Consider the following 144179-nt stretch of genomic DNA (forward strand, 5'->3'; position numbering starts at 1 on the left):
ACACCACCAGGCCGGGCTTGAGGCTCACCGGCAGCAACCACTCGTCGGTCTGTTGTTCAATACCCCGCCACAACTCCTGTGCGGTGTGGGGCCTGTCCCCCAAACATATGAGTTTCAGAATGGCCTGCTGACGTTTACCCCGGGCTGTGCTGAAGTTGGTGGTGAAGGTGTGTGGCTGACTGGATGAGCAGGTGGAAGAAGAGGAGGAGGAAGCCGAGAAGGAGGAGGTGGCAACAGGAGGCAAAGAATGTTGCCCTGCGATCCTTGGCGGCGGCAGGACGTGCGCCAAACAGCTCTCCGCCTGGGGCCCAGCTGCCACTACATTTACCCAGTGTGCAGTTAGGGAGATATAGCGTCCCTGGCCGTGCTTACTGGTCCACGTATCTGTGGTTAGGTGGACCTTGCTACAGATGGCGTTGCGCAGTGCACACTTGATTTTATCGGATACTTGGTTGTGCAGGGAAGGCACGGCTCTCTTGGAGAAGTAGTGGCGGCTGGGAACAACATACTGTGGGACAGCAAGCGACATGAGCTGTTTGAAGCTGTCTGTGTCCACCAGCCTAAATGACAGCATTTCATAGGCCAGTAGTTTAGAAATGCTGGCATTCAGGGCCAGGGATCGAGGGTGGCTAGGTGGGAATTTACGCTTTCTATCAAATGTTTGTGAGATGGAGAGCTGAACGCTGGCGTGTGACATGGTTGAGACGCTTGGTGACGGAGGTGGTGGTGGTGGTGTTGGTGGTACATCCCCTGTTTGCTGGGCGGCAGGTGCCAACGTTCCTCCAGAGGCGGAGGAAGAGGCCGAGGCGGCAGCAGCAGAATAGGCCGAGGCGGCAGCAGCAGAAGAGGTAGCAGGGGGAGCCTGAGTGACTTCCTTGGTTTTAAGGTGTTTACTCCACTGCAGTTCATGCTTTGCATGCAGGTGCCTGGTCATGCAGGTTGTGCTCAGGTTCAGAACGTTAATGCCTCGCTTCAGGCTCTGATGGCACAGCGTGCAAACCACTCGGGTCTTGTCGTCAGCACATTGTTTGAAGAAGTGCCATGCCAGGGAACTCCTTGAAGCTGCCTTTGGGGTGCTCGGTCCCAGATGGCGGCGGTCAGTAGCAGGCGGAGTCTCTTGGCGGCGGGTGTTCTGCTTTTGCCCACTGCTCCCTCTTTTGCTACGCTGTTGGCTCGGTCTCACCACTGCCTCTTCCTCCGAACTGTGAAAGTCAGTGGCACGACCTTCATTCCATGTGGGGTCTAGGACCTCATCGTCCCCTGCATCGTCTTCCACCCAGTCTTGATCCCTGACCTCCTGTTCAGTCTGCACACTGCAGAAAGACGCAGCAGTTGGCACCTGTGTTTCGTCATCATCAGAGACATGCTGAGGTGGTATTCCCATGTCCTCATCATCAGGAAACATAAGTGGTTGTGCGTCAGTGCATTCTATGTCTTTCACCGCTGGGGAAGGGCTAGGTGGATGCCCTTGGGAAACCCTGCCAGCGGAGTCTTCAAACAGCATAAGAGACTGCTGCATAACTTGAGGCTGAGACAGTTTCCCTGGTATGCATGGGGGTGATGTGACAGACTGATGGGGTTGGTTTTCAGGCGCCATCTGTGCGCTTTCTGCAGAAGACTGGGTGGGAGATAATGTGAACGTGCTGGATCCACTGTCGGCCACCCAATTGACTAATGCCTGTACCTGCTCAGGCCTTACCATCCTTAGAACGGCATTGGGCCCCACCATATATCGCTGTAAATTCTGGCGGCTACTGGGACCTGAGGTAGTTGGTACACTAGGACGTGTGGATGTGGCAGAACGGCCACGTCCTCTCCCAGCACCAGAGGGTCCACTAACACCACCACGACCATGTCCACGTCCGCGTCCCTTACTAGATGTTTTTCTCATTGTTATGGTTCACCACAACAACAAATATATTATTTGGCCCAATGTATTGTATTCAAATTCAGCGGGATATAAATTTGAGGCCTAGTATTTAGGCGCTGGGTGACCGGTATGGATTTAGTGACAGAATTAGACTTGGAAATGCACAGAAGCGTGTGTGTGAAGTTATTCTGAATGACCCAATGTGCACCTTGAATATTATATACCCTTTTTGGGATAGATTTCAAATAGCTCTGATATAGCAGGAACCACTAAATTATGAAATTGCTAAATTGGGAATTGTACTTCAACCCAGAACAAAAAATGTGCTTTGACGGGCACTAAATAACTTTCCCAGCTACAACAGGACAACGGTAACGAGAGATTTAGAGGGATTTAAATTTGAGGCCTAGTATTTAGGCGCTGGGTGACAGGTATGGGTTTAGTGACAGAATTAGACTTGGAAATACACAGTAGCGGGTGTGTGTGAAGTTATTCTGAATGACCCTATGTGCACCTTGAATATTATATACCCTTTTAGGGATAGATTTCAAATAGCTCTGATATAGCAGAAACCACTAAATTATGAAATTGCTAAATTGGGAATTGTACTTCAACCCAGAACAAAAAATGTGCTTTGACGGACACTAAATATCTTGCCCAGCAACAACAGTACAGCGGTGGGTAACGAGAGATTTAGAGGGAATTAAATTTGAGGCCTAGTATTTAGGCGCTGGGTGACAGGTATGGGTTTAGTGACAGAATTAGACTTGGAAATACACAGTAGCGTGTGTGTGAAGTTATTCTGAATGACCCTATGTGCACCTTCAATATTATATACCCTTTTTGGGATAGATTTCAAATAGCTCTGATATAGCAGGAACCACTAAATTATGAAATTGCTAAATTGGGAATTGTACTTCAACCCAGAACAAAAAATGTGCTTTGACGGGCACTAAATAACTTTCCCAGCTACAACAGGACAACGGTAACGAGAGATTTAGAGGGATTTAAATTTGAGGCCTAGTATTTAGGCGCTGGGTGACAGGTATGGGTTTAGTGACAGAATTAGACTTGGAAATACACAGTAGCGGGTGTGTGTGAAGTTATTCTGAATGACCCTATGTGCACCTTCAATATTATATACCCTTTTTGGGATAGATTTCAAATAGCTCTGATATAGCAGGAACCACTAAATTATGAAATTGCTAAATTGGGAATTGTACTTCAACCCAGAACAAAAATGTGCTTTGACGGGCACTAAATAACTTTCCCAGCTACAACAGGACAACGGTAACGAGAGATTTAGAGGGATTAAATTTGAGGCCTAGTATTTAGGCGCTGGGTGACAGGTATGGGTTTAGTGACAGAATTAGACTTGGAAATACACAGTAGCGGGTGTGTGTGAAGTTATTCTGAATGACCCTATGTGCACCTTCAATATTATATACCCTTTTAGGGATAGATTTCAAATAGCTCTGATATAGCAGAAACCACTAAATTATGAAATTGCTAAATTGGGAATTGTACTTCAACCCAGAACAAAAAATGTGCTTTGACGGGCACTAAATAACTTTCCCAGCTACAACAGGACAACGGTAACGAGAGATTTAGAGGGATTTAAATTTGAGGCCTAGTATTTAGGCGCTGGGTGACAGGTATGGGTTTAGTGACAGAATTAGACTTGGAAATACACAGTAGCGGGTGTGTGTGAAGTTATTCTGAATGACCCTATGTGCACCTTCAATATTATATACCCTTTTAGGGATAGATTTCAAATAGCTCTGATATAGCAGAAACCACTAAATTATGAAATTGCTAAATTGGGAATTGTACTTCAACCCAGAACAAAAAATGTGCTTTGACGGACACTAAATATCTTGCCCAGCAACAACAGTACAGCGGTGGGTAACGAGAGATTTAGAGGGAATTAAATTTGAGGCCTAGTATTTAGGCGCTGGGTCACCGGTATGGATTTAGTGACAGAATTAGACTTGGAAATACACAGTAGCGGGTGTGTGTGAAGTTATTCTGAATGACCCTATGTGCACCTTCAATATTATATACCCTTTTTGGGATAGATTTCAAATAGCTCTGATATAGCAGGAACCACTAAATTATGAAATTGCTAAATTGGGAATTGTACTTCAACCCAGAACAAAAAATGTGCTTTGACGGGCACTAAATAACTTTCCCAGCTACAACAGGACAACGGTAACGAGAGATTTAGAGGGATTTAAATTTGAGGCCTAGTATTTAGGCGCTGGGTGACAGGTATGGGTTTAGTGACAGAATTAGACTTGGAAATACACAGTAGCGGGTGTGTGTGAAGTTATTCTGAATGACCCTATGTGCACCTTCAATATTATATACCCTTTTGGGATAGATTTCAAATAGCTCTGATATAGCAGGAACCACTAAATTATGAAATTGCTAAATTGGGAATTGTATTTCAACCCAGAACAAGAAATGTGCTTGAACGGACACTAAATAACTCGCTCAGCTACAGCACTAGGGACAGATTTAGCTGGATATAAATTTGAGGCCTAGTATTTAGGCGCTGGGTGACCGGTATGGATTTAGTGACAGAATTAGACTGGGATATGGCCAAAAAATGAACAGACTATTGCTGGTTAAATGCACTTGGTGTGACAGCTTCACCCTGATGTAGGCTTTAGCCAAAAAACAACCACACCATTGAGGGTTAAATGCACTTGGTGACAGGCGCAGCTTGCCCCTGATTTTGTATATGGCCAAAAAATGAACAGACTATTGCTGGTTAAATGCACTTGGTGTGACAGCTTCACCCTGATGTAGGCTTTAGCCAAAAAACAACCACACCATTGAGGGTTAAATGCACTTGGTGACAGGCGCAGCTTGCCCCTGATTTTGTATATGGCCAAAAAATGAACAGACTATTGCTGGTTAAATGCACTTGGTGTGACAGCTTCACCCTGATGTAGGCTTTAGCCAAAAAACAACCACACCATTGAGGGTTAAATGCACTTGGTGACAGGCGCAGCTTGCCCCTGATTTTGTATATGGCCAAAAAATGAACAGACTATTGCTGGTTAAATGCACTTGGTGTGACAGCTTCACCCTGATGTAGGCTTTAGCCAAAAAACAACCACACCATTGAGGGTTAAATGCACTTGGTGACAGGCGCAGCTTGCCCCTGATTTTGTATATGGCCAAAAAATGAACAGACTATTGCTGGTTAAATGCACTTGGTGTGACAGCTTCACCCTGATGTAGGCTTTAGCCAAAAAACAACCACACCATTGAGGGTTAAATGCACTTGGTCGCAGCTTGTGCTGGCGCACCACAAGACACAAAATGGCCGCCGATCACCCCAGAAAAATGAGACTGACAAACGGTCTGTGCAGCCTAAAAACAGTGAGCAATTGAGGATCAGCAGCTCAATGGTCCACAGCTGCAGATCGATCAGTTAATCAAGTCCTTTGGAGGAGTTAATCTGCCTAATCTCGCCCTACTGTCGCAGCCGCAACCTCTCCCTACGCTAATCAGAGCAGAGTGACGGGCGGCGCTATGTGACTCCAGCTTAAATAGAGGCTGGGTCACATGGTGCTCTGGCCAATCACAGCCATGCCAATAGTAGGCATGGCTGTGATGGCCTCTTGGGGCAAGTAGTATGACGCTTGTTGATTGGCTGCTTTGCAGCCTTTCAAAAAGCGCCAAGAAAGCGTCACAAAAGCGCGAAGAAAGCGACGAACACCGAACCCGAACCCGGACTTTTACGAAAATGTCCGGGTTCGGGTCCGTGTCACGGACACCCCAAAATTCGGTACGAACCCGAACTATACAGTTCGAGTTCGCTCATCCCTAAATACAATTCCTGGGTTATTTTTTATCTGCTTCAGGTTTCCGTATGGATCCTAGGAAGGTCCAGGCAATTTTAGATTGGGATCTTCCTGAGAACCTCAAAGCACTACAACGGTTCTTGGGCTTCGCGAATTTCTATAGGAAATTCATTAAAAATTATTCACTTATTGTAAAACCGCTTACTGACATGACTAGGAAGGGGTCTGATTTTTCTAAATGGTCTGACGCCGCTAAAGTTGCTTTTTCCTCTCTAAAAGAGAGGTTTACCTCAGCACCTGTACTAGTCCAACCTGATGTCTCTCAGCCTTTTATTGTTGAAGTTGATGCGTCAGAGGTGGGAGTGGGGGCGGTGCTGTCTCAGGGTCCGTCTCCTGGCAAATGGCGTCCTTGTGCTTTCTTTTCGAAAAAACTATCTGCAGCAGAAAAGAACTACGATATTGGCAATAGGGAACTATTAGCTATTAAACTTGCGTTTGAGGAGTGGCGTCACTTCTTAGAGGGGGCAGTCCACCCCGTCACTGTGATTACGGACCACAAAAATCTCCTGTACCTCGAATCAGCTAAGCGTCTCACCCCTAGACAGGCTAGGTGGTCGCTATTTTTTACCAGGTTTAACTTTGTGATTACCTATCGTCCTGGGGCAAAGAACACCAAGGCTGATGCACTATCTCGTTGTTTCCCTGGAGGGGGTAATGTGAGTGATCCGGTGCCCATTCTACAAAGAGGAGTGGTTGTCTCTGCGGTACACTCTGTTTTGGAGGGGAAGGTGTTAGAGGCCCAGGGGGACGCCCCGGTCTCTTGCCCCTCAGAGAAATTGTTTGTACCGTTGAACCTACGTTTCGAATTATTAAAGGAACATCATAATTCGGCACTTGCTGGGCACCCGGGTAGTAAAGCAACCTTGGAGCTATTGTCTCGTCGTTTTTGGTGGCCAAGGTTGCGTCAGGATGTATTGGATTTTGTGTCTTCTTGTTCTACCTGTGCGCGCGCAAAAGTTTCACATACACGTCCTGCAGGGTCTCTATTACCACTCGTCATTCCCAATAGACCGTGGACACATCTGTCAATGGATTTTATCACTGACTTACCTTTGTCTGCGGGTAAAACAGTTATTTTGGTAGTAGTGGACAGGTTTAGCAAAATGGTACACTTCATTGCGTTACCCGCACTACCTAATGCTAAGACTCTTGCTCAGGTATTCGTCAGTGAAATCGTGAAGCTTCACGGGGTCCCCTCCGATGTTGTTTCGGATCGGGGTACCCAGTTTATTTCTAAATTTTGGAAAGCTTTTTGTTCCCGTTTGGGGGTACACTTGTCCTTTTCCTCAGCTTTCCATCCTCAGTCGAATGGACAGACTGAGCATACCAACCAAAACCTTGAGACATATCTAAGATGTTTTGTGTCTGAAAACCAAGAGTTGTGGTCATCATATTTACTGTTAGCTGAGTTTGCCATAAATAATCGTCGTCAGGAATCCACTGGCAAGTCACCATTTCTTGGTGCATATGGTTTTCATCCCCAATTCTGTACTTTCAAAGAGGGGGGGGTCTTCTGGGGTTCCCGAAGAGGAACGTTTTTCGTCATCTCTTTCATCGGTATGGCAGAAGGTGCAAGCTAACTTGAAAAATATGGGAGGTAAATACAAATGCATGGCTGATAAGAGACGGTCGCCAGGTCCGGACCTAGGAGTGAATGACTATGTGTGGTTGTCTACTAGGAATATTAAATTGAAGGTTCCCTCTTAGAAACTGGGTCCTAGGTTTATTGGCCCTTACAAAATTGTAGCCATCATCAACCCCGTGGCCTGGAGTTACCTCAGACTTTTAAAATTCATAATGTTTTTCATAAGTCGTTACTCAAAAAATATGTTCCACCTCTAGAACCATCACCGCTGCCACCCCCTCCTGTTGTCGTGGATGGTAATCTAGAATTTCAGATATCCAAAATTGTTAATTCTCGTCGGGTCCGCCGCTTTCTTCAATATCTGGTGCATTGGAGAGGTTACGGTCCCGAGGAAAGAATGTGGGTTCCTGCGTCTGAGGTAAACGCCGACAGGTTAGTTCAGGTTTTTCATGCGTCTCATCCTGAGAGACCTGGTCCTGAGTGTCCGGAGGCCCCTCGTAGAGAGGGGGGTACTGTCACGAGGGTATCGAGAACCACGCCTGACTCCGTTATACCCGGGGTCAGGAAGTCGCAGCAGTTGGCTGCACGCTCTATTTAAGATAGGGCTGTTTTCCTTATGGTAGCTTTCTGGGTTTGCTTTGCAAACCCTTTTGGCTCACTCAGGGATCCGTAGCTCCTTCTCCTCAGCTGTTCCTTGTCCAGCACTCCCAAACCTCCTTATATTCCTCTCTCACACTTCTCTGGTTGCCAGAGATAGAGCTTCCTGCCTGGACATCTATCCTGACCCACTGGAGCTGTGTTGCTGCGTTCTCTGACTGTTGATTCAGAACGCTACCCTCCGGATCCCTGTTGGACCTTTGTGGACTGTTGTGGTCGTCCACCTGGGTGTTTGTCTGTATTTGTCTGTCCTCTCCCTGGTGTTTCCCTCTTAGTGCAGTGGTGCGGACTAGCGATCCCACCGGCCCGTTCACTATCTAGGGCTCATTTCAGGGAAAGCCAGGGTTTAGGCACGTGATCGCCGCACGGGTGAGGAACCCGTCTAGGGACGTCAGGGCAGTCAGGTGCCAGCCGCAAGGTGAGTTAGGGGTCACCACCTTTCCCTCTCCCTTGGGCAGGGCTTTCCCTGTTTTCCTCCCTGTGCGTGACACCGGTCATTACAGGCAGCTGGGCCCCAGGCGGAGAGCTGTTTGGCGTATGTCCTTCCGCCGCCAAGGATCGCAGGGCAACATTCTTTGCCTCCTGTTGCCACCTCCTCCTACTCAGCTTCCTCCTCCTCTTCTTCCACCTGCTCATCCAGTCAGCCACACACCTTCACCACCAACTTCAGCACAGCCCGGGGTAAACGTCAGCAGGCCATTCTGAAACTCATATGTTTGGGGGACAGGCCCCACACCGCACAGGAGTTGTGGCGTGGTATAGAACAACTGACCGACGAGTGGTTGCTGCCGGTGAGCCTCAAGCCCGGCCTGGTGGTGTGCGATAATGGGCGAAATCTCGTTGCAGCTCTGGGATTAGCCGGTTTGACGCACATCCCTTGCCTGGCGCATGTGCTGAATTTGGTGGTGCAGAAGTTCATTCACAACTACCCCGACATGTCAGAGCTGCTGCATAAAGTGCGGGCCATCTGTTCGCGCTTCCGGCGTTCACATCCTGCCGCTGCTCGCCTGTCTGCGCTACAGCGTAACTTCGGCCTTCCCGCTCACCGCCTCATATGCGACGTGCCCACCAGGTGGAACTCCACCTTGCACATGCTGGACAGACTGTGCGAGCAGCAGCAGGCCATAGTGGAGTTTCAGCTGCAGCACGCACGGGTCAGTCGCACTGCGGAACAGCACCACTTCACCACCAATGACTGGGCCTCCATGCGAGACCTGTGTGCCCTGTTGCGCTGTTTCGAGTACTCCACCAACATGGCCAGTGGCGGTGACGCCGTTATCAGCGTTACAATACCACTTCTATGTCTCCTTGAGAAAACACTTAGGGCGATGATGGAAGAGGAGGTGGCCCAGGAGGAGGGGGAGGAGGAAGAGGAAGAGGAAGAGGGGTCATTTTTCGCACTTTCAGGCCAGTCTCTTCAAAGTGACTCAGAGGGAGGTTTTTTGCAACAGCAGAGGCCAGGTACAAATGTGGCCAGCCAGGGCCCACTACTGGAGGACGAGGATGAGAAGGAGATGGAGAAGGATGAGGATGAAGCATGGTCACAGCGGGGTGGCACCCAACGCAGCTCGGGCCCATCACTGGTGCGTGGCTGGGGGGAAAGGCAGGACGATGACGATACGCCTCCCACAGAGGACAGCTTGTCCTTACCCCTGGGCAGCCTGGCACACATGAGCGACTACATGCTGCAGTGCCTGCACAACGACAGCAGAGTTGCCCACATTTTAACCTGTGCGGACTACTGGGTTGCCACCCTGCTGGATCCACGCTACAAAGACAATGTGCCCACCTTACTTCCTGCACTGGAGCGTGATAGGAAGATGCGCGAGTACAAGCGCACGTTGGTAGACGCGCTACTGAGAGCATTCCCAAATGTCACAGGGGAACAAGTGGAAGCCCAAGGCGAAGGCAGAGGAGGAGCAAGAGGTCGCCAAGGCAGCTGTGTCACGGCCAGCTCCTCTGAGGGCAGGGTTAGCATGGCAGAGAAGTGGAAAAGTTTTGTCAACACGTACTGACTGATGGTTCGGCCCCATTCAACTTCTGGGTCTCTAAATTGTCCACGTGGCCAGAGCTAGCCTTTTATGCCTTGGAGGTGCTGGCCTACCCGGAGGCCAGCGTTTTGTCTGAACGCGTATTCAGCACGGCAGGGGGCGTCATTACAGACAAACGCAGCCGCCTGTCTACAGCCAATGTGGACAAGCTGACGTTCATAAAAATGAACCAGGCATGGATCCCACAGGACCTGTCCATCCCTTGTGCAGATTAGACATTAACTACCTCCCCTTAACCATATATTATTGGACTCCAGGGCACTTCCTCATTCAATCCTATTTTTATTTTCATTTTACCATTATATTGCGAGGCTACCCAAAGTTGAATGAACCTCTCCTCTGTCTGGGTGCCGGGGCCTAAATATATGCCAATGGACTGTTCCAATGTTGGGTGACGTGAAGCCTGATTCTCTGCTATGACATGCAGACTGATTCTCTGCTGACATGAAGCCAGATTCTCTGTTACGGGACCTCTCTCCTCTGCCTGGGTGCTGGGCCTAAATATCTGACAATGGACTGTTGCAGTGGTGGCTGACGTGAAGCCTGATTCTCTGCTATGACATGCAGACTGATTCTCTGCTGACATGAAGACAGATTCTCTGTTACAGGACCTCTCTCCTCTGCCTGGGCCTAAATATATGCCAATGGACTGTTCCAATGTTGGGTGACGTGAAGCCTGATTCTCTGCTATGACATGCAGACTGATTCTCTGCTGACATGAAGACAGATTCTCTGTTACAGGACCTCTCTCCTCTGCCTGGGCCTAAATATATGCCAATGGACTGTTCCAATGTTGGGTGACATGAAGACTGATTCTCTGCTGACATGAAGCCAGATTCTCTGTTACGGGACCTCTCTCCTCTGCCTGGGTGCTGGGCCTAAATATATGCCAATGGACTGTTCCAATGTTACGTGATGTGAAGCCTGATTCTCTGCTATGACATGCAGACTGATTCTCTGCTGACATGAAGCCAGATTCTCTGTTATGGGACCTCTCTCCTCTGCCTGGGTGCTGGGCCTAAATATATGACAATGGACTGTTGCAGTGGTGGCTGACGTGAAGCCAGATTCTCTGCTATGGGACCTCTCTCCAATTGATATTGGTTAATTTTTATTTATTTTATTTTTATTTTTATTCATTTCCCTATCCACATTTGGTTGCAGCGGATTTACCCACATGTTGCTGCCTTTTGCAGCCCTCTAGCTCTTTCCTGGGCTATTTTACAGCCTTTTTAGTGCCGAAAAGTTTGGGTCCCCATTGACTTCAATGGGGTTCGGGTTCGGGGCGAAGTTCGGGTCGGGTTCAGATCCCGAACCCGAACATTTCCGGGAAGTTCGGCCGAACTTCTCGAACCCGAAAATCCAGGTGTTCGCTCAACTCTATTAGTGTCTCCATAGTCTGAGAGCCATATTTTTTTTTATTTTTTGGGCGATTGTCATATGTAGAAATTCATTTTTTGTGGGATGAGGTGATGGTTAGATTGGTACTATTTTTGGGGGCATACGCCTTTTTGATCACTTGGTGTTGCACTTTTAGTGATGTAAGGTGACAAAAATGGCTTTTTTTTTACACTGTTTTTATTTTGTATTTTTTATGGTGTCTATCGGATGGGGTGGATCATGTGATTTTTTTTTTTTACTTGAAACTTTTTTTTTTTTTATTCAAAACACTTTTATTTATTCTGTATTGTAATGCATTGCCTGTTCGTGTACTACATTGAGTAGTACACAAACAGGTTGCCTAGTTCTCCTGGGTATTGGGCAGCCTCTGCACAGCATCGGGCTGCCTTGTCACGCATCGAGTCCCCGCCACAGCACCGTGGGGACTCGATGCGCTGCTTCACCCGCCGCAAACCACTTCCATGTCGTGGTCAGCGCGGACCGCTGCATAGAAGGGATTAATCCGCCAGCATCGCTGTTTGGATCATCCCGACGTGCATGTACGGTGGAATGCATTCTGGCAATGCATCCCCCGCAATACATATACTGCGTTCTGCGTTAAGGGATTAAAGACGGCCCTGCTTGTATCTTTAAGATACGGGGAATCCTGGGTCACGTATTTCTTCAAGAAAGTCTATGTAAGTCTGCTGGTAAGGGAATTAATTCAAGAGACTATAGGTCTCCCAGGGGAAGTTGTCCAAACTTTTAGAAATCTTTGGTAGCTGGTATATGACCTGAAAACACAACAGTTATGTCCCTATATACCATATAACTGCTTCCCCCTGCCTCCCTGCAGTGAGCGCTTACCGCTTCCAATGGCTGCTTCATTAGTCCGCACGCCTGTAGTGCAGGGGGAAAGCTCACTGACAGCGCTGGCCATGCTTAAGACTCCTGCACCCACCAGGCTGTGAGGGAGCAGGGCAGGCAGAGACCCGCAGCTCCCGCAGAGCCTGTCTCTCCTATGCTAATAGGATAGTGATGGCCCTTAGCAACGCTCATTTGACATTTGAGAGAGTGCTGCTAAGGGACATTTCAGACCCAGTTTTCTACAACAAAAAAAATACGTTTTCCCTAAATAAAGTACATTACAAAAATGTTGCTGCCTTTTGCAGCCCTCTAGCCCTTTCCTGGGCTGTTTTACAGCCTTTTTAGTGCCGAAAAGTTCGGGTCCCCATTCAATGGGGTTCGGGACGAAGTTCGGATCCCGAACCCGAACATTTCCGGGAAGTTCGGCCAAACTTCTCGAACCCGAACATCCAGGTGTCCGCTCAACTCTATATGTGAACCCTTGGATTTAATAACTGGTTGAACCTCTTTTGGCAGCAATAACTTCAACCAAACGTTTCCTGTAGTTGCAGATCAGACGTGCACAACGGTCAGGAGTAATTCTTGACCATTCCTCTTTACAGAACTGTTTCAGTTCAGCAATATTCTTGGGATGTCTGGTGTGAATCGCTTTCTTGAGGTCATGCCACAGCATCTCAATCAGGTTGAGGTCAGGACTCTGACTGGGCCACTCCAGAAGGCGTATTTTCTTCTGTTTAAGCCATTCTGTTGTTGATTTACTTCTATCCTTTGGGTCGTTGTCCTGTTGCAACACCCATCTCCTGTTGAGCTTCAGCTGGTGCACAGATGGCCTTAAGTTCTCCTGCAAAATGTCTTGATAAACTTGGGAATTCATTTTTCCTTCGATGATAGCAATCCGTCCAGGCCCTGACGCAGCAAAGCAGCCCCAAACCATGATGCCCCCCACCATACTTCACAGTTGGGATGAGGTTTTGATGTTGGTGTGCTGTGCCTCTTTTTCTCCACACATAGTGTTGTGTGTTTCTTCCAAACAACTCAACTTTAGTTTCATCTGTCCACAGAATATTTTGCCAGTCCTGCTGTGGAACATCCAGGTGCTCTTATGCAAACTGTAAACGTGCAGCAATGTTTTTATTGGACAGCAGTGGCTTCCTCTGGGCTATCCTCAGTGCCGGCCTTAGGTGTTCAGGCGCCCTGTGCAAGCTTACCTTGTGACGCCCCACCCCCCCCCCTTACCCCTGGTTTTTTGGGACCCATAATGCTGCTACACTATACGGTATATGAATTTATGGGACTCCTGTGAATATACCATAAAAGTTTTATCTGCAGTGCTATGTAACACCACAGATAACACAGTGATAACTCTGAGTACAGATAATGTAGTAGATGTCACCTGCAGCCCTATGTAACACTACAGATAACACAGTGATAACTCTCTAAGTACAGTCTACAGATAATGTAGTAGATGTCACCTGCAGTCCTATGTAACACCACAAATAACACATAGCTCTCTGAATAAAGATAACACAGTGATGGCTCTCTGATTTCCGAAAATGTAGTAGTATTGTTACCTCCGGTCCTATGTAAAAACACAGATAACACTAGTGCTGATAATGTGGTAGTGTTACCTGCAGTCCTATGTACAACCACAGATAACACTAGTGCTGATAATGTGGTAGTGTTACCTGCAGTCCTATGTTAAACCACATATAACACTAGTGCTGAATAATGTGGTAGTGTTACCTGCAGTCCTATGTAAACCCACAGATAACACTAGTGCTAAATAATGTGGTAGTGTTACCTGCAGTCCTATGTAAAACCACAGATAACACTAGTGTAGATCATGTGGAAGTGTTACCTTTGTCCTTAGTGTGCCTCCCTGTGTCTATCGCACGGACTCCATGCTGGCGCTGCCTCCTCTTCCATCTTCTTCTTGCCCCACACAGAACGTTCTGAACTTCTGATGCAGCTGCGTCAAGACATAGGAACACTGTGGGCATGGTGATACACACAGGGAGAGACACACACACACAGGGATGGACACACACACAGGGACGGACACACACAGGGACGGACAGTCACACACAGACACACACACAGGGATGGACACACACACAGGGATGGACAGTCACACACACACAGGAACGGACACACACAGGGACGGACAGTCACACACAGACACACACACAGGGATGGACACACACACAGGGATGGACAGTCACACACACACAGGAACGGACACACACAGGGATGGACAGTCACACACAGACACACACACAGGGATGGACACACACACAGGGATGGACAGTCACACACACACAGGAACGGACACACACACATTCATACAATAAATATGATTACCACAAGGCTCTTGCCTGTCTGCTTTGGTAAAGCAGGGCATAGCTGGGCTATGCCAGGCTTTAGCAGAGTGGGCACAGGACAGTGGACACAGGGCATGATATGTATGCGAGCACAGCTGAGCAAGTAAAGGCCCGCATACACACAGCCTCTCCTGCCTGTCATACCACCCCCCCCACCGGGCATTTTGGGGGGCATTAGTGGTTGGATGATGCGGAGTGTGCACATAGCCACCAATCATATCCCCCCATCCTAAAGATAACTGATGTGCTGGGGGGATGTGCTGGGGCACACTCAACATCAGCAGCAAGGCGTTAAAGTCCAACCCTTAATGGCCCCCAAAATCCCTGGGGGGGGGGGGGGGGTTGATGTATTAGCAGGAAAGCACACACTGTCCCCCTGTCCTCTATGAGCCCCCCCCAATGGTACATTTCTCCCCTCTATGGGCCAGTGGCAGCAGCAGAATATCTCTCCTTCTGTCGCCCCCCCCCCCCCATTTCTCCCACTCCATCATGGGCTAGTGGCAGATGGGATTGGGATCTATCCAGTTGTTATCTTTGTACTACCAAATACCTGTAAGGCTGTAACTTCTGTTGGAACTTGGCTCAGCCTCAGGCTGTGTCGTGGGCCTTCCCTGGCAGAGACTGAGTCTGCTGTGGCTGCTGGCTGGGGCTCGCTCCTTCTTCTATCTGGGGCCCTGGGGGCGGAGCTCAGTGGTAACATCAAAAGCGAAGGAAGACGTGGCTGTGCGGAAGTTGCGGCACGCTCCAGCAGCGACTGGTCTGCTCTCTTAAAGAGACAGGCAGGCCAGGCAGCAGAGCGGAGCTCAGAGCGGCAGTGGGCCCCGCCCCCTCCTCACTCTTTCCAATAGTCCGTGCGCTTTCAGCGCTGTTAGTTAGCCGGCGGCCGCAACAAAATAGTAAGTAGACTTACCGTAGTTTGTGGCGGGCTGTCGGCCGCCCATCGCCCCTTTTGCTATGGCGCCCTGTGCGGCCGCACAGCCCGCACACCCCAAAGGCCGGCCCTGGGTATCCTCCCATGAAATCCATTCTCGTTTAGTTTTTTACATATCATAGATTCACTAACAGGGATGTTAGCATATGCCAATACTTTTGTAAGTCTTTAGCTGACACTCTAGGATTCTTCTTCACCTCATTAACCACTTAAGGACCACAGGTTTATACCCCTCTAGTGACCAGGCCCTTTTTTACAAATCGGCACTTCACAACTTTAACGGTTTATTGCTCAGTCATGCAACTTGGCACCCAAATGAATTTTACCTCCTTTTCTTCTCACAAATACAGCTTTCTTTTGGTGGTATTCAATTGCTGCTGAGATTTTTTGTTTTTCTGATATTAATCAAAATAGACCACAATTTTCTCAAAAAAGTGTATTTTTAACTTTTTCTGGTAAAATTATTCAAATATAATTACATTTCTATACAAGTTTGTGTCAGAATTTATTGTTCTACATGTCTTTGATAAAAAAATCTAAAAAAATCCAATAAGTGTATATTTATTGGTTTGTGCAAAAGTTATAGCGTTTACAAACTATGGTACAAAAATTAGAATTTCCGCATTTTGAAGCAGCTCTGACTTTCTGAGCACCTGTCATGTTTCTTGAGGTGCTAGAATGGCAGAATAGTATAAATACCCCCCAAATGACCCCATTTTAGAAAGACACCCCAAAGTATTCGCGGAGGTTAGCTTTCTGAGGAAAAAAAAGTGTCCCACATGTGGTATCGCCGTACTTAGGAGAAGTAGGGCAATGTGTTTTGGGGTGTATTTTTACATATACCCATGCTGGGTGAGAGAAATATCTCTGTAAATGACAACTTTTTCCATTTTTTTATACAAAGTTGTCAATTTACAGAGATATTTCTCTCACCCAGCATGGGTATATGTAAAAATACACCCCAAAACACATTGCCCTACTTCTCCTAAGTACGGCGATACCACATGTGGGACACTTTTTTTTACTCAGAAAGCTAACCTCCGCGAATACTTTGGGGTGTCTTTCTAAAATGGGGTCATTTGGGGGGTATTTATACTATTCTGGCATTCTAGCACCTCAAGAAACATGACAGGTGCTCAGAAAGTACGGCGATACCACACTTTTTTACAGCCAAGATGCGCAAGGGGACCCAAATTCCAATGAGTACCTTTAGGATTTCACAGGGCATTTTTACGCATTTGGATTCCGTGAGAGGTATGAGTTCATGTAAGATTAAATTTTTTGTCACAAGTTAGTGGAATATAAGACTTTGTAAGAAAAAAAATCTTCTATGAACTCGCTATGCCCCTCAAAAGTGATCTTTATAGCCCCGCAGCGATTTTACTGTGTTTTTGCAGTGATCAGAATTTCTGTCACTTTGGTGGGGCGGACTGAACACAAGTGTGCGCTCAAGATCAGGCCTGATCGGGCGAACACTGCATTTTTTGTAGAGCCAAAGGTGACCCTAATGTACTGATATAGATCTGATTGCGATCAGTCTTGATCACTTACAGATACTATATAGTACTAGTGCTGATTAGCGACAGCAATGACGCTAATCAGCGACTAATAAGTGAGTGCGGTGCAGTGGGCTGGGCGCTAACTACCTAACAAGTAGCTAACTACCTGGCGGTGATAAGGGACCCTTAGGCCCCATTCACACGTCCGCAATTCTGTTCCGCATTTTGAAAAACTGAATTGCGGACCCATTCATTTCTATGGGGACAGACTTTGTCCCGCTCGGATCCGGAATTGCTGATCTGCACTTCCTGGTCCGCACTTTCGTTCTGCAAAAATATAGAACATGTCCTATTCTTGTCCGCAATAGCGGACAAGAAAAGGCATTTTCTATATAGTTCTGGCAATGTGCGGATCCGCAAAAAGCGGAAATCACATTGCAGGTGTCCGTGTTTTGCGGATCCGCGGACGTCTGAATGGAGCCTTACAGGGGGGTGATCAATGACAGGGGGGTGATCAGGGAGTCTATATGGGGAGATCAGGGGTTAATAAGGGGTTAAGTGACAGGGGGGTGTAGTGTAGTGTGGTGTAGTGAGAGCTGCCTGTTTCCTCTGGTGGTCGATCCAAGCAAAAGGGACCACCAGAGGACCAGGTAGCAGGTATATTAGATGCTGTTAACAAAACAGCATCTAATATACCTTTCTGATATAAAAAAAATTGCATCTACAGCCTGCCAGCGAATGATCAGCGCTGGCAGGCTGTAGATCAACTTCTCAGCCGCGCGTCGCTGTTCACGCGAAGTCTCGGCTCTCACGAGATGAGGCCAACAGGCGTCGCTGAGCCTGAGACTGCCGCCGCCCGGACGCCTTTCGGCGTTACGTGTGTGGTAAGAGGTTAAGCAGCCTGCGCTGTGCTCTTGCAGTCATCTTTACAGGACGGCCACTCCTAGGCAGAGTAGCAGCAGTGCTGAACTTTCTCCATTTATAGACAATTTGTCTTACCATGAACAGCAAGGCTTTTGGAGATACTTTTATAACCCTTTACAGCTTTATGCAAGTCAACAATTCTTAATCGTAGGTCTTCTGAGAGCTCTTTTGTGTGAGGCATCATTCACATCAGGCAATGCTGTTTGTGAAAAGCAAACCCAGAACTGGTGTGTGTTTTTCATAGGGCAGGGCAGCTGTAACCAACACCTCCAATCTCATATCATTGATTAGACTCCAGTTGGCTGACACCTCACTCCAATTTGCTATTGGAGAGGTCATTAATCTAGGGGTTCACATACTTTTTCCACCTGCACTGTGAATGTTTACATGGTGTGTTCAATAAAAACATGGTAACATTTAATTCTTTGTGTGTTATTAGTTTAAGGCAGACTGTGATTGTCTATTGTTGTGACTTAGATGAAGATCAGATCAGATTTTATGACCAATTTGTGCAGAAATCCATATCATTCCAAAGGGTTCACATACTTTTTCTTGCAACTGTATACTATATGTCCACCGTAGAACTGGATTCACCTGGTGGTTTTACCTACACACAAGAGGAGGCTGATCGTATCCTATAAGGAATAGAGGGAGATGCTACTTTTCTCAATACCCCATCTTTAAAAGAATTAAAGAAAAAATATGAATTTTTATCCAGAAGGTCTTTAGCTTTACGTCTACACATGACTTCCCTTGGCGAGTATTATAAGGCTCAACGGATACCTAGAGGTATGAGGTCAAATCTTTTACCAAACTAATTTTTTGCCAATCTATTTTTTTGCAAAAGATTTGAGGCCCTCTCTAATAGATATGTTCTGGGCTTTATTTTGTTAAATATTGAGTATCTGCAACAGGAACTTTTAGTAGTATCATCTGATCTTTCTATTATTGATGAGCAACTTCTAATACAAATGTCTAATGCCAAAATCTTTAAGTTCAAAGAGAGTCTATCAATTTAAGTGCAAAAGTTTAAAATCGAGTCTGAAGAAGGGAAACAGATTAAGTGGAAAAGGGATCTTGAGGACTACAAAAAAGGTACCATCTATACTTGGTAATCTGATGCGGTGAATAACCAAGGCCATAAAGACACCAGGAGAAAGAGGAGGAATCCACAGATGGTTTCACCATCTAGAAAGAACTCTTTTTTAGAGGACAATGCGACTTTATAGAAAAAAGACGCAGTTGAACCAGGCGTGGTGGCTATAAACACCAAAGAGGGCGGAAAACTGCGCAACAACAAGGTTTAACCTACGGTGGGCAAAACCCAAGCATCCAAGAGGAAATGACTGTAATCAATCTTTCCTCTCAAGATTTCTCTGATGCACAAGTGAGTGTTCTAAATAAGGGTCTATCGTTCTGTCCTAACACACCCATTAAATGGCTCAATTTCGACTTGGATCTAACTTTTTTTTTCAGTCCATTAAATTAAAAACTTGGTTCAATGATAGGTCTAGGGTTGACCATCCCCAGTTGAGTGATTTTCTTCCTGTGGATGTTCAACCTCAAAAGTAACTTTAATCCTGTAGTCAATGAGCCTGCTATTTAAGCCTTCATTTCAGCTGTGAAATCTGATATGGGGGCTCGAAAGTCTACACATTTTATGTCTCACTTTAAGCATCCCAACCTCACATCTGATGAGTTTGAAGATGACCATACTCCCACATTCAAACCAGCCGATAAAGGTGGTGCACTGGTGGTTATGGACACCTTTAAATATATCGCAGAAATCCAAAGACAATTGAATGATGGTGAAATATACTCTTCTATTCATGCTGATCCGAAGTTTGACATTGCTAAAATGATAAAACATGTGCTAATGGAGGCTACTGCGGCTGGAGTGATAGACTCTGATCTCGCTGATTATCTCACTGATTATCTCACTGTTTTGTATCTGGTTACTTTGGTTATTTACATGTTGCCAAAAATCCACAAGTCATTAACTGACCATCCGGGGTGACCTATCGTTTTTGAGTAGGATGTGGTCTATGTATCCCACCACGTCACAAATGTTTTGAGGTGGTGGAGATACAGAGATGACATCTTCCTCCTTTGGACAGGAATCGAGACAGAATTCTTTGACTTTCATGGCTTTTTTAACAGTGTGAACAATATATTACAGTTCACATGAGTACAGTCGTGGCCAAAAGTTTTGAGAATGACACAAATATTAGTTTTCACAAAGTTTGCTGCTAATCTGCTTTTAGATCTTTGTTTCAGTTGTTTCTGTGATGTAGTGAAATATAATTACACGCACTTCATACGTTTCAAAGGCTTTTATCGACAATTACATGACATTTATGCAAAGAGTCTGTGCTGCCTTTGCAATGTATATTACATGCTTGGCACTCAGTAGTGTCTGTTTCTTTAAGACCCTCCATTTTCTTGAAGCCTAGAGGCGGGTCTTCTCTGTACTCTCTAGGGCTTGCTGGGACATATCCTGTTCAGTCCAGCTCTGGCTACTATAGTGACCAGATCCACAGGACATCTTAAAGCTATTACAGATTAGTGATGGGAAGTTCGGATCTTTCACATGAATCGGTTCATTTGAATCAGCTCATTCAAATGAACCGATTCATGAATCGGATCTTCGGTTCACTTCATGAGCCGGCAGAGGCAAGTGAACTGAAGATCAATGCGCATGCGCAGCTCATCGAATCTTCGGTTCACTTGCTGAGTCGGTTCTCAAGTGAACCGAAGGTCAGGAGGGACTCGCTCCTGGCAAACACAGCTCTGCTGCAGTGAAGCAGACTGTGATAATTGTCTGAGAGTTTTAGTTAAAAGAATCGTGTCACCAAGTCCCTACCAGACTTCCTGCTCTGCTACATGCTAGATTAATTTCCCCCCGGACGGACAGACGGACTTACAGGGAGCCGCAGAGCAGGGAGCCTGGCAGGGACTCGGTGACTCACGGCTCTTTTAACTTAAAAGAATCAAATGAGTCTCTGACTCATTCGATTCTTTTAACTAATAGACTCAGCCGATTCTCTGAGTCCCTGCGACTCCCCCTGTGCTGGTAGGCAGTGCTGCGGCCTCTGATTGGTTGGAGGGCGGGGAGGGGCGGGGCTAGCGTCCACTGTGTCGGCTCCTATTACACTGCCTGCTGCTGATCTGAATGAGCCGTTTCATTCGGATCAGCTCAGTCAGAGGAACCGACTCTTCCGGATCAGTGAACTGAATCGGTTCAAAAGAACGATTCGTTCATGATCCGGACATCACTATTACAGATTGCAAACCTGACGAACACCAAAGCCTGTGAGTAAAGGGGTTTTGCTAGTTCAGCTTGTGTAGAGGGATGTTAGACATTGCAGATAGATAACGTGTGTTTCAGTGTAGTAAGCAAGCACATGTTAGTTAGGCCCTATCTTTTGTATTAGCTATGTATAATGTATGTTGCTTGAATTAGCCATGCTTATATTTTTCTTTTTATGTTTGTTCCACAGTTTTACCACACATATCATCCCATATCATATCATATGAACATTATTGTACACATTCCTGTTCATTATATCTCAGTAAAGATTGCATCAGTTCAGCAAACCAGCGCATCTTTCATTGGGATTCGGTTTATACTTGATGTTAAGCTGTGTACCTAAAGCAACACGCAGCCGAGACATTACAGAGTCAGTATTTGCAGTGTTGGCCCTTCTTTTTCAGGACCTCTGCAATTCGACTGGGCATGCTCTCAATCAACTTCTGGGCCAATTCCTGACTGATAGCAACCCATTCTTTCATAATCACTTCTTGGAGTTTGTCAGAATTAGTGGGTTTTTGTTTGTCCACCTGCCTCTTGAGGATTGACCACAAGTTCTCAATGGGATTAAGATCTGAGGAGTTTCCAGGCCATGGACCCAAAATGTCAATGTTTTGGTCCCCGAGCCACTTAGTTATCACTTTTGCCTTATGGCACGGTGCTCCAGTCTGCTGGAAAATGCATTGTTCTTCACCAAACTGTTGTTGGATTGTTGGAAAAAGTTGCTGTTGGAGGGTGTTTTGGTCCCATTCTTTATTCATGGCTGTGTTTTTAGGGAAAATTGTGAGTGAGCCCACTCCCTTGGATGAGAAGCAACCCCACACATGAATGGTATCAGGATTCTTTACTGTTGGCATGACACAGGACTGATGGTAGCGCTCACTTTTTCTTCTCCGAACAAGCCTTTTTCCAGATGCCCCAAACAATCAGAAAGAGGCTTCATCGGAGAATATGACTTTGCCCCAGTCCTCAGCAGTCCATTCACCATACTTTCTGCAGAAGATCAATCTGTCCCTGATGTTTTTTTTTGAGAGAAGTGGCTTATTTGCTGGCCTTCTTGACACCAGGCCATCTTCCAAAAGTCTTCGCCTCACTGCGTGCAGATGCGCTCACACCTGCCTGCTACCATTCCTGAGCAAGCTCTGCACTGGTGGCACTCCGATCCCGCAGCTGATTCCTCTTTAGGAGACGATCCTGGCGCTTGCTGGACTTTCTTGGATGCCCTGAAGCCTTCCTAACAAGAATTGAACCTCTTTCCTTGAAGTTCTTGATGATCCTATAAATTGTTGATTGAAGTGAAATCTTCCTTGCCTGGGAAGCCATTTTTATGCAACGCAATGATGGCTGCACGCGTTTCTTTGCAGGTCACCGTGGTTAACAATGGAAGAACAATGATTTCAAGCATCACCCTTCTTTTAACATGTCAAGTCTGCCATTTTAACCCAATCAACCTGACATAATGATCTCCAGCCTTGTGCTCGTCAACATTCTCACCTGAGTTAACAAGACAATTACTGAAATGATCTCAGCAGGTCCTTTAATGACAGCAATGAAATGCAGTGGAAAGTTTTTTTGGGATTAAGTTAATTTTCATGGCAAAGAAGGACTATGCAATTCATCTGATCACTCTTCATAACATTCTGTAGTATATGCAAATTGCTATTATAAAAACTTAAGCAGCAACTTTTCCAATTTCCAATATTTACCTAATTCTCAAAACTTTTTGAGAAGCCACGACTGTACACTCTATCATTGAGATTCAATTTTTGGACACTACTGTTGTTCTTTCCAATAGTAAATTATGTACTCAGCTATATACAAAATCCACTGATAGGAATACTAGTTATAACAGTTGCCATCCTAGAAAAATGGTCAAACACCTTCCATATTCACAATTCTTGAGAGCTAGACGTATTGTATTGGATAAATCTGTTTTGAACAATACATTGGATGTGTTGTTTGATAAGTTCGTACAACGTGGATACCCTCGCAATTTAGTGAAGCTACATAAGGACACAGTGTGTATTTTGGACAGAGATAGCACCTTATCTAGTAAGAAAAATGATACAAAAATGTCTAGGATTCCCTTTATCTCCACATATACAGAATTGAGCACTGATATTAGTAAAATCATCAGACGCCATTGGAGCATATCAGGTGGTTGCCTTAAGAGTATCCCTGAATTTAAATCTCCTCCACTTTTTTCTTACCGCAGATCTAGGAGATTACGTGACCAATTGGTCAGGGCAGATGTTGGACCTGTAAAACAGACTAGACAAATGACATTGACATTTGCTGGACTTGGTTGTTTTGCTTGTCTCAGCTGTGTCAATTGCCGATACATACATAAAGACGGGGTCTTCATTCATCCTGTCACTGGTGTTTCACACCAGATCTGTTTTCACCTTACCTGTGACTCCACTTTTGTTATCTACGTACTTTTATGTCCTTGTAAACTGATGTATGTAGGTGAGACTTCTACAGATATGAAGACAAGTCTTAACAATCACAGTTACACAATACGCAAAAGACGTCTTGAGGCAAGCAACGCTGCCCTGGCCCTGTCATTTGAGAGATGAAGGGCGTAAAAAGAGCCCCCCCTGCTCCTAGAGGCTAATTAGCATATTATAAAAGTTTAGGCAGGCTTTAGGCTCTAATATAGTTATGTACAGCTGACATTAGCCCATCGCTAATGTCAGCCAGCTTAATACACATTTTTCATGTGACAGAAACCCTTTAATGTTGACTACAAAATAAGGAATATATTGTGAGTGAGTGGTTTGCCCTTTTGCCTTTTTGGGAATCTTCGCCTCTACTCCTGTGTAGTGGGTGGTTTATTTAGGACGAATATTTATAATATTCATGGTGATCTTATCTTTTTTTCTTTCTCTTTTTTATGGATGATTTGTTGAAGATCAATGAGAGGAGTAGGAGTATGAATTATGAACACACTTGCCAAATATTTTTTGCTACTACAGTGCAAAATATTTGTAATATGATCTGTGTTGTGCTATTAATATATGTTATTATTTCCTTATTACCTGTTTTTTTATAATACACCGAGGAGACCCCCTCATGGGTGATCTTTTGGCGTGGTGGATTCATGAGGTGGACCTAAGAGAGCTGCCCCGTGAAAATTGAATATCTGTGTGTTTCGTTCCTCAGTTTAGGAGGGGGGTGCCCAGATGGTGTACACTAACGTGTCCCTTTGGATGCCTTTTCCCTATAGACCCTTATTTGGACTCTATGAGTCTGTGTATTTGTATAGATGCCAGTTTATCTTACCAGCGATCAAAATGGCGTAGTGCGCTATTGTTAATGACATTGCTCTTGCGTCATTATACTCTTACTGTTTGCCTATTCCAATATAGCCACCGTAACTTCGGAGCGCTTGGGCGCATGCTCCGATAGCCTCATTAAGTAGCAGCGCCACGACAACTGAAGGCGGAACCAGGGCATACGCAGCGGTGATTTCTACACGCCAAGCTTTGCGCAGTATGTGCACTGAGTCGCTGTAAATATAGTTTGTGTATCTCTAATCCTCCCTCATCTTAATCTAACATATCATCTTGATTATTGCACATGTCACTTTATTTGCACATATGTTATGAATTGGTCTTAATCCTCAATTATATGAAATATTGTCCGATCTTATTCTATTTAACACTTTGGCTTTTTCACTTTTTTATTAGGATTGGTAATCACATTTGTTTTAATCATGTCCACTGTTTTTATCTCAATGTACAATTTTTAGTTTATTGTGTATGAATTTTCCTTTTATTTACTGAATAATAATTAATAATCATGTACGTGATTGACTATGATATATAAACTGAGCACTTTGTCCTTGAACTTTGCTTGAGAAAGTCTCTATTGTTGAGCTGAAACGTCGCTGTACCACATGGGTGAATAAAAGTTATTTTAATATTTTTTTTTGGAGTGCTGCCCTTTTTTCTATTTATATTTTGGGTAATTGCTTATTCCCCTTAAGCTTGGCACCCAATGTTATAGCTTTTTTGTCAGTGCTGCCATTTTTTGATTATATATATATAAAAATGGAAAATGAAAACACAGCACACTAGCGTTAGGGTGCAGAATCAGGCCAATACGAACCGGCACAAGGGTCCAATTCAATGGAGAAAATTCAAAAAGCCAGCAGCACTCCAATATAATAAAAAAATAAACGTGGTTTATTCACCCAGTGTCAAATAGCAGCGACGTTTCAACCGCCTGTTGCAGTCTTTCTCAAGCTATGCAGACATGTGTTACATCAGTGATATATAAAGGTGTGTCAATTCATTGCATTAAATCCTCCAATAAAAAATAAATAAATCACAGTTCATAAAAAAATATATTAGATAAATACATATCCATCAGCAGCAATGTGAAATTGTTAATAGTACAAATAAAGTGACAGTGCCAAGTGCAAAAATACATTATACATAGCAAAAGTGCATAGTCGAATATAATTGATGATTACAAATTCACGTGTTACCAATGTGTGGTGTTAATTAAAAACGTACAAAACCAGTAAACCAACAGTGTCGACGGAGCACCACGGTCCTGAGTGTGTCCACATTCAGTTAATGCGCATGTGCGAGATCAATAGATTTCACGATATCTCAAGCGCAAAGGAACTCTATGGGAACCTCATCAAAGATGGCCGATTCTGGAGGTAAATACATGTGCACATGTCTGAGCAATAGTTGCCACCCAAATCAGGGACATGTGATCACAGTCACATGATCCCGATCGCAACATGTAAACATGAACAATGATACATTAAGGATCACAACGACTAGCAGTGAGCCGGGACCGTGTCAACAGTCAACGATTCACTGATAGTAGGTGATGGAGACGCTGCCACGGCTCCTCAGGCCAAGCGTACCCCAACCTACATCACGCTGTATAGACCCAAAAGTAAACAAAATAATATAATATAAATAAACCGCTGGATTAGAGGTGTATCACGGTCAAAACCGGCCGGGTCAGCAGTCAGGTCATCACTGTTATAGGGAGGCGAAGACGTTGCCACAGACCTCGATCAAATCTATGCGTGTAACAGCTGGATAAAAAGGCACGGTAAAACCACCGGGGCCAGGAGGAAACTGCTATCTCAATGTCTACAGAAAATATCACAAATAATCATCTATGGAGGTAGACAAAAAATTGCAAACTACAACATGTCACATGTATAATACTATATATAAATAAATGTGTCCATCCTTTAATTATTGACAAAAAGAAGAGCAGAATGTGGATAGCTGATATAGGGTCGCAATGCTCCAATTGTCATAAAGAGTGTCCACTGGAATTGTAACTCGTAGCTGAATCGAAAAAATATATAGAATGAAAGAAATTATTACACTTTTTATAACATACTTGCAAATTGTAGACATAGTTATTTACACACATGTCCAAAAGGACTACACCAGGGAAGGAAAACAACACGAGACACGGAAAGAGGCACCATCAGTTTACCCTAAAGTCAACATTGAGGCCGTTTGGTTTAAGTGTCTTCAAAGTGAATATCCAAAATAATTCTCGTTTCTTAAGAAGAGTGTCACAACCAGACAGCTGAGAAGCTCTGACAGAAGCCTTTCAGAACCTCCTCCTTGAGTTTTCTTTGTTTTTGGTTTTCAGTTCCTCATCTCGTTAGTCTCTCTCAGCTGTCATGTAGTTGGACTGATTGCATCCCTTTAAATTCCTCCCCATAATGCATTAGTGTGCGGTTTATACAGCTTCTTGGAGTGTGTGTGCATGCTGATCCTATTTCCCCGTCTTCTACAAGTTAAGTGTTGTACATTCATTTGTGATTTTCTGTATGCTGACTTCCTCCGTGTCTAGTGTAGGGAGCCGGTGGTCGTGTCCCTTCACTATTGTAGGGTGTTCAGGTGTTATATAGTCGAGGTACGAGGATATGCGATCATCCACCATTGGGATTATCGCATAGGCTGAGCAGTAAGGGAGAGAGCCAGGTCTGATGCAGGGGTCTCCCTTTTTGTTCCTTAGTTTTGGATCCAGTGAGTCATATATTCATTTTGCATTGTCTTGTTTCCTGTACACCTTCCGTGACATTATAAACCGCCAAAACCGTCTCAAGCATGGATCCGGTTTCACTTTTGACTGAACGCTTCCAGGGTCTTTCATTGGAGGTAGCTGATCTCCGTAAGACTCTTTCTCAGTTTCTAGTGACCGGTTCAGCTTGCGTTCATGGAGTTTGTTCTGAGCCTAAGATCTCGCTCCCGGATACGTTCTCCGGGGGTAGTGAGAATTTTGTGCGTTTCAGAGAGGCTTGCAAAATCCATTTTTGCCTTCTTCCCCATTCCTCTGGTGATGAGGAACGGAGGGTGGGGATCATTATATCGCTGCTCAGGGGTAACACTCAGTCGTGGGCTTTTTCGCTGCTTGTGGGGGCACGGCCCCTCTGTTCAGTGGATGAATTCTTTTTAGCCCTGGGTCAGATATATGATGATCCGGATCGTGTTGCTTTGGCTGAGTCTAGACTACATCTGTTATGCTAGAGTAAACAATCCGCAGAGATATACTGCTCAGAATTTTGGAGATGGGCAGCTGATACTGGTTGGAATGATGCTGCACTCCAAAGTCAATTTTGCTATGGTCTTTCAGAGGGATTGAAAGATGCATTTGCCTTTCATGAGAGGCCTATCTCCTTGGACTCTGCTATGTCTCAGGCCGTTCGTATTGACAGGCGTTTTAGAGAGAGAGAGGAGAGATCTCTCCTTCCTGTCATACTCAGTCCCAGGACAGTGCAGCGGTCTCATTCTATGCGCAGGGGTCTCAGTCACTGTCAGCCCCTTCTGAGCAGGAGCCCAAGCAGCTGGGGTTGATTGCCTCTGACAATAGAAGATTCAGCCCGCATGGGAAGGTTTGTTTTTGTTGGGAGGTAATAATCATTTGGCAAATGTTTGTCCCTCTAGGAGATTCAGGCAGTTTTCTGGGAGTAATAAAGAAACAAAAAGGAAAAAATCTTTTAAAAATGTTCCATCTGTTACTATTGGCAGGGTTGAGGCAGAAAATGAAGGTTTTCCGTTTGCTTGTAGTTCCTGTTTTGTCCTGCCTGTCAGGGTGGCGCTAGAGAGCAAGAACATTTTTTGTGAGATTTTTGTAGATAGTGGAGCAGCTGTCAATCTCATTGATAATCATTTTGCGATAACTCATGGTTTCCAGGTGTGCACTTTGGGAAAGGATATTCCTGTTTTTGCTATTGATTCCGCTCCACTTTCTCAGAAATCATTAAAGGGCATAGTTTACAATATTCGTTTAATTGTGAGTGATGCTCATGTTGAGGATGTGTCATGTTTCGTCCTTAGCGGATTACCTACTCCTCTTGTGTTGGGGCTAACCTGGCTCACTAAACATAACCCCACCATTGATTGGCAAGCGAGGCAAATAAATGGTTGGAGTGACTTTTGCAGAGAAAACTGCCTCACGACATCTGTTTCTGAGGTTTCTACTAAGACTGTACCACCTTTTCTCTCTGAATTTTCGGATGTCTTCTCTGAGAGTGGAGTTCAGGATTTGCCCCCGCACAGGGAGTACGAATGCCCTATTAATCTCATCCCAGGCACCAAGCTGCCTAAATCTCGTTTATACAACCTCTCCCAACCTGAAAGGGTCACTATGCGTGCTTATATCTATGAGAGTCTTAGAAAAGGACACATACGACCTTTGAAGTCACCTGTTACCACTGTTTTTTTCTTTGTTAAGAAAAAAGATGGTTTTTTAAGACCTTGTCTGGATTTCAGGGAGCTGAACAGTATCACTATTTGTGACCCTTATCCGCTTCCTCTGATCCCGGACCTGTTTAACCAGATTGTTGGGGCTAAAGTCTTTTCCAAGTTAGATCTAAGAGGGGCATACAACCTGGTCAGGGTCAGAGAAGGAAATGAATGGAAGACGGCCTTCAATACCCCTGAGGGCCATTTTGAGAATTTGGTTATGCCTTTTGGTTTGATGAATGCCCCAGCCGTTTTTCAGCATTTCGTGAACAGCATTTTTTTATCATTTAATGGGAAAATTTGTATTAGTGTATTTAAATGACATTTTGATTTTTTCTGCTGATTTCAAAACTCATAACACTTACGTCAGGTCTTGCTCATCCTGCGGGAGAATGAATTATACGCGAAACTGGAAAAATGTGTGTTTGCGGTTCCAGAAATTCAATTTCTGGGGTTTCTTCTCTCCGCTTCTGGTTTTCGCATGGACTCCGAGAAGGTCCGCGTTGTGCTTGAGTGGGAACTTCCTGAGAATCAGAAGGCGCTGATGCATTTTTTGGGCTTTGCCAATTATTACAGGAAGTTTATTTTGAATTATTCCTCTATTGTTAAACCACTCACTGATATGACCAGAAAGGGGGTAGATTTTTCTTCCTGGTCAGTAGAGGCGCGTAAGGCCTTTTCTAATATCAAGGAGAGTTTTGCTTCCGCTCCCATCTTGGTAGTACCTGATATTTCTCTACCCTTCATAGTTGAGGTTGATGCTTCTGAGGTGGGTGTGGGTGCGGTCTTGTCTCAGGGTTCCTCTCCTGCCAAATGGCGACCGTGTGCCTTTTTCTCGAAGAAACTCTCCTCCGCAGAGAGAAATTACGATGTGGAAGATAGGGAATTGTTGGCCATCAAGTTGGCTTTTGAGGAATGGCGCCATTGGCTAGAGGGAGCCAGACACCCTATTACCGTGTTTACTGACCATAAGAATCTGGCCTACTTGGAGTCAGCCAAGCGTCTGAACCCGAGACAGGCCAGATGGTCTTTGTTCTTTTCAAGGTTTAATTTTGTTGTCACGTTCCGCCCTGGGGTTAGAATGTGAAGGCAGATGCCCTGTCACGTTGTTTTCCGGGAGGTGGGAATTTTGAAGACCCGGGTCCCATTTTGGCTGAAGGTGTGGTGGTCTCTGCTTCTTTTTCCTGAATTGGAGGACAGAGGTGCAGGCAGCCCAGTCAGAGGCTCCTGATCTTTGTCCTCCTGGGAGGTTGTTTGTGCCTCTCGCTTTAAGACACAAGATTTTTAAGGAACACCACGATACGGTCCTTGCTGGGCACCCGGGGGCAAGAGCCACAGTGGATCTCATCACTCGGAGATTCTGGTGGCCTGCAATTCGTAAGTCGGTTGAGGGTTTTGTGGCAGCCTGCGAGACTTGCGCTCATGCCAAAGTCCCTCATTCACGGCCATCAGGTCCTCTCCTTCCCTTACCCATTCCTTCCCATCCTTGGACACATATGTCCATGGACTTCATAACGGACCTGCCTCGTTCCTCGGGGAAGACTGTGATTCTGGTGGTGGTGGACCGTTTTAGCAAAATGGTGCATTTCATCCCTTTTCCTGGTTTGCCCAATGCTAAGACGCTGGCGCAGGCATTTATTGATCACATTGTCAAATTGCATGGTATTCCTTCAGACATAGTCTCTGATAGGGGCACGCAGTTTGTTTCCAGATTCTGGAAGGCTTTCTGTTCTCGCTTGGGGGTTCGGTTGTCATTCTCTTCTGCTTTCCACCCGCAGTCGAATGGCCAGACAGAGCGCGTCAATCAGAATCTGGAGACATATCTGCGCTGTTTTGTGGCGGAGAATCAGGAGGATTGGTGTTCTTTTTTGTCCCTTGCTGAGTTTGCTTTAAATAACCGTCGTCAGGAGTCCTCTGATAAGTCACCATTTTTTGGTGCATATGGGTTTCATCCACAGTTTGGGACTTTCTCGGGAGAGGGGTCTTCTGGTTTACCTGATGAGGACAGATTCTCCTCGTCTTTGTCATCTATTTGGCAAAAGATTCATGATAATCTAAAGAGCATGAGTGAGAGATATAAGCGTGTGGCAGATACGAGACGTGTGCCTGGTCCGGACCTGAATGCTGGTGATCTGGTGTGGTTGTCTCCCAAGAATATTAAATTGAAGGTTCCCTCCTGGAAGTTGGGTCCTAAGTTTATTGGGCCTTACAAAATCCTGTCTGTCATCAATCCTGTTGCCTACCGTCTTGATCTTCCTCAGACTTGGAAGATCCATAATGTTTTTCATAAGTCCTTATTGAAACCTTATGTTCAACCCATTGTACCCTCACCTTTGCCTCCGCCTCTGATTATGGTTGATGGGAATCTTGAATTTCAGGTCTCTAGGATTGTGGATTCTCGTCTTGTCCGCGGTTCTCTCCAGTACCTCATTCATTGGTAGGGTTATGGTCCTGAGGAGAGGATGTGGGTCCCAGTGACGGACATTAAGGCCACTCGTCTCATCAGGGCTTTCCATAGGTTCCATCCTGAGAAGGTGGGCTCTGAGTGTCCGGAGTCCACTCGTAGAGGGAGGGGTACTGTCACAACCAGACAGCTGAGAAGCTCTGACAGAAGCCTTTCAGAACCTCCTTCTTGAGTTTTCTTTGTTTTTGGTTTTCAGTTCCTCATCTCATTAGCCTCTCTCAGCTGTCATGTAGTTGGACTGATTGCATCCCTTTAAATTCCTCCCCATAATGCATTAGTGTGCGGTTTATACAGCTTCCTGGAGTGTGTGTGCATGCTGATCCTATTTCCCCGTCTTCTACAAGTTAAGTGTTGTACATTCATTTGTGATTTTCTGTTTGCTGGATCCCAGGTGACCCTGACTCCCTACGTGTCTAGTGTAGGGAGCCGGTGGTCGTGTCCCTTCACTATTGTAGGGTGTTCAGGTGTTATATAGTCGAGGTACGAGGATATGCGATCATCCACCATTGGGATTATCGCATAGGCTGAGCAGTAAGGGAGAGAGCCAGGTCTGATGCAGGGGTCTCCCTTTTTGTTCCTTAGTTTTGGATCCAGTGAGTCATATATTCATTTTGCATTGTCTTGTTTCCTGTACACCTTCCATGACAAAGAGCCTTCCTGTCACCACCACGTCTGCCCATCTGTACCTGCTCTAAAAAATGGAACCTAAGATATTTTTCAGATAGACCTGACTCCTTAAAATGTTTGGAAACTGTCAAATCCATTTTCTCCTTCCCAATAGAGTATCTGTGTTGATTTAATTGTGTTTTAACATCCTACGTGGTCTCCCTGACATACCATGAATCACATGGGCATGTCAGTAGGTAGACCACATGGGACGAATCACACGTCAAATATTGAGCAATCTTAATTGTCTTATTTGTCGCTGGATTAAGGAAAGAGTCCCCCTGGAGCATGAGGCAACAATTCACACAGTGGTAACATGGATAGCAGCCAGTCCGTGTAGAGCCACAAAATGCCCTCACACTGGTTCTATTGCTGCCCACATCAGATCTAACCTATGACCAAGTTTTGCCCCCTGCGGTAAGAGAAAAGTGGGGGTGTCCGAAACTCCTCAATCTGAGGGAAACTATTGCCAATAATCTTCCAATGTTTTCTGATGACAGATGCGATCTGCGGACTGTCAGCAGAATACTGTGAGATAAAAGGAATATGTGGGGCTACTTTGGCCTCATTGCAGGGAGTCTGTGTCCGGCCTAAATCAGCCCGCAGCTTGCTCTCTGCAATGAGTTTCTTGGGATACCATCAGACTGCAAATTTCTTGCTCATTTCAATGAAGCTTAGATCCCTGGTAGATTTGTCCCTCACAATCCTCTTAACCTGAAGGAATTGACTATAGGGCAAAGACTGAATCATGGAACGAGGATGATGGCTCACAAAACGTGACAAAGTATTCTTATCAGTTTTTTTTCACATATAAATCAGTGGGTTAGACCCTGCCAATGGACCTGCACTTCTGTGTTCAGAAATTGTAGTTTCTGAGTCGAATGAACGACAGTAAATTTCACAGTAGGGTCGATTTCATTGAGGTATGCGTGGACCGCGAGGAGGCCCAACGTGTCGCCCCCTCCACACTAAGAAGATGCCATGAATATAGCGCCACCACCCCAGAACATGTCTGAAGTGGTGGCTGCCATAGACAAATAACTCCTCAATGTGGGACATGTAGATGTTGGCACGAAAATGTTCGGGTTCGGGTCCGTGTCACGGACACCCCAAAATTCGGTACGAACCCGAACTATACAGTTCGGGTTCACTCATCCCTAATCGTGAGATCTATTGATCTCGCACATGCGCATTAACTGAATGTAGACGCTCTCGGGACTGTGGTGCTCCGTCGACACTGTTGGTTTACTGGTTTTGTAATTTTTTTATTAACACCACACATTGGTAACACGTGAATTTTTAATTATCAATTTTATTCAACTATGCACTTTTGCTATGTATAATGTATTTTTGCACTTGGAACTGTCACTTTATTGTACTATATACAATTTCACATTGCTGCTGTGGATATGTATCTCATATATTTTTTTGTGAACTGTAGTTATTTTTATTTTAATTGGAGAATTTAATGCAATGAATTGACACACCTTAATATATCACTGATGTAACACATGTCTGCATAGCTTGAGAAAGACCGGATCAGGCGGTTGAAACGTCTCTGGAATTTGAAACTGGGTAAATAAACCATGTTTATTTTGAATTATATTGTGCTGCTTGCTTTTAGAATTTTCTCTCTCTCTCTCTCTCTCTCTCTGTATATACACTCACCTAAAGAATTATTAGGAACACCTGTTCTATTTCTCATTAATGCGATTATCTATTCAACCAATCACATGGCAGTTGCTTCAATGCATGTAGGGTTGTGGTCCTGGTCAAGACAATCTCCTGAACTCAAAACTGAATGTCAGAATGGGAAAGAAAGGTGATTGAAGCAATTTTGAGCGTGGCATGGTTGTTGGTGCCAGACGGGCCGGTCTGAGTATTTCACAATCTGCTCAGTTACTGGGATTTTCACTCACAACCATTTCTAGGGTTTACAAAGAATGGTGTGAAAAGGAAAAACCATCCAGTATGCGGCAGTCCTATGGGCGAAAATGCCTTGTGGATGCTAGAGGTCAGAGGAGAATGGGCCGACTGATTCAAGCTGATAGAAGAGCAACGTTGACTGAAATAACCACTCGTTACAACCGAGGTATGCAGCAAAGCATTTGTGAAGTCACAACACGCACAACCTTGAGGCGGATGGGCTACAACAGCAGAAGACTCCACCGAGTACCACTCATCTCCACTACAAATAGGAAAAAGAGGCTACAATTTGCACAAGCTCACCAAAATTGGACTGTTGAAGACTGGAAAAATGGTTTCTTGAACATGACAATGAGTTTACTGTACTAAAATGGCCCCCATAGTCACCAGATCTCAACCCAATAGAGCATCTTTGGGATGTGGTGGAACAGGAGCTTTGTGCCCTGTATGTGCATCCCTCAAATCTCCATCAACTGCAAGATGCTATCCTATCAATATGGACCAACATTTCTAAAGAATGCTATCAGCACCTTGTTGAATCAATGCCACGTAGAATTAAGACAGTTCTGAAGGCAAAAGGGGGTCCAACACCGTATTAGTATGGTGTTCCTAATAATTCTTTAGGTGAGTGTGTATATATATATATATATATATATATACACACTGAACAAAAATATAAACTCAACACTTTTGGTTTTGCTCCCATTTTGCATGAGCTGAACTCAAAGATCTGAAACATTTTCTACATACACAAAAGACCAATTCAGAAAACTAGAAAACCAGTGAGTGTCTGGTGTGGCCACTATTTGCCTCGTGCAGTGCAACACATCTCCGTTGCCTAGAGTTGATCAGGTTGTTGATTGTGGCCTGTAGAAAGTTGGTCCACTCCTCTTCAATGGCTGTGCGAAGTTGCTGAATATTGGCAGGAACTGGGACACGCTGTTGTATATGCCAATCTAAAGCATCCCAAACATGCTCAATGGGTGACATGTCCAGTGAGTATGCTCGCCATGCAAGAACTGGGATGTTTTCAGCTTCCAGGAATTGTGTACAGATCCTTGCAATATGGGGCTGTGCATTATCATGCTGCAACATGAGGTGATGGTCGTGGATGAACAGCACAACAATGGGCCTCAGGATCTCGTCACGGTGTCTCTGTGCATTCAAAATGCCATCAATAAAATTCACCTGTTTGTTGACCATAACATACGCCTGCTCAGTACCATAACCCCACCGCCACCAGTGGGTCACTCGATCCACAACATTGACGCCAGCAAAACGCTCACCCACACGACGCCTCACACGCTGTCTGCCATCTGCCCTGAACAGTAAAAACCGGGACTTATCCGTGAACAGAACGCCTCTCCAACGTGCCTGACGCCATCGAATGTGAGCATTTGCCCACTCAAGTCGGTTACTACGACGAACTGCACTCAGGTCCCGACCCCGATGAGGATGACGAGTATGCAGATGAGCTTCCCTGAGATGGTTTCTGACAGTTTGTGCGAAAATTCTTTGGTTATGCAAACTGATTGTTCCTGCAGCTGTCCGGGTGGCTGGTCTCAGGCGATCATGGAGGTGAACATGCTGGATGTGGAGGTCCTGGGCTGATGTGGTTACATGTGGTCTGCGGTTGTGAGGCCGGTTGGATGTACTGCCCAATTCTCTAAAACGCCTTTGGAGACTGCTTATGGTAGAGAAATAAACATTTATTGCATGGGCAACAGCTCTGGTAGACATTCCTGCAATCAGCATGCCAATTGCACACTCCCTCAAACGTTGCAACATCTGTGGCATTGTGCTGTGTGATCGAACTGCACATTTCAGAGTGGCCTTTTTTGTGGGCAGTCTAAGGCACGCCTGTGCAATATTCATGCTGGCTAATCAGCACCGTTATATGCCACACCTGTGAGGTGGGATGGATTATCTCGGCAAAGGAGAAGTGCTCACCAAGACAGATTTGTGAACATTATTTGAGGGGGAGAGGACACTGCTCACGAGAGCATACAATCTACAAGAGGGTTAAAAAGAACCTGAGATATAAATGGATATATTCTAGTTTTCCATGCTTCCATGACCATGGCAATCTCTCAGTCATATCTATGTACAGCACCACTACCCATTCTTCATTTATGGCCCCCAGCACCAGGCATGTCACACAGATATCTTCCTAGTCATTTCACTTATTTTGGTAAAGGCGGTTGCTCTGCATCACACCAATCCTCCGGCTGCAGAGTGATCACACTGTGACATTGCTTCTCACAGGACAGTGTCTCGCTCAGACCGGAGAGGAGGCTGGCACACTGGGAGGATTAATAAATATCTTCTCTTTTTTTTCTTGGAACGGTGACATTTCCTCTTTAACAGCTTCGTAGCACATTCTTCATGTGTGTATAATCCTTATCTGCTGTGTCTAGTTAAGGGGGAGAGCGAGCCTGTGTCAGTTTAATTACATAGCAATTTATACTGTAAGTGCACGACCAGTAAGTGCACGACCACTGCCAGGGATTTATTATTTATATAGCATTAACTTTTTTATTACTGGGGAGTTTTCATTTCATCAACATAATTAAGATCCTCCCATGTTCCACCCAAAAACCTTCACATTACGTCCTGTCTTCAAGAGCAGAACCATGAGCTCCCTGTTTGGAATACTCTGCCTCCTCTCGGCTCTTGCAGCAACGAGTAAGTTTTTGGAGACATTGTGAGACCTGAATTAGTTGTCTTTATCTATTTAGTTGCTTTGTTTTGTTATGGATTTATTCATATTATTGTCAATGATAACAGCCATGTGTAGGACAGATCTTACCTTTCTCCTGCTCATGGTGTGAGCTGGGCTATGTTGAACATCATTCTCAGACGCCACTGATCTCATTAACAATGCAAAATAAAGAAATGTAATGGCAAATATTGTAATAAGTGACCAGTGTCCTGACTGTTTGACATCTTTTTTAGGTTACTCTAACTGTTCTGGGGGTTTTTCTGTAATCTTGCAATGCCCAGCCAACAACATCACTTGCCCATCAGGAGAGGAATGCCCAGGTGGTACTGGTGAGTAATATGTCCCTCAAGGCTCTGTTCTGGTGCAGTAAACCCCTGAGGGCAGACAAAGCGGAGAAGGGGAGAGGCAGTAGCTCTGACTAGATGATGACTGATGCTTAAAAAACACTCAACATAGAGAAAACCGACTTCATTCTCTTTCCCTCATATCATTCAAGCCCGTCACCATACTTGTTAATCGCAGTTATTGACTCCACACTTTCTTCCCTGTCTTTCTACCTTCACCCCTAAGCCCATATCACTCTTACAGCCTCCACAAACATTTCTCATATTTGATCCTTCCTCAATCCCAAATCATCTAAAGTGCTAGTGCATGTCCTCATTATCTCCCAACTAGGCTACTGCAACATCATCTTCGGTGGCCTCCCATCTCACACTAGTCTATCCCTTCAATCTATGTCACCAGAATTATCTCCATAGAGCCAATCACATGTTATCGGAGGTCTCCTACAGCAGGTCAGAAATATACCATTGTGCAAATTATGACAAAAACACTTTTATATGTTTGCAAATAAACTGTGAAAAGAGCTCAAGAGGAAGCAACATAGTGAACCAGTCACAGAGTAGAGCGGTTGGCAACAGCAATGGCAGTAACAGCACAAGATGGTGGCAGTAGGAGAAGATGGCCACAGGTGTGTGGCATTAGTTAGGTGACAGCATTAACAGGGCCGGCTCCAGGTTCGAGTGGGCCCTTGGGCGATAAATCTCAGTGGGCCCCCTTTTGGCATTTTTATACATTTAACCCTGTGGCTCGCACACTGTATAAAGACCCCCAGTGGCCTATATACAGTATAAATCTGGCAACTAAAATGTAATGTTGATAAGTGCAAGATAATGTAAGCAATATGAAGGGGCACACTCAGAAGGGAAACACAGATAGTACAAAAGATAGTGGACTTTATTAGTCTAAAAACATACCCCTAAAATTAATTATACATAAGGCACACGTAATCAATGATGCTCAATATATGATTATAATGGGGATAGGATCCAATGGCTGTAGGCGTACCGGTGAAACATACAGCCACAATGTTTAATAATGTGACAGCGTACCAGCAATGGCCCAATAGTCCTATTGTAGTTAGACATAGAAATATCCCAATAGTCCTATTGTAGTTAGGCGTAGAACATGCTAGTTAGCCGGAACCAAGCTAAGCAGTATTGATATTGCAATAAAATTCCAGTGTCTTCTAGCGTGCTTCAAGCATAAGCAATGTCAAATATCATTGAAGCTCAATAGTTTCGTTACTTACAGTTTTTTCTTGTATCTTGTAGTGCTCACCTAAGAGCCCGGTCTTACCCCTCTTCACTGCCTCTCCGCAGCGTTGTTCCCAGGCGGCCGTACACTCGCAGCGTCCCACGTGGTGTACCCGGCCGTACGTGGCTTCCCACGTGACCTGGTTGTCCAGGGGACCGGATAGACGCTTTGCTGACGTCACTATTTGAGCGACTGCTCCTCCAGCTCTTGGATACAAGCAGATCTTTTTGCCTTATTTCTTATTTTCTTTAGTTCCAGGCTTCCTTTATCCTTAGTATGATTCCACGCTCACTCTGTAATGCCAGACGCGTTTCAGGGTCTTACGCCCCTTCCTCAATGGCCAACTGAGTGAGCGGATCCTCACTCCTTATAAATGGGATGTCATTACCCACAATCCCACGTTATTTAGTGCATTTCCTAATATCAGGAGTGGATTTCAATTATCATGCATGCCTCCTTTCATAACACTAAAACAATAAATACCCTTACACAATTACACATGTTAAAAATCCACATGCTAAACAAGTTAAAAAAACAAGTAAAAACTATCATGGAGAAGACTGCAAGGTCCTGCAATCATCTGAAGGACAATTGCATCAAAAACGCATCAAAAACGCACAAGTGTGAATTGCACTTTCTGTGCGTTTTTGGGCCTTTTTGTACATATTTCATCCCGACGAGTCAGAGACATACCCCCCTATCTTTTATTGTTGTATTATTCAACTAGGGGGGCTGTGATATTCTTTAAATGGCTGAAATAGGTATACAGGTCCTTCTCAAAAAATTAGCATATTGTGATAAAGTTCATTATTTTCTGTAATGTACTGATAAACATTAGACTTTCATATATTTTAGATTCATTACACACCAACTGAAGTAGTTCAAGCTTTTTATTGTTTTAATATTGATGATTTTGGCATACAGCTCATGAAAACCCAAAATTCCTATCTCAAAAAATTAGCATATCATGAAAAGGTTCTCTAAACGAGCTATTAACCTAATTATCTGAATCAACTAATTAACTCTAAACACCTGCAAAGGATTCCTGAGGCTCTTAAAAACTCCCAGCCTGGTTCATTACTCAAAACCGCAATCATGGGTAAGACTGCCGACCTGACTGCTGTCCAGAAGGCCATCATTGACACCCTCAAGCAAGAGGGTAAGACACAGAAAGAAATTTCTGAACGAATAGGCTGTTCCCAGAGTGCTGTATCAAGGCACCTCAGTGAGAAGTCTGTGGGAAGGAAAAAGTGTGGCAGAAAACGCTGCACAACGAGAAGAGGTGACCGGACCCTGAGGAAGATTGTGGAGAAGGACCGATTCCAGACCTTGGGGGACCTGCGGAAGCAGTGGACTGAGTCTGGAGTAGAAACATCCAGAGCCGGCGTGTACAGGGGTGTGCAGGAAATGGGCTACAGGTGCCGCATTCCCCAGGTCAAGCCACTTTTGAACCAGAAACAGCGGCAGAAGCGCCTGACCTGGGCTACAGAGAAGCAGCACTGGACTGTTGCATGTCATTCGGAAATCAAGGTGCCAGAGTCTGGAGGAAGACTGGGGAGAGGGAAATGCCAAAATGCCTGAAGTCCAGTGTCAAGTACCCACGGTCAGTGATGGTCTGGGGTGCCATGTCAGCTGTTGGTGTTGGTCCACTGTGTTTTATCAAGGGCAGGGTCAATGCAGTTAGCTATCAGGAGATTTTGGAGCACTTCATGCTTCCATCTGATGAAAAGCTTTATGGAGATGAAGATTTCATTTTTCAGCACAACCTGGCACCTGCTCACAGTGCCAAAACCACTGGTAAATGGTTTACTGACCATGGTATTACTGTGCTCAATTGGCCTGCCAACTCTCCTGACCTGAACCCCATAGAGAATCTGTGGGATATTGGGAAGAGAAAGTTGAGAGACGCAAGACCCAACACTCTGGATGAGCTTAAGGCCGCTATCGAAGCATCCTGGGCCTCCATAACACCTCAGCAGTGCCACAGGCTGATTGCCTCCATGCCACGCCGCATTGAAGCAGTGATTTCTGCAAAAGGATTCCCGACCAAGTATTGAGTGCATAACTGAACATAATTATTTGAAGGTTGACTTTTTTTGTATTAAAAACACTTTTCTTTTATTGGTCGGATGAAATATGCTAATTTTTTGAGATAGGAAATTTGGGTTTTCATGAGCTGTATGCCAAAATCATCAATATTAAAACAATAAAAGGCTTGAACTACTTCAGTTGGTGTGTAATGAATCTAAAATATATGAAAGTCTAATGTTTATCAGTACATTGCAGAAAATAATGAACTTTATCACAATATGCTAATTTTTTGAGAAGGACCTGTAATATTATAGCTGATGATGTAGTGGCTAAGGGGAGCCGTCCGTCAGGGAGGGGAGATCACAGTGTCGATAGTCGGCCAAACTGCGATGTCCCATCCCTGCTGGACAACCCCCTCACAGGAACCCGAAAACCTCCATCTGGGCGTTTAAGCCTCTGGGAGTAATTGTATCGTATTCAAAAATTCTACGCGATTCCTGTCTTGACATGTGTGCAATATGGTTTCCTCCTCTCCACACTTTTTTGACCCTTTCAATAGCTGTAAATTTCAAGCTGGTTGGGTCACAATTGTGTTTAATTTTAAAGTGTTTGGATAACGAGTGCGTCTCTAAACCTTTCCTAATATTTGCCACATGTTCCGCCACTCTCTTTTTAAGTGTTCTTTTTGTTCTGCCTATATATTGTTTCCTACAGCCACACTGTAGCAGATATATGACATCCGTAGAGTCACAGGTTAGGCATTCCTGTATCTCTACACTGAAGGAATTTACTGTAGACTCTACTTTGGTAGTTTTTTTTGGGAAAACTAGTAAATCTACAGTTGGCGCATCTGCCACACTTGAAAAACCCATTCACTGCCAACTAATTATCTTTTTTGTGGCTATCTTGCCTCACTATGACCGTCGGGGCTATTTTACCAGCTAAATTATTAGCCCGTGTGTACGTAATCTTGGGTGTGTCACTCAAAAGAGGGCCTATCACTTTATCATTCAATAGGAGTCCCCAATGTTTTCGAATACTCCTTTCCATCAACCTATACTGGGAATTAAAAGGAAGGATAATCCTCAATGTTTTGTCCCATGGTTGCGGATGGCTAACCAAGAAGAAATCTCTTCTTTCCATTTCTTTTACCTTTTCTAATGATTTATCAATTACCTGGGTTGGGTAATCCCTTTCCAAAAATGATATAAAAAGACTGGGCACACCTCCAGGTAGTTGGGCCACTGAAGAAGGGGACACTCCGGCCCCGAAACGCGTCTGGTCAGACCCCCCATCGCTTAAAGAAGTAGTGCACTACTTCAAGGACAAAGACTGCTGCTTATCATCCACTAAAGGTTCGCGTAGAGGGCACTATTATATTGGATCTGAAGCCAAACCGGCGGACCCACGCGTGCAAACCTACGCCAGCGAACTAAACTGGTGGATAGAGAGCTAAAGTCCATTTGAATCCCGCAGGACGGCCGGGGCCGCACCAAGCTGATAAGACCGTTCCGAATTTGAGGTCGGTGTAATCAAATTTGCTACCCAGTAACTGCTATCGAGACTTTGCTGAGTTATACATGCAGCGGGACGCCGCTGTATGTTCAGCTTTCCTTCACACCGAACAAGTCTCACTGTGTGCGCTATTCAGGCAGTACAAAGCTGCCTGCTAAAGATACAGAGTGCAACTACTTTGTACAACAGTGACAAAAGTGTTCATCTTAGCTGCTATCCTGCTGTCGGCTGTTCCGTAAATGTGCTGTTACCTTTGAAAGACACTGACATTCAATTAAGATCTCGTTGTCGGCTGCTCCGCAAACGTGCTGTTACTCTTGAAGGACATTGTTGGTTCCAAAGTAACTGTTCCACAGTTAGTGATTGCTAAGTTTCTGCTACATTAGATACTGCTCAAGTTGTTGCGCTTTTTTACATAAACATGATTGCTGGTAATTTCCACATTTAGCGCTTTATGATTGTATGTTTTATTATATGATTGTTACTTTTATTTGAAAATCATTAAAGTTAGTGTCCCAACTACCTGGAGGTGTGCCCAGTCTTTTTATATAATTCTTTTTATACTATTTTGAGTAGTGGGGTGATACTACTCGACTGTGGGCACCCCGTGTGGTGGTCACTCAAACTTGTGCGTCTAACTACCTTTTGATTCGATTGCCTTTCCAAAAATTGTTGTTTCAAGCCAGTGGCTTCCTCCTCAAATTTGCTATCATCCGTACAGTTTTGCCTCAATCTACGAAACTGACTAGTTGGTACATTTAGCAGCCATCGTGGAAGATGGCAACTTGCAAATCTGATGAAGCTGTTTTTAGCCACTGGCTTGAAAAATGTACTACAATGTAGTTGGTTTTCCTTCACCCTTATCTCTAGATCCAAAAACTCGACCTTTTCTTTGCTGGTATTGGGGCTAAAATAAGATTCTTCTCGTTGGTATTGATACTATTTATAAACAAATCTAGGGATTCAGTTGTATCCTGCCAAATAAACAAAATGTCATCTATGCAGCGTTGACATAGGACCAGATCCGCCCCCAGCCTGGGTAGAAGGACCTCCCTTTCCCATTGAGCCAGAAACAAATTGGCATAGCTGGGGGCGAATCTGGTACCCATGGCGGTGCCGGTGCGCTGCACATAGAACCCCCGCTCAAATGCAAAATAATTGTGAGCCAATATATATTCCACTCGACCTAACAGGAATTCTAACTGTTAGGTCGAGTACTTAGTTCCAAGTGCAAGATAATGCACCTGGGGCGTAAAAACCCAAGAGCAGGGGGGTGATCACCCCATATAGACTCCCTGATCACCCCCCTGTAAGGCTCCATTCAGACGTCCGTATGTGTTTTGCGGATCCGTGGATCCATGGATCCGCGGATCCGCGGATGAGCTAAACACATACGGACGTCTGAATGGAGCCTTACAGGGGAGTGATCAATGACAGGGGGGTGATCACCCCATATAGACTCCATGATCACCCCCCTGTCATTGATCACCCCCCTGTAAGGCTCCATTCAGACGTCCGTATGTGTTTTGCAGATCCGCAAAACACATACGGACGTCTGAATGGAGCCTTACAGGGGGGTGATCAATGACAGGGGGGGTGATCACCCCATATAGACTCCTTGATCCGCAAAACACGGACACCGCGGATCTGCAAAACACGGACACCGGCAATGTGCTTTCTGCATTTTGCGGATCCGCAAATTGCCAGAACTATAAAGAAAATGCCTTTTCTTGTCCGCAATAGGCTCTACAAAAAACTCAGTTTTCGCCCGATCAGGCCTGATCTTGTGCGCACACTTGCGTAAAGTCCGCCCCACCACAGTGACAGAATTAATTTTTTCTGATCACTGCAAAAACACTGTAAAATCGCTGTGGCGCTATAAAAAGATAACTTTTGAGGGGCATGGCGAGTTCATAGAAGAATTTTTTTTTTGGCACAAGTTAGCGGAAATTTTTTATTTTTTTTTGTTTTTTTCTTACAAAGTCTCATATTCCACTAACTTGTGACAAAAAATAAAATCTCACATGAACTCACCATACCCCTCACGGAATCCAAATGCGTAGAATTTTTTAGACATTTATATTCCAGACTTCTTCTCACGCTTTAGGGCCCCTAAAATGCCAGTGTAGTATAAATACCCCACATGTGACCCCATTTTGGAAAGAAGACACCCCAAGGTATTCTGTGAGGGGTATGGTGAGTTCATGTAAAATTTTATTTTTTGTCACAAGTTAGTGGAATATGAGACTTTGTAAGGAAAAACAAAAACAAAAAAAGAATAAAAAAATTTCCGCTAACTTGTGCCAAAAAAAAATATATTCTAGGAACTCGCCATGCCCCTCACGGAATACCTTGGGGTGTCTTCTTTGCAAAATTGGGTCACTTGTGGGGTATTTATACTGCCCTGGCATTTTAAAGGGCCCTAAAGCGTGAGAATCCAAATGCCTAAAAATGCCTTCCCTAAAAGATACTCTTTGAAATTTTGGCCCCTTTGCGCACCTAGGCTTCAAAAAAGTGTCACACATGTGGTATCACCGTACTCAGGAGAAGTAGGACAATGTGTTTTGGGGTGTATTTTTACATATACCCAAACTTTGTGTGAGAAATATCTCTGTCAAATGACAACTTTGTATAAAAAAATGGGAAAAGTTGTCTTTTAGAGAGATATTTCTCTCACACAGTATGGGTATATGTAAAAAGACACCCCAAAACACATTGCCCTACTTCTTCTGAGTACGGCGATACCACGTGTGACACTTTTTTGCAGCCAAGATGCGCAAAGGGGCCCAATTTCCAATTAGTACCTTTAGGATTTCACAGGGCATTTTTACAAATTTGGATTTCAAACTACTTCTCATGCTTTAGGGCCCCTAAAATGCCAGGGCACTATAAATACCCCACATGTGACCCCATTTTGGAAAGAAGACACCCCAAGGTATTCCGTGAGGGGTATGGTTAGTTCATTTAAAATGTAATTTTTTGTCACAAGTTAGTGGAATATGAGACTTTGTAAAAAAAAAATATATATCATTTTCCGCTAACTTGTGACAAAAAATAAAAACTTCCATGAACTCACTATGCCCGTCAGCGAATACCTTAGGGTGTCTACTTTTCCGAAATGGGGTCATTTGTGGGGTGTTTCTACTGTCTGGGTATTGTAGAACCTCAGGAAACATGACAGGTGCTCTGAAAGTCAGAGCTGCTTCAAAATGCGGAAATTCACATTTTTGCACCATAGTTTGTAAATGCTATAAATTTTACCCAAACCAATAAATATACACTTATTGCATTTTTTTTTATCAAAGACATGTAGAACAATAAATTTTTGGACCCCGTACCAAAACCCGAACATTTTCGTAAAAGTTCGGGTTCGGGTTCGGTGTTCGGCACTTTCTTGGCGCTTTTGAAAGGCTGCACGGCAGCCAGTCAACAAGCGTCATACTACTTGCCCCAAAAGGCCATCACAGCCACGCCTACTAATGGCATGGCTGTGATTGGCCAGAGCAGCATGTGACCCAGGCTCTATTTAAGCTGGAGTCACATAGCGCTGCACGTCACTCTGCTGTTACAAGTGTAGGGAGAGGATGCTGCTGGACTTGTGATTTCAGGGAGAGCATAAGAGAGAATCTAACTCAGCGATCTACAAAGAAATAGTTGTGTGGGTGCAGGGCACTATCGTTTTACCCTGCCCTGAGCTCATTGACCAAAAATACTAACTTTTAGAATTCTGTTAGTTAGGTGGGTGGCGGGGGCGGCGGCCATTGTATGCATGCTCAGCACAGTGTGCACCCCCCCCACCCTTCCTCTATTGCATTAATAACATTGGTGGCACAGTGTCCGCCCCCCCGCCCTCCCTCTATTGCATTAATAACATTGGTGGCAGTGTGCGGCCTCCCCCCCCCCCCCCGATCATTGGTGGCAGCGGAGTTCCGATCGGAGTCCCAGTTTAACCGCTGGGGCTCCGATCGGTAACCATGGCAACCCCAGGACGCTACTGCAGTCCTGGTTGCCATGGTTACTTAGCAATAGTAGAAGCATCATACTTACCTGCTGGCTGCTGCGATCTCTGTGTCCGGCCGGGAGCTCCTCCTACTGGTAAGTGACAGGTCTGTGCGGCGCATTGCTGTCACTTACCAGTAGGAGGAGCTCCCGGCCGGACACAGAGATCGCAGCAGCCAGCAGGTAAGTATGATGCTTCTACTATTGCTAAGTAACCATGGCAACCAGGACTGCAGTAGCGTCCTGGGGTTGCCATGGTTACCGATCGGAGCCCCAGCGGTTAAACTGGGACTCTGATCGGAACTCCACTGCCAACAATGATCGGGGGGGGGGGGGGGAGAAGGGAGGCCGCACACTGCCACCAGGCTTGAAAAATGTACTACAATGTAGTTGGTTTTCCTTCACCCTTATCTCTAGATCCAAAAACTCGACCTTTTCTTTGCTGGTATTGGGGCTAAAATAAGATTCTTCTCGTTGGTATTGATACTATTTATAAACAAATCTAGGGATTCAGTTGTATCCTGCCAAATAAACAAAATGTCATCTATGCAGCGTTGACATAGGACCAGATCCGCCCCCAGCCTGGGTAGAAGGACCTCCCTTTCCCATTGAGCCAGAAACAAATTGGCATAGCTGGGGGCGAATCTGGTACCCATGGCGGTGCCGGTGCGCTGCACATAGAACCCCCGCTCAAATGCAAAATAATTGTGAGCCAATATATATTCCACTCAACCTAACAGGAATTCTAACTGTTAGGTCGAGTACTTAGTTCCAAGTGCAAGATAATGCACCTGGGGCGTAAAAACCCAAGAGCAGGGGGGTGATCACCCCATATAGACCCCCTGATCACCCCCCTGTAAGGCTCCATTCAGACGTCCGTATGTGTTTTGCGGATCCGTGGATCCATGGATCCGCGGATCCGCGGATGAGCTAAACACATACGGACGTCTGAATGGAGCCTTACAGGGGAGTGATCAATGACAGGGGGGTGATCACCCCATATAGACTCCATGATCATCCCCCTGTCATTGATCACCCCCCTGTAAGGCTCCATTCAGACGTCCGTATGTGTTTTGCGGATCTGCAAAACACATACGGACGTCTGAATGGAGCCTTACAGGGGGGTGATCAATGACAGGGGGGGTGATCACCCCATATAGACTCCTTGATCCGCAAAACACGGACACCGCGGATCTGCAAAACACGGACACCGGCAATGTGCTTTCTGCATTTTGCGGATCCGCAAATTGCCAGAACTATAAAGAAAATGCCTTTTCTTGTCCGCAATAGGCTCTACAAAAAACTCAATTTTCGCCCGATCAGGCCTGATCTTGTGCGCACACTTGCGTAAAGTCCGCCCCACCACAGTGACAGAATTAATTTTTTCTGATCACTGCAAAAACACTGTAAAATCGCTGTGGCGCTATAAAAAGATAACTTTTGAGGGGCATGGCGAGTTCATAGAAGAATTATTTTTTTGGCACAAGTTAGCGGAAATTTTTTATTTTTTTTTGTTTTTTTCTTACAAAGTCTCATATTCCACTAACTTGTGACAAAAAATAAAATCTCACATGAACTCACCATACCCCTCACGGAATCCAAATGCGTAGAATTTTTTAGACATTTATATTCCAGACTTCTTCTCACGCTTTAGGGCCCCTAAAATGCCAGTGTAGTATAAATACCCCACATGTGACCCCATTTTGGAAAGAAGACACCCCAAGGTATTCTGTGAGGGGTATGGTGAGTTCATGTAAAATTTTATTTTTTGTCACAAGTTAGTGGAATATGAGACTTTGTAAGGAAAAACAAAAACAAAAAAAGAATAAACAAATTTCCGCTAACTTGTGCCAAAAAAAAATATATTCTAGGAACTCGCCATGCCCCTCACGGAATACCTTGGGGTGTCTTCTTTGCAAAATTGGGTCACTTGTGGGGTATTTATACTGCCCTGGCATTTTAAAGGGCCCTAAAGCGTGAGAATCCAAATGCCTAAAAATGCCTTCCCTAAAAGATACTCTTTGAAATTTTGGCCCCTTTGCGCACCTAGGCTTCAAAAAAGTGTCACACATGTGGTATCACCGTACTCAGGAGAAGTAGGACAATGTGTTTTGGGGTGTATTTTTACATATACCCAAACTTTGTGTGAGAAATATCTCTGTCAAATGACAACTTTGTATAAAAAAATGGGAAAAGTTGTCTTTTAGAGAGATATTTCTCTCACACAGTATGGGTATATGTAAAAAGACACCCCAAAACACATTGCCCTACTTCTTCTGAGTACGGCGATACCACGTGTGACACTTTTTTGCAGCCAAGATGCGCAAAGGGGCCCAATTTCCAATTAGTACCTTTAGGATTTCACAGGGCATTTTTACAAATTTGGATTTCAAACTACTTCTCATGCTTTAGGGCCCCTAAAATACCAGGGCACTATAAATACCCCACATGTGACCCCATTTTGGAAAGAAGACACCCCAAGGTATTCTGTGAGGGGTATGGTTAGTTCATTTAAAATGTAATTTTTTGTCACAAGTTAGTGGAATATGAGACTTTGTAAAAAAAAAATATATATCATTTTCCGCTAACTTGTGACAAAAAATAAAAACTTCCATGAACTCACTATGCCCGTCAGCGAATACCTTAGGGTGTCTACTTTTCCGAAATGGGGTCATTTGTGGGGTGTTTCTACTGTCTGGGTATTGTAGAACCTCAGGAAACATGACAGGTGCTCTGAAAGTCAGAGCTGCTTCAAAATGCGGAAATTCACATTTTTGCACCATAGTTTGTAAATGCTATAAATTTTACCCAAACCAATAAATATACACTTATTGCATTTTTTTTTATCAAAGACATGTAGAACAATAAATTTTTGGACCCCGTACCAAAACCCGAACATTTTCGTAAAAGTTCGGGTTCGGGTTCGGTGTTCGGCACTTTCTTGGCGCTTTTGAAAGGCTGCACGGCAGCCAGTCAACAAGCGTCATACTACTTGCCCCAAAAGGCCATCACAGCCATGCCTACTAATGGCATGGCTGTGATTGGCCAGAGCAGCATGTGACCCAGGCTCTATTTAAGCTGGAGTCACATAGCGCTGCACGTCACTCTGCTGTTACAAGTGTAGGGAGAGGATGCTGCTGGACTTGTGATTTCAGGGAGAGCATAAGAGAGAATCTAACTCAGCGATCTACAAAGAAATAGTTGTGTGGGTGCAGGGCACTATCGTTTTACCCTGCCCTGAGCTCATTGACCAAAAATACTAACTTTTAGAATTCTGTTAGTTAGGTGGGTGGCGGGGGCGGCGGCCATTGTATGCATGCTCAGCACAGTGTGCGCCCCCCCGCCCTCCCTCTATTGCATTAATAACATTGGTGGCAGTGTGCGGCCTCCCCCCCCCCCCGATCATTGGTGGCAGCGGAGTTCCGATCGGAGTCCCAGTTTAACCGCTGGGGCTCCGATCGGTAACCATGGCAACCCCAGGACGCTACTGCAGTCCTGGTTGCCATGGTTACTTAGCAATAGTAGAAGCATCATACTTACCTGCTGGTTGCTGCAATCTCTGTGTCCGGCCGGGAGCTCCTCCTACTGGTAAGTGACAGGTCTGTGCGGCGCATTGCTGTCACTTACCAGTAGGAGGAGCTCCCGGCCGGACACAGAGATCGCAGCAGCCAGCAGGTAAGTATGATGCTTCTACTATTGCTAAGTAACCATGGCAACCAGGACTGCAGTAGCGTCCTGGGGTTGCCATGGTTACCGATCGGAGCCCCAGCGGTTAAACTGGGACTCTGATCGGAACTCCACTGCCACCAATGATCGGGGGGGGGGGGGGGGGGGGGAAGGGAGGCCGCACACTGCCACCAGGCTTGAAAAATGTACTACAATGTAGTTGGTTTTCCTTCACCCTTATCTCTAGATCCAAAAACTCGACCTTTTCTTTGCTGGTATTGGGGCTAAAATAAGATTCTTCTCGTTGGTATTGATACTATTTATAAACAAATCTAGGGATTCAGTTGTATCCTGCCAAATAAACAAAATGTCATCTATGCAGCGTTGACATAGGACCAGATCCGCCCCCAGCCTGGGTAGAAGGACCTCCCTTTCCCATTGAGCCAGAAACAAATTGGCATAGCTGGGGGCGAATCTGGTACCCATGGCGGTGCCGGTGCGCTGCACATAGAACCCCCGCTCAAATGCAAAATAATTGTGAGCCAATATATATTCCACTCAACCTAACAGGAATTCTAACTGTTAGGTCGAGTACTTAGTTCCAAGTGCAAGATAATGCACCTGGGGCGTAAAAACCCAAGAGCAGGGGGGTGATCACCCCATATAGACTCCCTGATCACCCCCCTGTAAGGCTCCATTCAGACGTCCGTATGTGTTTTGCGGATCCGTGGATCCATGGATCCGCGGATCCGCGGATGAGCTAAACACATACGGACGTCTGAATGGAGCCTTACAGAGGAGTGATCAATGACAGGGGGGTGATCACCCCATATAGACTCCATGATCATCCCCCTGTCATTGATCACCCCCCTGTAAGGCTCCATTCAGACGTCCGTATGTGTTTTGCGGATCTGCAAAACACATACGGACGTCTGAATGGAGCCTTACAGGGGGGTGATCAATGACAGGGGGGGTGATCACCCCATATAGACTCCTTGATCCGCAAAACACGGACACCGCGGATCTGCAAAACACGGACACCGGCAATGTGCTTTCTGCATTTTGCGGATCCGCAAATTGCCAGAACTATAAAGAAAATGCCTTTTCTTGTCCGCAATAGGCTCTACAAAAAACTCAATTTTCGCCCGATCAGGCCTGATCTTGTGCGCACACTTGCGTAAAGTCCGCCCCACCACAGTGACAGAATTAATTTTTTCTGATCACTGCAAAAACACTGTAAAATCGCTGTGGCGCTATAAAAAGATAACTTTTGAGGGGCATGGCGAGTTCATAGAAGAATTTTTTTTTTGGCACAAGTTAGCGGAAATTTTTTATTTTTTTTTGTTTTTTTCTTACAAAGTCTCATATTCCACTAACTTGTGACAAAAAATAAAATCTCACTTGAACTCACTATACCCCTCACGGAATCCAAATGCGTAGAATTTTTTAGACATTTATATTCCAGACTTCTTCTCACGCTTTAGGGCCCCTAAAATGCCAGTGTAGTATAAATACCCCACATGTGACCCCATTTTGGAAAGAAGACACCCCAAGGTATTCTGTGAGGGGTATGGTGAGTTCATGTAAAATTTTATTTTTTGTCACAAGTTAGTGGAATATGAGACTTTGTAAGGAAAAACAAAAACAAAAAAAGAATAAAAAAATTTCCGCTAACTTGTGCCAAAAAAAAATATATTCTAGGAACTCGCCATGCCCCTCACGGAATACCTTGGGGTGTCTTCTTTGCAAAATTGGGTCACTTGTGGGGTATTTATACTGCCCTGGCATTTTAAAGGGCCCTAAAGCGTGAGAATCCAAATGCCTAAAAATGCCTTCCCTAAAAGATACTCTTTGAAATTTTGGCCCCTTTGCGCACCTAGGCTTCAAAAAAGTGTCACACATGTGGTATCACCGTACTCAGGAGAAGTAGGACAATGTGTTTTGGGGTGTATTTTTACATATACCCAAACTTTGTGTGAGAAATATCTCTGTCAAATGACAACTTTGTATAAAAAAATGGGAAAAGTTGTCTTTTAGAGAGATATTTCTCTCACACAGTATGGGTATATGTAAAAAGACACCCCAAAACACATTGCCCTACTTCTTCTGAGTACGGCGATACCACGTGTGACACTTTTTTGCAGCCAAGATGCGCAAAGGGGCCCAATTTCCAATTAGTACCTTTAGGATTTCACAGGGCATTTTTACAAATTTGGATTTCAAACTACTTCTCATGCTTTAGGGCCCCTAAAATGCCAGGGCACTATAAATACCCCACATGTGACCCCATTTTGGAAAGAAGACACCCCAAGGTATTCTGTGAGGGGTATGGTTAGTTCATTTAAAATGTAATTTTTTGTCACAAGTTAGTGGAATATGAGACTTTGTAAAAAAAAAATATATATCATTTTCCGCTAACTTGTGACAAAAAATAAAAACTTCCATGAACTCACTATGCCCGTCAGCGAATACCTTAGGGTGTCTACTTTTCCGAAATGGGGTCATTTGTGGGGTGTTTCTACTGTCTGGGTATTGTAGAACCTCAGGAAACATGACAGGTGCTCTGAAAGTCAGAGCTGCTTCAAAATGCGGAAATTCACATTTTTGCACCATAGTTTGTAAATGCTATAAATTTTACCCAAACCAATAAATATACACTTATTGCATTTTTTTTTATCAAAGACATGTAGAACAATAAATTTTTGGACCCCGTACCAAAACCCGAACATTTTCGTAAAAGTTCGGGTTCGGGTTCGGTGTTCGGCACTTTCTTGGCGCTTTTGAAAGGCTGCACGGCAGCCAGTCAACAAGCGTCATACTACTTGCCCCAAAAGGCCATCACAGCCATGCCTACTAATGGCATGGCTGTGATTGGCCAGAGCAGCATGTGACCCAGGCTCTATTTAAGCTGGAGTCACATAGCGCTGCACGTCACTCTGCTGTTACAAGTGTAGGGAGAGGATGCTGCTGGACTTGTGATTTCAGGGAGAGCATAAGAGAGAATCTAACTCAGCGATCTACAAAGAAATAGTTGTGTGGGTGCAGGGCACTATCGTTTTACCCTGCCCTGAGCTTATTGACCAAAAATACTAACTTTTAGAATTCTGTTAGTTAGGTGGGTGGCGGGGGCGGCGGCCATTGTATGCATGCTCAGCACAGTGTGCGCCCCCCCGCCCTCCCTCTATTGCATTAATAACATTGGTGGCAGTGTGCGGCCTCCCCCCCCCCCGATCATTGGTGGCAGCGGAGTTCCGATCGGAGTCCCAGTTTAACCGCTGGGGCTCCGATCGGTAACCATGGCAACCCCAGGACGCTACTGCAGTCCTGGTTGCCATGGTTACTTAGCAATAGTAGAAGCATCATACTTACCTGCTGGCTGCTGCGATCTCTGTGTCCGGCCGGGAGCTCCTCCTACTGGTAAGTGACAGGTCTGTGCGGCGCATTGCTGTCACTTACCAGTAGGAGGAGCTCCCGGCCGGACACAGAGATCGCAGCAGCCAGCAGGTAAGTATGATGCTTCTACTATTGCTAAGTAACCATGGCAACCAGGACTGCAGTAGCGTCCTGGGGTTGCCATGGTTACCGATCGGAGCCCCAGCGGTTAAACTGGGACTCTGATCGGAACTCCACTGCCACCAATGATCGGGGGGGGGGGGGGGGAGAAGGGAGGCCGCACACTGCCACCAGGCTTGAAAAATGTAATACAATGTAGTTGGTTTTCCTTCACCCTTATCTCTAGATCCAAAAACTCGACCTTTTCTTTGCTGGTATTGGGGCTAAAATAAGATTCTTCTCGTTGGTATTGATACTATTTATAAACAAATCTAGGGATTCAGTTGTATCCTGCCAAATAAACAAAATGTCATCTATGCAGCGTTGACATAGGACCAGATCCGCCCCCAGCCTGGGTAGAAGGACCTCCCTTTCCCATTGAGCCAGAAACAAATTGGCATAGCTGGGGGCGAATCTGGTACCCATGGCGGTGCCGGTGCGCTGCACATAGAACCCCCGCTCAAATGCAAAATAATTGTGAGCCAATATATATTCCACTCAACCTAACAGGAATTCTAACTGTTAGGTCGAGTACTTAGTTCCAAGTGCAAGATAATGCACCTGGGGCGTAAAAACCCAAGAGCAGGGGGGTGATCACCCCATATAGACTCCCTGATCACCCCCCTGTAAGGCTCCATTCAGACGTCCGTATGTGTTTTGCGGATCCGTGGATCCATGGATCCGCGGATCCGCGGATGAGCTAAACACATACGGACGTCTGAATGGAGCCTTACAGGGGAGTGATCAATGACAGGGGGGTGATCACTCCATATAGACTCCATGATCATCCCCCTGTCATTGATCACCCCCCTGTAAGGCTCCATTCAGACGTCCGTATGTGTTTTGCGGATCTGCAAAACACATACGGACGTCTGAATGGAGCCTTACAGGGGGGTGATCAATGACAGGGGGGGTGATCACCCCATATAGACTCCTTGATCCGCAAAACACGGACACCGCGGATCTGCAAAACACGGACACCGGCAATGTGCTTTCTGCATTTTGCGGATCCGCAAATTGCCAGAACTATAAAGAAAATGCCTTTTCTTGTCCGCAATAGGCTCTACAAAAAACTAAATTTTCGCCCGATCAGGCCTGATCTTGTGCGCACACTTGCGTAAAGTCCGCCCCACCACAGTGACAGAATTAATTTTTTCTGATCACTGCAAAAACACTGTAAAATCGCTGTGGCGCTATAAAAAGATAACTTTTGAGGGGCATGGCGAGTTCATAGAAGAATTTTTTTTTTGGCACAAGTTAGCGGAAATTTTTTATTTTTTTTTGTTTTTTTCTTACAAAGTCTCATATTCCACTAACTTGTGACAAAAAATAAAATCTCACATGAACTCACCATACCCCTCACGGAATCCAAATGCGTAGAATTTTTTAGACATTTATATTCCAGACTTCTTCTCACGCTTTAGGGCCCCTAAAATGCCAGTGTAGTATAAATACCCCACATGTGACCCCATTTTGGAAAGAAGACACCCCAAGGTATTCTGTGAGGGGTATGGTGAGTTCATGTAAAATTTTATTTTTTGTCACAAGTTAGTGGAATATGAGACTTTGTAAGGAAAAACAAAAACAAAAAAAGAATAAAAAAATTTCCTCTAACTTGTGCCAAAAAAAAATATATTCTAGGAACTCGCCATGCCCCTCACGGAATACCTTGGGGTGTCTTCTTTGCAAAATTGGGTCACTTGTGGGGTATTTATACTGCCCTGGCATTTTAAAGGGCCCTAAAGCGTGAGAATCCAAATGCCTAAAAATGCCTTCCCTAAAAGATACTCTTTGAAATTTTGGCCCCTTTGCGCACCTAGGCTTCAAAAAAGTGTCACACATGTGGTATCACCGTACTCAGGAGAAGTAGGACAATGTGTTTTGGGGTGTATTTTTACATATACCCAAACTTTGTGTGAGAAATATCTCTGTCAAATGACAACTTTGTATAAAAAAATGGGAAAAGTTGTCTTTTAGAGAGATATTTCTCTCACACAGTATGGGTATATGTAAAAAGACACCCCAAAACACATTGCCCTGCTTCTTCTGAGTACGGCGATACCACGTGTGACACTTTTTTGCAGCCAAGATGCGCAAAGGGGCCCAATTTCCAATTAGTACCTTTAGGATTTCACAGGGCATTTTTACAAATTTGGATTTCAAACTACTTCTCATGCTTTAGGGCCCCTAAAATGCCAGGGCACTATAAATACCCCACATGTGACCCCATTTTGGAAAGAAGACACCCCAAGGTATTCTGTGAGGGGTATGGTTAGTTCATTTAAAATGTAATTTTTTGTCACAAGTTAGTGGAATATGAGACTTTGTAAAAAAAAAATATATTTCATTTTCCGCTAACTTGTGACAAAAAATAAAAACTTCCATGAACTCACTATGCCCGTCAGCGAATACCTTAGGGTGTCTACTTTTCCGAAATGGGGTCATTTGTGGGGTGTTTCTACTGTCTGGGTATTGTAGAACCTCAGGAAACATGACAGGTGCTCTGAAAGTCAGAGCTGCTTCAAAATGCGGAAATTCACATTTTTGCACCATAGTTTGTAAATGCTATAAATTTTACCCAAACCAATAAATATACACTTATTGCATTTTTTTTTATCAAAGACATGTAGAACAATAAATTTTTGGACCCTGTACCAAAACCCGAACATTTTCGTAAAAGTTCGGGTTCGGGTTCGGTGTTCGGCACTTTCTTGGCGCTTTTGAAAGGCTGCACGGCAGCCAGTCAACAAGCGTCATACTACTTGCCCCAAAAGGCCATCACAGCCATGCCTACTAATGGCATGGCTGTGATTGGCCAGAGCAGCATGTGACCCAGGCTCTATTTAAGCTGGAGTCACATAGCGCTGCACGTCACTCTGCTGTTACAAGTGTAGGGAGAGGATGCTGCTGGACTTGTGATTTCAGGGAGAGCATAAGAGAGAATCTAACTCAGCGATCTACAAAGAAATAGTTGTGTGGGTGCAGGGCACTATCGTTTTACCCTGCCCTGAGCTCATTGACCAAAAATACTAACTTTTAGAATTCTGTTAGTTAGGTGGGTGGCGGGGGCGGCGGCCATTGTATGCATGCTCAGCACAGTGTGCACACCCTCCCACCCTTCCTCTATTGCATTAATAACATTGGTGGCACAGTGTGCGCCCCCCCGCCCTCCCTCTATTGCATTAATAACATTGGTGGCAGTGTGCGGCCTCCCTCCCCCCCCCCCCGATCATTGGTGGCAGCGGAGTTCCGATCGGAGTCCCAGTTTAACCGCTGGGGCTCCGATCGGTAACCATGGCAACCCCAGGACGCTACTGCAGTCCTGGTTGCCATGGTTACTTAGCAATAGTAGAAGCATCATATTTACCTGCTGGCTGCTGCGATCTCTGTGTCCGGCCGGGAGCTCCTCCTACTGGTAAGTGACAGGTCTGCGCGGCGCATTGCTGTCACTTACCAGTAGGAGGAGCTCCCGGCCGGACACAGAGATCGCAGCAGCCAGCAGGTAAGTATGATGCTTCTACTATTGCTAAGTAACCATGGCAACCAGGACTGCAATAGCGTCCTGGGGTTGCCATGGTTACCGATCGGAGCCCCAGCGGTTAAACTGGGACTCTGATCGGAACTCCACTGCCACCAATGATCGGGGGGGGGGGGGGAGAAGGGAGGCCGCACACTGCCACCAGGCTTGAAAAATGTACTACAATGTAGTTGGTTTTCCTTCACCCTTATCTCTAGATCCAAAAACTCGACCTTTTCTTTGCTGGTATTGGGGCTAAAATAAGATTCTTCTTGTTGGTATTGATACTATTTATAAACAAATCTAGGGATTCAGTTGTATCCTGCCAAATAAACAAAATGTCATCTATGCAGCGTTGACATAGGACCAGATCCGCCCCCAGCCTGGGTAGAAGGACCTCCCTTTCCCATTGAGCCAGAAACAAATTGGCATAGCTGGGGGCGAATCTGGTACCCATGGCGGTGCCGGTGCGCTGCACATAGAACCCCCGCTCAAATGCAAAATAATTGTGAGCCAATATATATTCCACTCGACCTAACAGGAATTCTAACTGTTAGGTCGAGTACTTAGTTCCAAGTGCAAGATAATGCACCTGGGGCGTAAAAACCCAAGAGCAGGGGGGTGATCACCCCATATAGACTCCCTGATCACCCCCCTGTAAGGCTCCATTCAGACGTCCGTATGTGTTTTGCGGATCCGTGGATCCATGGATCCGCGGATCCGCGGATGAGCTAAACACATACGGACGTCTGAATGGAGCCTTACAGGGGAGTGATCAATGACAGGGGGGTGATCACCCCATATAGACTCCATGATCACCCCCCTGTCATTGATCACCCCCCTGTAAGGCTCCATTCAGACGTCCGTATGTGTTTTGCGGATCCGCAAAACACATACGGACGTCTGAATGGAGCCTTACAGGGGGGTGATCAATGACAGGGGGGGTGATCACCCCATATAGACTCCTTGATCCGCAAAACACGGACACCGCGGATCTGCAAAACACGGACACCGGCAATGTGCTTTCTGCATTTTGCGGATCCGCAAATTGCCAGAACTATAAAGAAAATGCCTTTTCTTGTCCGTAATAGGCTCTACAAAAAACTAAATTTTCGCCCGATCAGGCCTGATCTTGTGCGCACACTTGCGTAAAGTCCGCCCCACCACAGTGACAGAATTAATTTTTTCTGATCACTGCAAAAACACTGTAAAATCGCTGTGGCGCTATAAAAAGATAACTTTTGAGGGGCATGGCGAGTTCATAGAAGAATTTTTTTTTGGCACAAGTTAGCGGAAATTTTTTATTTTTTTTTGTTTTTTTCTTACAAAGTCTCATATTCCACTAACTTGTGACAAAAAATAAAATCTCACATGAACTCACCATACCCCTCACGGAATCCAAATGCGTAGAATTTTTTAGACATTTATATTCCAGACTTCTTCTCACGCTTTAGGGCCCCTAAAATGCCAGTGTAGTATAAATACCCCACATGTGACCCCATTTTGGAAAGAAGACACCCCAAGGTATTCTGTGAGGGGTATGGTGAGTTCATGTAAAATTTTATTTTTTGTCACAAGTTAGTGGAATATGAGACTTTGTAAGGAAAAACAAAAACAAAAAAAGAATAAAAAAATTTCCGCTAACTTGTGCCAAAAAAAAATATATTCTAGGAACTCGCCATGCCCCTCACGGAATACCTTGGGGTGTCTTCTTTGCAAAATTGGGTCATTTGTGGGGTATTTATACTGCCCTGGCATTTTAAAGGGCCCTAAAGCGTGAGAATCCAAATGCCTAAAAATGCCTTCCCTAAAAGATACTCTTTGAAATTTTGGCCCCTTTGCGCACCTAGGCTTCAAAAAAGTGTCACACATGTGGTATCACCGTACTCAGGAGAAGTAGGACAATGTGTTTTGGGGTGTATTTTTACATATACCCAAACTTTGTGTGAGAAATATCTGTCAAATGACAACTTTGTATAAAAAAATGGGAAAAGTTGTCTTTTAGAGAGATATTTCTCTCACACAGTATGGGTATATGTAAAAAGACACCCCAAAACACATTGCCCTACTTCTTCTGAGTACGGCGATACCACGTGTGACACTTTTTTGCAGCCAAGATGCGCAAAGGGGCCCAATTTCCAATTAGTACCTTTAGGATTTCACAGGGCATTTTTACAAATTTGGATTTCAAACTACTTCTCATGCTTTAGGGCCCCTAAAATGCCAGGGCACTATAAATACCCCACATGTGACCCCATTTTGGAAAGAAGACACCCCAAGGTATTCCGTGAGGGGTATGGTTAGTTCATTTAAAATGTAATTTTTTGTCACAAGTTAGTGGAATATGAGACTTTGTAAAAAAAATATATATATCATTTTCCGCTAACTTGTGACAAAAAATAAAAACTTCCATGAACTCACTATGCCCGTCAGCGAATACCTTAGGGTGTCTACTTTTCCGAAATGGGGTCATTTGTGGGGTGTTTCTACTGTCTGGGTATTGTAGAACCTCAGGAAACATGATAGGTGCTCTGAAAGTCAGAGCTGCTTCAAAATGCGGAAATTCACATTTTTGCACCATAGTTTGTAAATGCTATAAATTTTACCCAAACCAATAAATATACACTTATTGCATTTTTTTTTATCAAAGACATGTAGAACAATAAATTTTTTGGACCCCGTACCAAAACCCGAACATTTTCGTAAAAGTTCGGGTTCGGGTTCGGTGTTCGGCACTTTCTTGGCGCTTTTGAAAGGCTGCACGGCAGCCAGTCAACAAGCGTCATACTACTTGCCCCAAAAGGCCATCACAGCCACGCCTACTAATGGCATGGCTGTGATTGGCCAGAGCAGCATGTGACCCAGGCTCTATTTAAGCTGGAGTCACATAGCGCTGCACGTCACTCTGCTGTTACAAGTGTAGGGAGAGGATGCTGCTGGACTTGTGATTTCAGGGAGAGCATAAGAGAGAATCTAACTCAGCGATCTACAAAGAAATAGTTGTGTGGGTGCAGGGCACTATCGTTTTACCCTGCCCTGAGCTCATTGACCAAAAATACTAACTTTTAGAATTCTGTTAGTTAGGTGGGTGGCGGGGGCGGCGGCCATTGTATGCATGCTCAGCACAGTGTGCACCCCCCCCACCCTTCCTCTATTGCATTAATAACATTGGTGGCACAGTGTCCGCCCCCCCGCCCTCCCTCTATTGCATTAATAACATTGGTGGAAGTCTGCGGCCTCCCTTCCCCCCCCCCCCCGATCATTGGTGGCAGCGGAGTTGCCATGGTTACTTAGCAATAGTAGAAGCATCATACTTACCTGCTGGCTGCTGCGATCTCTGTGTCCGGCCGGGAGCTCCTCCTACTGGTAAGTGACAGGTCTGTGCGGCGCATTGCTGTCACTTACCAGTAGGAGGAGCTCCCGGCCGGACACAGAGATCGCAGCAGCCAGCAGGTAAGTATGATGCTTCTACTATTGCTAAGTAACCATGGCAACCAGGACTGCAGTAGCGTCCTGGGGTTGCCATGGTTACCGATCAGAGCCCCAGCGGTTAAACTGGGACTCTGATCGGAACTCCACTGCCACCAATGATCGGGGGGGGGGGGAGAAGGGAGGCCGCACACTGCCACCAATGTTATTAATGCAATAGAGGGAGGGCGGGGGGGGGGGCGCACACTGTGCCACCAATGTTATTAATGCACTAGAGGGAGGGCGGGGGGGCGCACACTGTGCCACCAATGTTATTAATGCAATAGAGGGAGGGTGGGGGGGGTGCACACTGTGCTGAGCATGCATACAATGGCCACCGCACTGGCCACCAATGAAATTTAAACTGGGGAGGGAGGGGGGTCTGCCCCCTGCTGTCTGGCAGCCCCGGATCTCTTACTGGGGGCTATGATACGCACAATTAACCCCTTCAGGTGCGGCACTTGAGGGGTTAATTGTGTTGATCACGGCCCCCTGTAAGAGATCGGGTGCTGCCAGGCAGCAGGGGGCAGTCATGTACACAGTTTGTAGTATATTCTAACTAGAAGCGTCCCCATCACCATGGGAACGCCTCTGTGTTAGAATATACTGTAGCATATGAGTTTTTACGATGTAACTCATATCCGACAGTATATTCTAACATAGAGGCGTTCCCGATCCGATGGTATAAAAGAGACTCCAGACTTTACATTGAAAGTCAATGGGGACGGATCCGTTTGCAATTGCACCATATTGTGTCAACGTCAAACGGATCCGTCCCCATTGACTTGCATTGTAATTCAGGACGGATCCGTTTGGCTCCGCACGGCCAGGCGGACACCAAAACAACTTTTTTTTCATGTCCGTGGATACTCCAAAAATCAAGGAAGACCCACGGACGAAAAAACGGTCACGGATCACGGACCTACGGACCCCGTTTTTGCGGACCGTAAAAAAAAACGGTCGTGTGAATGAGGCCTTAGTCAGTGTGCAATTTAAGGTAGAAATACACCCATCATTTTCTGGGGTTTGAAAAACACACTTATTTGACAAAAAACACTATTTTCAGGCCTTGCAGCATCAGCACGTGTGAAATTACAGGCTTATATACCGCTGTCAAATTCAGTTGTTAAACAAACACTCGTTTGGGCTCCAAAAATTTAGTTTGCAGCCTTTGATGCAGATGTCATTGTGAGATACACCCTTAATACATTTGGGTTACATTCAGAGATTTTAAATACCGCCATTTGGTGCACCAATATTGAATTCAGACCTACACTGGTTCAGGCCCTGTGAGATACACCCTTTACATACAGGGGTTTGAATTAGGCATTTGAAATACATCCTTTTTGTGGAAAGATATATTTACTTCAGACCAACACTGGTCCAGGCCGTGTGAGATACTACCTCTACATACAAGGGTTTTAATTAGGCATTTGAAATACAGCTTTTTTGAGCAAAGATATATTTACTTCAGGCCTAAACTGATTCAGGGCATTTGTAATCCCACAGTTCACAGTGGGGGGTTATATTGGTGGTACACGTTCAATAGAAATATTAATTCTCAGCCTGAAGGAACGCTAAATGTAGAAATAATAAACACGTTATTTGAACTCAATCAAGGGGTATAGATAAAATCAAGCATACAGGAAATCAGAGGTGCGGAGAGGGATCAAGTCATAGACCATCCAGCACTTTGAAAGCCTGACTGATAACCTGTGTATAAGGCCAACATCCAGTGTTGGGGCACACTGATTGGCGTATAGCCGGTGTCCACAGGGTAATGTAAACACAACACTCAATGCAGGGACTGGCACTATTGATCTAATCCACTTATCGATTGCAATTGCTCAAGTGTTCTAGCAATGCAGTGGACCGTCAATGCAGTTAGAGCAGCTCTAATGGGTCCTGGTACACCCTAACACTGCTACCCTGATGAATGAATGATGTGTATGCTTCAATGCGCTCAAATAAGCAGCCAGTATGACAGGGTTATCACTTGCTGAAGCTGCCCTATTTAGTGAGCGATGGATGACACAGCAAATTGCTCTACGTGTTTCAACATGACAGGTATGTATCATGTATCATCAGGAGCGAGCTTACTTCATTACAGTGTCAAGTGAAATAAAGCTACCGCACTGTAGCGTGCGTACATCGGCGCTGTGATGGCCGTGTGCGGCCAACCGCACGCTGGATATAACTAATCTAAGACCCGCCCCCCGAGAGTGTGTGTCGGCACTGGTCTCCAATCAGGGACGGAGGCGCGTCCTCTGACAAGCTCCCTGACGTGACCGTCGCACAGTACAGCGTCATGCGCTCACGGGGAGGAGCATTACTATGCTCGATTATATGGGGGTATATTCGAATGCGGTCTAAATAGTCGAGTGACATCGCTATAAAGAATTGATCAGGGTGTATAAGGAAGGTCTATACAGGAGAAGTAACACCAATAAGTGCTTAGATAATCCACATAAACAGCCATGTTGATTGAAATAAGAATCTATAATAAGAGCCACCATTCCGTAATTCATGCGGGATGCTAGCATCATTCAAAAGACACTCTATATGAATAACACCCAGAATCTCTGGGGCAAAGTGATGGACCACATATTCTCGCCCATGGTATCTTAAATGAAGCAGGAAAAAGAAACTGCCTCATTTAGTCCCTTGGGGTGTACCGTGTCCAGTTTGAAAATCCATTCAAGTCTCTTTGCGGAGCAATGGCACATCAATGTCCCCTCCGCGAATGGATGTCACAATGTGCTCAATCCCCTGGACCTTCAGCACATCTGGGTTGCCCCCATGATGATCACACACGTGGCGTGCCACAGATGTATCACGCTTATTTTTGATGTCCAGTAGGTGTTCACCAATACGTCTCCGTAATTCACGTCTGGTCTTACCCACATACTGTGCACCACATTGGCAAGTCAAAAGATACACCACTCCCACTGATGTACATCTAATGAAGGATCTGATGGAAAATCTTTCCTTAGTCACTTGGCTAGCGTTTGTGATCCACCATACATACAGGGGTTTGAATTAGGCATTTGAAATGCAGTCATTTGAAATACATCCTTTTTGTGGAAAGATATATTTACTTCAGGCCTACACTGGTTCAGACCATGTGAGATACTCCCTCTACATACAGGGGTTTGAATCAGGCATTTGAAATACAGCCTTTTTGTGCAAAGATATACACTGCTCAAAAAAAAATAAGGAACACTTAAACAACACAATGTAACTCCAAGTCAATCCCACTTCTGTGAAATCAAACTGTCCACTTAGGAAGCGACACTGAGTGACAATCAATTTCACATGCTGTTGTGCAAATGGGATAGACAACAGGTGGAAATTATAGGCAATTAGCAAGACACCCCCAATAAAGGAGTGGTTCTGCAGGTGGTGACCACAGACCACTTCTCGGTTCCTATGCTTCCTGGCTGATGTTTTGGTCACTTTTGAACGCTGCCGGTGCTTTCACTCTAGTGGTAGCATGAGACGGAGTCTACAACCCACACAAGTGGCTCAGGTAGTACAGCTTATCCAGGATGGCACATCAATGCGAGCTGTGGCAAGAAGGTTTGCTGTGTCTGTCAGCATAGTGTCCAGAGCATGGAGGCGCTACCAGGAGACAGGCCAGTACATCATGAGACGTGGAGGAGGCCATAGGAGGGCAACAACCCAGCAGCAGGACCGCTACCTCCGCCTTTGTGCAAGGAGGAACAGGAGGAGCACTGCCAGAGCCCTGCAAAATGACCTCCAGCAGGCCACAAATGTGCATGTGTCTGCTCAAATGGTCAGAAACAGACTCCATGAGGGTGATATGAGGGCCCGACGTCCACAGGTGGGGGTTGTGCTTACAGCCCAACACCGTGCAGGACGTTTGGCATTTGCCAGAGAACACCAAGATTGGCAAATTCGCCACTGGCGCCCTGTGCTCTTCACAGATGAAAGCAGGTTCACACTGAGCCCATGACAAACGTGACAGAGTCTGGAGACGCCGTGGAGAACGTTCTGCTGCCTTCAACATCCTCCAGCATGACCGGTTTGGCATTGGGTCAGTAATGGTGTGGGGTGGCATTTCTTTGGAGGGCCGCACAGCCCTCCATGTGCTCGCCAGAGGTAGCCTGACTGCCATTAGGTACCGAGATGAGATCCTCAGACCCCTTGTGAGACCATATGCTGGTGCGGTTGGCCCTGGGTTCCTCCTAATGCAAGACAATGCTAGACCTCATGTGGCTGGAGTGTGTCAGCAGTTCCTGCAAGACGATGGCATTGATGCTATGGACTGGCCCGCCCGTTCCCCAGACCTGAATCCAATTGAGCACATCTGGGACATCATGTCTCGCTCTATCCACCAACGTCACGTTGCACCACAGACTGTCCAGGAGTTGGCACATGCTTTAGTCCAGGTCTGGGAGGAGATCCCTCAGGAGACCGTCCGCCACCTCATCAGGAGCATGCACAGGCGTTATAGGGAGGTCATACAGGCACGTGGAGGCCACACACACTACTGAGCCTCATTTTGACTTGTTTTAAGGACACTACATCAAAGTTGGATCAGCCTGTAGTGTGTTTTTCCACTTTAATTTTGAGTGTGACTCCAAATCCAGACCTCCTTGGGTTGAAAAATTTGATTTCAGAAGAATATTTAATTAACTCAGATCTAGGATGTGTTATTTTTGTGTTCCCTTTATTTTTTTGAGCAGTGTATTTACTTCAGGCCTACAGAGGTTCAGGCATTTGAAATACAACCATTTGGTGCAAATAAATCTTTAATTCAGGCCTACACTGATTCAGGGCGTGTGTGATCCCCCTATACATACAGGGGTTTGATTCAGCCATTTGAAATACAGCCATTTTGTGCAAAGAAAACTTTAATTGAGGCCTAGTCTGGTTCAAGCCGTGTGAGATACACCCTTTATATACTGTTGTTCTTTTTTACTATTAAATAAACACCCATTTAGGGCAAGATCCTAAATAAAAAAAAATATGAGGAGAGTGTCAAATAAGGGACGTGGCCTAGGTTGTGGTGCTGCGGGTGGAGCTCCTGTTGCAGGCAGAGGACGTGGTCGATCTGTGCCAGCTACACGCACAAGTGAAACCCCTTCCTCAGGTGCGAGTAGGCGACAAAACCTGCAGTGGTATTTGGTCGGGCCTAATGCTGCTCTACGAATGGTGAGGCCTGAACAAGTACAGGCGATAGTAGATTGGGTTGCTGACAGTGGATCCAGTTCCTTCACATTGTCTCCCACCCAGTCTCCTGCTGAAAGACCACAGTTGGCACCTGCAGCCGATGTCCATCAGTCTTTCACCTCACCCCCTTGCAAATCAGCCAAGCAGTCTGAGCCCCAAGTCATGCAGCAGTCTCTTCTGCTTTTTGATGACTCTGTTAGCAGGGTTTCCCAGGGCCATCCACCTAGCCCTGCCCCAGAAGTGGAAGAGATTGAGTGTACCGATGCCCAACCACTTATTTTTCAAGATGAGTACATGGGAGGACCATCGCAGCACATCTCGGATGATGACGAAACACAGGTGCCAACTGCTGGGGCTTTCGAAAGTGTGCAGACCGACAAGGAAGTCAGGGGTGAAGACTGGGTGGAAGATGATGTGGAGGACGATGAGGTCCTCGAACCCACATGGAATCAAGGTCATGCGAGTGACCAATGTATTTCGGAGGAAGAGGCGGTGGTCGCACAGAGCCACCAGCACAGCAGAAGAGGGAGCAGGGTGCAAAAGCGGAGCGGCCGTCCTCTAGACAGTACGCCTCCTACTGCCCACCGCAGCAAGGGACCGAGCACACCAAAGCCAGCTCCAAGGAGTTCCCTGACGTGGCAGTTCTTCAGACAATGTGCTGACGACAAGACACGAGTGGTTTGCACGCTGTGCAATCAGGGCCTGAAGCGAGGCATAAACGTTCTCAACCTGAGCACAACCTGAATGACCAGGCATTTAAGTGCAAAGCACGAGCTGCAGTGGAGTAGACACCTCAAAAACCAAGAAAGGTCTCTGGCTCCTTTTGCTTCCTCTTCTGCTGCAGTCCCGGCATCTTCATCCACCTCTGGAGTGACAGTGCCACTTGGCACCCCACAAACAGAGGATCTGCCAGCAACACCAACACCTGGGTCACCAAGCATCTCCACAATGTCACACGGAAGCGTTCAGCTCTCCATATCCCAAATGCTGGAGAGGAAGAAGAAGCACCCACCTACCCACCCGCGATCCCTAGCCCTGAATGCCAGCATTTCTAAATTACTTGCCTTTGAAATGCTGTCATTCCATCTGGTGGAGACAGATAGTTTTAAAAGCCTTATGGCGGTGGCTGTCCCACAGTACGTCGTGCCCAGCCGCCACTACTTTTCAAGGCGAGCCATCCATTCCCTTCACAACCATGTAGGGAAGCACGGTCAGGGCCATTATATCTCCATAACAGCACACTGGGAAAATGCAGTGGCGGCTGGGCCTGAGGCGGATAGCAGTTTGGCGCATGTCCTTCCACCACCGAGGATTGCAGGGCGCTTCAGTTTGCCTCCTGTTGCTTCCTCCTCCTACTCCGCTTCCTCATCCTCTACCAGCTCCTCATCCGGTCAGCGTAACACCTTCACCACCAACTTCAGCACAGCCAGGGGTAAACAAAAGCAGGCAGTTTTAAAACATATCTGTTTGGGGGACAAACCCCACACCGCGCAGGAGCTGTGGACGGGCCTTGAAGAACAGACCGATGAGTGGTTTGTGCCAGTCAGCCTCAAGCCCGGCCAGGTGGTGTGCGATAATGGGCAAAATCTCGTAGTAGCTCTGGGACTAGCCGGTTTGAAGCACATCCCTTGCCTGGAGCATTTGCTGAATTTGGTGGTGCAGAGATTCCTTAAAAATTACCCCGACATGTCGGAGCTGCTGCAGAAAGTGCGGGCCGTCTGTGCGCGCTTTTGGCATTCTCACCCTGCTGCTGCTCCCCTGTCAGCGCTGCAGCATAACTTCGGCCTTCCCGCTCACTGCCTCATATGCGACGTGCCCACAAGGTGGAACTCCACCTTGCATATGCTGGCCAGACTATTGGGAGCAGCAGCAGGCGATAGTGGAGTTTCAACTGCAGCACGCACAAGTGAGTCGCTCTGCGGAACAGCACCACTTCACCACCAATGACTGGGACTCCATGAGAGACCTGTGTTCCTTGTTGCGCTGTTTCGAGTACTCCACCAACATGGCCAGTGCTGATACCGCCGTTCTCAGCGTTACTATCCCACTTCTATGCCTCCTTGAAAAAACACTTCTGGTGATGATGGAAGAGGATGTGGCACAGGAGGAGGAGGAAGATGGATCATTTCGTAGGGTTTCCAGCCAGTAATTTACAAGTGGCTCCGAGGGTTGGTTCCTGCACCCACAAATGCAAGATACACAATTGTCCAGTCAGGGCACAGTTCTGGAGGATGATGAGGTGGAGGATGAGGAGGAGGAGGTGGAGGATGAGGAACCGTGTTTACATCAGGGTGGCACCCAAACCAGCTCGTGGCCATCACTGGTGCGTGGCTGGGGGGATACAGAGGACACAGACGATTCACCTCCCACAGAGGACAGCCTCTCGGTAGCCTGGCACACATGAGCGATTACATGCTGCAGTGTCACAACCGCCGACTTGCCCACATTCTAACTTGTGCTGATTACTGGGTGGCCACGCTGCTGGAACCCCGTTACAAGGACAACATACCGTCCTTAATTCCGTCACTGGAGCGTGATCATAAGATGTGCGAGTACAAGCACACGCTGGTAGATGCGCTGCTGGTGGCATTCCCACTTGACAGCGGGGGCACAGTGGAAGCACAAGACAAAGGCAGAGGAGGAGGAAGAGGTCTCCAACGCAGCTGGAGCACCACCAGCACCTCAGAAGGCAGGGATATTATGGCCGAAATGTGAAAAATCTTTGTCAGCACGCCACAACAACCAGCACCACCAGCTGATATGGAACGTCTTAGCAGGAGGCAGCATTTCAGCAACATGGTGGAGCAGTATGTGTGCACACGCCTACATGTACTGAATGACGGGTCTGCCCCCTTTAACTTCTAGGTATCAAAATTGGGCACATGGCCTGAGCTTGCCCTTTACGCCTTGGAGGTGCTGGCCTGCCCTGCAGCCAGTGTATTATCTGAACGTGTGTTTAGCATGGCTGGAGGGGGTTATAACAGGTTATATTTCCCAATGTTTTGGGGTGTACCCTAATTTAAACAAAAACAAAATAAAAAATAAAACCAAAAAACAGTGAAGGCTACCTCCTCATTGCTTCCCCCTACATCGCCACATCCACCGCCTCCTCAACCTCGTACTCCATATGGATCTCGTCCTCCAAGATCAAGATTATTATTTTTTATTTCTAGTTATTTTGTTATTTTAAGTCATTTCCCTATCCACATTTGTTTGAAGAGCACTTTCCATGCTCTTAACCACATTTTGCTGCCATTTGCAGCCCTCTCGCCCTTTCCATTACTTTTTTACAGCAATTTTAGTGCTCAAAAGTTCGGGTCCCCATTGATTTCAATGGGATTCGGGGTCAAGTTCGGGTCCCGAACTCGAACTTTTTTGTGAAGTTCGGCCAAACCCGTCAAACCTGAACATCCGGGTGTCCGCTCAACTCTAATTCCTAGGTCATGTGGGTCAAAAGCTGGTGCGCATCACTGTCAGGCTGTAAGCAGAGAAGGAGCGGCCCAGATTTTCCCACACGTGAGAGTACAAGGCATGGATGGCTTTTTGGGATAAGTAATGCTGGCTAGGAATCTTCCTGCAAGGCTGATCGCTCAACATTAGCTCCCTAAAGGCAGCAGACTACATGGTACAGCAGCAACTCCACCATCAGCAACTTGGCCAGGTGGGAATAAAGCTTGTGCATCATGGCATTACTGGGCATCTAGAGTTATTTACTGGCCGCGTTTTCCATTATCGATTTCTGACAATGGGGCAAAGGGGGAGGAGGAGTCTAAGGGGGAGAAGTGAAAAGGGAAGATGAAGATGTGAAAGACATCATACTTCCCCCACAAGAGGGATCAGTAGAAGGAGATAGCAACTGCTATGGTGGCTGGCTGCCACCTCTGTTTGCCAATGGGATGTGGTGATGCCGCTTTATATGGTTCAATGGAGTTGTGGTACTTACATTTGTGTCTGCCGGCCCACATTTTACTTTGTTCTTGCACAGCTTGCACAAGACGATGCCGTTATCTCCCAGGTCCTATCCAGCACACAATCATACTCTAACCCCTTAGCCTTCCTTTGCTTCTATGAGACTTTGGGATATCATGGTGGGTTCGAACTCCAATAGAGCGGCTATGAAGGCGACTAATACTACTACTACCACGGACACGACTATGCCTTGGGTCTATAGCCTCCACCTACTCTTTAGGGCAGTACAAACACTGACTGCTTTCACACAAGTCATCAACAAGCAGACTCTCTTGCTTATCTGCCATTGGGCATGGTGAGGTTCTCTTGGTGCTTCTTCAAAAAAAAGAAGGTGCCCCTCTAGGAAGGGGCAGTGAAGACTGGGAGGACTCCACTGAAAGCTTTCTTTGGGGCTGCAAGGAGGAGAAGCAGGAGGAACGCTGTGACTTCTGGCTCTACGGCATGGTGTCCAATACTGACGTCACCTCCTGCTGTGACTCTTTCTCCTGAGCTATAATATTGCACCTTTCAAAAGCCAGCAGGGACAACTGCGGCCGACTACTATTACTACTTCTGACTGGATAGTTTGTGCTGCTACTACCCACCTTCTGGCTCTGGGTCTTGCGTTTAGAACCCTTCCATAGCCCGAACATGTTTCGGCCTGTCAGATAATGTTGTGCACTATGTTTATTGGTGTAGTAAATGCATTTATATGCTGCTAATTTTAATATAATCAACAACCCAAAAACAATAAAATAATTGATTCTAAATATGTGACTATAGGCAAATGTATTTGGGTCTAAATTCGTTATCACTTCCAGATACTTTTGTGTGTTGCCCTATTGGTGTAGTAATAATCACGTATTTATTGTGAGGGGTAGCTTTCTTTCTGGGGATCATCCTCACAGATACCTTCGCAGACAACAGGTTTTCAAGTCCCAAGTTGTGCTTTATTGCCACACAAGCACAAACAAATGATAAAAAACAAAATGCAAGGTTGCCCGACTATGCACTAAACACAGTTTATCCCTGACTCGCCTAAGTCACCGTTCACACACAAGTGAACCCATGTTGTATTCCACAGCCTAATTTCCATCAGCCTCCTGGCTGTTACCACACCGGTGTCTTTTGGAGGATTGTGGTCTAGTTGTCCGCCCGACGCCAACCGTGCAACCCTTTACCCTAGGCGTTGCTGGACCCCCCAAACCTCAGGCTAATCCCAGTCTCGTGGTCTCTCAGCGCTTCCAGCTCAGACCACACACAGAACCACTCCAGGCTTCTGTAAAACACAGTACATGCGCCTCTCACTTTGACGAAAATCTTTATGCTCCGTTAATTGTGGCACCTGTTGCTGCCTCAGGCCTGACCACTGATGGGAAAGAGATTGATAATTCTGCCATTCTTGTCTCCTAACAGCCATGAGGCCTGTCACTGTCTCACAATATGTTGCTAGTTTGAATGTAATCAGTTCCCAATAAAAACAAAAATTGATTCGAAATGTGTTTGTGAACACAGAAATTAAGGGAAACTGATTAAAGGGGCGGGCACTGTGGAAGTCACTGTTAAAGGGGCGGGCACTGTGAAGGTCACTGTTAAAGGTGCAGCTACTATGAAGGACACTGTTAAAGGGGTTGTCAATGCTAATGGGGCGGTCACTGTTAAAGGGGCAGACACTGTGGAGGTCACTGTTAAAGGGGCAGGCACTGTAAAAGGGGTGGGCACTGTGAAGGTCATTATTAAAGGGGTGGGTACTGTAGAGGTCACTGTTATGGGGGAAACTGTCAATATATTTTTACGACACATGGAAATATAAAATGAAATAGATGAAATATACCAGTGCGAAGCCGGGTCCTTCTGCTAGTACATTATATATACTGGTTTATTATATTAAACCCCACAAAAAAAGGATTTTTATAAAAATGGGAAAAAAAATGTTTGTTTGCTTGCAGATATCTGCTTTTGAGGTGCACTTGCACTTCTGATAGCAGGCACAGCCAGGCACATTGTGCCAGACTCCCTAGGATTGTTTTCCTGGCAGAAACTCTAACACCCAACCACCTTCACTCACAGCCCAGCACAGAATGGCATTCTACTAGGACACCTCATTGCCTCCTGCAGCACTAATTGGCTCATCCAAGCTGTCTGCAAGCCTGTGAGAAAATCAGGTCAAGCCCACCCCCCACTTCCTCTCAGGGTGATGTGAGGTCTTTTCCCCCCCTGACATGTGCCCTAAAATTGTCACTACACACCATTTTAGTGGATTTGTCTGAAATTAACCTGGAAAGATTCAGGTTCATCTGCCATCCAAAAAATAGCAAAGTTCAGACAGAACTCAGTTTGGTTGCTCATTCTTTGAGCTCATTCAATTGAACGTATGTGTTTTTCACGGATCCACAAAACACGGATACCGGCGGTATACATCCTGTATTTTGCAGAACGCACACAGCCATCCCTATGATAGAAGAGCCTATTCTTGTCCTCAATTGCAGACAAGAATAGGAGATGCTCTAACTTTTTTGCAGGGCCATGGAACGGAAGTACGGATGCCTAAAGCACATTAGTGTGCTGTCAACATCTTTTTCGGCCCCATTGAAATAAATGGGTCTGCATCCATTCCGCAAAATTTCAGAATGAATGAGGACACATAAATTGAGATGGCATTGCGGTTTCGCCTGGAAGTCCACAAAATACTGATTAAGGGGTTTGATATACCTGCTTCCACAAAATACTGATTAAGGGCATTGATATACCCGCTTCCACAAAATACTGATTGAGGGCTGTGACATAGCTGCTTCCACAAAATACTGATTGAGGGCTGTGATATACCTGCTTTCACAAAATACTGATTGAGGGCTGCGATATATCTGCTTCCACAAAATTCTGATTACTGGGTTTGATACACTTGCTTCCACAAAATACTGATTGAGGGCTGCGATATACCTGCTTCCACGAAATACTGATTAAGGGGTTTGATATACCTGCTTCCACAAAATACTGATTGAGAGTTAGGACATACCTGCTTCCACAAAATACTGATTGAGGGCTGCAATATACCTGCTTCCACAAAATACTGATTGAGGACTGCAATATACCTGCTTCCACAAACACTGCTCTTCTCTAGAGACTTAGGATCAGGGTCATTTTGAAAATGACAGGCAGAGGAAGAGGCAGGCTGTTCCGCAGGGGTGGTAGAGATTGGGCAGGTGCACCAGGCCGCAGTCTAAGTGGGAAGTTGGAGAAGGCACGTGTGATTACTTCAAAGGGCGCACCAGAGTTGATTGAGTGGCTCACTCACCCTTACACTTCTGCACCCTCCTCATCCTCTGTATCTGCACCCTTCTCACTCTCTGCTGTGTGCACCCCCAAAGACACCACCACCATAGCCCATAAATCGTGGTAAGCCCAACACTCACCTAGGGATGACCGTCTTAAGAAGGCACCTCGCCTCCCATCACCGAGCACAGTGGGAGCAACGCAGTCAGAACTAGAGATGTCCCGAATAGTTCGCCGGCGAATAGCTCCCGGCGAACATAGCTTGTTCGCGTTCGCCGCGGCGGGCGAACATTTGCGATGTTCGGTCCGCCCCTATACATCATCATTGAGCAAACTTTGACCCTGTACCTCACAGTCAGCAGCCAAATTACAGCCAATAAGCATCAGACCCTCCCTCCCAGACCCTCCCACCTCCTGGACAGCATCCATTTTAGATTCATTCGGAAGCTGCATTCTTAGTGAGAGGAGGGACAGTGCTGCTGCTGATTCAATAGGGAAAGCGTTAGCTAGGGCATTGTTCTGTGTCCACAAACTCATCTGCTGTAAGGACAGCGTCCTGACAGCACCCCAAAAAGCCCTTTTTAGGGCTGGTACATCAGTCTGCTTTTTTTTATCACTTATATAGGGTGGCACAGTACCTTGCACGCATAGTACCACTTATCTAAAAAAAATGACAGGCAGGGGCCGTCGTGGTCGTGGTGCTGTGATTTCCACTGGCCCTGGAATAATGCCCAGTGTTCAGAGGCCAGGTACCCTGAACCCGAAAAATTTGGAGAAAATAGTTGTCTGGCTTACACAGGACACCCAATCTTCAACAGCTTCCGCTAAGAATCTTGACGCACCATCCTCCTCCAGCTCAGCTTTGGTCACCTGCTCTCAAGTTACCACTCTCCCGCCCGCCGCCACCACAGCCGCTTCACTTGATCCGTCAGAGGAGTTATTTACACATCAGTTGTATGAAATTAGTGATGTGCAACCATTATTGCCAGAGGATGTAGATAACAGGGATATGTCTCAGTCAGGCAGGATTACACACATGGACGTACAGTGTGATGATGATGATGATGTTGTACCCGCTGCTGCTTCCTTTGCTGAGGTGTCAGATACAAGTGAAGTGGTTGATGATGACGATGTGTCCGTGGATGCCACTTGGGTGCCTGCTCGAAGAGAAGAAGAAGAGGGGGAAAGTTCAGAAGGGGAGACAGAGAGAAGGAGGAGACGAGTTGGAAGCAGGGGGAGGTCATCGCAAGGAGCTAGTGGCACAGTCAGACAGCATGTATCGACACCGGGGTCAGCCAGACAGCACGTCAATCAACGCACGCTGTTGCCACCACCAGAATGCCGTCATTACAAAGCTCAGCAGTGTGGCATTTTTTTTGTGTGTCTGCCTCTGATAACAGCAATGCCATTTGCAACCTGTGCCAAAAGAAACTGAGTCGTGGGAAGTCCAACACACACCTCGGTACAACTGCTTTGCGAAGTCACATGATCGCACATTACAAACGCCTATGGGATCAACACATGATGACAAGTAGAAGCAGCACACAAGCTCAAAGCCACCATTCTCCTCCTGGTCCAGCATCTTCAGCCACGTCAACCACTGCTGTCCTCCTTGCCCCCTCTCAACCACCCGCCACTCCGCCTCTCACCTTCAGCAGTTCCTGCTCATCTGTCCACAGTCAGGTGTCTGTCAAGGACATGTTTGAGCGTAAGAAGCCAATGTCACAAAGTCACCCCCTTGCCTGGCGTCTGACAGCTGGCTTGACGAAACTCTTAGCCCGCCAGCTTTTACCATACCAGCTGGTGGAGTCTGAGGCCTTCAAAAAATTTGTCGCTATTGCGACACCACAGTGGAAGGTACCCGGACAGAATTTTTTTTCAAAAAAGGCAATCCCAAACCTCTACTCAGTGATTGAAAAGGAAGTCATGGCATCTCTGGAATACAGTGTTGGGGCAAGGGTCCATCTGACCACTGATACCTGGTCTGCAAAGCACGGTCAGGGCAGGTATATCACCTACACTACGCATTGGGTCAACCTGCTGACGGCTGCCAAGCATGGAATGCGTGGCTCTGCAGCGGAGTTGGTGACACCGCCTACTCCATCCTCTTCCATAACCTCCTCGGCTGAGTCCTCTTCTGCTGCGGCGTCGGGCTGCACATCAACTGAATCCCTCTAGCTCCCCAGGGGCAATTCCACATCCCGGATACGACAGTGTCACGCTGTCTTGGGGTTGACTTGCCTGAAAGCAGAGAGCCACACCGGACTAGCACTCTTGTCCGCCCTGAATGCACAGGTGGATCAGTGGCTGACCCCACACCAACTGGAGATCGGCAAAGTGGTGTGTGACAATGGAAGCAATTTGTTGGCGGCATTGAATTTGGGCAAGTTGTCACATGTGCCGTGCATGGCACATGTGTTGAATCTCATCGTACAACGCTTTGTGTCTAAGTTCCCAGGCTTACAGGACGTCCTCAAGCAGGCCAGGAAGGTGTGTGTCCATTTCAGGCGTTCCTACACAGCCATGGCGCACTTTTCAGATATCCGGCAGCGAAACAACATGCCAGTGAGGCGCTTGATTTGCGACAGCCCGACACGTTGGAATTCAGCACTCCTAATGTTCGACCGCCTGCTCCAACAAGTAAAAGTCAACAACGAGTATTTGTATGACCAGGGTGCTAGAACAGCCTCTGCGGAGCTGGGAATTTTTTTGCCACGTTACTGGACGCTCATGCGCAATGCCTATAGGCTCATGCGTCCTTTTGAGGAGGTGACAAACCTAGTCCGTCGCACCGAAGGCACCATCAGCGACCTCATCCCATTTGTTTTCTTCCTGGAGCGTGCCCTGCAAAGAGTGCTGGATCAGGCTGTAGATAAGCGTGAAGAGAAAGAGTTGAGGTCACCATAACCACCAGAAACAGCCTTGTCATCATTGCTTGGCGGACCTGCGGCAACGCTGGAAGAGGAGTATGAGGAAGAGGAGTCAGAGGAGGAATGTGGCTTTGAGGAGGAGGAAGACCAACCACAGCAGGCATTCCAGGGTGCTCATTGTTGTCACCTATCTGGGACCCGTGGTGTTGTACTTGGCTGGGGGGAAGAACAGACCGTCAATTACATCAGTGAGGATGAGGAACGGGAAATGAGTAGCTTGGCATCCAACCTTGTGCAAATGGGGTCTTTCATGCTGTCATTTCTGTTGAGGGACCCTCGTATAAAAAGGATGAAGGAGAACGACCTGTACTGGGTGGCCACGCTACTAGACCCCCGGTATAAGCAGAAAGTGGCGGAAATGCTACCAAATTACCGAAAGTCGGAAAGGATGCAGCAGTTCAAAAACAAACTAAAAAAATATGCTTTACACAGCTTATAAGGGGGATGTCACAGCACAACGGGAATCTAACTGGGGAAGAGGTGAAAGTAATCCTCCTCCTACCACGACAGGACGCTTTACAGATGTGTTGTTGATGGAGGACATGCAGAGCTTTTTCAGTCCTACACATCGCCACAGCCCTTTGGGATCCAGCCTTAGAGAACGACTCGACCGACAGGTGGCAGACTACCTCGCCTTAACTGCAGATATCGACACTCTGAGGAGCGATGAACCCCTTGACTACTGGGTGTGCAGGCTTGATCTGTGTCCTGAGCTATCCCAGTTTGCGATAGAACTTCTGGCCTGCCCCGCTTCAAGTGTCCTGTCAGAAAGGACCTTAAGTGCAGCAGGAGGCATTGTCACTGACAACGGTCAAAAAAGTGTTGATTTCCTCACCTTTATTAAGATGAATGAGGCATGGATCCCGAAGGGACTGACAGGGGGGGATACATTTGACTAACAAAAGGCCTGATGACATGCCTTGGCCTCAAAATGGTACCCATGCTGCTGTATTTAATGTCTGCATACCGGATGACTTTCGTGAATTCTCCGCCAACAAATAGGGTTCAAGCCGCAATGTTTTAGTCACCTTTCTGCCTGGAAAACATCAATTTTTCCAGCCGCTGCTACAACAGCGGCTGCAACAATACCATTATTTTTCAGGCATGTGTACATGCCTAATTTTTCTGGCCTCTGGTGGTGCACTGTGGCTCCAAAAACAAAACAAAAAAAAAGGCACATACATGTGTCAATTGCGTATCACAATGAAGCGATCATCACCTCTATGAGTGTGTTGGCAATGTTGTCATACCCCAGATGATAAGGCCGTTGCTTCATTATGATCAGACCAAAAGCGATCGGCTGGATAATATTTCATAGAAAAAACATGAATTTTCTTTATTTATTTTTTTTGTATGGGTTTTTAATACATAAAATAAAAAATCATAATAAAGTCTCTTAATAGTTTATTAGAAATAATGCAGACAATTTAAAAAATCCCCATCAATTCCAATACAAAGCAAGTACAAAGCTCAGAACTAAATTATTTCAGGATGTCTTAATGGTTCGTTAATTCGACAATGGTTAATCAATTCGACACACGTCCCCAGATAGGGGAGGTAACAGGGATTAAACTGATAGGAATAGGACTAGTTAAGACACCACTCATATAGGGTGTCACAGCACATTGCTCCGTGCACGCGCAGTGCCCCAACTTGGGAGTAAGAGGACCGACCAAGCTGCTTTTTCCATCTCCCGGTTACTAAAATCAATTCAGTTTGGTGTATCAGAGTTTGGTCTGTCACTGTGAAGGCAGTCGAAGGTACCTGGCCTACATTTTTTTTCAAAAAAGGCAATCCCTGATATGGGACGTAACAGGGATTAAACTGATGAGAATAGTACTACAGAAGTGGCATTACTCATATCGGGTGTGACAGTAAATTGCACGATACAGACGCAGTGACCGTGGATTCAAACAAAGGGGAGGGAGCCAGCGTTTTTTTTAACCATCTCCCCGTTCGAAAAATCAATTCAATAAATGGACCCCAGATTGGGGACGTAACAGGGATTAAACTGATGAGAATAGTACTACAGAAAATACCACTTATATCGCGTGTGACAGTAAATTGCACGGCGCAGACGCAGTGACCGTGGATTCAAACAAAGGGGAGAGAGCCAGCGTTTTTTTAACCATATCCCCGTTAGAAAAATCAATTCAATAAATGGACCCCAGATTGGGGACGTAACAGGGATTAAACTGATGAGAAGAGAACTACAGAAAATAACACTCATATCGGGTGTGACAGTAAATTCACCTTTCGGGGACCCTTGGTGTTGTACGTGGCTGGGTGGAGGAAGAAACCTTCAATGACATCAACGGGACATGGCTAGCTTGGTATCCAACCTTGTGCAAATGGCGAGTTTGCGGTTGGGCAAATGGACTGTTTGTGGTTGTTTGCGGTGCATTAAAAGGAGAGTTTGGTCTGTCAATGTCTGTGAAGCGGGCGTAACCCTTACACTACCTGATCGATACAACATCATACCTAATGTTTTAAAGCACGTTATTCCAAACAATTTAGGAATGTTAGGTGATTTATGCCCTTTGTGGATTAAAACCAGACTCTGCGTCAACTATGTAATTTTCCATGGGAGTTTTGCCATGGATCCACCTCCGGCATGCCACAGTCCAGGTGTTAGTCCCCTTGAAACAACTTTTCCATCACTACTGTGGCTAGAAAGTCCTGCCTCTTCTTCTTCTACTCTCTCCTCCCATTTGTCCTCCACTCCCCCTTCCACCATGCCATTGTCTCGTTTATCTGGTAGAAGGCAGGCTTATGTGGCCCAAATGTTCGAGCGTAAAAAGTTGATGACGCCGGATAACCCTATTGCCCAACAGCTGACCGCTGACTTGTCGGAACTGCTAGCCCGCCAACTACTGCCATATAAACTGGTGGACTCGGAAGCCTTTAGAAAATTTGTGGCCATTGGCACACCGCAATGGAAGGTCCCCGGAATAAAACATTTCTCTCAGAAGGGCATCCCTGAACTATATGGCCACGTTCTGCTGCAAGTTAATATATCTCTGGCACACAGTGTCGGTGCCAAGATACATCTGACCACAGACACGTGGTCTAGCAAACACGGGCAGGGAAGGTACATAACTTTTACTGCCCTCTGGGTGAACCTTCTGAGAGCCTTAAAGCATGTAACCAGTGGCTCCCGTGTGGATTTGGTGTTACCGCCAAGGATTGCCTGCAGGCCTGCCTCTTCTTCTCCTCCTCCGTCTCCTCCTCGGCTGACCCCTCCTTTTCCACTGCTACCACCTCTTCCGCTGTGTCCCACAAGCTTCCCAGAATCTATGCGACATCCCAGGTGAGAAGTTGCCATGCTATGCTGCTGCTGTTGTGCCTGGAAGCCAAGAGCAACACCGGTCCTACACTGCTTTCAGCTCTGCGGTCACTGGCCGATCAGTGGCTAACCCCGCTCAATCTTTCAGTTGGTAAAGTGGTGTCGACAACGGTGCCAATCTGCTGAGCCCGCTGAAACAGGGCAAAGTGCCACATGTGCTGTGCATTGCACACATCCTGAACTTAGTTGTGCAGCGATTCGTTGCCAAATACCCCAGGGTCCAGGACATCTTGCTGCAGGACCGGAAAATCTCTGGACATTTTAGAAAATATTTCACGGCCATGGCTCGCCTTGCTGACGTTCAGTGGCGACAACACCTGCCCGTCAGACGTCTGATTTGTGACAGCCCAACGCACTGGAACACCACCTTGTATATGCTTGATAGGCTGCTCCAGCAGCAAAGTGCCATTCATGATTACTTGTACAAACTCTGCAGCAGGACATGTTCTGGGGAGCTTGGTTTCTTTTCACCGTGCTAGAAGTGTTGATAGCAAATATTCTAATCACTAATTTTTATCGCAAATATTGGCACTTGGAGAATTCACGAATATCTAGAATATAGTGCTATATCTTCGTAATCAAGAATATTGTAGATTTTTTTAATTCAGTGCCCAAGATCCCTCAATGCTTCATTCTTGGGGGCCAATGAGAAGGCTGCAATATGTGTGACTTTAGGAGTAGTGTTTATCGCAAATTTTCGTATTGCAAATTTTTATCGCAAATTTTTTATCGATAATTTTCTAATTGCTGATTTTCACAATCAAGTAAACAATGACTGGAGATCACGAATTTGTGAAAATATTGCAAATGAGAATTTTGCCCCTGCCGCTAAGTGGCTGCTGATGCGCAACACATGCAGACTTCTGTGGCCATACGATGAGATCACCAAACTGGTGAGTCGCAGCCAGGGCACCATCAGTGACATCGTACCATATGCCTTTTTTTGAGTGTGCATTGCATTATGTAAGTGATGCTGAATGAATTCCCAGTGGGTCTTCTCCATCTGAGACAGGCAAGTCTGAAGAGGAGTCAGAGGAGGATGGTGGCTATGGGGAGGAGGAGGAGGAGCAAGAAGAGCAGGCTTTGAGGGGACTTTAAACTTTTCGGGAATCCCTCGTGTTGTCCGTAGCTCGGGAGAGGAGACCGAGGACAACATTCTCCTTGGCGATGAGCAGTAGCCAGGGTGCTCCACCACTTCCAATTTAGTGCAAATGGTGGCCTTCATGCTCCAGTGTTTGAAGAGGGACCCTCATATAAAAACCATAAAGGTCATGGACCTGTACTGGGTGGCAACATACTTAGACCCCCGGTACAAACACAAAATGGCAGACATGTTACAAGCATCACAGAGGGCTGTCAGAATGCAGCATTTCCAGGCCTTGCTGCGAGAGATGCTGCATTCTGCTGTTGCGGGCACTGGCAGAGGAATTTCCACCCACAGCAAAACAGGTGCGGGGACCAGTCCTACCATGCCTGCAAAAAGAGGGTTGTTTGAAGATGTGTTGGTCACTTCGGATATGAGATCATCCTTGCAGTCAACCCATCGAGAGCCACCCTTCGGATCCAGTCTCAAAGAACGCCTAGACCGACAGTTGTCCGACTACATCGGGTGTGTAGGCTTGACCTGTGGCCAGAGCTGGCAAAATTTGCCATGGAACTCTTGGCTTGCTCCTCGTCGAGTGTCTCAGTATCTGAGGAAACAAAGCAATGGCTGATCTTAGGGAAACCAGCTACAGAAAACACTGTGGAGCCTCATTTAAGAGTCTGGACACAGCATTCCAAAGTGCAAAGCTCCCTGGAAAACAGTAATATGCAAAATAATTGTGGAGCCCCAGTTATGGGTCTTCAACACAGTGAAAGCCAGATATCCCTCAAAGGAAGGAAAACCGAGCAAAGGGGTGTCCCCATTACAGTGATCACCAAATCCACCATATTAAGTGGCCCCTATGTCAAGATCACGCTCTTTTACAAGCTTTAAGGATGTGACGGGGAAGACCTTAGCCAGTTATCCATCAACAGACAGCTGTTTCAGGGTGTTGCCCCTCATCAGTGTGGAGTAGGATTCCGGCTAACCAGGAGTAATGCCTTGGAGACTACTTAAACAAAACAATGGCTGATCTTAGGGAGACCAGCTACAGAAAACACTGTGGAGCCTCATTTAAGAGTCTCAACACAGCAATCCAAAGTGCAAAGCTCCCTGGGAAACAGTAATATGCAAAATAATTGTAGAGCCCCAGTTATGGGTCTTCAACACAGTGAAAGCCAGATATCCCTCAAAGGAAGGAAAACCGAGCAAAGGGGTGTCCCCATTACAGAAATCACCAAATCCACCATATTAAGTGGCCCCTATGTCAAGATCCCGCTCTTTTACAAGCTTTAAGGATGTGACGGGGAAGACCTAAGCCAGTTATCCATCCACAGACAGCTGTTTCGGGGTATTGCCCCTCATCAGTGTGGAGTAGGATTCTGGCTAAACAAGAGCAATGCCTTGGAGACTACTTAAACAAAACAATGGTCTCTCTTAGGGAGACCAGCTACAGAAAACACTGTGGCGCCTCATTTAAGAGTCTCGACACAGCAATCCACTGTGTTGAAGACCCATAACTGGAGCTCCGCAATTATTTTGCATAGTATCTGAGAAAAGGGATTTAGGGATCATTATTTCAGAAGACTTAAAGGTAGGCAGACAATGTCACAGAGCAGCAGGAAAAGCTAGCAGAAAGCTTAGGTGCATAGGGAGAGGCATTACCAGTAGGGATGAGCGAACTTGAACTGTATAGTTTGGGTTCGTACCGAATTTTGGGGTGTCCGTGACACGGACCCGAACCCAGACATTTTCGTAAAAGTCTGGGTTCGGGTTCGGTGTTTGTCGCTTTCTTGGCGCTTTTTGACGCTTTCTTGGCGCTTTTTGAAAGGCTGCAAAGCAGCCAATCAACAAGCGTCATACTACTTGCCCCAAGAGGCCATCACAGCCATGCCTACAGCCATAGCCTCTATTTAAGCTGGAGTCACATAGCGCCGCCCGTCACTCTGCTCTGATTAGCGTAGGGAGAGGTTGCGGCTGTGACAGTAGGGCGAGATTAGGCAGATTAACTCCTCCAAAGGACTTGATTATTGATCGATCTGCAGCTGTGGATCATTGAGCTGCTGATACTCAATTGCTCACTGTTTTTAGGCTGCCCAGACCGTTTGTCAGTCACTTTTTTCTGGGGTGATCGGCGGCCATTTTGTGTCTTGTGGTGCGCCAGCACAAGCTGCGACCAAGTGCATTTAACCCTCAATGGTGTGGTTGTTTTTTGGCTAAAGCCTACATCAGGGTGAAGCTGTCACACCAAGTGCATTTAACCAGCAATAGTCTGTTTATTTTTTGGCCATATACTACATCAGGGGCAAGCTGCGCCTGTCACCAAGTGCATTTAACCCTCAATGGTGTGGTTGTTTTTTGGCTAAAGCCTACATCAGGGTGAAGCTGTCACACCAAGTGCATTTAACCAGCAATAGTCTGTTCATTTTTTGGCCATATACTACATCAGGGGCAAGCTGTGCCTGTCACCAAGTGCATTTAACCCTCAGTAGTGTGGTTGGTCAAGCTGTCACACCAAGTGCATTTAACCAGCAATAGTGTGGTTATTTTTTGGCCATATCCCAGTCTAATTTTGTCAGTAAATCTATCACCCAGCGCCTAAACTCTAGGCCTCAAATTTATATCCCGCTAAATCTGTCGTTACTGCTGTACTGTTCTGGCTGGGCAAGTTATTTAGTGTCCGTCAAAGCACATTTTTTGTTCTGGGTTGAAATACAATTCCCAATTTAGCAATTTCCTAATTTAGCGGTTTCTGCTATGTCAGAGCTATTTGAAATCTATCCCTAAAAGGGTATATAATATTCAAGGTGCACATAGGGTCATTCAGAATAACTTCACACACACGCTACTGTGCATTTCCAAGTCTAATTCCGTCAGTAAATCTATACCTGTCATTCAGCGCCTAAATACTAGGCCTCAAATTGATATCCCGCTAAATCTGTCGTTACTGCTGTACTGTTCTGGCTGGGCAAGTTATTTAGTGTCCGTCAAAGCACATTTTTTGTTCTGGGTTGAAATACAATTCCCAATTTAGCAATTTCCTAATTTAGTGGTTTCTGCTATGTCAGAGCTATTTGAAATCTATCCCTAAAAGGGTATATAATATTCAAGGTGCACATAGGGTCATTCAGAATAACTTCACACACACGCTACTGTGCATTTCCAAGTCTAATTCCGTCAGTAAATCTATACCTGTCACCCAGCGCCTAAATACTAGGCCTCAAATTTATATCCCGCTAAATCTGTCGTTACTGCTGTACTGTTCTGGCTGGGCAAGTTATTTAGTGTCCGTCAAAGCACATTTTTTGTTCTGGGTTGAAATACAATTCCCAATTTAGCAATTTCCTAATTTAGTGGTTTCTGCTGTATCAGGCCTACTTTAAATACATCCATAAAAGGGTATATCAGAATCAAGGTGCTGATAGGGTCATTCTGAATAACTTCACACACACGCTACTGTGCATTTCCAAGTCTAATTCTGTCAGTAAATCTATACCTGTCACCCAGCGCCTAAATACTAGGCCTCAAATTTATATCCCGCTAAATCTGTCGTTACTGCTGTACTGTTCTGGCTGGGCAAGTTATTTAGAGTCCGTCAAAGCACATTTTTTGTTCTGGGTTGAAATACAATTCCCAATTTAGAAATTTCCTAATTTAGTGGTTTCTGCTGTATCAGAGCTATTTGAAATCTATCCCTAAAAGGGTATATAATATTCAAGGTGCACATAGGGTCATTCAGAATAACTTCAAACACACGCTACTGTGCATTTCCAAGTCTAATTCTGTCAGTAAATCTATACCTGTCACCCAGCGCCTAAATACTAGGCCTCAAATTTATATTCAGCCTAATTTAAATACAATACATTGGGCCAAATAATATTTTTGTTGTTGTGGTGAACGATAAAAATGAGGAAAACATCTAGTAAGGGACGCGGACGTGGACATGGTCGTGGTGGTGTTAGTGGACCCTCTGGTGCTGGGAGAGGACGTGGCCGTTCTGCCACATCCACACGTCCTAGTGTACCAACTACCTCAGTTCCCAGTAGCCGCCAGAATTTACAGCGATATATGGTCCGGCCCAATGCCGTTCTAAGGATGGTAAGGCCTGAGCAGGTACAGGCATTAGTCAATTGGGTGGCCGACAGTGGATCCAGCACGTTCACATTTTCTCCCACCCAGTCTTCTGCAGAAAGCGCACAGATGGCGCCTAAAAACCAACCCCATCAGTCTGTCACATCACCCCCATGCATATCAGGGAAACTGTCTGAGCCTCAAGTTACGCTGCAGTCTCTTATGCTGTTTGAAGACTCTGCTGGCAGGGTTTCCCAAGGGCATCCACCTAACCCTTCCCCAGCGGTGGAAGACATAGACTGCACTGACGCACAACCACTTATGTTTCCTGATGATGAGGACATAGGAATACCACCTCAGCATGTCTCTGATGATGACGAAACACAGGTGCCAACTGCTGCGTCTTTCTGCAGTTTGCAGACTGAACAGGAGGTCAGGGATCAAGACTGGGTGGAAGACGATGCAGGGGACGATGAGGTCCTAGACCCCACATGGAATGAAGGTCGTGCCACTGACTTTCACAGTTCGGAGGAAGAGGCAGTGGTGAGACCGAGCCAACAGCATAACAAAAGAGGGAGCAGTGGGCAAAAGCAGAACACCCTCCGCCAAGAGACTCCGCCTGCTACTGACCGCCGCCATCTTGGACCGAGCACCCCAAAGGCAGCTTCAAGGAGTTCCCTGGCATGGCACTTCTTCAAACAATGTGCTGACGACAAGACCCGAGTGGTTTGCACGCTGTGCCATCAGAGCCTGAAGCGAGGCATTAACGTTCTGAACCTTAGCACAACCTGCATGACCAGGCACCTGCATGCAAAGCATGAACTGCAGTGGAGTAAACACCTTAAAAACAAGGAAGTCGCTCAGGCTCCCCCTGCTACCTCTTCTGCTGCTGCCGCCTCGGCCTCTTCTGCTGCTGCCGCCTCGGCCTCTTCCTCCGCCTCTGGAGGAACGTTGGCACCTGCCACCCAGCAAACAGGGGATGTACCACCAACACCACCACCACCTCCGTCACCAAGCGTCTCAACCATGTCACATGGCAGCGTTCAGCTCTCCATCTCACAAACATTTGAGAGAAAGCGTAAATTCCCACCTAGCCACCCTCGATCCCTGGACCTGAATGCCAGCATTTCTAAACTACTGGCCTATGAAATGCTGTCATTTAGGCTGGTGGACACAGACAGCTTCAAACAGCTCATGTCGCTTGCTGTCTCACAGTATGTTGTTCCCAGCCGGCACTACTTCTCCAAGAGAGCCGTGCCTTCCCTGCACAACCAAGTATACGATAAAATCAAGTGTGTACTGCGCAATGCCATCTGTGGCAAGGTCCACCTAACCACAGATACGTGGACCAGTAAGCATGGCCAGGGACGCTATATCTCCCTAACTGCACACTGGGTAAATGTAGTGGCAGCTGGGCCCCAGGCGGAGAGCTGTTTGGCGCACGTCCTTCCGCCGCCAAGGATCGCAGGGCAACATTCTTTGCCTCCTATTGACACCTTCTCCTTCTCGGCTTCCTCCTCCTCTTCTTCCACCTGCTCATCCAGTCAGCCACACACCTTCACCGCCAACTTCAGCACAGCCCGGGGTAAACGTCAGCAGGCCATTCTGAAACTCATATGTTTGGGGGACAGGCCCCACACCGCACAGGAGTTGTGGCAGGGTATAGAACAACAGACCGACGAGTGGTTGCTGCCGGTGAGCCTCAAGCCCGGCCTGGTGGTGTGCGATAATGGGCGAAATCTCGTTGCAGCTCTGGGACTAGCCGGTTTGACGCACATCCCTTGCTTGGTGCATGTGGTGAATTTGGTGGTGCAGAAGTTCATTCACAACTACCCCAACATGTCAGAGCTGCTGCATAAAGTGCGGGGCGTCTGTTCGCACTTCCGGCGTTCACATCCTGCCGCTGCTCGCCTGTCTGCGCTACGGCGTAACTTAGGCCTTCCCGCTCACCGCCTCATATGCGACATGCCCACCAGGTGGAACTCCACCTTGCACATGCTGGACAGACTGTGCGAGCAGCAGCAGGCCAGAGTGGAGTTTCAGCTGCAGCACGCACGGGTCAGTCGCACTGCGGAACAGCACCACTTCACCACCAATGACTGGGCCTCCATGCGAGACCTGTGTGCCCTGTTGCGCTGTTTTGAGTACTCCACCAACATGGCCAGTGGCGATGACACCGTTATCAGCGTTACAATACCACTTCTATGTCTCCTTGAGAAAACACTTAGGGCGATGATGGAAGAGGAGGTGGCCCAGGAGGAGGAGGAGGAGGAGGAGGAGGAGGAAGAGGGGTCATTTTTAGCACTTTCAGGCCAGTCTCTTCGAAGTGACTCAGAGGGAGGTTTTTTGCAACAGCAGAGGCCAGGTACAAATGTGGCCAGCCAGGGCCCACTACTGGAGGACGAGGAGGACGAGGATGAGGAGGAGGTGGAGGAGGATGAGGATGAAGCATGGTCACAGCGGGGTGGCACCCAACGCAGCTCGGGCCCATCACTGGTGCGTGGCTGGGGGGGAAAGGCAGGACGATGACGATACGCCTCCCACAGAGGACAGCTTGTCCTTACCCCTGGGCAGCCTGGCACACATAAGCGACTACATGCTGCAGTGCCTGCGCAACGACAGCAGAGTTGCCCACATTTTAACGTGTGCGGACTACTGGGTTGCCACCCTGCTGGATCCACGCTACAAAGACAATGTGCCCACCTTACTTCCTGCACTGGAGCTTGATAGGAAGATGCGCGAGTACAAGCGCACGTTGGTAGACGCGCTACTTAGAGCATTCCCAAATGTCACAGGGGAACAAGTGGAAGCCCAAGGGCAAGGCAGAGGAGGAGCAAGAGGTCACCAAGGCAGCTGTGTCACGGCCAGCTCCTCTGAGGGCAGGGTTAGCATGGCAGAGATGTGGAAAAGTTTTGTCAACACGCCACAGCTAACTACACCACCACCTGATACGCAACGTGTTAGCAGGAGGCAACATTTCACTAACATGGTGGAACAGTACGTGTGCACACCCCTCCACGTACTGACTGATGGTTCGGCCCCATTCAACTTCTGGGTCTCTAAATTGTCCACGTGGCCAGAGCTAGCCTTTTATGCCTTGGAGGTGCTTGCCTGCCCGGCGGCCAGCGTTTTGTCTGAACGTGTATTCAGCACGGCAGGGGGCGTCATTACAGACAAACGCAGCCGCCTGTCTACAGCCAATGTGGACAAGCTGACGTTCATAAAAATGAACCAGGCATGGATCCCACAGGACCTGTCCGTCCCTTGTCCAGATTAGACATTAACTACCTCCCCTTAACCATATATTATTGTACTCCAGGGCACTTCCTCATTCAATCCTATTTTTATTTTCATTTTACCATTATATTGCGAGGCTACCCAAAGTTGAATGAACCTCTCCTCTGTCTGGGTGCCGGGGCCTAAATATACGCCAATGGACTGTTCCAATGTTGGGTTACGTGAAGCCTGATTCTCTGCTATGACATGCAGACTAATTCTCTGCTGACATGAAGCTAGATCCTCTGTTACGGGACCTCTCTCCTCTGCCTGGGTGCTGGGCCTAAATATCTGACAATGGACTGTTGCAGTGGTGGCTGACGTGAAGCCTGATTTTCTGCTATGACATGCAGACTAATTCTCTGCTGACATGAAGCCAGATCCTCTGTTACGGGACCTCTCTCCTCTGCCTGGGTGCTGGGCCTAAATTTATGAAAATGGACTGTTGCATTGGTGGCTGACGTGAAGCCTGATTCTCTGCTATGATATGAAGACTGATTCTCTGCTGACATGAAGCCAGATTGTCTTTTACGGGACCTCTCTCCTCTGCCTGGGTGCTGGGCCTAAATTTATGAAAATGGACTGTTGCAGTGGTGGGTGACGTAAAGCCTGATTCTCTGCTATGACATGAAGACTGATTCTCTGCTGACATGAAGCCAGATTGTCTGTTACGGGACCTCTCTCCTCTGCCTGGGTGCTGGGCCTAAATATCTGACAATGGACTGTTGCATTGGTGGCTGACGTGAAGCCTGATTCTCTGCTATGATATAAAGACTGATTCTCTGCTGACATGAAGCCAGATTGTCTGTTACGGGACCTCTCTCCTCTGCCTGGGTGCTGGGCCTAAATTTATGAAAATGGACTGTTGCAGTGGTGGGTGACGTGAAGCCTGATTCTCTGCTATGACATGAAGACTGATTCTCTGCTGACATGAAGCCAGATTGTCTGTTACGGGACCTCTCTCCTCTGCCTGGGTGCTGGGCCTAAATTTATGAAAATGGACTGTTACAGTGGTGGGTGACGTGAAGCCTGATTCTCTGCTATGACATGAAGACTGATTCTCTGCTGACATGAAGCCAGATTGTCTGTTACGGGACCTCTCTCCTCTGCCTGGGTGCTGGGCCTAAATTTATGAAAATGGACTGTTACAGTGGTGGGTGACGTGAAGCCTGATTCTCTGCTATGACATGAAGACTGATTCTCTGCTGACATGAAGCCAGATTGTCTGTTACGGGACCTCTCTCCTCTGCCTGGGTGCTGGGCCTAAATTTATGAAAATGAACTGTTGCATTGGTGGCTGACGTGAAGCCTGATTCTCTGCTATGATATAAAGACTGATACTCTGCTGCCATGAAGCCAGAATGTCTGTTATGGGACCTCTCTCCTCTGCCTGGGTGCTGAGCCGAAATATCTGACAAAGGACTGTTGCATTGGTGGCTGACGTGAAGCCTGATTCTCTGCTATGACATGAAGACTGATTCTCTGCTGACAAGAAGCCAGATTGTCTGTTACGGGACCTCTCTCCTCTGCCTGGGTGCTGGGCCTAAATTTATGAAAATTGACTGTTACAGTGGTGGGTGACGTGAAGCCTGATTCTCTGCTATGACATGAAGACTGAATCTCTGCTGACATGAAGCCAAATTGTCTGTTACGGGACCTCACTCCTCTGCCTGGGTGCTGGGCCTAAATTTATGAAAATGGACTGTTGCATTGGTGGCTGACGTGAAGCCTGATTCTCTGCTATGATATGAAGACTGATTCTCTGCTGACATGAAGCCATATTGTCTGTTACGGGACCTCTCTCCTCTGCCTGGGTGCTGGGCCTAAATATCTGACAATGGACTGTTGCATTGGTGGCTGACGTGAAGCCTGATTCTCTGCTATGATATGAAGACTGATTCTCTGCTGACATGAAGCCAGATTGTCTGTTACGGGACCTCTCTCCTCTGCCTGGGTGCTGGGCCTAAATTTATGAAAATGGACTGTTGCAGTGGTGGGTGACGTGAAGCCTGATTCTCTGCTATGACATGAAGACTGATTCCCTGCTGACATGAAGCCATATTCTCTGTTACGGGACCTCTCTCCTCTGCCTGGGTGCTGGGCCTAAATATCTGACAATGGACTGTTGCATTGGTGGCTGACGTGAAGCCTGATTCTCTGCTATGACATGAAGACTGATTCTCTGCTGAAATGAAGTCAGATTGTCTTTTACGGGACCTCTCTCCTCTGCCTGGGTGCCGGGGCCTAAATATCTGAGAATGGACTGTTCCAGTGGTGGGTGACGTGAAGCCAGATTCTCTGCTATGGGACCTCTCTCCAATTGATTTTGGTTAATTTTTATTTATTTAATTTTTATTTTAATTCATTTCCCTATCCAGATTTGTTTGCAGGGGATTTACCTACATGTTGCTGCCTTTTGCAGCCCTCTAGCCCTTTCCTGGGCTGTTTTACAGCCTTTTTAGTGCCGAAAAGTTCGGGTCCCCATTGACTTCAATGGGGTTCGGGTTAGGGACGAAGTTCGGATCGGGTTCGGATCCCGAACCCGAACAGTTCCGGGAAGTTCGGCCGAACTTCTCGAACCCGAACATCCAGGTGTTCGCTCAACTCTAATTACCAGTAGAAAGAGGGAGGTGCTCATGCCGCTCTACAGAGCACTAGTGAGACCTCATTTGGAGAATTGTGCGCAGTACTGGAGACCATATCTCCAGAAGGATATTGATATTTCCATCTGAAGTCATGATTCCTCCCTGCTTAAGTAACTTAAGCAGTGAGGAAACATGACTTCAGGTGGACAAAAAATACGAATAGTCTAAAAAACTAATATATTCTATATAGTGCTGTATATTTGTTTTTCGAATATTCGTAATATTCTAGAACAAGAATATATAGCAATATAGCGAATATTCAGAAAAAACAAATGTAGAACAATTTAGCTAATACAGTGCTATAATATTTTTTTTTAATAGTTGTAATTTTTTTTCCAATCTGAACTCCAGAAGATTAAAGCACTATATTAACTAAATTGCTCTATATTATTTTTATCTTTTTATTTTATTTTGTTAATATTCGCTATATTGCTATATATTCTTGTTTTTGAATATTAGGAATATTCAAAAAAAACAAATATATTAGTTTTCTAGAACATTTGTCTTTTTTTTTAATCTGTACAGTTGTTTCCTTTTGGCATACTCCTCCCCGACAAGCGTCCACGTCACCATGGGAACGCCTGGGGGTTAGAATATACCATCGGATCTGAGTTTTCATGATTTCGTTTATTCTCATTGTAAAAATTTGCATCATGAAAATTTGCAATCAACACTACTCCTAACGAATATTCGAATTTGCGAATATTCGACGAATATTCTACAAAATATTTGTGAAATATATGCACCTCAACACTATTCGGAAAGGGGGAGAAATTAAAAAAATTGCTATTAGTGTTTAGTCAGGTCTAATTATATCTCTGCCTGCGGTGATACATTTATATAAAAGAAAAAAACAGAAAGAGGCAGCGCCTCTTGTGTAGAACCTTACAGACAATAATACAGAATTACACTGATTATGCTTACCATGTGGTGTTGTGAAGAGTCACAACACCTATGTTTCGCCTTGCTGGAATTTATTCCCGTCCGGTCTACGGGGGATGGATCTGCATCTGCTGCCTTGGTCTATGCCCTTTTTCCCATCGCTCACGGTCAAAGAGATAAAGCAGGTTTAGTTGAAAGAAGAAGATCGGACCAAATTTAAACGGCGCTGATGCAGAATAAAGACTCCGTGTTGAGATGTTACCATATAGGTAATCTTTTATTCAAAAGTCTACGCGTTTCAGGGGCGGACTGCCCCCTTCATCAGGACAATAAAACTCCCAATAAGTTTTATTGTCCTGATGAAGTCCGCCCCTGAAACGCGTAGACTTTTAAATAAAAGATTACCTATATGGTAACATCTCAACACGGAGTCTTTATTCTGCATCAGCGCCGTTTAAATTTGGTCCAATCTTCTTCTTTCAACTAAACCTGCGGTGATACATTGTAAGGTCCCCTGCACACAGGCATCTGATCTGCAGTTTTTTTCTCACAAAAAAAATAACCACTATAGAAACAACTTGCATTTTTTCCTATTACACATACGGATTTTAGGACTTTTTAGCCAAACTATTGTCAGAGCACCCGATCCATCTCCAACTTTATTGCTCAGAGCACCCTGATCCATTTCCAACACACAATAGTCATTATAGTCCTCACCCTCCTCGTTACTTTTATCATATTTATGATGGGATCCTTGTTCCCCCTTCCACCTTCTGACTTTGTGTTTGCTCAGAGTGCCACTGTTGCTACCATTGCACATACTATCACCACTACCAATACAGGTGCTGCTACTACCACCACCAACACAGCACCTGTATTGCACCTGTCATTAACAGAGAGACTCAAGTACTCAATAACGGTGGCACACAGGGAGATGTCACTAATATAGTTATGTTCAGCTGACATTAGCACATCGCTAATGCCAGCCAGCTTAATACCCATTTTTTTATGACAGAAACCCTTTAATAACCTCCATAATTTTATTATTATTATTATTATTATTATCTTATAGTGGACACCCACAGTCACAGATACTATAGTAAAGTCCTAGGGAAAGGAATCCAGAGAGAGACCGCATCAGCTAACAAGTTTCTGAGTGTATTGCTAAAAGTTCTTTGTTTAACCCTCTGTGCCTGGTTCCTTTCTCCATCATCTTTCTCACTGCATTGAACCCCTGGGAGCAACAGTCTGAGGCAGGACACTGCAACACCACATCTTTTACAACTTTACAACTTTCTCCCCAGGGGCTCCTTGCACATCCCCTACCTTCCTCCCCTTTTTCTTGACTCTCCATTTGATAAGTGCTAGGAAATTGGTCTCTGGAATAGGTGCCTTATTCTCTAGGCCTTTGTGGCCCATGGCAAAGTGTCATGCCTTCTTTTTTTCCTCCCTGTTGAATTAGTCAGCTAAGCGGATCGAGGCCCGAAGGGTAAAACAGCGTGTACATAAGACTATACATCATACAGTGCATTTTTGTGAATGGAGATTGGCTAATACCTCCTGTGGAGGTGCTGCAGGGAAGTTGAACTTGTGCTCTTAGGTTTCCCCAGAGGTTACAGCTGATCACTGGAGCGCCCAGCAGTGGGGCACTTTGTGATCAGCCTCTTGTCAAAGAGTCCTTCTAACCAACAGTTCCAAAGTGGAAAACCTGTTAAAGAATTCCTTTTATAATTTTGGAAAGAAAAAAAAAAAATGTTATGTTTCTTTGTAGGTGGAATGAATGCTGCATTTTTGGGCAAGTCACTTGCATGGACATCTGAATGTAGCCCCTTGGACAGCAGGAGCGCGCAGCAAGAAGAAGCCAGGATATTCACATCACAATGTAACTCGAAAGAGTGCAATATTTCTAGTCCTGCATGTAAGTCATCTATTTCTGTCTTTTTATACATATACTTGTAGTTTGGAAAAGAAAATAGTTCCTTGACTCTAGGGCTCCAGGTTTACTAGCACAGCCCCTTTCACACGGGCGAGTTTTCTGTGCGGGTGCAATGTGTGACGTGAACGCATAGCACCCGACTGAATCCTGACCCATTCATTCCAATGGGTCTGTGTATATGAGCGTTTTTTTTTTTACGCATCACTTGCGTGAAAAATGCAGCATGTTCTACATGCTGTTCTATCCTGAGTTTTTTACGCAGCCATGGCCCCATAGAAGTGAATGGGGCTTCAGTGAAAAACGCAAGTGCGGATGCAATGTGTTTTTCACTGATGGTTGCTAGGCGATGATGTTTGTGATACTTCAGTTTTTTATCACGTGCATGAAAAACGCATCAAAACGTATCACACCTGCGCGGAAAAAACTGAACACAATCACAGAGAAAACTGACTGAACTTGTCTGCAAAATGGTGCAAGTTTCGCTGAACGCATCTGGACCAAATCCATCACGCTCGTGGGAAAAGGGCCTTAGATTCCACATACTGCGCCCTTCCTTACCTTTCCTGTTGACTTGACATATTGTGAGATGAACAGAGCAAGATGACCGGTTTTAACCCCTTAGGGACGCATGAATTACTGGTACGGCATGTTTTCCTGAGGCCTTAAGGACCCATGACGTATCGGTACGTCATGAGTTTAAAATGCGATTGCAGTGCTGCGGGGGTTAATCGGAACAGGATGCCCGCTGAAATCATTCAGCGGGCATCCTGTCACAACGCCGGGGGGGTCATTTGACCCCCCGTATCGGCGATCGCAGCAAACCGCAGGTCAATTCAGACCTGCGGTTTGCATCGCTTTCTGCAGTTTCTTATCCCTGCGGTCCCTGACAGCAGGGATCAGAAACTTTAAAATGCCCAAAATAAAGATTTTTTCACCCCCTGCACCCTTGAATGATTTTATGCTAGCGGGTGGTGCAGGGGGGGGGAAGTTGCAGGCGGTGCGGGCGGTGCGGGAGGCGGGCGGTGCGGCAGGCGGGATCGCGATCCCCCGCCCGCCTCCTCTTGAATATTCATTGGTGTCCAGTGGGTATACCAGAGTGTCAGCACATTGCTGACACTCTGGTATAAACGGCTGACATCTGTGCTGTGATGTCAGCCGTTTAACTCTTTCCATACCGCGGTCCGTATGGAGCTCCCTCCCTCTTCCATCGAGGGGCTGCTGTGCCTTTGCAGCCCCCAGACAGAATGGAGGGAGTCACAGAGGGAGGGATCCCCCCTACTTCCCCTTCCCCGTCTGCTCAGTTGTGGCAGAGGGGGAAGGTTCCCATGGCAACAGGGCGCCTTCTCAGACATCCTGCTGTCCATGGTGCTGAATAGATCTGTGCTAAAGGCAGAGATCTGTTCAGACAAAGTGTAAGTAAAATACAGTACAATAGACTATATAGTGTACTGTACTGTATTATACAGACCGGAATCTTCAAGAACCAAGTGGATCTGGGTCAAAAAAGATGTAAAAAAAAGGTGAAAAAAGTAAAGATAAAAAAACACATTTATCACTGAATAAAGATAAAAAAAAAAATAATACACTACACATATTAGGTATCGCCGCGTCCGTAACGACCTGATGTATAAAACGGTCATGTTACTTTCCCTGCATGGTGAACGCCATAAAAATAAAACAAAATGAAAACTATGAGGAAATTGATATTTTGCCGACCTTACTTCCCAAAAAAGGTAATAAAAGTGATCAAAAAAGTTGCATGTACGCCAAAATAGTACCAATCAAACCGTCATCTCATCCCGCAAAAATCATACCCTACCCAAGACAATCGCCCAAAAACTGAAAAAACTATGGCTCTTAGACTATGGAAACACTAAAACATGATTTTTTTTGTTTCAAAAATGAAATCATTGTGTAAAACTTACATAAATAAAAAAAAAGTATACATATTAGGTATCGCCGCCTCCGTATCGACCGGCTCTATAAAAATATCACATGACCTAACGGTGTAAAAAAAGCTATTTTTTGTCATCTTACGTCACAAAAAGTGTAATAGCAAGCGATCAAAAAGTCATATGCACCCTAAATTAGTGCCAATCAAACCGTCATCTCATCCCACAAAAAATGAGGCCCTACCTAATATAATCGCCCAAAAACTGAAAACACTATGGCTCTCAGACTATGGAGACACTAAAACATGATTTGCTTGTGTTTCAAAAATGAAATCATTGTGTAAAACTTACATAAATAAAAAAATTGTATACATATTAGGTATGGCCGCGTCCGTAATACCCTGCTCTATAAAAATACCACATGATCTAACCTGTCAGATGAATGTTGTAAATAACAAAAAAAAAAAAAACGGTGCCAAAAAAGCTATTTCTTGTTATCTTGCCTCACAAAAAGTGTAATATAGAGCAACCAAAAATCATACGTACCCTAAACTAGTACCAACAAAACTTCCACCCTATCCCGTAGTTTCTAAAATGGGGTCACTTTTTTGGAGTTTCTACTCTAGGGGTGCATCAGGGGGGCTTCAAATGGGACATGGTGTCAAAAAAAACAGTCTAGCAAAATCTGCCTTCCAAAAACCGTATGTCATTCCTTTTCTTATGCGCCCTGCCGTGTGCCCGTACAGCAGTTTACGACTACATATGGGGTGTTTCTGTAAACTACAGAATCAGGGCCATAAATAATGAGTTTTGTTTGGCTGCTAACCCTTGCTTTGTAACTGGAAAAAAAATATTAAAAGGGAAAATCTGCCAAAAAAGTGAAATTTTGAAATTGTATTTCTATTTTCCATTAAATCTTGTGGAACACCTAAAGGGTTAAGACATTTGTAAAATCAGTTTTGAATACCTTGAGGGGTGTAGTTTCTAGAATGGGGTCATTTTTGGGTGGTTTCTATTATGTAAGCCTCACAAAATGACTTCAGACCTGAACTGGTCCCTAAAAAGTAGTTTTTTGAAAATTTCAGAAAAATTTTAAGATTTTCTTCTAAACCTTTAATCCTTGTAACATCCCCCAAAAATAAAATATCATTCCCAAATTGATCCAAGCATGAAGTAGACATATGGGGAATGTAAAGTAATAACTATTTTTGTAGGTATTACTATGTATTATAGAAGTAAAGAAATTGAAACTTGGAAATTTGCTATTTTTTTTACAAATTTTTGGTAAATTTGGTATTTTTTATAAATTAAAAAGAATTTTTTTTACTCCATTTTACCAGTGTCATGAAGTACAATATGTGATGAAAAAAGAATCTCAGAATGGCCTGGATAAGTCAGTTTCAAAGTTATCAGCACTTAAAGTGACACTGGTCAGATTTGCAAAAAATGGCCAAGTCCGTAAGGTGAAATAGTCCTTAAGGGGTTAAATAAATAATTTGTGTGACTCTGTAAGGCTTCTGCAAGTAGCATAAAAGTTTTACTTTTTTTATACCTTGTTATCTGGCACCACTCATCTTGGTAAATAAGGACACATGTCCACATAAAGATGGAAGGTAAGAAAGGAGACAAATCTACACTGAACAAAAATATAAATGCAACACTTTCGGTTTTGCTCCCATTTTGCATGAGCTGAACTCAAAGATCTGAAACATCTTCTACATACACAAAAGACCCATTACTAGAGGTGGGACGAATCCAATTTTTTGGTTAATCCGAAAATGTTCTCGAATCTATCGAATCTTTTGAATCTCGAATCCTATGAATCCTGTACATAAGAATTGTGTGAACGGTGTAAGAAACAAAGTGATCCAAACACTTATGGGGGGAATCTGTGGATGGCACTGTAATGGGGGGGATCAGTGTATGGCACTGTTATGGGGGGATCTGTGGATGGCACTGTTATGGGGGTATCTGTGGATGGCACTGTTATGGGTGATCTGTTGATGGCACTGTTATGGGGGATCTGTGGATGGCACTGTTATGGGGATCTCTGGATGGCACTGTTATGGGGGATCTCTGGATGGCAGTGTTATGGGGATCTCTGGATGGTACTGTGATGGGGGAATCTGTGGATGACACATATGCATCTTATGCTATGTGCCATCCACAGATCCCCCCATAACAGTGTCCCTGCAGTGTGAATGACCCCCAATACAGGGGCTGGGGGACGGCATCTGGATTAGTAATGACAGCGGGGATCGGTGCAGTCCCTGTATTTTAATGCACTGGCCCTGCTCACTGTTGTATAATGTTAATCTTATCTAACCTGTAGGCATTGTTAATAATAATCATTTGTAATCCAGTTGTATTACTTACAGCTAAGTTCCGTAGCAGGAAGGAGGCAGGCAGGAGGCAGGCGGGGAGGACGGGTGGGCGACGTGTCACTCACTACGTCATGCACCTGCGCCGCCCACTTTATGAATGAACCAGGCAGTGCGGGCGCGTGACATAGTGAGTGACGCGCCTCCCTCCTCCCTGCTACAGAATTTTGCTGTAAGTAATACAGCTGGATTACAAATGATTATTACTAATAATGCCTACAGGCTAGATAAGAATAAAATTATACAACAGTGAGCGGGGCTGGTGCATTAGAATACAGGGACTGTACCGATCCCCACTGTCGGGATTCGTCTGATTCGAATTCTACAAAATAGGTCGGGATTCGAGTCCACAAATCCCTTGAATCTTGTTAGATTCGAGGGTTTTGTGGATTCGACTGATTCGTCGTCCCACCTCTACCCATTACTCTCAAATATTGATCACAAATCTGTCTAAATCTGTGTTATTGAGCACTTCTCCTTTACCAAGATAATCCATCCCACCTCACAGGTGTGGCATATCAAGGTGCTGATTAGACAGCATGAATATTGCACAGGTGTGCCTTAGACTGCCCACAATAAAGGCCACTCTGAAATGTGCACAGTTTTGCCTTACTAGGGTGGGAGTGGGGGGCTAAAAACCAGTCAGTATCTGCTGTGGCCACTATTTGCCTCACGCAGTGCAACACATCTCCGTCGCATAGAGTTAATCAGGTTGTTGATTGTGGCCTGTGGAATGTTGGTCCACTCCTCTTCAATAGCTGTGCGAAGTTGCAGAATATTGCCAGGAACACGCTGTCGTATATGCTTATCCAGAGCATCCCAAAAATGCTCAATGGGTGACATGTCCGGTGAGTATGCTGGCCATGCAAGAACTGGGATGTTTTCAGCTTCCAGGAATTGTGTACAGATCCTTGCAATATGGGGCCGTGCATTATCCTGCTGCAACATGAGGTGATGGTCGTGGATGAACGGCACAACAATGGGCCTCAGGATCTCGTCACAGTATCTCTGTGCATTTAAAATGCAATCAATAAAATGCACCTGTGTTCGTTTGCCATAACATACACCTGCCCATACCATAACCCCACCTCCATCGTGGGCCACTCGATCCACAACATTGACGTCAGTAAACCACTCACCCACACGACGCCACACACGCTGTCTGCCATCTGCCCTGAACAGTGATAACCAGGACTCATCCGTGAACAGAACGCCTCTCCAATGTGCCTGATGCCATTGAATGTGAGCATTTTCCCACTCAAGTCACTGGAGACGGCTTATGGTAGAGAAATGAACATTCATTTCACAGGCAATAGCTCTGGTAGACATTCCTGCAGTCAGCATGCCATTTGCACGCTCCCTCAAACGGTGCGACATCTGTGGCATTGTGCTGTCTGATCAAACTGCACATTTCAGAATGGCCTTTCATTGTGTGCAGTCTAAGACACACCTGTGCAATATTCATGCTGTCTAATCAGCACCTTGATATACCACACCTGTGAGGTTGGATGGATTATCTCGGCAAAGGAGAAGCGCTCTCTAACACAGATTTCGACAGATTTGTGAACAATATTTGAGAGTAATGGGTCTTTTGTGTCTGTAGAAGATGTTTCAGATTTTTGAGTTCAGCTCATGCAAAATGGGAGCAAAACCGAAAGTGTTGCGTTTATATTCAGTGTATGTTGTTTTATAACCTTGTCAACTATGCTACTGTCTCACTACAGTGACTCAGGGGATCACTGCTAGAAGGGTTCATTATTAATTGGATCACTTCTAGAAGGGATAATAATTAATTGGATCACTGCTAGAAGGGTTTCTACTGGCCACCTTAACCAATAGCGCCGTATATATATGGAGTTATGTGCCTACGTGTGTATGGAGCGGGCCTCTGCAGCGGGCCCACTCCATACACTGCGGTTGCTGTCTGCATCAATAAGCCGACACCCGCCCCTTCCCTTTTATTTAACCCCTCAGGTGCCACGATCAACGCTAATCGGTGGACTTGTGAGTGACGGCAGAGCGTTGTGTCTCCCTCTTCCTTCCGATCGGAGCCCCAGCAGTGAAATTGCAGTGCTACAATCGGTTGCCATGGCAGCCTGGACACTGCTGAAATGTTCCAGGCCTGCCATAGCTTTCTCCATACTGAGCTATGCACGAGGCACGGCTCAGAATGGGGACTGTAAAAATCCTAATAGAGATCTATTAGGGTGAATAGAGGAGGGGATCAAAAGATCCCAGGTTCTAGCCCCTAAGGGGGCTAATATTTATAAAAAAAATAAGTTAAAAGTTTTAATTTTTAAAAAAAAACACAATATATTAAAAGTTTAAATCCCCCTATTTCGCAATTTTACCTATAAAATATATAAAACACACGCCATAATGAACGCCATAATGAAAAAAAATGAAAAACACACGATTTGCCATTTTTATTGTCATCTTGTCTCCCCAAAAAATGTAATAAAGGTGATCAAAAAGTCTTACATACTACAAAAATGGTACCAATAAAAACGACAGTTTGTTACACAAAAAACAAGCCCTTACACAGCTCAGTAGACTGAAATAAATAAGTTATGGTTGTCAGAAAATCGTAAGCAATGCAAAGAAAATGTATATTTTTCCAAAGCTTTAAATTTTTTTAAAAAGTAGTAAAATATATATATATATATATATATATATATACGGTATATATTCAAGTTTAGTATTGCCGCATTGGTATTTAGTCACAGAATAAGGACGTCAGGTCATTTTCAGTACATTGTGAACGATGTGATGTCAAAACCCCAAGAAACTTGCAGGAATTTAATTTAATTTTATTTTTTTATTTATTTTTTTGCCACACAGATAATTTTTTTTCCTGTTTTCTAATACAAGACTTGGTAAATTAAATGGTGGCATTAAAATATGCATCTTGTCTCACAACAAATAAGCCATCATATAACTATGTGAACAGAAAAATATAAAAGTTATGGCTATTGTAACGTGGGAAGGAAAAATCCAAAACTTAAAAATGGAAATAGGCCCGGTCTTTAAGGGGTTAAGGCCTCATGCACACGGCCGATGCTTGGCTGTTCTTTCCATTGGGGACTTGAATAGGCTTGTGATCCATCCGCATTACAAAAAAACAAGTTCTATTTTTTTGGCGGTGTGGAGGCACAGAGAGAGACCCCACGGAAGCACTCCGTATTGCTTCTGTGGCCGTGGGGTTCTGTGCCTCCATTCCACACCGCACCTTCCAGATTGTGGACACATTCAAGTGAATGGGTCCGTATATGTGATGCGGTGAGCACGCGGCCGGTGCCCGCATATTGCGGACCCGCTGTTTGAAGGCCGCAATACGGCCACGGCGGTCCTGTGCATGAGGCCTAAGAGTTTACTGCATTTTCTAGGTTATGCTTGTGATTTCAACAGCTGTCCATGAGTTAGCTAGCTAAGTGTTTTCCCCTACTCAGTAGGTGGAAGGCTGTCCCTGCCCCCTCTGAGTTAGGAGAATTTCATAAAAGCAAAAAGGGTATGAGTCAGGCGGAGGAAAGATATTGGGAGTAAAGGAAAGGGGTGGGAGGGACACCAATGAGACAAAAGAAGGTGATGTTCACTGGTAGTAAGTCCTTGTTGTGTAAGATAGATGAGCGGAGTGGTGGAAGACGAGGCAGCAACCTACTAAAGAGAATTAAACAGACTTCATTAATCAGTGTGAGACTGTGATAAAATGCAAAGAAAGAAAGGCGTGAGGCGCCAATATACACCAAGTGCCACACAAAAAGTTACTAAGTGGTAAAAACGCTAGGGATGCTTATAAAAGTGGTAGACTCGTTTATCTGTTAACCAGCCAGAGAACTTGGAGTTAAAATTACAGTATACCGCATGGAATACTTCACCAGGGAGGGGGTGCAAGATAAACTCACGACACTTGCATCCCTCAGCTCCCTCGCCGAGGTCGCCTGTAGAATATCAACCACCCGTCCGATCTGCAAGATGGATCAGAGGACTCCAATAACAGGAAAGTAGTTAATGAGGAAATAAGCTCCACGTGTTTCGGGGATTACCATAGAGGTCCCCTTCCTCAGGACCATATAAAATACATAAAATGACATATATATATATATATATATATATATAGTTAGAGGTAATGGTAATCGGGTCCCCCATGTGCATCCACGCGGAAGTTGGTCCACATTACTTCCGATCCGGACGTGTCACTTACGGTTTGGAAGACAACACAGTGATAACTCTCTGAGTACAGATAATGCAGTAGATGTCACCTGCAGTCCTATGTAACACCGCAGATAACACAGTGATAGCTCTCTGAGTACAGATAATGTAAGAGATGTCACCTGCAGTCCTATGTAACACCACAGATCACACAGTGATAACTCTCTGAGTACAGATAATGTAGGAGATGTCACCTGCAGTCCTATGTAACACCACAGATAACACAGTGATAACTCTCTGAGTACAGATAATGTAGGAGATTTCATCTGCAGTCCTATGTAATGCCACAGATAATACAGTGAAAACTCTGAGTACAGATAATGTAGTAGCGATGTCACCTGCAGTCCTATGTAACACCACAGATAACACAGTGATAACTCTCTGAGTACAGATAATGTAGTAGATGTCACCTGCAGACCTATGTAACACCAGCGATAACACAGTGGGGCAGCAGAACACACCCTCCACTCCCTCTGTCTGCTCTCGAACAGCACATGCACACAGGCAGTGCCGCTGTGGGGCTCGGGTTTAATATCCAAGCAGCGCTGCGCTCACAGCGCCATGAATGGACAGCAGGCAGTCATGTGACAGTGTCGGCAGATTCTCCTGTGCTCTGATGGGCCATTCTGACGCTGTCTTAGACCACATTTACACGACTGTAGTGTTTTGCGGATCTGCAAATTGTGGATTCGCAAAACACGTACGCCGGCCCAGCTGCAATTTGCGGAATCTTTAGTCCACAGCCAGCTCTTCAAAAAGGGGTTAAGATTATCTCTTACTCTGGACGACCTCTCCTGTCTTCTATTAAACAGACATTCCACCAATTAGAATGGACACTGGGTAATACCTGATTTCCCCTGCGGAGGCGCTGCTGGAAAATTTAATGCCCACAGAGCTGATTGCTGGAGGTCCCAGCAGGGGGTATCGTGTGATCAGTTGTTGTTGTTTTTTGTCAAATAACCAATAACAAGAAGGTCCAGTGAAGAGAGAACCGCTTTTAACTCAAAACTTTGTTATGTTTATTTGCAGGTAATAAGATGGCTATTATTTTGGCCAGGACATATGAATGTGCACCTAAATGTAACTTCTTGGGCAGCTTGCGCCTACAGCAACTACAAATCAGGATGGGCACGATATGTTATGGCAATACTACCAACTGCGCTGTGGGCAGCAATTGTGAGTCATTTATTCCTGGCTATTTCTATGTGTTATGTACTTGTCATTTAAAAATGAAAAACTATTTTAGATTCCACATAAGTGAATTGACATTCTGATGCGCCCCTCTCTATCTTTCCTCTTGGCTCGACATATCCTGAGATGAATGGAACAAGATGGTCGGTTTTAAAGAACAAAACATGTCTGTCTAGCTCTGCAGGACTTTGCAAGTAACCTGAATGTTTTATTTTTCCAAGCTGATTATCTTGCGTCACTTGTTCTGTCTTCATACACGTTCACACAGTAAACTCTTCCTGTTCTTTGTAGTCTAACTTGTTAATTGGTCAACAGGTTGTACTCTCTGCGCGGAGTGAGAGATTGTACATGTGTGGTAAAACTACAAGAATACAAAAAACATGTAGACGTATAAAGCATAGGATAGCATGTACTATAACATTTACAATGACAGTGCAACGGGCGGCCTCCCTCTAGGGCCCTCTATATACTGTCCCAGGTTTAGTAGGAATGCCGAGTTCTTCCAATAGTTTACAGGCTTTGTCTTGGTTCCAGCAGGCTTTAGCATTAAACTGGCAGGCAAACTCAACCCTGCTATATTTGTTTCTCTCACTGCAGTACTGACAGGCTGACTGGATAACGGCTTCTTCTTTATGCTGCCTTTCACTCTGTAGTCTAACATAGCTTCAGCCGAGGAACTAATCTCCTGGCTCTTGAGGCTTTAGGCTTTTGCCTCCATGGCAAGCAGAGCTTAGGCTTTTAGATCACTTGAATGGTCTTGGGGTGAGAAGGCCTCCATTAACTCACGGCTGTTGGAGGCGATTTTGTTCAACCTTAAATTAGATAGAGCGAGCATTTCTTGGACCCTTTTCAAGAGACTAATTGCGGTCTCGTTCGTGGGTGTGGATTTCAAGCAGTCATCCACATAAAAATCCTTTTCCACAAAGGACGTGACATCCGACCCATACTTTGCTTTACCCTCTCAGGCTGAATGTAGATAGCGACTGCAGTGGAAGGACTGTTTCCGAAGATGTGCACTCTTATTCGGTACTCTACAATGTCTTCACTGGGGTCGTGGTTACGGTACCAGAAGAACCTCAAGTAGTTTCTGTGTTCTTCCTTGACGAGGAAGTAGTGGAACATCTGTTGTACGGATGTAGTAGAGTTAAAACACATGGTTTATGAGACGTGTTATCTAAACTAAATGCGTTAAAGGGAGTCTTTCACCTAAAATGACCATTATAGAACACTAACACCAGGATCTCCATTATATTCCCCATATTAGAATGCTACTTACCATATTGCTGTCCTTTGCAGATTTTCGCAAAAAAACACTTTTATTCAATATGTTAATTAGGTTCTGCAGGCCCCTCGTCGCTTTTCATACCAAATCCCTCCCCTTTCACTCCTCTGTCCCACCCTAGGTTCTTCAGAAATCCAGCGCCAGCGCCGTTCAAATGATTTCACGCGCCTGCACACTTCCTTAACCATTATGGGCCGGCTAGATGTGCGGGCCTGCACATGCGCATTAAACGCTCTTGTGCCTCTGCCCTTAATGTGGAATGAAGTGCGCAGGCGCGGCAAATCTTTGAACGGCGCTGGCGCTGGATTTCTGAAGAACCTAAGGCAGGCCAGAGGGGTGAAAGGGGAGGGATTTGATATGAAAAGCAACGAGGGGCTTGGCCACTGGATGCTTGAACACCGCTCCTAGGCACCTTCAGAGCCTATTTACCATATTGAATAAAAATGTTTTTTTTGCGAAAATCAGCGACGGACAGCAATATGGTAAGTAGCATTCTAATATGGGGACAATAATGGAGATCCTGGTGTTAGTATTCTATAATAGTCATTTTAGGTGAAAGACTCCCTTTAACCAAACACCTTCAATTGCTTTTCGATAGCTTTTGTTTCAAGATAATGTGATGAGTTAAGAAATTTGAGTTAAGAGTTTGTGTGTTAACCCTGCTACATCTGTATGTCGGCCATAAATGCTACTGAATCCCTGCGGAAGCATAGAAGTATCTCCATAAATCTGTTGTTGAGGTCTGGACAAGACAGTAAGACATAGTTTAGCAAGACACCTTCGCACCTGGCGCTTAAGTCAAATACTACTCTTCTCTTCCTTGGTTTTTTAGGATGATAGACGCCGAATATGGCTAAGTACCAACACTCCTCAGAGTCTTGGAGCACGGGTGCAATTTCTGCATGGTTATTCTGGAATATTCTTTCCATGAAGGTAAAGAAATGTTCTTTTGTCTCTGGTGTCCTCTGAAGTTTTTGTTTGAGGGAGATAAATCCGCTGTAGACAAGTTCTTTGTAGTATGGAGCGAACATGAACTGTAAGCAAAAAGAAAAAGGCAGGCGTGCTCAAACCCTGTTGCACCGAGCACGGAAAATGCTGGGAACCACAGCGTAACTTAAAGAGGACCTTTCACTTGTATACAAACTAAAAACTAACTCTATCTGTGGGCAGAGCGGCGCCCAGGGGCCCCCCTGCACTTACTAGTATGCCTGGGCGCCGCTCCGTTCGCCCGGTATAGGCTCCGGTGTCTCAGCTCCGTCTGTTGTACTGGACTGATTTTTTGTAGTAGGCGTGTCCCTTGCTGCAGCGCTGGCCAATCACAGCGCACAGCTCATAGCCAGTCTATGAGCTGTGTGCTGCGATTGGCCAGCACTGCAGCAAGGGACACGCCTCCTGCACAGCATCGGGCTGCCATGAGACTTAAGCATGGCCAGCACTGTCAGTGAGCTTTCCCCTTGCACTACAGGCGTGCGGATTAATGAAGCAGCCATTGGAAGCGGTAAGCGCTCACTACAGGCAGTGCAGGGAGGCAGGGGGAAGCAGTTATATGGTATATAGGGACATAACTGTTTTGTTTTCAGGTCATATACCAGCTACTGAAGATTCCTAAAAGTTTGGAAAAAAAACCCTGGGAGACCTATAGTCTCTGGAATTAATTCCCTTACCAGCAGACTTACATAGACTTTCTTGCAGAAATACGTGACCCAGGCTTCCCCGTATCTTAAAGATACAAGCAGGGCCGTCTTTAACCCCTTAACGCAGAACGCAGTATATGTATGGCGGGGGATGCATTGCCAGAATGCATTCCACTGTACACGCACGTCGGGATGATCGGGCAGGCACCGGAGCGGTGAGCCAGTCCCTGGTAGCCAGGCCCCTTCTGTATCCAAACAGCGATGCTGGCGGATTAATCCCTTCTATGCAGCGGTCCGCGCTGACCGCGACATGGAAGTGGTTTGCGGTGGGTGAAGCAGCGATTCGAGTCCCCACGGTGCTGTGGCGGGGACTCGATGCGTGACAAGGCAGCCCGATGCTGTGCAGAGGCTGCCCAATGCCCAGGAGAACTAGGCAACCTGTTTGTGTACTACTCAATGTAGTACACGAACAGGCAATGCATTACAATACAGAATAAATAAAAGTATTTTGAATAAAAAAAAGAGTTTCAAGTAAAAAAAAATCACATGATCCACCCCATCCGATAGACACCATAAAAAATACAAAATAAAAACAGTGTAAAAAAAAGCCATTTTTGTCACCTTACATCACTAAAAGTGCAACACCAAGTGATCAAAAAGGCGTATGCCCCAAAAAATAGTACCAATCTAACCGTCACCTCATCCCACAAAAAATGAGTTTCTACATATGACAATCGCCCAAAAAATAAAAAAAACTATGGCTCTCAGACTATGGAGACACTAATAGAGTTGAGCGAACACTTGGATGTTCGGGTTCGAGTAGTTCGGCCGAACTTCCCGGAAATGTTCGGGTTCGGGATCCGAACCCGACCCGAACTTCGTCCCGAACCCGAACCCCATTGAAGTCAATGGGGACCCGAACTTTTCGGCACTAAAAAGGCTGTAAAATAGCCCAGGAAAGAGCTAGAGGGCTGCAAAAGGCAGCAACATGTAGGTAAATCCCCTGCAAACAAATGTGGACAGGGAAATGAATAAAAATAAAAATAAAATAAATAAAAATTAACCAATATCAATTGGAGAGGGGTCCCATAGCAGAGAATCTGGCTTCACGTCACCCACCACTGTAACAGTCCATTGTCATATATTTAGGCCCAGGCACCCAGGCAGAGGAGAGAGGTCCCGTAACAGAGAATTTGGCTTCATGTCAGCAGAGAATCAGTCTGCATGTCATAGCAGAGAATGAGGCTTCACGTCACCCAACACTGTAACAGTCCATTGTCATATATTTAGGCCCAGGCACCCAGGCAGAGGAGAGAGGTCCCGTAACAGACAATCTGGCTTCATGTCAGCAGAGAATTAGTCTGCATGTCATAGCAGAGAATCAGGCTTCACGTCACCCACCACTGTAACAGTCCATTGTCATATATTTAGGCCCAGCACCCAGGCAGAGGAGAGAGGTCCCGTAACAGAGAATCTGGCTTCATGTCAGCAGAGAATCAGTCTGCATGTCATAGCAGAGAATCAGGCTTCACGTCACCCAACATTGGAACAGTCCATTGGCATATATTTAGGCCCCGGCACCCAGACAGAGGAGAGGTTCATTCAACTTTGGGTAGCCTCGCAATATAATGGTAAAATAAAAATAGGATTGAATGAGGAAGTGCCCTGGAGTACAATAATATATGGTTAAGGGGAGGTAGTTAATGTCTAATCTGCACAAGGGATGGACAGGTCCTGTGGGATTCATGCCTGGTTCATTTTTATGAACGTCAGCTTGTCCACATTGGCTGTAGACAGGCGGCTGCGTTTGTCTGTAATGACACCCCCTGCAGTGCTGAATACACGTTCAGACAAAACGCTGGCTGCCGGGCAGGCCAGCACCTCCAAGGCATAAAAGGCTAGCTCTGGCCACGTGGACAATTTAGAGACCCAGAAGTTGAATGGGGCCGAACCATCAGTCAGTACGTGAAGGGGTGTGCACACGTACTGTTCCACCATGTTATTGAAATGTTGCCTCCTGCTAACACGTTGCGTATCAGGTGGTGGTGCAGTTAGCTGTGATGTGTTGACAAAAGTTTTCCACATCTCTGCCATGCTAACCCTGCCCTCAAAGGAGCTGGCATTGACACAGCTGCCTTGGCGACCTCTTGCTCCTCCTCCTCCTTGGCCTTCCACTTGTTCCCCTGTGACATTTGGGAATGCTCTCAGTAGCGCGTCTACCAACGTGCGCTTGTACTCGCGCATCTTCCTATCACGCTCCAGTGCAGGAAGTAAGGTGGGCACATTGTCTTTGTACCGTGGATCCAGCAAGGTGGCAACCCAGTAGTCCGCACACGTTAAAATGTGGGCAACTCTGCTGTCGTTGCGCAGGCACTGCAGCATGTAGTCGCTCATGTGTGCTAGGCTGCCCAGGGGTAAGGACAAGCTGTCCTCTGTGGGAGGCGTATCGTCATCGTCCTGCGTTTCCCCCCAGCCACGCACCAGTGATGGGCCCGAGCTGCGTTGGGTGCCACCCCGCTGTGACCATGCTTCACCCTCATCCTCCTCCACCTCCTCCTCATCCTCGTCCTCCTAGTCCTCCAGTAGTGGGCCCTGGCTGGCCACATTTGTACCTGGCCTCTGCTGTTGCAAAAAACCTCCCTCTGAGTCACTTCGAAGAGACTGGCCTGAAAGTGCTAAAAATGACCCCTCTTCCTCCTCCTCCTCCTCCTCCTCCTCCTCCTCCTGGGCCACCTCCTCTTCCATCATCGCCCTAAGTGTTTTCTCAAGGAGACATAGAAGTGGTATTGTAACGCTGATAACGGCGTTATCGCCACTGGCCATGTTGGTGGAGTACTCGAAACAGCGCAACAGGGCACACAGGTCTCGCATGGAGGCCCAGTCATTGGTGGTGAAGTGGTGCTGTTCCGCAGTGCGACTGACCCATGCGTGCTGCAGCTGAAACTCCACTATGGCCTGCTGCTGCTCGCACAGTCTGTCCAGCATGTGCAAGGTGGAGTTCCACCTGGTGGGCACGTCGCATATGAGGCGGTGAGCGGGAAGGCCTAAGTTACGCTGTAGCGCAGACAGGCGAGCAGCGGCAGGATGTGAACGCCGGAAGTGCGAACAGACGCCCCGCACTTTATGTAGCAGCTCTGACATGTTGGGGTAGTTGTGAATGAACTTCTGCACCACCAATTTCACCACATGCACCAAGCAAGGGATGTGCGTCAAACCGGCTAGTCCCAGAGCTGCAACGAGATTTCGCCCATTATCGCACACCACCAGGCCGGGCTTGAGGCTCACCGGCAGCAACCACTCGTCGGTCTGTTGTTCTATACCACGCCACAACTCCTATGCGGTGTGGGGCCTGTCCCCCAAACATATGAGTTTCAGAATGGCCTGCTGACGTTTACCCCGGGCTGTGCTGAAGTTGGTGGTGAAGGTGTGTGGCTGACTGGATGAGCAGGTGGAAGAAGAGGAGGAGGAAGCTGAGTAGGAGGAGGAGGCAACAGGGGGCAAAGAATGTTGCCCTGCGATCCTTGGCGGCGGAAGGACGTGCGCAAAACAGCTCTCCGCCTGGGGCCCAGCCGCCACTACATTTACCCAGTGTGCAGTTAGGGAGATATAGTGTCCCTGGCCGTGCTTACTGGTCCACGTATCTGTGGTTAGGTGGACCTTGCCACAGATGGCATTGCGCAGTGCACGCTTGATTTTATCGGATACTTTGTTGTGCAGGGAAGGCACGGCTCTCTTGGAGAAGTAGTGCCGGCTGGGAACAACATATTGTGGGACAGCAAGCGACATGAGCTGTTTGAAGCTGTCTGTGTCCACCAGTCTAAATGACAGCATTTCATAGGCCAGTAGTTTAGAAATGCTGGCATTCAGGGCCAGGGATCGAGGGTGGCTAGGTGGGAATTTACGCTTTCTCTCAAATGTTTGTGAGATGGAGAGCTGAACGCTGCCGTGTGACATGGTTGAGACGCTTGGTGACGGAGGTGGTGGTGTTGGTGGTACATCCCCTGTTTGCTGGGCGGCAGGTGCCGTCCTTAAGGTGAAAAAGGGCCTGGTCCTTAAGGGGTTAATATTGATTGGACCCTGGGCAAGAATTTACTTGGGCACCCTGGATCCCACCTTCCCACACCCTAGCATACAATCAAGCCCTCCACCACAACACACACAAATTTACTGTAAATACTTACAGTTCTGAAGACTCCAGCAGGCTAGTACTCGTATTTTTTGCCCTATAAGACGCACCTAGATTTTAGAGGAGGACAATAAGAAAAAAATATTTTCCATTACACCTCAGGTCAGACCAGCAGTCAGACCTCCAATGTTAATCAGACCTCAGCTGACAGCCCCAATCAGACCCTCAATGTTAATAAAACCCTCAATCAAACCTCATATCAGCCCCCCAATGCCATATATCAGCCCCCCAGCCTTATATATCAGCCCCCCAATGCCATATATCAGCCCCCCGAATGCCATATATCAGCCCCCAGCCTCATATATCAGTCTTCAGCCTCATATATCAGCCCCCCAGCCTCATATATAACTCCCCAGCCTCATATATCAGCCCCCCATCCTTATATATCAGACCCCAGCCTCATATATCAGACCCCAGCCTCATACATCAGACCCCAGCCTCATACATCAGACCCCAGCCTCATATATCAGACCCCAGCCTCATGTCAGCCCCAACATCATATATCACTCCCCAGCCTCATATATCATCCCCCAGCCTCATATATCCGCAACCAGCCTCATATATCAGCCGCCAGCCTCATGTCAGCCCCCAGCCTCATATATCAGTCTTCAGCCTCATATATCAGCCCCCCAGCCTCATATATAACTCCCCAGCCTCATATATCAGCCCCCCCATCCTTATATATCAGACCCCAGCCTCATATATCAGACCCCAGCCTCATACATCAGACCCCAGCCTCATATATCAGACCCCAGCCTCATGTCAGCCCCAACATCATATATCACTCCCCAGCCTCATATATCATCCCCCAGCCTCATATATCCGCCACCAGCCTCATATATCAGCCGCCAGCCTCATGTCAGCCCCCAGCCTCATATATCAGCCCCCCAGCCTCATATATCAGCCCCCAGCCTCATATATCAGCCCCTCAGCCTTATATATCAGTCCCCAGCCATCAGCGCAAATAAAATAAATAAACCACTTACCTCTCCTGCTCCTGGACGCCGCCACTCCTCACCACCAGCTATCTCTCTCTTCTTACTGGTCCTCAGCTGTCGGCTGTGAAGGCTGCGCACAGCGTGAGGTCACACTGTGCGCAGCCCTGCACAGCCGACAGCCGAGGACTAGGAAGCAGTGAGTACAGAGTTTTCACCGCTTCCCGGTCCTCCGGTACTAATCTGCGCTTCCATAATGGAAGTGCTGATTAGTATTCCCCCCATAAGACACAGGGGCATTATGGGGCGAAAAATACGGGGCTCAAGAGGCAGCTGCCTTGGGCCCCCCAGGAGCAAATAGGCAGCTGCCCCTATTGCCCCACGTTAAAGACGTCCCTGAGTATGTTTGAAGTCAAAAGAAAACTATACATTGGTTTTCAAAATTTAAGTGTGGCAAACATTTGTATTCAGCCCCCTGTACTCTGATACCCCTAAATAAAATCCAGTGTGATCACCTAATTAGAAAATATAGTCCACCTGTGTGTAATGTATTCTCAGTATAACTACAGATGTTCTAGTATGCTCAGTATAACTACATGGTAGAACAGAAGATGGTTGATGTGAAATGCTGGACTAGAGCAGCGGTGCCCTTAAATGGGGTAGGTTCAAACTCCTTAATACGAAAATAAAACAGGATACGGGTACCGCGCTATATCTAAAGCAGTGTATGAGAGAAATTATCGTATAGAACCATAAATGCAGAGAGTCAAGTTCGTAATCTGCTACAGAGGTGGCGATCGCAAGTCCGTACTTCGCATATACAGAGACAGCTGTCACAAGTCTATACTCCACATGCGATATTCAGCAGCAATTTCCTTCGCTTCGCATATACAAAGGCAGCTGTCACAAGTCTATACTCCACATGCGATGAACCTGTTATCCACCTCCAGCATGAAATCAGATCTCGCCTTGAGCTACCGACCGCCCACTCCAAACTGGTCAGGATTACCTTTACCAAAAGGACAAAGAGATGGTGCAGTACCCTCAACACTTGGAGGTAAGAAAAGTTTTATTCTACTCACAGATTGCGTATAAAATTGCCCGCCCGGGTTTCGCACTTAGCTTCGTCAGGGGCTGCGGTGCAAATGCCGCTAAATTAGTTTTTCTACTATTGCAGACTTCTTCTTTTTTGGATCCCCCAGTTAAGATTTTCCACGTTGAAATCACATTTGTTGCCAAATAAGTAATCCACTTCTTGTCCTGGATGAAAATCTCAGTACAAGTGGAACGCCCGTGGAAAGCGCTGTGAAAGCCATTTTCACATCACATTCTTTGTCGGGGACACATGCCATGAAGAAAACACTACTGAGATTTTCATCCAGGACAAGAAGTGGATTACTTATTTGGCAACAAATGTGATTTCAACGTGGAAAATCTTAACTGGGGGATCCAAAAAAGAAGAAGTCTGCAATAGTAGAAAAACTAATTTAGCGGCATTTGCACCGCAGCCCCTGACGAAGCTAAGTGAGAAACCCGGGCGGGCAATTTTATACGCATGTGAAAACTGCAAAATCTGTGAGTAGAATAAAACTTTTCTTACCTCAAAGTGTTGAGGGTACTGCACCATCTCTTTGTCCTTTTTGTGAAGGTAATCCTGACCGGTTTGGAGTGGGCGGTCGGTGGCTCAAGGCGAGATCTGATTACATGCTGGAGGTGGATAACAGGTTCATCGCATGTGGAGTATAGACTTGTGAAAGCTGCCTTTGTATATGCGAAGCAAAGGAAATTGCTGCTGAAAATCACATGTGGAGTATAGACTTGTGACAGCTGTCTCTGTATATGCGAAGTACGGACTTGCGATCGCCACCTCTGTAGCAGATTACGAACTTGACTCTCTGCGTTTATGGTTCTTTACGATAATTACTCTCATACACTACTTTAGATATAGCGCGGTAAGCGTATTCTGTTTTATTTCAGTATAACTACAGACTTCATAGGTTTGTTAGTGAAAATTAGTGATCAATCAGTATCATGAAAATCAAGGAACACAGCAGACAGGTCAGGGATAAAGTTGTAGAGAAGTGAAAAGCAGGGAGAGGTTATAAAAAAATATCCCAAGCTCAGAACATCTCAAAGAACACTGTTCAATTCATCATCCGAAAATGGAAGGAGTATTGCAGAACTGCAAATCTACCAAGACATGGCTATCCACCTAAACTGACAGCTCAAGCAAGGAGAGCACTAATTAGAGAAGCAGTCAAGGGGCCCTGTCACGACCATGGTCATGGTCGTGACTCCTTATCCGCATGCAGTTGCCTGCGGTTTGGTTTTTGTCAATCACATTGTGAGGGCGGCTGGATTGTTGCCTCACATGTGGTTGCCGCTGGCAACATGTTTATACTTGGCAGTATAACAGCCTGAGCTGTTGCTAGTCAGCTTGCTGCAATCTGCATGCGGTTACACTTGGCAGCGTGTGTTTATATGTGTGCACTTTCCTTGTCTGGTGTGCACAGGGTTTATTGTGTTTATTCCCATTTTAGTTGCTGTCTTCCCTTCCCTGGTGTGAGAAGGGTTAATTCCTTCCTAGTGTGTGTGCACTGGGTGTGTCTAAGTGTGGGTGTGTCTTCATGGGCTTTAAAGCCTCAGTTGAGACCTGATGTCTGAGGGGTACTCCAGCCTTGTAGTAAGCTGGAGGCGCCCTCCTGGTCTCTAATAAAAACTGCCAGTGGGGGCCACCATTCTGGTCATAAATAATACCTTGTCTGATGTTATGTGGATGTGGATGTGGTTGTTTGTTTATTGCACCTTATGGTTTCCTGGTTTTCCGTGTGATGTGTGGTGTGTGCTGTGTTCTTTCTGTTGTATGGACAACAGCACTTGTACATGGGTTCCAGGCCGTGTGTCTGTGGCAGGTAGGTGAGGTTTTAGTTTCCACGTACCTGCCATTGCCATACGTTGTATTGGTTTCCCCTTATTTACAGCTTGGCCATTTTAGGCTCCTCTTTCTCCATGTCCAGGAGGAACAGGTAGTCTACCCAGCTCCTAGCTTAGGGACCTGCGGAGGGTTAGTAGGGACCCGAGGTTCCGGAGCATGAGTCCTCCTACCTTCAAGGTTGGCTCATGCCGCTAGGAGTTAGGGTCAGATTAGGGAAGCTTTAGGAGGTGACCTGCTCCCTATCTGTCTTCCTGGCCGAGTCGCTACTACCATCATCATGCATCGCACAGCTGAGGGTTTTCCTCATCCTCAGCCATGACAGGCCCATGGTCATTTTGGAGGAGCTGCAGAGATCCACAGATCAGGTGTGAGAATCTGTCCAGAAAGGTCAACTATTAGATGCGTACTCCACAAATCTGGTCATTAAGGAAGTGTGGCAAGAAGAAAGGCTTTTTGAAAGCCATAAGAAGTCCCATTTGTACTTTGCCACAAGCCATGTACAGAACACAGTAAACATGTGTAAGAAGGTGCTCTGGTCAGATGAGACCTGAGACCAAAGTTTTTGTCCAAAATGCTAAATGCTATGTGTGGAGGAAAACTAGTAACTCTGCATATCACCCTGAACACACCATTCCCACCATGGAATATTGCGGTGGCAGCATCATGCTGTGGGGATGCTTTTCTTCAGAAGGACATGGAAGCTGGTCAGAGTTCTTGGGGAGATGAATGGCGCTAAATTCAGGGCAATCCTGGAGGAAAACTCGGTAAAGGCTGCAAAAGACTTGAGACTTGGGTGGAGGTTCAACTTCCAGAAGGACAACAACCCTAAGCATACAGCCAGAGCTACAATGGAGTGGATTAGAACTGTATGTGTTAGGATGGCCTAGTCAAAGTCCAGACCTAAATCCCATTGAGAATCCTTCTGCAAAGGACACCACTTCACCTCCACATGCAGATTAACCCTACGCTGGATCAGTGACTTTTAAAGGAGGATCTATCACTGTTATTCAGCAGCCCATCCACTCACTTCCACTAAAGGGCAGGCAGCTGAACAACATTGGAAGGTTCTCACTGTAATACTCCTGCATCCTCCCCTATCTGGCAGAAACATCTTGCAAGCCAGTGCAATTGCCTTTTTCTAGAGGTGGGAGCTCTTGGACTGGCTTCTTCTGCAGTATGACAGTGCTGTTGCAACCCTTCTCTACTCACTAAATGGCACCACCTAAGTAGACAGACTCACATTGCCTCATTGCAGATTTGCCCCTGGTTACTCCTCAAATGTATAGGTATCAGGAAAGAAGTGAAACTCATCCTTGAATGGCATCATAACATGATATGAACTGCAGCATTTCTTCCATCAGGCCATTTTACCATACACATACAATAAGATTTTAATTTCTATCAACTTTTATTATGGGTTAAATGAAAGAGAAATAAAATTAACTGAATAGAGAAATTTAAATGGGATTTAAATCTGAGACTGCTATATGCAAGGCAGAAGAACTTAGCTCCAGGTTATAGCCTTTCCAAATTTTTTTATTCTTAGAAAGTAGGTATATAAACAGTTGCAAGAAAAAGTATGTGAACCCTTTGGAATATTATGGATTTCTGCACAAGTTGGTCATAAAATGTGATCTGATCTTCATCTAAGTCACAACAATAGACAATCACAGTCTGCTTAAACTAATAATACACAAAGAATTAAATGTTACCGTGTTTTTATTGAACACACTATGTAAACATTCACAGTGCAGATGGAAAAAGTATGTGAACCCTTAGACTAATGACATCTCAGAGAGCTAATTGGAGTGAGGTGTCAGCCAACTGGAGTCCAATCAATGAGATGAGATTGGAGGTGTTGGTTACAGCTGCCCTTCCCTATAAAAAACACACACCACTTCTGGGTTTGCTTTTCACAAGAAGCATTGCCTGATGTGAATGATGCCTCGCACAAAAGAGCTCTCAGAAGACCGACAATTAAGAAATGTTGACTTGCATAAAGCTGGAAAGGGTTATAAAAGTATCTCCAAAAGCCTTGCTGTTCATTAGTCCACGGTAAGAGAAATTGTCTATAAATGGAGAAAGTTTAGCACTGGTGCTACTCTCCCTAGAAGTGGCCATCCTGTAAAGATGACTGCAAGAGCACAGCACAGACTGCTCAATAAGGTGAAGAAGAATCCTAGAGTGTCAGCTAAAGACTTACAAAAGTCTCTGGCATATGCTAACATCCCTGTTAGCGAATCTACGATACGTAAAACATTAAACAAGAATGGATTTCATGGGAGGATACCACAGAGGAAGCCACTGCTGTCCAAAAAAACATTGCTGCACGATTACAGTTTGCACAAGAGCACCTGGATGTTCCACAGCAGTACTGGCAAAATATTCTGTGGACAGATGAAACCAAAGTTAAGTTGTTTGGAAGAAACACACAACACTATGTGTGGAGAAAAAGAGGCACAGCACACCAACATCAAAACCTCATCCCAACTGTAAAGTATGGTGGTGGGGGCATCATGGTTTGGGGCTGCTTTGTTGCGTCAGGGCCTGGACGGATTGCTATCATCAAAGGAAAAATGAATTCCCAAGTTTATCAAGACATTTTGCAGGAGAACTTAAGGCCATCTGTCCACTACCTGAAGCTCAACAGAAGATGGGTGAGATGCTGTGGCATGACCTCAAGAAAGCGATTCACACCAGACATCCCAAGAATATTGCTGAACTGAAACAGTTCTGTAAAGAGGAATGGTCAAGAATTACTCCTGACCGTTGTGCACGTCTGATCTGCAACTACAGGAAACGTTTGGTTGAAGTTATTGCTGCCAAAGGAGGTTCAACCAGTTATTAAATCCAAGGGTTCACATACTTTTTCCACCTGCACTGTGAATGTTTACATGGTGTCTTCAATAAAAACATGGTAACATTTAATTATTTGCGTGTTATTAGGTTAAGCAGACTGTGATTGTCTATTGTTGTGACTTAGATGAAGATCAGATCACATTTTATGACCAATTTGTGCAGAAATCCATATCATTCCAAAGGGTTCACATACTTTTTCTTGCAAGTGTATGCTGCACAAGGATAAATTACCAAAAATAATGTATCCGTATTGTCTCTGCAGTGATATAGTTATTAATAACTTAGTTTCCACAATGTTTCTGCAGTTATTAGTGTTGATCGAGCATGCTCGGCACATGGCGGAATTCAGCCAAATACTGCATAATACTACGTATTAGCTTTCTAAGTATACCAAAAATGGTGCTATCAATATGGTAAGACTACAGCCTGGAGGTAAGGTCTTCTTCCTTGCATATACTGTATCAGTCTCAGGTTTGAATCCCACAAAACACTTGGAGAGGTCTTTCTTCAGTTCATTTTTGTCCACGTCATTTAACTCATAATAAAAGTTAATAGAAAATCTTATGTGTATGGTAAAATGGCCTGGTGAAAGTAATGCTTTATTTTTACTCAACTTTACTTTCCTGATATCTATACATAATACTCCCCATATCTAGCTGAGGATCTATTTCTCTGTGTAAAGGCAAATTCTAAGCCAGAGCTGAGTGTCACATATGAGAAACACGATTACATCTTCTGCTTTTGTCCTCAGTGTGCTGATCTCTAACCCTTTCAATGAAAGGGAGAGGGGATTGTGCAGGGGTGTTACAATGCAGATATTTAAGAAATATATCATTTTAATCAGCATGATCACCACTACCAGACAGTATGCCTGGTTTAATAGGGTTGATCATGCTGACAGAGGCTCTTTAAACTTCCCTTGGTTTCTGTATTCTTATCCTTTTCTGCAGCACTGCAAGGGTTAACCTTTCCCTTTGTTCTGTGTCTAGCTGATTTTCAATGTGATTATCATCCCTCCTACATATACAAGTCTGTTTGCTCCACCCTGTGCCTGAGCAATATGTCTCCACAGATATTGCCAGTTTCTGTTTGATTCTGCTAGTCTGCAAGTCCATACTAAAGAGCTATAATCCATTTCTCCTCCTGTGTACCGACTTGGGCCTGAGTCCTGGACTCTGCCTCTCTGGCGCCTGACCTGACCCATGTCTGTTCACTGTGCTGTTCCGGAGATGCCTGCCCTGACCTCTGAACTTAAATACCTATTTGCAAGCACTCTAATTGCTCTTATCTGTACTATAGCCTGATCTCTTGGTACGTCACACTGGTGTCTGATTCCCAAAGGTCAGCAGCCAACCACACTGGTTGGTTGGCACAGTGGACCCATAACCCCGATCTTGACAAGGTGGTCCATCTAGGATTGCACATGTAGAGCAGATACTTTTTTTGTGATGGGTAGATCTCACTTTGGAAGACCACTAGTGTCTATGTATTGCTTGGAAGTTCACTGATTTCACTCCACAGAAAAGATGACCACTGCCCAACAAGTTCTTTAGACAAAACTAAATGATTGTGCTTTCAATAGGCTCTAACAGGAGCACCACCCCTTTATCAAAGAGAATAGTGGCTTATGAGAGAACTACATATGTTCATGTATTAACAACATTGTATTTCTCTTTCTCCAATCTGATTCTAGTGCCAACCGACAACTCTCCCCTCAATGGACTGGGCTGCCCATCCTGCTTATCTGATAACTCTACCTGGTGTCACACTGATGAAACCATACAGTGCAGAGGGGATGAGACTATGTGTCTTCTTATGCAGATAACACAAGAATCAGGTATAATTATTATTTATTATTTCTTTAAAGAAAAGCATTGACAAATATTGAAATATCCTCTCCCGAACTAGTGAGCACAATTCTAACACAATTATGGGCAGTCTTTGTGTTAAATAATAAGGAAGGACCAACATGCAGATATGTCCAATCTTACATTTGATTTGATTTGATTAAGGACCTCAATTTCTCATGACACAAATTCAATACAATAATGTGACATGCTAATAAAACCCTTACCAGGCTGCAATGCATACCACAACCATTGGGTAGCCACACATATAAAATTAGAGATCTTGTGACAAAATATTGAGAAATCATGTCTTTTTTGTTGTTAAATTGGTCATCTCACACCACATGTCTCGGTGTATATGGAGTCAAGAGCAAATGTAAAGGACGCATCTGTATGACTCCTTTTCCATGCTACTTTTATTGGCATCACAGGCTCGCAATACAAGGGCCGACTGACTATATATATATATATATATTTATCTATTTAGTTAGTTTAGAAATTCTTATTTCAGGTCTAATATTGTGTTAAATTAAAGTCCTTCTGTGGATCTTTGCAGGATCAATGTCAACAGCCTTTCGAGGGTGCGCAACAATGTCTATCTGTGATCTTGGCAGTCAGTCCCAAAATAAGACCGGATTATTCACTGAGGTTAAGATTAACTGCACGAGAGCCAGCACCAGCGGTAGCAACAGAGGCAGCATGAGTGTCCATAAAGTCGTCTTGACTTCAGCCATTGTGTGTCTCCTACTGAAATTGCTCTTCTAGGATTTTTGGAGGAATGTGGCCGAAATAAATGACAAAGATGTATATATCGTTGTGTATTTCACATTGTTCCTTAATTCCTTTAATTGTCAGCAACTTTTTTTTTTTCTTTAATTAACAATTTTTATTGTTTTTCTTATATCGTACATAAAAAGCAGTTGTCCAATAAATCATACAAATGATCACAAGTATTCTGTCTTATTAGACCAAATAGTCAGATATTTCAATCTTCGTTGAAATAAGGTACAGCCTTTGAGTACATAAAAGAAAAGAAAATAAAACACAATAAAACACAAAGAGGGCCTGAAAGGACCCAACAGGATAGGTAGAACAACACTCAAGAATCCTCTACTTAAGAGAGCTACAGATATGTCTCTTGTGCTGAGAAACACTGATGTGTAAGCAATTGTAAGAAAATAGCCATATACATGACCTAAGACAAATATAGTATTGAAAAGGAGATCAAATATAGTGGGTTAGGTTGTAGTAACTAAGTGAATTTTCTGTATTCTCTCCAAGGGGCCCAGATTTGGAGAAAGACGTGTCTGGTGCGTAATTCCCAATGAGAAATCTCCTCCAAACAATAGATTTGATCTAGCCTACTCGTCCAATGATCAAGGCTAGGGACATCTGTTGACAGCCAGAGTTTAGGAATTAGTAGTCTGGCAGCTACAATCATGAAAGAGAAGAGTGTTGTTTTGCGGGACTTAGTTCTTCCAATACCAAGGCTGAGTAATGAGATCTCAGGGGTGCAGGGGAAGGAGGTCTGGCATATCTGATTGCTAAGTTTGACTACTTCCGACCACCATGGCCGGATTAGTGCGCACGACCACCAAACATGGAAGAAAGAGCCCCTCTCTTTTCAGCATCTCCAACAGGTATTGGTGTAATGTGGATTATAAAGACAGGTCTTGTCTGGGGTCCTGTACCAGCGCATCAATATTTTGTAGCTGTTTTCTTGAATTACAATACATCTGGATATTTTATGTGGGATTATCAAGATCTGTAGTATTTCAGGGGGGGACAGTGTGCGCTGCAGGTCCTTCTCCCAAAGCCCAATTACAGCAGGTTTAACAACAGTGGGAGGGGATTTAAGTTGTTTGTAAATATTAGATATGGCTTTGGAGGGATATAGAGAAGCTCCAATCATCTTGTCAAACCAAAGAAGGCTCTGAGCGGGTGAGGTTTCTTTAGCAATAAGGAGCGATTCCTTTCTGATAAAGTTTAGGAAAGGGTTCTTGATTGTAACCTTAAGAAGGTCACAAATACCTTGATCGGAAAGGATACCTCTATCTTCATTAAACAATTTAGAAACCTTCAACTCTGTATTCTCAAGAGCAGAGGGGCAACTGTCTCTTAATTCTTTGGGAGCTAGGGAAATCACATCTCTTATAGAAATGAAAGGAGAAGGGAGGGTCAAAGCTCCCACGTTAGCAGAGAACCAACCCCAGACCTTTAAGGTGTTCCTGATCAAGGGATTCGGTATAGTGCTGGGGACTGGGGTGGGTCTGTTGGTCAAGACGAGGGCCCGAATAGGGGAAGGTAGGAAAGCATTCTCTAGCACCAACCACAGCTTATGAGAGGGATTCTTGATCCAATCTACTACTCTTGCGAGCTGAATGGCCTTCATATATATCTCTGGGTCAGGTAGTCCGATACCACCCCTGGATCTCGGTTTTGACAAGGTTTCAAAAGAAATACGAGAGCTCTTCCCCCGCCATATAAATTTACGTATACTCCTGTTAAGGGAGGAAAAATAGGATTTGGGAATTTCAATGGGAAGTACCTGCATCAAATACGTAAGTCTAGGTATTACTAGGGACATAAGTATGTTTTTTCTCCCAAACCAGGACAAATAGGGAAAATTTAGAGAATCCATCTGGGTGATCATAGATGCTAAGAGAGGTTTGTAGTTGAGTTTAAATAAGTCTCCAAGGCAAGGGGATAATTTTACTCCTAGGTACGTCAAATGTTGGGTATGCCAATTAAAGGGGGATTTGTTTTGGAGAGATGTGAGGGTATGTGGAGAGAGGCCTATATGAATTATCTGAGATTTAGTTGCGTTAATTTTGAAGTTCGACAAAGAGCCGAAAAAAGTGAGGTTGGACATAATTACAGGTATAGATTTAAGTGGGTTGGTAGTGATTATTAAGAGATCGTCTGCAAATGCAGCTAGCTTAAAGTCATAGCCACTAACCTGTAAGCCCTTAATGTCAGGGTTTTGCCTAAGAGATTGTAATAGGGTTTCCATCACCAGGACAAAGAGAAGGGGGGAAAGGGGGCATCCCTGTCTTGTTCCATTGCTAATGGGGAAGCTAGAAGACAAGGTATCATTGACTGACACAGACGCCGAAGAGTGGGTATACAAGGAGTGCAGAATTATTAGGCAAGTTGTATTTTTGAGGATTAATTGTATTATTGAACAACAACCATGTTCTCAATGAACCCAAAAAACTCATTAATATCAAAGCTGAATATTTTTGGAAGTAGTTTTTAGTTTGTTTTTAGTTTTAGCTATTTTAGGGGGATATCTGTGTGTGCAGGTGACTATTACTGTGCATAATTATTAGGCAACTTAACAAAAAACAAATATATACCCATTTCAATTATTTATTTTTACCAGTGAAACCAATATAACATCTCAACATTCACAAATATACATTTCTGACATTCAAAAACAAAACAAAAACAAATCAGTGACCAATATAGCCACCTTTCTTTGCAAGGACACTCAAAAGCCTGCCATCCATGGATTCTGTCAGTGTTTTGATCTGTTCACCATCAACATTGCGTGCAGCAGCAACCACAGCCTCCTAGACACTGTTCAGAGAGGTGTACTGTTTTCCCTCCTTGTAAATCTCACATTTGATGATGGACCACAGGTTCTCAATGGGGTTCAGATCAGGTGAACAAGGAGGCCATGTCATTAGATTTTCTTCTTTTATACCCTTTCTTGCCAGCCACGCTGTGGAGTACATGGAGAAAATAGCATTAATGAATGGTGTAGGAATCTGAAATTTCGATAGGGTGAGAGAAATGTAAGTCCAATCTACCCTATCAAATGCTTTTTCCGCGTCTGTGCCAAGCAAAACTAAGGGGGAGGATCTATGAGAGGCATAATATAGGGCATTCAATATTTTAGTGGTATTGTCCTTACCTTCTCTACCTCTAACGAATCCCACTTGATCCGGATGGATCAATTGCAGCAAAAGGCTCTGCAGTCTAGTGGCCAACATTTTCGACAGTAGCTTAAGATCTACATTCAAGAGGGAAATGGGGCGAAAGTTCGAACATAAGGTGGGATCTTTGCCTTGTTTAGGGATAACCGTGATAATGGCTTTTGTCATGTCTGCGGTAAGTGGAAGTTTGTCTAAAGCCTGGTTATAGATTGGGAGCAAAAAGGGGAGGAGAATTTCTTTAAAGGTTGAGTAATAGGTTATCGGAAACCCATCTGGACCTGGGCATTTCCCTTTAGGAGTCGATTTAATGGCGGAAATTAATTCCGGGATGGTAAAAGGTTTGGACAGAGATTCTCCCTGGGGCACCGACAATGATGGAAGTTTAAGAGAAGATAGGAAGACATTAATGTTGGAACTTCTGTCTAGTGAGGGGTTTGGAAGTATTGTAGAGGGGAGATTATATAGAGACTCGTAGAACTTCCTAAATTGCTCTGCAATTTCTTTTGCTTTAAACAGAAGAGTGTCTTGAGGCGATCTAATGCTTTGTATGTAGCGGGAAGTTTTCCTCTGTTTAATTCTCTGCATTGCGAACTTAGAAGCCTTATTCCCATGCGCAAACACTTTCTGTTGTGCTGATAAATAGTATTTGGCAGATTTCTCATTAAGAAAGTTCTTTAGTTCTGTCCTGAGGGAGGTGAGCTCTGAGAGATGTTGGGCTAATAGAGATTGTTTATGCACTTTCTCCAGAGTATGAATTTTAGATAATAGGTCAGAGAGTCTCTTGTCAGATTGTTTTTTAAGAAAGGAGCAGAGGCTAATTAGTCTGCCCCTAATAAAGGCTTTATGGGCGTCCCATATCATTTGGGGAGAGACGTCTTCGGTGTTATTAATCGAGAAGTACTCTTCTAGGAAGGAGGTAATTTGTGCGACATGTTTCATATTTCCTAGTAAGGATTAATTAAATCTCCAATTAGAGTTTTTATTAGATCTAATGGGTGGGTGTATATCACAGAACATAGGAGAGTGATCAGATAGAGTTATATCTCCTATCTTGGCTAGTGCACATAACTGTAGGTGTTCTTTTGAAATAAGGATATAATCAATCCTACTATAAGATCTATTGGAGGAAGAGTAGAAGGAGTAGTCCAATCCCTGGGGGTTAAGACAACGCCAAATATCTGTTACTCCAAGGTTTAAAAGTTTAGTATGGAGGAAGTTGAGGGCTTTTTGGGAAATGGCCGATTTCTTGGATGTGGTGTCAAGGAGCGGGTTGAAAGCCAGATTAAAATCACTAGCCATTATCAGTATGCCTTCTCTATGAATTTCTACTAGGTCTATTAGCGCGGAGAGCCAAGTGATCTGGTCCGTATTTGGAGCATAGATATTCACTAAGGTGTATGCTGAAGATCCTATCAAGCCTTTAAGTATAAGAAACCTGCCTTCTGGATCTTGTATATGTGAGTTGTATTGGAAGGGCAGATTCCTATGAAAGCCAATACTGACTCCCCTCGAGGCGGCACCCCCAGCTCCACAGTGGTACCATGTGGGAAATTTTGAAAAAGAGAGGTTGGGATAATTTCCATGCTTGAAGTGTGTTTCCTGAAGGAAAATTAAAGAACACCTTTCTTTATGCAAAAGAGAAAAGATCTGGCATCTCTTTGATGGAGACCTCAACCCTTTAACATTATAAGTTACCACTCTTAAGTCTGTCATAGTTATAGTATTTGTAGGTAGAGGGTACAGCTAAAAATACAGGTGACAAGTGTGCATGATTGACCAACCAGAATGAAGGGAGGGTACCACCTCGAGGTAAGCGACGGCTCCATAAAAGGTAAGGATTCTCCCCGAACAGAAGATGCACATCAGTATATGAGCAATACATATCAGAGTATTCTTGAGACCTATCAAAGGACAAAAAGAGGTTAACAACACAACAAAATAAACAAAAACGTAACCAAAGATAGCACCAGTAAGCTACCAAGAAATAAGAGCAGACTAGCACTATAGGCAGGGGGGGTATTGCATTACTGTACGCAAAATGCAAAAATGTTGATTCCTTTTTAAGGAGAGAGTTGATATGGGTTTAAATTCCAGCTACTATTAAAGTAAAGCAGACTAATTTCTTATACTGGTCAATCCGAGTGACCTTTGTGTAAAAACAACTAAAACCAGACTGACAACATACAGATCAGACAAGGCAGCGTTATCGCAGCTAAGAGCTGGGAGGGCAATCCTGAGAAAAATCAATCAATCATCTGTAAGTGTCAGTCGTTTGGAAGAAGAAGCTTGGCGGTTTCTTTTCATCTTATGAGACCTTTGAGCACGAGGGGTCTCCCATGCTCCATCTGTATTCAGAGTGGGTATATCAGAGGCATCTCGAACAAGTTCCCAGTTTTCGATGGGAAGTGGCAGAATTTGCAGGATGTCATATGCCTCATCTAAATCTGCGTAGGAGTGAATGGAGATTCTGCGTCCATTGTGAAAGAAGGACAACCCGAACGGGAATAACCATCTGTACATGACTTTTTTATTTCTCAGGAGGTCTGTGAGAGGCTTTAGAGATTTGCGCTTTTTCAGCGTGGATTGGGCCAAGTCCTGATATATGGAGATAGGGTTGTCATCCCACGAAACCAGGGGGTTACTTCTTGCTCCTTTTAGGATAGCTTCCTTGACAGGAAAGTGCAAAAATTTGCAGATAATGTCCCTTGGGGGGTCCGTAGATTGGGGCTTGGGGCGCAGCGCTCTGTGAGCTCGTTCTAAAATCACCTCATGCGTGGAATCAGGGCCCAGAAGTTTCAAGCAAATCTGCATCACTGCTTCAGGGATTTCATCCGGGCCTACTGATTCTGGAACTCCCCTGAAGCGGAGGTTGTTCCTCCTGCCCCTATTTTCCTGATCTTCAAGCTGCATATAAAGGGCGTTTAAGTGTTTTTGGTGAGCACTTAGTTTATCAGAAGTCGCATTTTGGTGAGCAGTAAGGGCAGTGTTCGCTTCTTCTAGCGCTTCCACTCGTCTCCCTATGTGCTTCACATCTTCCTTAATGGAATTAAGATCAGTCTTAAGTGGTTCTAGGGCTTCAGATAAGGCCCTCTTTAGGAAGGATTTGGAGAGCGAAAGTGCGTCTGCTTCAGAAGACTCGTCTCTCACCTTCTCAGCGGCGCATTCAGCCTGCTGCTTGTTCTTCGGCGTGCACGGAGGTTCCGGCGCCATTTTGGATTCTCTGGTCGAATAGGACTGTGCCGCTTTCTTTATAAATATCTCCATTCCGCCCGCTTGAGAGTTTGATCTGGACGGTTCTGGGACATCAGCAGGTCTCGGTCGCCCGATCTTGACCATTGTGGGTTTGAATAGCTGGGTATAAGAGCTTCTGTAGGAATCGGTAACAGCGGAGCTGCGCTTCACACAGCCATCCGGCTCAGACGCTAGCTCCGCCCCCCTGTCAGCAACTTTTTTACTAAACCTTGGCTGGAAAATATCTAAGTGCAGAAGTCATAAAACCATTGTCTCCATTGAGAAGAAAGGAACAATGACAGTAGTATGACAAAAAACACAACAAATAAATTAGAGCTAGGCAAAGCATACAATAGGGCAGATATATTAAAGGGGTTATCCAGGAAAAGATAATTATGACTTATCCTCAGGTTAGGTCATTATCAGTATCAGATCTGTAGGAGTGTAACACCCGGAACCTCGACAATCATCTGTTAGAAGAGGTCTTGGGCACCGCAGCCTCTTATTAGGCCGGTCACATCATTCTATATCGGTCATGAGGCCTAATTGCAGCACAGCCCTATTCAAGTCAATGGGATGGAACTGCAATACCAAGCACTGCCACTATATGATGTACGGAAACCTTACGGGAGCCTTCATCCTGAGGATAAGTCATCATCCTTTTCCAGGATAACCCCTTTCACAAGTTTGAGCCTAGTAGGGGTGAGCGAATCGCATTTTGGATCCAAAATCCAAAGTTGATTTGTTCCCCAACTTCATTTTAATGCTGTACGTAGACCTGTCTCCAAACAGCATTACAATGTATGCGCTGCGCAGAGGCAAATTGGTTAAGTCCAAAGTCGTACGAGACTTCGGTGAAGAACTTTGTCCTTTGATTGTCCAACTTTTAAAACAGCAATCTAAAGGCTTTGGTTCTGAGGTACCAGTCGGTCCTGAAGCCGACTTCGCATTGGCGTTTGAATATTTTTTTTTAAGTTGTAGAATCGAAGGCCGAAGTTCTTCACAGAAGTGTCATGCGACTTTGGACTTAACGAAGTTTGCCTCTGCGCGAAACCTATACATTTTAATGGAAAGAGGACTCAACTTTGGATAGGGCAGGCCAGCACCTCCAAATCGACTTTGGATATTTGATCAGGGGATCTTTTGATTGCTTCTAGAATTAAACAATCAGTGCTATACTGATAGTCACCAGCAGACTGCGCCAAAGAGTCATGTCCTTCTAGGCTGGGACCTTCATTAGGCTTCAGACTGCTGCACAGATACATTGGCTTCCTGTGATGTCATTTTTGGGATGCGGATAGAAGTCTGCTTCCTCTGTACATTGCTTAGTTGCTATGGTCGCTATTGACTAAGGAATCTAAGGGATTAATCGTCTCAGATCAGCCCTTCTGCCTTTCTGGGCCGTTAGAGCAGGAGCCTGGCTTTTATGTGACAGCCAAACTTCTACTCTTTTTTGCAAGGGAGAGCGTAGACTGGGCTGCTGAAAAAGGCAGCAGCTTAGCCAAAGGTCCACTAGTGCAGTGTTTCCCAACCAGTGTGCCTCCAGCTGTTGCAAAACTACAACTCCCAGCATGCCCGGACAGCATTTGGCTGTGCGGGCATGCTGGGAGTTGTAGTTTTGTAACAGCTGGAGGAACACTGGTTGGGAAACACTGCACTAGTGACTGCTGTAAAAAGGTGTATGGGCGGTCACTAAGGAGTTAATAAGTGATATAAGTTTTGAAACATGTTGTTGACAAATAAACATTCTTTGTGGGGTTTTTTCATTTCACAAAGTATTAGCAAAACTTTCAGCATCAGTTTCGTGGACACTAATAGGCATATGTGTGGTCATTTATGAAACTGGTGTAAAGTAGAACTGGCTTAGTTGCCGATAGCAACCAATCAGATTCCACCTTTCATTTTCCAAAGGAGCTGTAAAAATGAAAGGTGGAATCTGATTGGTTGAAATGGGCAACTGAGCCGGTTTTACTTTACACCAGTTTCATACACAACCCCCAATGGTGTCTGAGGTTCATAGTTCAAGTGTGGATTTTCTCTGTCAAATGAGATAATCATTAGTGATGAGCGAGCATGCTTGGCCGAATACCTGTTCGGCTCGAGCATCGCTATGCTCGGCACATGGCAGTACTCGGCCGAGTACCACATGTGCTCGAGCGCCATGCTCGAGTCTCTTAACCGCACGTTTCGAGGCTGCTAAGCAGCCAATAAACATGCAGGTAAGTACTGCCATCACTGTCATGCCAGTAGCCATGTTGGCTGCTAGCATGACAGTGATTGGCTGGCCGGAACGCGTCATCGGGTGTTATATAGCACACGATGATGAGGGTTCGGCTCATTGTGATTCAGGGAGAGCTGCGCTTAGGAAGGGACAGACAGTGTAGGGAGATTGTGATCGCAATATATTCCAGTGAATAACGTTTCAAAGACCCAAAAGGCCTTTTAAGGACTATTGTATGTGGTGGCAGCAATTTAATTGTGCAAAGTTGTACTCACATTTTTTTTTAATACTTTGCGAAATAGTGATTCTTTTGCTATATAGAAGGTGTCTGCAGTGACTTGTGACATCTGTGCAGCAGTACCTTCTGTGTGTCAGGGGCAGAGATAGGAAGAATATTAGCGAAAACATAATTTTTTTTCCCATAATCCACATTTTTGCTGTCAACGGTGTAATCTGTGAATTGCGTGATCTGCGCTTCAACACCTTGTGTGGTTGTCAGGCCCAGATATGGGGAAAAATATAAATATAAACTACATCAGAAAACAGTGTCTGTACTGCAGATTCCAATAATCTGGGCCTAAAACAGTGTCCATTTTCTGAGGTCTTCTGTGACATATACTGTCCTGCATCTGAAAACTGTGTCTTTAACGTACAGTAAAAAAATCTGCTCCACATCTAGTGACAAAACCATTAATATGAAGAAGGCAAGCCCTGGGCGCAATGAAACTGTGCCTGCTTGAGTTGAGCGGATACCTGGAAGTTCGGGTTCGACAGGTTCAGCCGAACTTCGCAAAAAAATCCGAGTTCGGGACCCGAACTTGACCCCGAACCCGAACCCCATTGAAGTCAATAGGGACCAGAACTTTGGAGCACTAAAATGGCTCTAAAAAAGTCATGGAAAGGGCTAGAGGGCAGCAAAATGTGGTTAAGAGCATGGCAAGTGCTCTGCAAATGTCGATAGGGAAATGACTTTAAAATAACATAAAATACGTAAAAATAAAAAATTATAATCTTGATCTAGAAGGAGGAGGTCCATATGGAGTAGGAGTTTGAGGAGGCGGTGGATGTGGCGGTGTAGGTGGATGTGGCGGTGTAGGTGGATGTGGCGGTGTAGGTGGATGTGGCGGTGTAGGTGGATGTGGCGGTGTAGGTGGATGTGGCGGTGTAGGTGGAAGCGGCGGTGGAGGAGGAGGAGGTAGCCTACACTGGTTTTTGGTTTTGTTTTCAAATTTTTTTGTTTACATTTTGGTAGACCCCAAAACATTGGGAAATATAATAAAGAAAACAAACAGAAAGTGCGCTGTAGTATAACAATGGCTATTCTGCACAAGGTATGGACAAGTCCTGAGGGATCCATGCCTGGTTCATTTTAATGAACATTAGCTTGTCCACATTGGCTGTGGACAGGCGGCTGCGTCTGTCTGTAATGACGCCTCCTGCCGTGCTAAATACATGTTCAGACAATACACTGGCTGCAGGGCAGGCCAGCACCTCCAAGGCGTAAAGGGCAAGCTCAGGCCATGTGCCCCTATTTGGAGACCCAGAAGTTGAAGGGGGCAGACCCATCAGTCAGTACATGTAGGCGTGTGCACACATACTGCTCCACCATGTTGCTGAAATGCTGCCTCCTGCTAAGACGTTTCATATCAGCTGGTGGTGCTGGTTGTTGTGACGTGCTGACAAAGCTTTTCCACATTTCGGCCATGCTAACCCTGCCTTCTGAGGTGCTGGCGGTGCCCCAGCTGCGTTGGCGACCTCTTCCTCCTCCTCAGCCTTCGCCTTGTGCTTCCACTGTGCCCCCACTGTCAGGTGGGAATGCCACCAGCAGCGCGTCTACCAGCGGGCGTTTGTAGTCGCGCATCTTCCGATCAGTAACAGATATTTTTACAAAATTAAGTTCCCTGTCATCATTGCAGAGCAGGGGTTTTCACCGGCAAAAATTGGTTAATGTCAGCCATCAATGTCCACGCGGGCACAGAGAGGCAACAAGCTGAGAGAGCCTTTTCACTGCCGCAGTGAAAACAGCGCTGTCTCAGCCCGGGTATCTGCCACCAGCTTCTCGTTTGATGTAAGCCCGATCCGCTAACGGGATTATATAGGGTGAGAAATCAACCCGCGGTAGCTTATAACTAGGCCAAAACACGGATGTGGGGATTCATGATCGAGATACAAGATAGCACAAGATTAAATTATATATTTAATCGCCTTAAGGGGACACCAGATATAACACAACATGCACAGAGAATATATACAGTGGTCTGAGGTTACAGATACAGGGGATATAGGTACAACAGGGCTAAGCAGAGCGAAAGTCAGTTACCAGGTAAGATGAAAGTTCCTTTGCTGTATTCACATGGAGGGCAGTGATGTCAGCTGGTTTCCAGGTCTCTCCAAACACATTTGCACGATGTGACCCTCTTTCAGAAAAAGATCACGCCCGCTGGCTTGTGACCTGTAGGCGGCCCCTCCCTTCCCGGGTCCACACCCTCTACTCTGGTGCTGGCAGCAAATGACACATAAAACCCCTTAGGGCTCATAACCCCTGACCAGAATGTCACAGGAAAATGGTTCCGGGCCCAATTGATCCGCCTGGGTGCCCGCTACAACTAAAGTCCAAACATGGTACCGTTAGTTGGTTTCTGTGGGGAAATATGGATATCTCCCTTCCCTGGCATCCCCCCTCAAACAAAGACGATAGGCGAGTGATGTGTACAGTTTGGAGGAAGAGGCGGTGGTCGCACAGAGGCATCAGCACAGCAAAAGAGGGAGCAGGGTGCAAAAGCACCTGTTACTTTCTTGGGTGACACTGGGACACAAATATGTATCCGGTTTGCGCCTGCGATGGCCGGGCGATTCATAATTCCTTATGAAATGTAGGTGCCAACATGTCTGGGAGGTATCATTGATCCTGACAAGGGCTGATACCTCCTGCTGGGGGTTTTCCTGCAGGATCCGTGCTGTCTGACTGGAGGTGTAAAATGTAACCAAATGTGGCCTGCTAGGAGTTTTCTGCTATCTGGCTGCGGCTTTGAAGCAGGGCCCCCCTTTGGAGCTTGATTTCCTCTGACATCTTTCAGAAAATGGTGGGTGTGAGGACATGGCTGACATCACCCGAGAATGTAACAGACGATTTTTTTAAATTTAGGTTCCTGTCACCTATGCAGAGCAGGGGTTTATTCAAGGCAAAAATGGGTTCATGTCACCCACCAATTGAACAGACAATTTTACAAAATTTAGGTCCCTGTCACCTATGCAGAGCAGGGGTTTATTCACGGCAAAAATTGTAAAATGTCACCCAAGAAAGTAACAGATGCTTTTGCACCCTGCTCCCTCTTTTGCTGTGCTGATGCCTCTGTGCGACCACCGCCTCTTCCTCCAAACTGCACACGTCACTCGCATGACCTTGATTTCATGTGGGGTCTAGTACTTAATCATCCTCCACCCACTCCTTACCCCTGGTTTCCTTGTTGGTCTGCAGAGTGCAGAAAGCCGCAGCAGTTGGCACCAGTGTTTCGTCATTATCAGAGACATGCTGCGGTGGTCTTCCTATGTCCTCATCCTGAAACATAAGTGGTTGGGCATTGGTGCACTCAATCTCTTCCACTTCTGGGGCAGGGCTATGCGGATGGCCCACGGAAACCCTGCCAGCAGAGTCATCAAAAAGCAGAAGAGACTGCTGCATGACTTGGGGCTCAGACTGCTTGGCTGATTTGCAAGGGGGCACATTGAAAGACAGATGGCCATGGGATGCAGGTGCCAACTCTGATCATTCAGCAGGGAACTGGGTGGGAGAAAATGTGAAGGAACTGGAGGCACTGTTAGCCACCCAATCTACTATGGTCTGTACTTGTTCTGGCCTCACCATTCGTAGAGCCGCATTCGGGCCTTCCAAATACCGCTGCAGGTTTTGTCGCCTACTCGCACCTGAGGAAGGGGTTTCACCTGTGCGTGTAGCTGGCACAGATCGACCACGTCCTCTCCCTGCAGCAGGAGCTCCACCAGCAGCACCACGACCTGGGCCACGTCCCTTATTTGACGTTCTCCTCATTCTTTACGTTCACCCACAAAACTAACAGATGGTTTATGTCAGGCGACAATGTAACCGCCACAGTTCACTGACAGTAAGGCTGTGGCAGTGTCATAAAGAGAAAACATTTCTTGAGGTCGGGTCACACAACAGTGTGACAGTTGAATTTAATACAAATTCTTCACTGTCAATTTTTTTTTTTAATTTGTCAAACTGCGATGTAACAGCAGTATTTACTGGATTTATTTGACTGCCAGAAATGCAGCGTAGGCCGGGAATGTACTTTCTAGCACAAAAGATGAGAATTTGTCACCCAAAATGTAACAGATGAATTAGTGAAATGTATTTCCCTGTCCGCTATGTAGAGCAGGGGTATATCACAGCCAAAAATTGGTGAATGTCACCCGACAATGTAAGAGACGAATTAGTGAAATTTATTTCCCTGTCTGCTATAACCCTGCTCTACATATCACAGCCAAATATGCACATATGTCAACCCCCTGAACTCAGAGACGGATTAAATATATTATTGTCCCTGGCACAAATGCAGGTGCAGGTGTACTTCACAAAAAAAAAAAATTTGTTGCCCACCGAACACACAGATTGATTAACTATTAAATTATTAATATTTATTTTACATGTTGCTTTGCGCCCACCAAAAAATTGCTGTAGGAAGGTCAGCCATAGATTGAACATACAGGTAAATTATCTTTCTGTGTCAGGGGTGTAAAACTGGTGTATTGCACATGTGCCCTGGCTGTACAATTGTGTACCTGGCCTATGTTGGTGCAGGAACCCACCATCCAAGCCACTTATTGACTGGCCTGATAACCGTGGAAATGTCACCCCACACGCAAACAGATGGATTTGCTGAATTTATTGGCCTCGTTGTCACATATGCAGTGCAGGCCGCAGGGTTAGTTGAAAGACCAAACTGTGACTATGTCACCCCACAATCCAACAGATGAATTTAAATGTAATTTATATTATGTCTTCACAAATGTGCATCTAAAACCATGTTAAACACAATTGTTCCTGTAATTTTCCAGGTTCACCAGCAGGTGGCAGCAATGCATTGGCCAAGTACAAATCCCAGTTTAGTGAATCTAGGCTGGAATGGATTATTCCAGCTTAGCTCCCCTCTGTAAGCAGAGTGAGCTGTTCCCACATCCTGCAGCATGGTTGGAGAAGGAAGTGAGAGTTAGTGTGCCAGCTACCACTGTAGGGGGAAGGCTGTGTGATAGCGTTCAGGAGATCCCCTGCATAGGGAAGACAGCAAGGATCTAGTCTCGGCTGAGACTTGATCATATCCCCAGTCTGAGCACCTTCAGCCTCAGCTGGATGAAGAAGCAGAAACTACAACCTCCAAAGTTCCAGGAAGAAAGGATCCCCTGAGAATCTATCTGTGAGTTAAGTCCAGAGACCTAGGAGAAGCTATTCCTCCTCAGCTAGTCTCTCCCCACAAAGTAGAAGGTATAGAAAAGTGCAGAAGATTGATTCCTGTCACAATTACAGAGATACCAAGCAGATGACTTATCCTGCAAGCTCCAAATTTAAAGCAGAAGTATTTATTCCTGCCAATCATTGCTAAAACCTGCTGGGACCAGAGACGAAAGCTGTATACTGCTTGGATACAAGTTATCTTCAATAAAGAAACATTTGAACTTCATCTAAAGGTCTGGACATCATTTACTATGCAAAATTCCTCTATTATTCCTACTATCACTACACTCAAACTTATTGCAAGTGAGCCAGGAGTCCAGTCATACCCGGGTAGGAGACATCGTTGACACAATTACCACTACCCTATAGAGACATTATCAGCCATTACACCACTCTGGCATTCCTAATCTGGGACGTGCATTATAACACCTTGGAAGGGCCCTGGGATAGTACCCTGCGCATGCTGCAATTGGCGTCATGAACAAATACATACTATTATCCACTTGACCCGGCCACTGCATTAAAGTGGCGTCAGCGTACCCGTATCCTAGCCATTGCAGATATATGCCTTGGTTACCACTCGCAAAACTCATACCAGCAATTCAGTTGTAAAATCATGGCATTTAAGCCTCACCCCCAGGGACACCCCAAATCCCCCTGAAAACACCAATTTTTGGGCAGGGATTTGTGTTTGCCCCACCTATTTTCAGCCCGGGATATCTTAAATTTGTGGGGACTGTCTCTGAAAATCAGGGACAGTCCCGGCAAATTCAGGACAGTTGGCAACTATGAAAACTATAGCTATTTACTGGAAACGGGCTCATTCTTCAGCCATCTCTGAAGTAATTGCACTCATAAACCAGTATATGCAACACAAACTACGTGGAATTCATGCTCTAGATCTACATGCAGGGTTGTAGACTAGATTACAATGGCAGGCCTAGAGAAGCAGAACACCCTGATACTATCCCTGAAGTAGCAATGTGATGTTCACTATAGATCACACTTTCTCAGCTGTCACAGTGGATATAGGGCAGTGATGGCTGACCTCCGGCACTCCAGCTGTGGTGAAGCTACGACTCCCAGCATGATCCATTCAGTTCTGAGAACAGCCAAGCAAGTGTGCATCTTGGGAGTTGTAGTTTTACCACAGCTGGAGTGCCGGAGGTTAGCCATCACAGATATAGGGTGTATTAGACACCCCGATCAGACAGACGATTGTCTTCCCTCCCAGCAATTGCCTGCTTGCTTGCTATTACATGCAGTGATCTCCTCAGCAACACGGAGAGGGGCGATCAGTATGCCATTGCTCGTACCCACGCTGTATAGTGGTTTGCCGGCAGCAGATCGTAAATAGACAGCATGATCAGCCGCCGGCAAATCTTGATCTTTCAGCAGCTAAAAAAATCAGGATTGCCCAATGAACGAGCATTTCCTCGTTCATTGTGCAATCGGCAGCAGTATTACACTGCAAGATGATCGCTAATGAGCGTTAATACGAACGCTCGTTAGCGATTATCGGGCAAAAAATCTGCCCGTCTAATACACCCTTATGTGTTACCCTATATAGGATATACCCACTTTGATATACCTGATATGTGTAAATGTTGATCGATTAATCTCAGGACGAGCTGTTTCTATTCGTATTTCTGCAGCTATGAGAGTCATTGTTCGAAACCCTCAATCTCGTGTTAGTGATGATCTGACCAATCACTGTCTGTACTGAACCCACAGCACTAGAACTTCGATGATTGTGTATTTCTTTTATGTGAGCTTCTTTGACGTGAGCTTTTCTGTTATTTGAAAACGTAATAAAAATTTATAGTGTAAAATCTCACAGAGGGAGTTTTTTTATCGATGTGTAGATTGTGTACTTTTATTCTTTTAACCTTGTAAGTGTAATAACGTTTGTGTAATGAAGTCATACCTCACTATCTTGTTTCCATTTCCTGTTTCCTATGAAGGGAAGATTGAAAGAGTTTGACAAAAGGCGGAGTTGCCCCTAGCAATGTAAGAAGTTGGCGTTACCTGAAAGAGCATCGTTTGGAGGAGCCTCCTGATTAGAGATGAGCGAAGTTTAGAAAAATTCAATATGGCCGATTCACCAAACTTCGACAAGAAAGTGCTTTTTGCTTTCAAATACTGATAAAATACTGACCATGTGAAAGAGGCCTTATGGATGCTCAAAATACAGGATCCTTTTTTTTTTTTAAATGTTTGTTCGTCTGATAAAAAGGACGGGAAAATAAACGGTGATGTCAGCACGGACAAACAGGGACAATAGTAGCCCCATAACAGAGTGAGGATGGGGGCCAACGGCAGTGGCAGTAACAGGAACAATAGTGGCCCCATGACAAAGTGGGGAGGGGGCAGCATCAGTGACAGTGAAAATAGTGGCCCCATGACAGAGTGGAGAGGGGGGCAACAGCAGTGGAATACAGCACAAGATGGTGGCAGATCACAGTAGTAGCAGAACCCAATAACAGCAGTGTGATAGCAAGGCCCAGTGGCATGCATATCCTTGTAAAAATGTAACATGTACATCACAGTAGGCCAAGAAGCCCCATTGTAGGAATGGCAGTAGAGGCATCAGGCGGGTGGCAGCAGCACGTGGCCAGAGGTAATGGCCCATTTTGCAGAATATTCTGGCGTGGTAGCACACTACAGTATGATCATTAGTGGCAAAATTATTTATTCTGTTGCATCAGGCACCGGTGTCTGAGCTGATCCAGACCTGATTCATCCTTGAAGGTTAGCCTCTCAACATTTAGGGAGGAAAGGTGAGTTCTCTTTGGGGTAACTATGCCCCCCCCCCACATTGAACACCCACTCTGGTGCCACATTACTGGCTGGGCAGGAAAGTATGCCCATGGCAAACTTGGCCAGTTGTGGGCTCTCTTCAAGTTTGCATGCCCAGGAGTCCAGGAGATATTGGATCATGGGTGACAGGGTGCAGTCCAAGTCCAGTAGGCAGCTGAGGAAAATTGCTCATCATAGACTCCAAACTGAAGTTGCTGCATATAGAGCTGTTGCTGCTCCTGCCCTCCCACCCCCACCACCAGTCATGATCTTCCTGAGGACTGGCGATGGCGCTCGTAGGCAGCGACCAACTAACTACACATTATGTCTTTATAGTGTTCCTTTTTTGCATCTCTCTCAGAAAGTCAAAAAATGCCCCCATTTTTAACCGGTAGCAAGGGTCTAACAATGTGGATAGCCAGTAGTCATCCCTATGCCGAATTATGACAGCGTGGCTTTCACTACGAAAACATGACCGCATGCATCTAACCATTTTTGTGCAAGGGACTTGGAAAGCCTTCCAGCCTCCCTCTCCACTGCATACTGTCACGGTCTCTGCAGTGTTTTCACTGTCGCCCTTCAGTTCCCCATGCTCCTCTCCTGTTGCTTGAGCAGATAAACCACCTAGCTGTGTATAAAATTCCTAGGTGTTTATGTCCTACTCCTCCTCCACTTTTAGTTCATCCTCCTCGGGGCTCAGGTGGACATGAAGTGGAGGTGCCACGTTTTCTGTCCGCTTGACAATCAGATTTGTCAGCATTCCCTCCAGGACGTGAAGGAGTGGAATGACATCATTCATCCCGTAGTTCTGCCAACTGACAAATAAAGTGCCCTCCTCAAAGGGCCTGAGCAAACGACACGTATGAGCTGCCACTGGCATACAGCAACATTTTTGCCACTGCCATTCCTTTGGAGAGACCAAGCAACTGTCTTTTGGTCATAGTGTATATTAACTGTATCAATAATGTAACTGATTAACTAAGAATGTGGCAGCAGTTGAACAAGATGCATGTGATGACATATTAGACCACCCATTAATACTAAGACACAGTAATTCTATGTATAAACTACCAGTTTAACAGGGATTTTGCCAGCAATTCAACAAGATAAACGCAGCAATATATTTTCGGTTCCTTAACTCTGGTTCCTGTTTTTTTCCTGTTCTAATAGTTACAGCAAAAGCTCATGGTCACTGCTGCTCTGCTCACCTGCCCCTTTGCCCTGGGCCCTGGCAGCCTTTCTCCTCTTCTTCCCTGTGTGTTAATTACATTCTTTTGCCCATGTACTGACTCCTGCATGTTTCCTGAATTTTTATTCTTCGCTGACCTGTCCAGACTCCTGCTCGATCTCCGCACTAACCTTGATCTGCCTTCCCTGATTTCAGACTGGTTACTGGATTCCACCTGCAACGCCCACCCAGATCTTGGCCTTTCCCTGACTACGGTTTTTCCTGATCCCTCTGACCAGTTTTTCTTAAGCCCCATGAGTCATCAGCAGTCACTTGAACAGATACTACTACGAGAGGTAGAGCGGCCTGGTGTTTCCCTTGCAGCAACTCCAGAACCCTGTATAGGGGTTAAGGGAGAGCCACTTAGATAATACCTGTGGTTGTTGCTCCAAGCCAAATCTGTTCAAGTGACACAGTGGGTTCACATACATTGTGTAATAGTAGTCCGCTTAGGGGGCTCTACAAATAGTAGGAATATGGTCAAGACCTCCACAGCTGAAACAGCCCTGACATCCATTCCACTTCCATGTTCTATTCCGAGAGGCTTGCACTACCAGCGCTATTTATTTACAATCTTTCTGACAATCATCTCCCTCCTTATCACTGTCTGTTTCTTCTTGTTTATTACTAGATACAGTCTACAAAGACCTTCCTCATCAAAAGTGTAATACTACAGTACCACCAGCAACAAAAATGGGTTGGAGGTGCAGTGGTAGATTCTCCTGTTGGCACTAGTGGCCATAGTTCAGAAGTCCTTAATTTCTATCACAACCAATATCTCACCCAGGGATATCCCCTATACAACATTGACAATATGCACATAATTTCAAAACCAAGGCAGAGGGCTTCCAACTTGTGTAGTAGGGATCTACCACAATTGGAAATGCGAAGCTCATAAAATGATAGAACAGCTAGAAATAGCTAGTGGTATCTACAAACAACTAACTATGAAGAGGGTTGTCCCTTTATACTAAGCCACTGTTATTACACTATAGGGATGTAGTGCTCACTGACATGTCAGGATCACAGGAGAACGCTTACAAAACACAGCTTAGGGCCATGTCAATGCCTACTCAAGACAACCATAGTGTGTGAGGAATGTTCCAATCCCACACTGTGCAACCAGGTTTCTGGTATACAGTAGTATATGTACGGTAACTAGAGGTGAGAGATTTAAACTAGAGCTGAAAGAACACTCTGGAGGGAGTGGGAGAAGAAAAAGATGAGGGAGAGTGAGGAACTACAGATCAGAAGTATTTAAACGATATGAGAGATAATATATATATATATATATATATATATTTTATGAAAGTAGATGAATGTATTGAGGGCGAGGGTGGGAGATGTGTTAAAGGTTTAAAGTTGGAATATAATCAGGATCAGCTGATATTGATGTAAACTTTATGAAATATAAATTGTGGAAGATTATGGTTATTGAAATATAATTACATGTCTATATATTATAAGGAAACAATAAAGAACATCATAGGAAAGAGATGAGAGAATCGCTGAAAATTTGATTCGTCCGAATTGGTTCTCTGTCTCCCTCTCTCCAAAAATATCCCAAATTGAATCATCAAAAATGTGGTAAAAAGAAAAATTTTGCAAAATTCTAATTGAATCCGATTTGTGTACAACTGATTCACTCATTTCTTTAAGAAAGTAAAGAACCATCTGTGAAAGACACATCAGAAATGTTCTCTTAGAATACAGACGTAGATGTCAGGATAGGTGGCAGCTCCTCTTGAAGGTGTACCTACAGTATCATTTTGCAAAAAAAAATGGCTAAGGGAGCAGGATCACTCTCCGGAGTCTACTATTACTGTGTGTTGACACCTGGGCTTTCAGTTCCTTTAGTTCACTGTGGCTGCATTAGAAGTGCTCACTGCCGATATACTGACAAAGAACACTGGGGGTCATTTACTAGAGACTTGAGTTACACATGCCAGTTTTAGTGAAAAGCCTGCAGGCATACAATGTGGCCAATTTAAGAAGAGGTTCAGAGGCTGTGATGAATACCACACCTCGTGCCTGCTTGACGTCCACCACGTCGAGCTCACGAGACCTGGTATGATCACAGGGTTTACCAAAAATGTGAAGTTACGCCCTCCAGAGACACAGACACAGACAATATATACAGTGGTCTGAGGTTACAGATACAGGTTATATGGTTACAACGGGGTTAAGCAGTGTAAAAGTCAGTTACCGAGTATGATGAAAGTTCCTTTGAGATGTTCTTTGCTGGAGTCCACATGAAGGGCCGTGAGCTCAGCTATTTCCTGGGTCCCTCTAAACACATGTGCAGGATGTGACCCCTCTTCAGAGAAAGATCCGCCTACTTGCTGGCACCAGACTTTTAACTTGTAGCCAGCCCCTCCCCTCCCGGCCTCAGGGAGGGGTCCACTCCCCCTCTTCTGGGCTGGCAGCAAATGACCCACAAAACCCTTTAGGGTTCATAGCTCCAGACCAGAGGGTCACAGGGAGATGGTTCTGGGACAAATGGACCTGCCTGGGTTCCGTCTACAAGTAGAGCCCAAACCTGGTACCGTTATGTGGTTTCTATGGGGAAATATGGATATCTCCCTACCCCGACCTCGTCCCAGTAAACAAAGACCATGGGAACGTACCTCGTGGCTACCGGGACACAAATATGTATCCGGTTTGCGCCTGCGATGGCCAGGCGATTCATAATTCCTTTTGAAAGGTAGGTGCCAACATGTCTGGGAGGTCTCATTGATCCTGGGCAAGGGCGGATACCCCATGCTGAGGGTTTTCCTGCAGGATTCAGTTGGCTCCAAACTGGTGCACGGAGGTGTGACCTTCTCCTTGAAGCCTGGACCCCCTGGGGGCTTTGAAGCAGGGCCCTCCTGTGGAGTTCCCTACCTCCGCTATCTGTCAGCAAATGGGGGTGTGAGGACATGGCTGACAGTAAATATTAATCCATATTCCTCACAGAGGCCTCTTAACAAACCTGTTGCATCTGTGATGTACGTCTACCAGAAACTTCACATTTCAGTTCAAATTTACTCCAGTTTTCTGACCTAAATGATAGTAAGGCCTCATGCACACGACTGTGGTGTGTTTTGCGGTCCGCAAATCACGGATCCGCAAAACACAGATGGCGTCCATGCGCGTTCCGAAATTTGCGGAACGGCACGGACAGCCTTTAATATAAACGCCTATTCTTGTCCGCAAAGTGCAGACAAGAATAGGACATGTTAAATTTTTTTAGCGGGGCCACGGAACGGAGCAACGGATGCGGACAGCACAAGGAGTGCTGTTAGCATCTTTTGCGGCCCCATTGAAGTTTATGGGTCCGCATCCGAGCCGCCAAAACGGACCAAAACAACGGCCGTGTGCATGAGGCCAAACTGTGTCATTCCATGGTTGCCCTATCCCCTTCTGCCAAACTCTAAGTGGTGAAAGTTGTATAAAAACGTAAAAAAGTTAAACATTGTTGGACAAAATGCCGTTGGCGTAAATATTTTTAGGGTGGAACCTCAAAGAGCGTTTTTTTTCACAATTGCAACTCAGCCTCACTGTGGTCGAGTACCACATGGTTGTACGGGCCCCTCCAGACTCTAATTAAACTAATGAAGATTGAATTTTTAGGTCTGTATTGTTAAGGGCAGCAATGCAGCCATTAGCAATGCAGTCCGAATAAACAGTGCGGACTTCATTAGGTTAATTAAAACCCGCTGTGGCCCACATGGCTGAGCGGTATTCGACGATCAGAAACACGACATGACCGCACTATGTGATCGTACCCTTAACTTTTGTACACCAGTTTCACATTTAGTACATGCTCCCCACTGTTTTCACAGCTTTAGGGCTGATGCACACAAACATATTTTTGTCTTTGTCCGTATCCATTTGTCTGTTTTGTCTGTAAGTCCGTTCCGCAAAAAAATAAAACATGTCCTATTCTTGTCCCTTTTGCAGAAAAAAGACAGGCATTGTTACAATGGATCCACCAAAAAACGGATGTAGCGCTGACATCACACGGATGCCATGCATTTTTTATTTTTCTGGATCTGTGTTTTGCGAACCGCAAAATACATACGATCGTGTGCATGAGCCCTCAGGAAGATCTTGATAGTGGCCCTGATGATGATGTGTCACAGTCACAGTGTACTCCATCAGGTCATCGCTCCCTGGGGTCAGTGCAGTGAAGAAGGAGCATCTTATATTCCCTCAGGGCATGCCGTGTAGCTGTGGGTCTTACTGCCTGATGGTCATTTGGGGGTGTTCTTGATGCTATATGTCCATGTGTGTGCAAGCCAGGGCATGAAATGGTGCAATGGCCAATGTGTGGCGTTAGGAGAATCAGTAACCAGGCCAGATTAACAAAAAAAAAAAAGGCTCTCTTTATTGTGTACAAAATAGGAGTTGTAGTACATCCAGCAATTACCTGTTCACAATGCAATTTTTTTCCAGATATCTAAACATGAGCTAAGCAAGTAGTTTGCAGCAAAAGCCCTCTGATGTCTATTTATCTTGCTAAGGTTTTTGGGATTGGTATCTTTAGTTAGCAACTAAGATCTGGGAACTGTGGCCGTAGGGTTCACTAGTCTGGTTAGGTTAACATGTTACCCCTCTACAACAGCAGGGTCTGGAATGCTTTATGCTTTGTTACCTTGCCAGCTTTCACGCTGTAGCCATACAAATCCTCCTTCAGATCTTCTTCTCTTTCATCCCCTGGAGCTTGTTGAGGTGCCATAGGCTCTTGGACATGAAGCTGGAGTCTGGGTGAAAGGAGCACATGGAGACAGCTGCCTACTAGAGATGAGCAAATTGAAGTTGACGAAGTGGAATTCGATGCAAATTTCTGAAAAAATTTGATTCGCACCAAAGTCGAATTTCCTCATTCTTCGTGGTAACAAATCAAATTTTTTCCTAAAATCGCTACTGTTCGTGTTAGGACTTGTAGCAAGGAACTCTGGGAAGGCGGGATCACCCACAATGCCATGCATGCAGCCAATCAGCAGCCAGCCCTGTGATGTCACAGCCTTATAAATAGCAGCAGCCATCTTGGATTCTGCCATTTTTCAGTGTACTTAGGGAGAGACATCAGCAGGCGCTAGTTACAGCGCTAGGAAATACTTTATTGTGCTGAAAAAATGATTTACAAGTTCAGGGATAAATTATTCATAGTGTAAGGAAGGGATAGGGAGGCATCATCTACACTATAAAGGAGAACAGGGTCCAATAGGAGAGTGTACAGCCTGGGTAATAGGAGCGATTCTATTACACCTTGCTGCAATAATTTGGGATCCAAATTGCTGTAAGGCTACTTTCACACTAGCGTTTTTTGCGGATCCGTCATGGATCTTCAAAAACACTTCCATTACCTAATACAACCGCATGCATCCGTCATGAACAGATCCGGTTGTATTATGTCTTCTATAGCCATGACGGATCCGTCATGAAGACCATTGAAAGTCAATGAGCGACGGATCCGTTTTCTATTGTGTCAGAGAAAACCTCTTGCTCTGTACCACAACGCGGACAGAAAAATGCTGCAGGCAGCCTCCAGAGCGGAATGGTGACTGAACGGGGGCAAACTGCTGCATTCTGAGCAGATCCTTTTCCATTCAGAATGCATTAGGGCAAAACTGATCCGTTTTGGACCGCTTTTGAGAGCCCATGACAGATCTCAGAAACGGAAAGCCAAAACGCTAGTGTGAAAGTAGCTTTATACTGTTGCTTTTAGGTTTGCACTATATGATACATCAGTACTTCCAGCAAACCTTGCTTGTTATTGGGGTGCAAGTGCTGTGTGATACAGCCATTTATGGGGTATATTAATAGGAGCTATATGTACATCCTATTAGCCATTCTGCGGTGAATTTACATTGTTCTACAGGGTGTATTAATAGGAAACAAAACCTCTTAATTGCCGTTCTGCTGTGAAGTTACATTGTACTATAGCCATTTACGGGGTGTATTAATAGGAAATATACATACGTTCTATTAGCCGTTCTGCGCATAATTTACATTGTTATACATTTTTTGGGGGGGTGTTTTAATAGGAAATCAAATACGTCTTATTTGTCGTTCTTCTGTGAAGTTACCTTGGACTACAGCCTTTTTTGGGGTGTATTATTTTACATTTAAATAAAATCTTTCATTATATAGTATGTCAGACAGAAAAGTGACAGGCCCTTCAAAGGTAATGGGCAGTGGCCAAAATGTTTCTGTTGCAGGCAGAGGTAGCAGCAGAAGAACGTGGGGGGTGGCAGCAGGAGTCGCAGCGAGAGGCCAGATCTCGCAGTGTCATCTAGCGGTCGTGTCTTGACCAGCAACCCAGCAGTGCTTGAATGGTTGATTCGGTCTTCAACTTCGATGCAAGTGACATCAAACACCCCCAGTCAAGAGCCGGTGGGTTCCTCTGACACGACACTTAGTTGGCATGGCCTGGGAGAAGGCCCTGTGCCTCCAACTATCCTCAACCTGCCTCTGTTATTTTCTGTTCCCTCAGAGTGAGAAGTATTATATGCCGTAGGACGAGCTTCTAGAGGACAGTCAGCAGCTACTGCCCAGCCAAGATCTGGAGGAGACATTAGTCGCTTCCTCCAGTAGGTGGGCAAGTAGTGATGAGGAGAGTCGTGTGGGAGCTGGTATTGTGAGCAGTCAGGCTCCTGCCCTGAGACCATTGAGGGGGACATTAGTGACGTGCAGACAGTAGCGGATGATGATGATGTAGTCTATCGCACTTACCCATGCAGGGGTTCAGAGAGGCAGCGGTAGCAGGCAGTCAGCGCAGAGTGTTGGGAGGAAAATGGCATACTCTGTGGTGTGGCAGTTTTTTGTTAAGCCGCCAGAGGAGGTGAACATGGCCATTTGCCGAAGCATGGCCAGGGTGCCAATGTTGCCACCATGGCCCTGCATCAACACGTGCAGCGTCATTATAAAGTGGCCTAGGAGAACCGTGGCTCCAATGTGGTGATCTAGCCTGCCATAGCAACCGCTGCATCACCCAATGGCAAGCACCCGATTTCAGGCAGTCAAGGCTCCACCACCTAAGCCAAAGGGAGCTGTCTGTTCTTCCCATCATCTACTGGTCCTGATGATCTTGCTACTCGTCCTTCTACTCCTCGTCAGTCATTTCGTCAGCAACCGATCAACAAAGTGATTGCCAAGAGACAACAGTA

The 144179-nt window shown here is 45.5% G+C and overlaps 1 protein-coding gene across 1 annotated transcript; it reads left to right on the top strand.

Moving 5' to 3' along the window:
* The first annotated feature begins 36412 nt into the window (after nucleotides 1-36412).
* LOC122929135 lies at nucleotides 36413-119079 on the top strand. The gene is made up of 6 exons (XM_044282629.1): nucleotides 36413-36816; nucleotides 37087-37182; nucleotides 92620-92766; nucleotides 102296-102442; nucleotides 117982-118125; nucleotides 118692-119079. Exons 1-6 carry the CDS (start codon nucleotides 36714-36716, stop codon nucleotides 118898-118900), a joined length of 846 nt encoding a protein of 281 aa, XP_044138564.1. The 5' UTR covers nucleotides 36413-36713; the 3' UTR covers nucleotides 118901-119079.
* Nucleotides 119080-144179: the final 25100 nt, after the last annotated feature.

The sequence above is a fragment of the Bufo gargarizans genome, chromosome 2 (genome assembly GCF_014858855.1).
Source record: "Bufo gargarizans isolate SCDJY-AF-19 chromosome 2, ASM1485885v1, whole genome shotgun sequence".
NCBI classification, from domain to species: Eukaryota; Metazoa; Chordata; class Amphibia; order Anura; family Bufonidae; genus Bufo; species Bufo gargarizans.

Coding starts and splice junctions, on each gene's coding strand:
- LOC122929135 (XM_044282629.1), top strand. CDS start 36,714: ATGTTCCACCCAAAAACCTTCACATTACGTCCTGTCTTCAAGAGCAGA. Junction 92,767..102,295: donor CAATATTTCTAGTCCTGCAT/GTAAGTCATCTA, acceptor GTTTATTTGCAG/GTAATAAGATGGCTATTATT. Junction 118,126..118,691: donor GCAGATAACACAAGAATCAG/GTATAATTATTA, acceptor GGATCTTTGCAG/GATCAATGTCAACAGCCTTT.